This window comes from Embiotoca jacksoni, unplaced genomic scaffold (genome assembly GCF_022577435.1).
Source record: "Embiotoca jacksoni isolate LCO1_2020_lvr unplaced genomic scaffold, fEmbJac1.0.p SCAF_10, whole genome shotgun sequence".
NCBI lineage: Eukaryota > Metazoa > Chordata > Actinopteri > Embiotocidae > Embiotoca > Embiotoca jacksoni.
This window is the reverse complement of record NW_027185230.1, coordinates 19668434-19799530: the sequence shown is the minus strand read 5'-3', so window position 1 is coordinate 19799530 and position 131097 is coordinate 19668434. Positions and strand designations below refer to the sequence as shown.

Genomic DNA, 131097 nt, shown 5'->3' with positions numbered 1-131097 from the left:
GTCAGGCAGCTTTAAAGCAGCAAAAGATAAAGAATATTCTTGATAATGAAAGAAATTTGGACATGAAAAACACAGGTGTGAATGAGTGTTGGCCAAATTCTATTCCCTGTTGCAACCTCAGTTTTAAGATCCTGGTCATGTACACGCCGGCTGTCCTGGAACACTTGATAGAACAGATACGTCGTTAACGTTGCAGGTTAAGAGTTTGTATTGCCGACAGTCTTTCCGAGTGGACTCGACTGGAGGTTCCAGCAGAAATCCAGGATGAGTTCAGGCTCCTTTGAGGTTTGACTGACCTGAGTCTTGGCTCCTTAAAGAATTTATGTGACTCGGGCCATGAAAGCAAAAAACTTTGAAGTCTTTGAAGTCTTTCATGTTTGGACCTTGTACGGTACCAATAAGGAATCTTTTTTAAATCTCATTTTAATAGCCAAAATTCACCTTAGATCTGAAAACTTGCAACTGACTTTCATTTTGGTTAAAGCAGCTCCAGTGCAGGAAACATAGCTTTTCCCCAACATCAAGATTAGAAACATGGTCACCCTCAGGCTCAGCAGTGTTGCTCTAACAACACTTCATTATCATGTCCAACAGCTAACTTCTTTTAAAACCTCCAGACAACACAAGTTTCTTATCAAAGGCAATTATGTACCTGGGATGTTTCAGTTACCTGGGGCAGCATGTTATGTAACACTCGGAGAGAAAAAGCTTGTGCATGAATGTACCTTGTATTTTAATCAAGAAACTTTGGGCAACAAAAAAAGAAATCCACCAAAAGCATATTACAAAATACACAGAGGAAAATTTAGACCCCGTTACAGCTGATTAGTTTGTAAGACCTGTGGGAACAGTGGCAGAAGGTGTACATCAACAAGGAACGGAAGCTCTTTATTCAGCTCTTAGACTGATTAATAGTCGTGGAATACTTAAACTCGAGACGGGTTCCGAGTTCAATTAATCACAGGTTTTATTGTGGGTCTTAAATCAAGAGGGGCAATTCTGGGCTCTCGTAATTTTAGAATATTGCTTTCATTATTTTTGAACAGGTCCCGTTTCTCCCTAAAGCCCTTCGGTAGAGAACGGTTACAGTAGCTGGAGTGCAAATTGAAGCATTTTAGGGTGTTAGAGATTGAGGAAAAGGGCAGAAGGTGCCTGCTCTGACTTGGATAAGAAGATACTTTGGCAAAGACAATCAACCTGTGACTCCAAATAGAAGTAGTATCATTATAGTTGGCTTTCTAAAGGCCTTGACTTCTGCAAAGTCAAATCATTGAGTGCAGAGGCAGAAAATCTGGACATTTTGTCAAAGTCCTAAACAGCCAGTGGCCGACCTATCCACTGAACTGAGGCGAGCAAACTGGGTGGCTGATTCCTGCTGGCCTTCATGTTACTCTATTGCTACCTTTATCTGTCCAACAGTTTATTATGCTCTGAACATGCCTTTTCAATTAACGTAGCACTGCTGGTTATAGACGTTTTAGCGTCTTTTGGTGGCAGCAGAGAGGACGAGGGAAGCAGGGCTGCAGGAGAAGGAAAAAGATCTGAAAGATAACTAGCTTTGGTTATTAATAATACATTAAAAACGATGTCATTATGGTCAAAGATTGGGGATATTACATCCATTCTTACGAAGAATCAGTAAATATGACGTAGCCCTGGTGGAGTGAGCGAGAAAAGTAATTATTTTCCAAATACTCAGATCTGTCCAAATGTGTTTGTTCAGCATTGGTTCAGTAAATGGAGATAAATGTATTTCATATGAAACATGGCATGAAATTGACATAATCAGTATTTGTTATTTTGTCACATCTGGGAAATTAAATTCGGTTAAAACAATTTATTTTATTATAATTTGCATTTCGCTCTGTTTTATTGAGAAGTTAAAGGGCTTTATCAATTTAAAAGTTTCTTAAGATGATGAGAAAGAAAAATATGCAAAGAAAAGAGAAGAAGAGAAACTAAGGAGAAGGTATGGCTGTATGGTTTGTGAACAGAAGGGCAGCACCATGGCTCGGACATCTGTTTTTCAGATGGTCTGCCAGTTCTGCTGCCATGCACAGATTTCATACTGGCCCTGGAGCTCAAACATCACATGTAGATGCAAGGACCTTGTGCCCTGCGGGTAAATACACAGCGAGACCAGACTGTACATTAATATCCACAACATATCAAGTGATATCCGCTCTCTGGTCTACTGGGCAAATCGGACTGTTGACGCTCTAGTTTTGAACTGGCTGTGAACTTGTGTATTTTTTCCGTCTCCCTTAAGTATGACTTCAGGTTTATGACTGTTACTTTCTTGCCAACACAACATGCTAAATATATTTAATGACTTATGTGGGCGAAAAAGTTTTCTTGGTGTTTTTAACAGCGCTTGTTGTAATGTGTTGCTACTACCAGATGGTGGCAGTAATGCACCTAAAAGCTGTTTGCCAACCGCCCGTTAAGCAACAGAAAGTGGAGAAGAAGACCACTTTACTTCCAGGCTCCATAAACGTGTGCGGCTCTATGAGATTAGATGCTACAGTAGAAACATGCAAATACTTTTACGAGCACCAAAAGCACTCCGAGGTAAAGTTGGCATGTTATAAGTCTACCACAGCTTTGGACAGTCGTTTGAGGATGAAGCACAGAGCAGACGATCCCTCCACATATTAACAATCAACAGCTTAAAGCTTATATCAATAGCTAAAGTTTGACATTAGATGTGCAGAGCAAACAATGGTCCACATCTCAAAAATGATAGCTAAAGAAAAGCTACACATCAGCTTTATTTTCAAAGTTTGATTGCATTGGTTTGGCCCGAGTTTCTAACGTGTTTGTGGGGGCTTCCAGTAATATCAAATATTATTTTTGTTTGAAATGCCCAAACCTAAGATGGAGGTTTGTGTTTGTTTTTCCACTGGAAGCTGTTCTAAAGTGATGCTGCTTGGCATCCTGCCCTTTGTCTTTGTAAATGCTGACATCACAAATTTAATTATCCAAAATAAACACACATGTAACATTTTGCAGTCAGCTGACTAATAAAAAATCTCATTAAAAATCATGGTGGCCATAATAAGTAGCCTCAATATGTCTGCCTCTTTCCTCTCCTTTGTTACTTAGCCTGTTTTATTAAATCTCTCCACCCCTTCCTGATATCTCCGTAATACTTCCTCTTTTTCCCGTTAGTTCGGTTCTTCTAGCTCCTCCCTAACTTTAATGATCCTGTCTCCTTCAGCCTCATTGCCCCATGCCCTCTTGTTTCTACCCCCCCATTCACAGAGACATCGTGGGTCCAGGCTCAGAGGTGTCCTTTTTGTCATTGGCAGCGATGACCTCCACGTCCCCCCCACAACCCCCCTCCCCTGGCACTGGGTCAATTATTCACTGCACGGGAACTACACCTGTGTCCCTCGTGAATCTCCTCGACAACCAGCCGCCAGAAAAAAATGAGTCTATTACCATGGTGGTGCCAGGTGATGGATTTCACGTTCACTAGTGGAGTGCAGGTAAAAACCTGGGGAAGCCACTGAAGGTGACCTTCGCAGCGAAGGCTTCTCTGCCAGTCTTATGTGCAAACATACAGACTCCCATGAGAGAGTATCAAAGGAGTGGAGCGGAGCATCGGTTTCCGTGTCAGACTTGTTTGTTTGTGGTGGGTTATTGTTGTGCGTGCTGTAAACCTGAACGACCTTGAGCTGTGAATTCTTCTACAAGACGTTCCCTGGTGGACTATAACGCCTGCGTAATAGCTATTAGACCAATAAAAACATAGTCCAACTGGCCTTTTGCATGGAGCACACTGAAGTGTGACATGATAAAAACCTGTGTCACTGAATCTTTGCATTGTGTCGTCAGAACTGGATGAATGATTTCTGTCCCTTTTCAACCTTAACTGTACGCCGTCATTCACGCTGATATGATAAAAGTTTATGATCACCATAAAAGACTATTGTGAACTGTTAAAATAGATTTTAAAGCTGGGCTGTGCTAGCAGTGAGGTACCCACTAGTGAGGTGGCATCTGCAGTGCTCAAGGCAGCATGGCAGCCATGCAGGGTAGCACCAAACCAAGCTGTTAGGCCTGCTGTCTGCTAATCCATTCCAGTGTGGCAGCACAGTCGCTGAACCCCATGCGAGCAGCACTTCAGGTCAACAGATATGGTCAATACATGTGGTCAGAACATGTGGTGAGGACAACGGTTCTGTTGGACCAGAACTAACAGACTCAGTGATTTGGTTTGGTGTGGATCTCACTCTGTTTTGACCGTGTGTGTTTGCCTGCTGTCAGCATCTTTATGGCTTCGTGTGTACGTTTGAAGCTGCATGTCCTTTTGTCTTTGTGCACTTATGCATGTTCGTGTGAAGCATGTTGCCAGGCAACTTGGCTGCATACATGGAAGACAGGTGAGACATGTAGCGGGGGACAGGCAGGTTTTTGGAACAGCCTCGCCTCTCTGTAACTTTGGACCGTAGATGTGTCTGTCTTAATACCAGCGTGTGTCATCTGTCCTCAGCATGCAGAGGCACTGGAGTGTACAGCTCCAGTCTGCCGCTCCTCAGATTCACTCGTTTCCCAGTCGCTGCCGGGCCCGCCAACCAGGCCAGACATGGCACCGGCAGAAGACAAACACGACATGACTCAGGCTTGGTCACCCAGATATGGCTTTTGTTCCAAAACTAAATCTGTTCTTTGCTCAAAAATTAATTCATTTACTGTAAATGATATTTTCATATCAACGTCAGTGTAATTTATTGTTAAATATTTTATTGGTAAAGGTTCCATAAAGCTACAGAATTAAGGAGAAGTTGCTTTTATTTTGTCTCACTATGCCATCATCTCATCAGGTCAGAAGTTGCTGTGGAAATGAGACTAACAAGTTATGAACTACGTAGTGGGGGTTAAGAAACACAACTGTGAAACATTTATAGTATGCTTAAGGTTTTATGGGAAGTTTTATTGCCCATCTGCCATTGGCACAGCTGTAAGTGCTTGAATTTACTGACATGTGTGAAACTCCTTTAGATATATAATGAATTGCTCAGATTATATAATTGAATATTTGCTCCTCTTTTGTATTCAATCACCATAAATATGCGATACAGCAGTGGTAATGTGCACGTAGCTGCAATCTATGAAGATTTTTTAATATTCCCTTTAACAAAGGCTGACAAATAATTCACAAGACCAGTTAATAAATGCTCTTACACCCTATTACAAAACCCTCTTCATCCTCTAATCTTGTCATAGTTAATGATGTCTAATTTGAGCATGTGACTTATGAGTAACGAGCATGTCAGGTAATGAGACAATATGCATATGCAACATAATTCAATGTCTGTCATCAATCACACAGACCAAGGTCATGTGATTTGGTTTTACTCTGAAAAAGAGAAAGGCCCTGACAGGTCACATGGTCAGAGTTCCATAAATTATTAACCATAATACCTAACCTAACCTAACCTAACCTAAGTCAGGTCAGTTTATTTATAAAGCTCCTTTAAATATGATAAAGTGCTGCAGAACAGCAGACAGAATGAAAACACGTCAGATATAATTTAAACATATTAGGCCATCAAAAACAGAATAAGCAATAAAAACTGAAATTGATGACAAAAATCAAAGAAATTAAAAACTATATTATGCAAAAACAACATTGTACATGAGTAGTAAGTAGTAGTATGTTTAATCACCGTGAGTTTCTGGAAGCTCTAAAAGTGTTGCTGTTGGCTTTGTGTGAGAAATTTAACTTTGAAAAGAAACAAATAGTCCGGCTTCACTCTTAGTGTTATATGGTGTGAAACTTCTCTTGAATTGATGTGTTTCCTTCCTGCACTTGTCCTCCTCAGATGTCTGCAAAAGGGATCCAGTATAACATCTTGATAAAGAAATAGAAGTATCATACTTTGTACTTATAGTCTTTAAACGGTTGACTACTGAGCACTTGTTAAAATTTTACTACAGCATATTTATTTAGCTCATAAGAGGCTTAAGTATTAAACCTAATATTTCACAAACCAACATTAAATCAAAAAAAGATAAAGGTTGAGTGTTTCAAAGATTTAAGAAGTAAGATTGTAGGGCACTGAAATTGTAAGGAAAAATGTGGGATTAAACAGGTTTTATTAATGTAGAAAATAAAATCCAATTTAAACGTGGGCCTCATCTGAAAGTAAGACTGAATGTTTTCAGTCTAGATTTGAATTTGTAGTGAAGTTAATGACCTGATCTGGAGGGGGATGCTCTTCCAATGTTTTGGATCTGCCACTGAGTGAGTCTGGTCGACCCTGAACTTTGGATCTATGAACTATTAAAAGCTGTTGGTCCAATGACCTGAGCAGGTGATGTGAGGGGAGGTGTAGGGGTGCACCAGGTTGGACAGATAATTCAAGCCTGCTACATTTAAGCACCGACACACAAGCAATAAAATCTTAAATAATGCTGACTGGCAGTCAATGTAAGAACATCAGGATAAATAAAACGTAACTACAAATCAATTATAAGTTCAATAATATTTTCTAGAAATGACTTTCCTATAATAGCTCATAAAACTAGTTTTACCAATTATGTTTAGTTTGAATGTAATTGCCTGGATTGTTTTATATTGTAAGGTTTAAAGAATCAAGCACACATGTATGAACTGCATGAGATTGTGCTCGTGGCTCGTGGCCATACAAAGCCAACAACTCTCAGACTGCCAGGTTTGCATCCCGAGTCCCATCTGTGTTTAGTTTGAACTGTATTTGCTTGTTCTGTTTAGTTGTATGTTATAAATATTGTTCCTTGGAGACGGGGTCAGCTAGTTTGGAGTGAGATTAATGTCTGATAATTATGCAATTTATACCTCATCAGTATTTTTAGACATTCATGTGATATTTTCTAAGAAAACATTTTCCTGTGATATTTTATCTCTATAGTATTATGAAAGAGGTGGAATTTGAGTGGTATACATGTTTGGCGGTGGGTGAAATAGCACCCCCTGAGGGCACAAAGATAAGTTATGAATTTAAATAAAAAAGACAACGCCTATTCCCACACAGAACCACAACACAGCACTTACTGAGTATCATGAGCTCAAACAGCTGTGTACATTTATTTGGTACCAAAAGGACCAGCATTTTATGTGAAAAATGTTTGTGATGTTTGTGAACTGATCCTCAATAACAACATTCATTTTGATGTCGTAACTCAATTTATTCAGTCGAGAATGTAGAGTCTCCTCCTGTGTTTTGAATGTTGATCATGAGGGCCGTCCTTTTATTTACATTGGGATCACAGATTGCGCCTTTAAGCCTCGTCCCTTGAGTTCTGATGATGAACTTATGTGTTACGACATTTAAACAGGCGGGTCTGGACAGCTTCTCATAACTCAGAAAGGTTATTCTCTGGCAGCAGATATAGATAAATGTCAGCAACGTTGGTGAGGCTTTACTGAAATAGAGCAGATATGATGCTGGCTGCTGATATTTACAGAGCCAAGTCTGGTGGATGGGGGTGGGGGGTGCTGTGGTTCTCACAGTAATTCTTGTCCAGCAATGCAGCTGATACCCGAAACAAACTGAATGAGCCCATCAAATGTCAATCAAGATGAGCTGAAGTTGTGCAAAAAATCAGTTCTTCATCTGACCTCCTGGATTATGATGCAAAATAACAGAAGTTTACCTTTTCACATTGGATTTAATCAACTCGTCTCTTACATCCGGTTGCACCGTTTCCCCTCCAAGTGACACGGGTTGCAAACCAGAACTCATCTGAGTCCTACCGTCATTAATCCGGGGAGAACCTGAGGCATGCCTCCGCGAGAGGTGAACCCCAGAACTCGAATGAGGGATTGCAGCAGGGAAAAGGTGGAGATAACAGAAGAAGGCCAATTTGTGTGTTAGCCCAGCAGCAGGCCAGGCAGGCACTTAATTCTGTGGAAGCGCATCATTATATGCACCATTTACCAGATGCCTATTTAACATGCAATAATTAGATCACTCAGTTTGGAGAGAGAAAAAGCAAAGACGTGGGCTACTTAAATGGGGTCCCTTGCCATAACATTAGCAACCCCCCACAGGGTCACTTGTCAAAACTGCTTGAGAGATTAATTCTTTGGAGTGTTGAGGAGAAAAATGTAAAGGCAGGCTCGCTTTTTTGTTTCTTTTCTTTGTTCTTTGTTCTCCAGTTTTACACTAAAACAAAGCACATGGCTCAGTATAAAGTTTTTACACTACAAGTATCGCATATTATTATTACAGTGAATATAGCATTCAAATATTGAATGCATACTTAATATATTGTGGTTATGATTGACAAAATAATGAAGACTGAATTCCATTTATTGTGATTTATGATGATCACAGGCAGAGGGAGGGTTCAAGAAACGTTGTGACTCATTTTAACTGATTTCTGAGTATGTTTGTGGGTTTTTTTCAATCTTCGTGAGCCAAACAAATTCTGTTATTAGATTTTTAAATTTTGACTCTGAACTCTTTGTCATATATACAGTTACTTGTTGTTACAATTTCCCTAATTTCCAAACCGGTTTCATCTCCTCATGAACCTGTCCGTCAGTAAGTGACTATTACTCCGCTATAACGTCAGACTTTCATGGTGCAAACCAGACGAAATCCCTCTCCGTTGAACTCTCCCTCTTCTATTTGGACTGCGTTAATAATGCCCGTCCATTTCAGATGGAAAATCCTTTCATTTCTCTCACAAGCAACTTTGCCCAGTTCATCACAGACACAGCTACTCAGCTCATTCTCTCAACCAGGGAGCAGATAATAAAAGTGGAGTGTGAGTCTGTGCAGAGGTTAGACCCGGTCGCTCTTGTGTGATGGGCCAAAACCTGTGCGCTCTGTCGGTCCCGAGAAGCAGATGTTGAACCCTCTGCCTTTACTGGTGCTGTTATGGAGGCATTAATGGAGTAATTTATGGAAGAGATAAAGTGAAATAGGTCATCATCAGCTTTCAGCCCTTTCGTTGTGTGTGTGGTCTGTGCTGCTTTCAGATGAGGTTCAGCCGTGGAGCCCTCTGGGCCGAGCAGAGCTCGCGGCACCTGAGGAGTTAAATGGTCTGAGAAGGACACGGTCCACCATGCCTGTTTTCTGTGAAGCTCTATAGAACAGCCTAATACAGTGGTAGAGGAGAGGTTGTGCTTCAGTGGTGACCTGAACGTGTGTCGTGAGGCTGCAGACGGACCGCAGGACAGTACAGGTTATACTCAAATATTCAAATGAAACCGTTGTACATCATAAAGCTTTGAAATGATCAAAATGAGGTGTTGAAAAGAATCAGCCAACCTTAACTTTATTTCTTAAACAGCTCATTTCTCCTGTTTTACACTTTGTAAGTTATTGTCAAGTGACAAACCACAGTGACGTCACCCATTGGTTTAAGAACTGCAGTTTGGAACCTCCCAGTCGGCCATTGTGGTTGTTACCATCTTGTTATTTTGGAGCCAGAAGTGACCCATTTGGATAAACTGGGTTGGAGTGAGATCTAGATCCAACTGAGAAACCACCTATACGGCCATCCCAGGCATGTTAATCAAACCAGGCATGCCTCTGAACATAACTCTCCTAATATCTAATTGAAATTGAAAGAACTGAATTAAGCGAATGACATGACTCTTGGACTCCCGGCAAAAAAATTCATATTCTAGTGGAGTGGGCGTGGCCAAATGGCGTGCTATCGCCCCCTCAAGAGATGCCCCGGCAGCTACATTTACATACTGTACATGCACGAAATTCGGTGGACATGTGTATCACCGAGATGTACAAAAAAGTTCCAATGCACCATGACGTCAACTCAACAGGAAGCCCGCCATTTTGAATTCAGTCGCCATTTTTGGCGATTCGCACGTTGTACTTTAATGAACTCCTCCTACAGATTTTGTTGGACGGACTTGAAATTGAGTCTGTGCACTCTCTTAACAATTACAAGTTATCAAAATAATTAGTTTTCGTTGATCGGTGTGCCCGCGGCGTGGTGGCCAAAAAGTGACCCAAAAATGACTTTTAGTTCACTTTGCTATAGTATGACTTTTTGTTTAAAGTCATGACAAAGGGGGGGATTTGAAGCCTCAGATCTTCTAACTGAGAGGTAACAGCACCATCCACTGCACCACCAATCTTCCCAGGAGTTAGGCAGCATTGTGACAAATCTTTGGCTCACTGCAACCTGTACCTCCACCGTCCACAAATATTCATTCAAATGGACCAAAATTGCCGCAGACATTCTTTGGATAGTAGATATACGTGTTTTCAAGGAGGTCTGCAGTGATATTAAATATCTTCCTGTAATGTGTTGTGGATGCAAAACTTTTTCAATTTCTCCAAACGTTTCAACTTCACTAAAAGTTGAATCAGCATCAACAGGTGGAATCTGAACCATTAATATCAACCTTGGTGAAGAAGAATCTTTTATTTTACCTGTTGAGTTAACCAGACTGTCGCCGAGTCTCTGGAAGCTCTGAGTGAACTCGGTGAAAGACTTTCTCCTGCCACGTCACATTCTCCGGCGCCGGAGATAGTCCAACGGTCTATGACGCTGCTTCAGAGCTGGAAAAGCCCTCATGAAGACATGGGCTCGAGTCCCAATCAGGTATCACACATGGTTCACAGAGAGCGAGGCGAGGTTACACAGCTCGGTTCACGGGGGACAAGTCCCTCTAAGGTGAGTCTCTCTAAGCTCACTGAGTGCTCACAATTTCAAGTTTTGGGTTTGCATTGTACATCCAGTCATACTGACACCAAACTAAAGGTCAACAACAATACAAACTAAAAATCCCATGAATACATTTTAATTTATGACTTTTTGAATGAGTCCAAGGTGCCAGAGGTTTTTTGGAGCCAGCCCCTGGTGGCCCCCAGTGGTGTTGCCCGATAAGGCACTTCTGTATTTGCCTCAATTTTCAGATCTTACTATATTCATTTGTGGTCTATTGTTGCTGTGAATTGGCTTAAAGTCATAACCTGGCATGAAGTCAATACTGCGGGTTGATTATTTACCTCATGATAAATATTAACTAATACTCGGCTATTACTAAAAGTAAAAACTATGGACAGCTTGGTTACTAAGGAAAACCAAAGTTCATTCTAAAACCATCACAGAGCTTTATCACTAAGAGTGAAAGTATATGAACTCTTCTTCCCTTCAGAAATTAAAGGTGTTTAGTGAGTAATGCAGCCATTGTCATGTGAAATGTCAGTGTCAACCAGAAATGATATACTAATTTAATAATAGAAAGAGCTTTTATATGACTGTGTCTCTGGGATAGGCAGATTTTGATTGGCCAGCAAGACCATTTCGCTTAGCAGACAAAATTAAACTACCTTCAACATAATTTATAGATGCAATTTTGTGGGACAGTCCTAAGCTCATATTTGATATGACAGTTTGAAGATGTGTGTGTGTGTGTGTGTGTGTGTGTGTGTGTGTGTGTGTGTGTGTGTGTGTGTGTGTGTGTGTGTGTGTGTGTGTGTGTTCACATGTAAGAGTGTAATAAATAAAAGCATTAAATCTGAGACCAGTTGTGATTTGTATAGTTCTTGTAAGTGTACTTGATCTGTCAGAAACTGATCCAAACTGAGCAGGTTAATATTCATGTGATATTTCTATTGTAAACACAATATTTTCACACTCAAAACTTCTTCCCCTTGATGAGTTGCTGCAGTTTTTTTCTCCCATTGGTCTCCAACCACGTCAGCAAACACAGGTCACCTCTCCTCCCATGAGATCATTCACTAGCAGGGCCGGTAGCGAACTTTGGCACCGACCGAATTGCATCAATTCTGCTATTGAAAGAGGCCAAATTCTGAAAACTAGGCTACATCCACGCAAACATGTTTACATTTTAAAACACAAAACTTTTGCTACATTTACGCAGAAGTAAATCCCATCAGCGTCAGTGAGCTACAGGATTTACCTTTCACCTGGCCAAATAGATCAAATCACTGAGATTAAAATTAGATTGAAACTTCCACTCTTCTTCACGCTTTTCAAAAAAACTGTTGGCCACATACGTATGTCTGTGTTGCGTGTGCTTGACTAGTGGCTTCTCTTTGCACGGTCAAATAGATTTTATAAAATTGATAATGGAAAAAGTGTCTTTCATGAACTAGTATTGAAGTCAAAGTACCACTCCTTGAATTTTTAAATGATGCCAGCCCTAAAAACAATCAAATAACAAATTAAGTCAATGTTTGTTTTTAATAAATATATTTCACAGAAGTCCATGAGATCTTTCTAATATTAGTAATAATGAAAAACAGTAAAAACTTTGCCATAACTTGTCATCAATGTCAATAATCTTCCCAAAAAACAGATTATCAGCACAAACCTGTCCTGTGAATATAAGGTAATGCAGCTCTTTCAGCAGGAGGCAGAGAGCAGCAGCATCCTCCAGGCAACAACTGACACTTCTTATGTGATCCATTAAAGTTCAGGAGAGTCTGCATCGGCCTCAAATCAAAGAGGAGGAAATTGACCAAAATATCTGTGAAGCAGGGGCATTCATCATCCGCAGATAAAATGCGTTCTCTCCATATGGATGTAATATTTTACAGCGACGGGCTTCAGCGCTGACAAAGTTCGGTTCACGGTAACACGGCTGCAGCAACCGGTCGGCACGGTACCGGGGTGATTAACATGTGACCTCTATGAATCCATCCAACCTTATAAGATGGGCAAAATATTCTTTGAGAGGCACCACGGTGGCTTTTAGTAACGTACCATCATGCAGAGTCCTTGCAAAGTTAAAGCACTTTCAAGCATATGAGCAGAATCTATAAAGGACCTATTATGTGAGAATTAAATGGCAAATAACATGAATTTTACACTAACATGCTGGTCTTGAATGTAATGTGACAGCATGGTTTGGGCAGAGTTCTCTTTAGAGACCAAGGGGTCCTATTACTTAAATGAGCTCTATTAGTGTCTCTGTGGGGACCTCTGCGTCTACCGAACTCAGAGCTGCTCACAGACTCAAAAACAGCTTTTGTTATGCCACCCCTCTATTGCCCTCCAGTTTCTTACTGATTTACATACAAATTGATCTTGAGGTAAATCAGATGTCACTTTTCTCCGGGTCACAGAGAACACGCTGAGATAATGAAATCAGGGTCCTCTGAGTGCTACACTTGCACAAGCTACCAGATGGGTCTCGCCTTTAATGCAACGCCTCAGTTTCTGTGTGCACACATTTGTGTGTCTGGCTGAGTGCACACACATGTTGGTGTGAATGCACATACGTGCATACGTGTTAGCTTATGTAAAAAAGATTTAACATCTTCTATTTATTTTGCCAGTAAATGAGTAAATGAGTGTGCTCATGTGTGCTCATGTCTTTGACAGCTCTGTACAGAACACACTTCCCCTGTGATTTTGAAGATTGCTCTGATTTGCCTGGTGAATAAATTTCCATGTCGCAAACTTGGAGGTTTCTGTCTTCCTGAGGAGAAAAATACAAAAACAATTCTCATTACTGGCCCGGGCTATTTGTGCTGTTTGATGGTTTCTTTTCTTTATAAAGTGTAGATGAATAGTGTCTAAAGTTCTTAATATTAGATCAGTTAAACACTCCTTTGGATTCCTCCAGGCTTTCCTTTCCAATAAATGATTGACAGTTTGTCTTCAAGACAGAAGGAGCAGTGAGGTGACAATTAGATGGACAAGAACCTGATGAACCATCACATTGCATTAATGTTGTCTGGGGGAAATTAAAGAGGCATAATGTGTACTGGGGACGGCGTATTTTAATAGATTATGAGTGTTGATGAAAGGCGCAGATTAACAGCATAAAATGGTTGTTAAAAGTAATTTTAAAGATAAGCAAAATCTCGTGCAGCATATTAACGATCTAAAAAAGAATTAAATGACCTCACAAGGATTTCAGCACATTTACATATGCAAAATCCAGTTTTCATCAGCATATCACAATATTTTGATTGATATATTGTTCCAACTTATCTCCTCGTATCAGTTCATTTCTGCACTGTCAAAAAATTAATTAGCTGAAACCTTCCTGAGTTTGGTCATTTATCACAGGGAACAATGCAGTTGAATTGTTGTCAAAGGTGTGTTTTTGCTGTTTGCATTGTCTGCCAATGCAGTATGTATTATATTCACAGTCATTCTATTTTGACCATGATTTCAATATCGTCTTCATGGAAACCAAATTGATTATTTTGATTATTCCCTGAAGCAGCATCAGTGTTCACATCTCTTCTCTCGAGCTCTCACGGCCCTGTAAAGCTGGTTGGTGGTGAATCATGGGCGTCCGCTATGTTTCTGTGGACATTCAACCGGCCACCTCGGCTAACGTAGGAGCTGCGCTGCTTCAGCTCGCAGCAGCTACTCGGGGCTGGATAATTACAGCAGTTAACTACTGGGTTCTCATTGTGCTGTGTTTTAAATTTAATTCACTGAGTCTCTCTATCACAGCAAATAAACTACATTTATTACATTTACCATGATTACTTAAGGAGGCAGAGGAATAACTGAATTTAAGACACACTGAGTGAGAGAGAGTAGAACAGTGAGAGGGAGACCAAGACAAGCCATCGCTAACTGCTACTTAAGGTAATAAGCAAGCGGCAGTTAACAGTGACGTCATCGTTGGTTTGTGAACTCCGTTATAAAGACCTGAGTTCAGATTTTGTCCGTTTCCATCTTGTGAGCTTGGAATGTTTTGGAGCCAGAAGTGACCATATTTGGACGATCTGGGGAGGAGTCAGCGGTAGATCTGACTAGATATGATTGGAAACGACACCATCCCCCGCCCACCTCTAGCGAAAGCCTGACTGTATCACAGGCATGTCGATCCAATTGACACGCCCCCAAACACACAAAAAAACAACAACAACAACAACAACAACAAAGGCTTCATTTCAGATTGATGGGTCATCAGAAAACTAATGAACTATATGAATATAGTAGATTAACAGCAACACCACTGCCAGTAACAAACAAACATCAGCAAACACAAACAATTCATTTACCGCAGAATGTCATCCTGTTATTAATGAAAACAACTGAGGGAGCATCTGCCTTTTTTTTAATTTAATATAGGCTACTTATATTATATACTTTACATGTCTTGCAGCTGTATATTTTCAAACATGGAAAGAAACTTTGTCTTTTACTTCGATCACACATTTAAATAAAAGTGCTTGTGGCATCTAACTTACAAATTGACATTAACCATGATATACAAAATACCGAGATATATAGTGTATCGCCATTCAGCCTAAAACACACATTTTTGGTCCATATCAGCCCTGATGTGAAATTAATATGCATGTATATGCTTGACTGTAAAGTCACTGAATAGAGTTTTGAGAAAAAGAAAAAACGAAAGTTGTTCATTATGGTGGATTTAGCTTTCCAAGCAAGATTCAAGTCTTTGATATTCTTACAGTATCTTCGCTTAACTGCATGAAAAGCATGAATAGCTGTCTGAAAGGCAGGAAACACATTTAAAACACAGTGTTTTGAAAAAGGTTAGAAAACTGCATAAAACCCACACAAATAGGCGACTTGTATAGATATTTTCAGTGTGTTTGTATTGTTAAAATTCATACGACTTTCAGGGGGAAAATCACTGCAGCTGCACTTGACAGTCAAATGAAGATTTAAAATAAATGTCGAAAACTCTGCAGACCTTCTGTGTTGTAATTCTTCTACTTTAAAATCATAAATACATTGAAAAGAAAGAGAGGGATGATGCGAGGCCTCTAAGTCATCAGTCAGACTGACAGCCTTGAAATGGAACAATACCATCGTCTCCTCCCCTCCTGGGCTGCAGACTGTTTGAGCATTTGTTAAATAACTCTCACATTCATGAGACACAGAGCAGTGCCTCTGAACCTATCCTATAGCAATCAAGGAAATGTGAAACAAATACTGTTAATGTGTTAGTTTCAGACCCGGACACTGGTCCATTACAAGTAATGAAGTAATGAGTGAAATAAATGCAGAAAGATGTACCATTATTAATGTATAGTTTTTGGAAACATATGGTATAAATGAAATACATGGAATCAATATTTAATGGCTGAGAGATTAATGACTATATTATGCTTTATAGTGACTAAGGTAAAACAAAATCATATTATTTTATGTTGCATCATCCACTGATATAATTATTGATAAATTCTGCTATAAGATGAGCAGACCACCAGTACAGTTGAATGAGTCGGTATATCTTCCCCCCTCATAACACTGTCATCAGAGGATAAGAGCGCTCATAATGAAGCAATAGTTTATTTTACTCTCTGTGGGCAGTTTCTGGCCAGTTTCTGTGCTATGAGGGAAATAAATCAAAGGAACAATAACAAAAATGACCAGAGACCTCTCAGGGACTATGCTGAACTACTAAGAGTGATAAAGGCGACGCCTGACGAGTTCTGGGCCAATGGCAGCGCAGCCTTGGCATAATAAATTTAACACAAATTGCTTGCTTTAATTGGGTTCATGATCTGTGGACTGGAGTGTCAGGAGCCTCCAGTAAAAAGGGCTGACAAATGAGACACACAGATCTCCAGCACCATTTAATGTTGTTATAAAGACTGAAAAACTATTGGAGATGTCTGCAGATAGAGACCGAGCTGGAGCCAGGCTTTGTATCGCCAGGATGGGGAAGACCAAACAGACCTTATAGGGACCGCTGTGGTCAATGTTAAAGAACTATGAACCAAGAAAAAGACCATACATTAGTCTAAAAACTCTCCTGCATATTACATCTCCTCTAACAAACCTAATCTGTCAATGTGTTTAACATTTGGCGGGCTACTTGGATGTTGTGTTGCCAACAATTTGTGTAAGAATTTAGAAGCTCTTAAATTATACAATATAAAGTAACAGCAAAAGAGTTTGTGTACTCATTATCCACAACTTACCACAACCCATCATAGATCTTGGTAAGAGACCAGCAGTGCAATTAAAAGCTGTTGTAGTCGTGAATTACAGACATTTTTTTTACAGCAAACCCTCTACAGTCTTTCTATCTTGTTCAACTGTGAGCAAGGTAGCAAAATATATTTCAAGTTCCTGTGCTTCATCCTTTTATTTTGAAAGTACACTTGAAGATGTCATTGACTTTTTACAAAATATTCAGAGGCAAAGCGGATATACATTTTGACTTTTAGATCTCCTCGTGGAGTTTTTGACCACTATAGCGCTGTGGAGAAATGTTTTTATGATGATGCACATGCTCACGATTCCACTGATGTACAAGTGAAGGTAATGCAGCAGGAAATGGACCAATGAGCTGGCATAAATATTGAAATAAAGAAAATGGGTGATGCTTTTACAAGCATACCTGGGATGAGGTTAATATATTTGCTTACAGATTGGCCCACTAAGGACTTACAGTTTGATTATATGAAGTGCTGTCATCAGCATAGTAAATTTGGGGGATTCAGAATGAACCCGTGGGAAAGAAAGATAAAGAAATAGAATTCCCTACAGTTAGAAACCAGATGCTGCGCCATTTTAATTTGGGTCCAATCACATGCGTTTTAATTAAAAACTACCTGATCATCTGTAAAATAGTAAGTCAAAGATAAGTCTACAATAAGAGCAGCTGAGAATCCTTTCATGTTGTAAAATGTTCAAAACATTTTGATAGAAGTCCATTTTGTAGATTAAATCTATAAGATGTCTGTAAAACACCATTTTAGCCTGAACAGTAGCACCCACGACAGCAAAGTCATTCTGTTGGTTAGTTTGAGGAATGAAAACAGTTTTGGAAAACGAGCGAGCAGGAGGAAAGTCAAGAGTCATGATGACACACAACATCTGTGGTCATGAGGGAAACAGCTTGTTCTGCTCCATCCAGAACCAGCAGGACCAAAGTGGGACTGGCTGTAACACAAGCCAGATTTTGGCTGGAAGGAAGGTCAGCTCAGTCACATGTCGAGGAAAGTTGTGAAATCAGTTTCAACCATTCTGAACAAATGATATTTGCAAGTTAAATTTGGAAGTTTTCTGTATGTATTTTTTCAATGCGTTGTGCACAACAGACTAAAGCACATTTCACTTAGTTGCACCATGCTGGTGGTAAAAAAAACAAATGCTTCAGAGTTTTAGAAGAAAAACAAATTGAGAAATGTTTGTAATTTGGGTGAACTGATCATTTAATAAATGGGATTCTGAACAACAGTCACAAACATTAATGTTGAGCCCTGTGTCCGGGAACTTCATATAGTTTAATGAAACTGTGATGATGATTAAATCCGTTATTATTTCTCATTGCAGGGGATATTGTGTAAAAACCAGTCGGACTTCCACGTCGCGATGGAAAGACTTATGGAGACAAGACTCCCAAGTGGAAAGCAACCAGCAGTGCTCCTCTGCCCTAAGGGCCAGCTCAATGTCAGTTTTACTCATCAACAGACAGACACACACACACACACACACACACACACACACACACACACACCAGTACACAGACATACACTCAGAGGCTGGACGAGGTCCTGGGGCAAAGAGGGATGTGATATGGAAATCCCTGTCCACTGATATCTTCCTCTGATAACTATGTGTGAAGGTCATTTGTCCCCTGCTTTGGCAAGACTCTCCATAAATCACAGCGAATTGGCATGATGGGTATTCGGGGAGGCAGCTACCGCCTCCCAATCTCTCCACTGCCCCATTTTCCCCTTGTCGCCAGAAACCTAACCAGATGTGTACAATAAATAATGACACATCTGGACAATTTCATCTTTTACTGTACACTTGGAGTAGACATGGACACCATCCTTCTTGAGGTCTTCATTTCTCTCTGCCTTCCAGTATGCCGGTGTGTCAGTGCGTTGAGTTATAGGCATGTCGACGGTGGCTGCAGATCTGGAAATGTTTTCAAAAACATTTAACAAGTATCTAAAGGCAAGTTTGAAAAAATGGTTTGACATCAAGAAATGTGTTTGCTGGTGTTGCAGGTTTTATGCAGCAGGACGAAAAAAAATGCTCATGTCACTGTTATTGTCATGACATTTTTAGATAGTCAACATTGTGGTTCAATAATTCATTAAATGATTTCATACCTTTCTCTCTTATTTATGAGCATCATTTAAAAATGATGTCATTTATTTAAAGATGTAAACTGCAAAAAGTTTCTAGAGAAGCCTATCTTGAAAATGAATTGTATCTAAATATGTTGGGTGCCATTTGATAGCAATACATCTATATAAATGGCACACCATATACATTTTCTTTTCTGCTGTTTCTTGGCTGCAAGCAGTTGCCAGGCAACCAGCTAAGACCCCAGGAGGTTACTGATGCCGGCCAAGAAATAGTTGCATACTGAGCAAAAAGGTGCCAGTAGCCATATTTTGGTACCATATTTTGTGAAAAGAGCCTGGCCAACTGTTTCCTCATGAATCCAGTCTTTTTGCTAAGCTAAGCTAACTGGCTGCTTGCTGTAGCTTATTTAACAGACAGATATGTGATTAATAAGTGTTTTATCTTCAGTAAATGTCAAACTCTTTCTTTAACAACTGATGCCAGATGCTTGTGAGATTAATATGGTTTCCCACAACAATGTCAGATGTGACATCTGTTCTATCTGGCAGTTCATTAGATAGCAGGCGTCTTTAGAAATAAACTGATTGGCCTGCTGCTGATTGGTCCACTGGTTTGAATTTGACCAAACCTGCGGATATGAAACTTTTGGCAATGAGTGCTGATGTTAAAATCAATACTGCACTAAGTAATAAAACAAAAACTTAATTATTTCAGTCTCAAAAATGACCTAAAACTGTGCTGCATTCACGAATCGATCAATACAAAAATTATATTTTGTACATAATCTATTCATGAGCTTGAATCTTAAATCAGTCCTTTATTTAACCTCTCTGCCACGATGCATTCGCCTTGTTTCACACACAACACAAAGACACACCAAAGGCATGCAGCCAGGCTGAACCAAAATCATTCTCACATTCTCATGCAAATGGAAGTTGTTATGTGTGTGCGTGTGTGTGTGTGTGTGTGTGTGTGTGTGCGTGTGCGTGTGTGCGTGCGTGCATGTGCGTGTGTGCGTGCATGTGCGTGTGTGCGTGCATGTGTGTGTGTGCGTGCATGTGTGCGTGCATGTGTGTGTGCATGTGTGTAAGGGGGTGTACTTATGAGAGCGGCAGGTTTGGCCCCCGAGGCGATGACAAAGCGATCAAACTCTATGTGTCACATATAAATTGCTTTGACCTTTTTTCCTCTCAGACTCATGGCTCGATGGCAACAAGGGACATTTTACCCAACTGGAAAGAGTGCTCAAGTCTGCAAAACATGAGGAAATGGCAAGCGAGGAAATTAACAGCGGTAAGTGTTTGTCCTCTATGGGGTCAAAACACACCACTTTGTTCCCTTGTGTTTATGCTGTGCCAATTTCCCAGAAGACATCTAAAAAACCTTGAGCATTTATTTCAACACTTTGTGTTCTGAAATAAAATTGAATTTACTTCATCATACAGACAGTATGATTGCAGAAACAAAATGTTGCCTTGTATCACAAATTCTTGCTTTAACAAGCAGACAGGTCAGCAGTGTTAATTCATTGCAACGGAGCTGCTCACTCACGTAGCATTTACCATCATACCTCTTAAACCCATTAAGTAGAGTGGCTATTTTGTTTTGAAGCCCCTGGTTGTCACACTCTTGACCACTTTAATACATTTCAATTCTTGATGGCTGCATAAGTAGACCTCATAAATGGACCTGTTGTTGTCTGTGGTGGCCATCTGGCCAGAAGTCATGTATATAAATGGACCTCGAGACACTTGACTTCTGTAGCTATCAGCTGTGATTACTCTCTTGGCCTAATACAATATTCATGCATTAGAGTAGGCATGCATTACTTTCTTTCTCCTCCTCATGCTGCCATCGGTAATTGAAATTTCTGAAGTGCAGCATGTTTAATAATGGAATTAATTTCCCATGCAATGTGTGTATGATTGACCACGCGCAGGGAGCAGAGGGAGCAGGCGCTGTTTCCAGAGAGCAGAAAATAGCAGGCTGTGAGCCATATTGTTAGATTTGTGAATTTATGATGGAAATAATGATAAAAGCATTATTTAAGATGATATTTATAATGCTCATTTTAATTATGTTGTGTGTAATTTAATCTAACTGCTTCACTCCTGCAATGGGGACATTTATTTTAATGCAATTTGACTGAAAGGATTTTCCTTGTAGATAGAAAATAAATGATTTCTTGCCATGAACGGCTCTTAGCAAAGACAGTAGTGTGGCTGTTTTTCAACACGGTGCAACAACCTTCAATTGTGGGAGGAAACAAAATAATTTTGGGGGAAACCAGAGAATTTTGAAAAAGACTTAAAAATAAATTCAAAAGACTTTGGGAAGGAGGCTGAGCTCCCCATGAAGATGATTTAACCTCTCAAGTAGTTAATGTGGAACAGGCTGTTCCTGGCGAGGCAAGTCTGATCACAGGAACAAGAACAAAGGACTATCTCTCACAGGAAAAGCATTCATAGAGGCATGGCAATGTTTTATAAAGGCAGGGAACAAATCTGTTTTCAAGATTGTCTGCAGAGCTTTGTTTCCCACCTACAACTTGATTGCAAACCACTTCTCCTATAACCATCTCCTTTCTGTTTTGTTTCTCCATTTCTTGCTAATGAAACTACACAAGGCAATTGCCCCATTATATCATGCAGAAATACAAAACGCAGAATTTTTTTTTTTCCAGGTGCTTTGTTCAGACATAAAATGTATTTTGTAGTGCAGGTGTTCAACACGGATACAAGACAAAAGAAGTTCAAATCAAAAACGATCGTTCGTGGCTTTATAAGATCATTCTCAGTTTTTAATTTGTGAAGAAAACACAGGACAAGCACATAATAAATTGATCTGCTTTACAGCTGACAGAAAGGCATGATGAGGTTAGCACAAGGGGAGGGGTCAGTGCAGGGAGTGTGATGAAAACAGTGGGCTCAGCACAAAAACACTGTATGTTGCAGCCAAGACATATCAGGCTAATGAAATGTTCACAGGCTGTAATTGTTGTAATGAGCATGCAGATTGTGAAGAAGGGTGAGAGAGATGCAGTAGCAATCAACGACCCAGAAGAAGAAACCAGAGTCGATGGAAGAAAAAAAAAAAGAGCAAAAAATTTAAAGTTTCTATTTCCAAAATAGAATCTTTTCAAAAACAAAGAATACTGCAGAACATTTTTATGCTTTAATTGATGTTCAAACATGAACTTTAAGTGACATTCATTATGAGCACATCTGATGACAGGATTACAACAAACACTGACATTTTTATTTTTCCTCTTCATCTTTCTTCATCGTTCTGCCTTTTAGTTTATTGGGTTTCCTGTTTTACTTTGAAATCACTTACCTCTTGAGTCTTATCCTACTTCCTTTTCTTGTGTTTTTTTCCACACTAGATCTTGTGTTCAGTTGTTTCATCAACCCATCAGCTCTCTGCATATTTAGTGCATTTCGTGCTTTCCAGTCATTTTATTTCTCGTTAGTTTCCTCCCAGATGACTTTTGCTTGTTCCTCATTTTTTCTTGCTCTGAGTTTTATTTTATATATTTTTTATTAACCGGCAGTTTGCAAGTCGAGCTCACTCTTGCTGGGATTACTTTTTTCTGAACATGCCCCAGGTATTTTATGAAAGCAAGAAAAATCGAGCTTTAAACACAAAACTCTTCATATTTTTGTTCATAAAACTGAAAAATAGTTACAGCCGCGTTGAATAAGAAGCTACAGTCTAGTAATTTCCAATAAATAACCTCAATCCTTCCAACTCTAAAAGGTGCCACCCACACGTTCTCTGACAATTTCACAGTTCAGAAATGAACACAGACAACCAACAAACACTAACAGATGATAAAATGCAAGAATGCAGGGATGAACGCAAAAGGCAGAACTGAGTGAGTGAGAGAGGGGGAAATAAATTGAACAGGAGAGAAACACAAAAGGTGAGAAAGCATCAAAGAATGACAAGACTGGGAGACAGGGAGTTACATAGAGACATTCAGCAGCGAACTGAGTTGAATTCAAATACTCAATGATTACATCTCTTAACGTGTCAAGTACATTTCCATTTAAAGTGCTTGCTTAAACATCCATGAAGAGGTGTTCTCCAGCTGCTCTGCACAGTAATGACTGGGAAGTCTCCTAAGACCCTCCAGCTTTGCAGTAGTTGGGCTCTTCCGCCACTCCTCTCCTCTTCTGCTCCAGCTTTGAAACAATACATCATGTCTATGCAAATGTCAGTCCACAAAATTCACTCTCCCTCAATGCTGTTTTGCGACTCCATCAAATCCTGAGGGAATATCTCTCCATTAAGTTCACCGGCTAGGTGCTAACTTTGTTTGCTATTTGTAGTGTACAGTGCTGTTTGGCTCAAAACGGCTGCTTGGGTCTGGAAACGATGCGAATGACAGCAGTAAGCCCGAACATCAGCAGTAAAGTAAACAATGAGCTGAAAGACACGGAAAGATCTGAAGAACTGAGAGAAGAGCAGTAATTTTCTGCTTTCAAATTACACTTTCCGACGGCAGACATGAATACGATGTGGTTCAACTCAACGAACGTCAAATGCATCAGGAGAGAAAACTGTCACACTCAGTGTGCTGCATCCTTCCATACATTTCACTCATAAATTAGAGAATTACACTTAATTACATCCAGTAATTACTATACTTTTTTTTTTGTCTGGTTGGTTAAATGACATTTGAAAGTTGGTATAATTGATTTTATTTGTATTCCTAGTAGCAGGTGACCAAAGCCAGGCTGCTCGTCCGACCCTGCTGAGAGGAGAGTTAGCTTCCACACAGATCTCCCGGAAATGAGGGTTTAACCCGTTTGACTGAGTTGGCCTGCAAAAGGAAGCCATTGGAAATAGAAAAGAAATACAGATTAGTGCAGCTTTAAAGCAGGACAATTAATGCTTAATGACCGGTGGCCGATGTCCTCTGAAGGGACAGTCACGGAAATCACGAATGTGTCTCGCCCTGTTGCACATGGACATGCAAGGAAAGCAGATTTCAGTGTGACTGCAGCATAAACTGAGAGACTCCACCCCCGTCGGCACCAGAGATCAGCTCCTGTTTTAAATTGGCAAAAGAGCTTTTTCACAGCAGACGTTTGGACTTGCAGGCTGACGATGTGGACCTGCTGACACCGAGACCAGAGAAAGCTACAGCTGAAAACTGAGTGTATTCAGTTGAGTAAGAATGTGCTTAATTGCCGGATGAAGGTCAATAAAACAACTAATTTATTTTATTGGAAAAGTATGAAATGAACACAGAAAAAACTGAAAAAGAAACGTGAGTCTGTATAATTTGTTGATATTTTGAATGGCGCTCTGCTTGGACTGAAGAAGGGATTAATGGTGCATTCAGGCAGCTGGGAATAGAAACGTTTCCAGCCAAGGAAACTGGGAAAGTTTGGAAACATCAACACTCGCGAGTTGAGAGAGTTCACATTAGAACAGCAAACAGAAACTCCCCCAGAAAATGTGTTTTACTTATTATAAGAATCACGTCATCATCCATATAACAGAGGGACGAAACAGAGCTCAGGAAGTCAACTGTATTCATTCATGATATTTTCACGTGCTGGCGTTTTTAACATTTGACATTTGACATAACAAACTACGTCGGCTCGGCGAACAAGTCTGGCTATTTTTTGGAGCGAGGGCATTTCTTTCTCACCACAAACATGTCAAGTGACATCAAACCTACATCTCAGAGCTTTAAAAACCTCCCACGTTCAGAGTTGGTTATTCCCATCTCGACATGCGGTCAGGTGTATTTTCCCACTTGGATGTGGGAACTTTCCGAAGACGTGAAATCTTCGTCATTCTGAAGCACGTTCACCACAACCTTCCTGCTGACTGCATTCAGCATTGATAATCCCGTCACTCCCCGCAGGTCCGTGTATTAAAATGCAGCGCTGATGTTTGCCTTTGTGAAAGGTCTTTATTATTAAAGTGCCCTCACCTGCTAACACATTACAGCCCGTAAACAACATGAATGATGTGCTGAGCACTGCAGCCTAACACACATTTATTAAATTACACTTTTCAGCCACACATCAGCTTTCTCCTTTGATTCATTTCCTTTAATGAGTTTGCTGATGTAGACTGGCATGCTGTAATGAAAAGGTAAAGACAAGCAAGCAGGAGAGCCATAAATAAGTCTCGGAGCATGAGGAATAATGACAGGAGTTTAATGTCCAATTAGATTAAAAGGCTCTCTGACACAAAAGCAGGATGCTGAGCGCGCTGCTCAATGAGCCTGTGAGCGACATTGATTAACGCTAAACGGATCTATTACTCTCATCCATAGTGCTGATCAACAGCTCTACCTGCCACCTCTCTAACACTATAAATGTGTGTATAGTTGTACTTACTCGTACAACTAAACTCGTGTGTACAACTCGTCTACTCGTTGAGTCGGTTGCAAATTAACAAAACTGGCAACTAATGTCCAAAACATCCATCAGTTTGTGTATTTCTGAAGGACATCCAGGTCATTTTCTGTTTCCTCCCGTCTCTCTAAATTTATTTCTGTCCATAAACAAAAGACAAGCCGAGCCAGTGCATCATCGCTGATGTGAGTTTCATTACGCACTGGAGAATTGTCTCCTTGTAAAGTCTAGAAGAGACCGATAGCAGGCCACATTATTTGCTTTAGTTGAAAAAACATGATAGTGAGATCTGTCATCATATTTGTTTTCAGACACGTGTCAGCCTCAGCTTGCATCTTCCATTAGAGCTGAACATGACAGGGCTTGTGGAGGTGTTAAATATTGCTTTGCTGCAGGGGACAGAAACTAACTGGTCGTCTCGGCTCTTCCTTATTCTGCCGACAGAAACCTTCGTGGGTCGTCCCTGTGTTGAGGAGAGAGAGATGGGACGATGAGCGATGTCCTCCTGTGGAGGAATAGGTCACTACCTTTGACATATAACAGTCGACATTAACATTCACATGTCCGGTGTGTTCTTCACAACCAAGATCAAAGAAGCTATCTTGTGTAACAAACTGTATCGTAGTGTATAACGCGCAGTTTCCTTTGGGGTCTCCGGCTCCTCTCTGAGATCTGCAGAGTATTTATTACAGGCTGGAAACCACGTGTGACTCATCAATAACATACATGAGAAAATGTTAGCTGTCTGCTGCCAGGCTTTTCTTATTTTATTACAATGCAAATGTGCTCTAAATCTTTTTGTAATGACAAAATCATCATTGTTCCAAGGCTGATTTTCTAATAAATACAGTGTGTGTCACATCTCATTTTCACAATTCATGCACTGAGGGAATATTTCTCCTCTGCCTACTGTTTTAATAAACAGCAGAAAGGAAAAATTGCATTATGTTTCTGCCAAATGCAAAAAGACCAGAGGCTTGCGCTTGGGTGGCCCAGTGATTCACAACGAGACAAAACTAACTGGGATGGTACAAAGCGACAAAGAATAAGATCAAGTGACTGTTAAGACAGTTTTACTGTCAGAGCGTCCCTCAGCCCGGACAACCAAACCGCCTGGCTGCTGGCCCGTCCCGCCTACAACCTTGTTTTGTAGGAGATAAGTCGTCACTTCGACACTCGCAGCCTCGTTTACCCAATTTGCAGATGCAGATTTCAAACCAAAAGAATATTGTAATTCCCACTGTTTATATGAAATAAATGTGTCTTATATTATTTACACAAGTCCTCCAACCGATACGACCATAGAGGTTGTTATTTCTGTGATAAAATCGATATAATTTGAACTGTGTCTGAACTTCAGCTTGACATTTGTGTGGCTAACACATCAAAGGATCCTAACTGACTCTGGTTCAGTGGTGTTAAGAGGTGGTGGTTGTCTCTCCTCAGGTCAAAGGTCATTTTATGACATCAGATGGTTGTTATTTATACGACCACTAGAGGCTGCTTAACGTTAACATATAAAGGTTACGAAATAAGCTGCTCCATGGGGCATTTATTTTGGTGGCAGACACTCTTCATTATTTATAATGTGAGAAGCAGAGATGTTACGTCTGTGGTGACTGAAGGTTTTTCATCAAAGACCGCTGACTGGTTTTATATTTAATTCAAAGCCAGTTGTGTATTGACACACTTAAAAGAAATGTTTAATATCTGTGGAGGTCATGAGACGCCAACCTCCGTCTCCTTGACAAGCGTCTGCCCTCTGCAGAACAGAAACAGCCTCATCAGTAATTTTGTTCTGAAAAAGTAGAAACAGATCGGAAGGATGAAGCCCATGTGACTGAACCAGGTACATCAGGCTTTCCTAAATCCAATTAGAGTTTAATTGGCATGATGTTACTCATTACAAGGTGCTGCATGTAATTATTCGACAAAAAATGTGTGAAGTGTCATCAGAAACGTGTGTTATGTGTAAATAGACCAAACTGCAGAGAACATTCATGCATGCACACAGTCTGCATTCAAATTCATACCATGTACACTAATTTACATGGTCGCATGTATTATTGCTTGATTACAGCATGCGAGTCACATAATGTTTTGATTACTTGCATCTGAAATTGCTGCTGCCACGTTTTAACACTCAGCAAAAGCCTGCAGTCGTATCCTCATCAAACCGCATTGACGAAATGTTTTATTGGCACGAAATGCCTTGTGGCTGGTGGTTTGGAGCACAGATAGACCATCCCGTCTTTCTCCATTATTTATGAACCAGAATAATTGTATCAGTCGGAAAGCACCTTCAGAGCGTGAGTTAATAGCTGACAGAAAATACGTACATTTATATGGTGTCCATCTTTGTTTTCCTCAGTGTTAAACTGGACAAGAGACGGAAACCATGTTTCTCGAGTCAAAAGCATCCCGGTGCCTCTTGGAGAATATGAGGGCTCAAACCTGCTGCATTAAGGATTCTTTTATTTATCCAAAAAACAACTTAGTCCAGAGAGATTTCCCTCTTTAGAGTTGTCCTGAGATGCCCGTGAGTTCTTTCACTCGTGTCTGAATTGTTTTTTGTTTTTTTACTTTTGCAGGAATACTTTAGCGTTTATGGCAGTTCGTCCATATAAAATAGCCCATATGTGTTGTGTAAACTTTTGACCGTGTCCTCCCAATGACCTTTCTGTGAAGCATCAGCAGCATTATAGTCTGTGTTCCATTTATTTGGTCTCTGTAGCGACAGCAGGAGCTCTGGTTATCAGCTTACTTTGAGTTGCTGCAATAATTGATTTATGGCCAGAGCGAGAATCAGCTGCAAAACAAACTGACAGACACACCAGCTTGACATATCTTAAAAAGAGTTGTGTGGTGTTAATATCTGGGTCACGTTGTCTGACTGTCTAAGCACGTAGCACACACGGGGTTTATCAGAGCTTATTTTGTTGAAACGCCTGGTTGCTGCTGCCAGATAGGGATTGATGAGATTGGTAAAACCGTTTCATTCATAAGGATTCTACAATTACTACCTCGCTGTTTTATGCCTTCACCAATGTAGTCAAGTTCCAGTTTAATTCCATGTCTCTTCAGGCTCTTTCGATTTACGTAGTGAAGTGAAAACGTTGGAGGAATTTGTCAATAAAGCTGATTGTGATAGAACAGGAAGTTGTAGCCACAACAGCGGACAATTTAAATATAGATGTGGATGCTATATATACATCTTCAAGACGACAGCACATAAGATCTATACAATCAGCACATTTTCAAAGTGGACACCTGAGATTTGCACATTTTACAGACCTGTTTAATGTTTGATGTCCACATTGTCTGATGTGGACATCAAGGATTTTGAGGAGGCTTTAAAAATTTCACAGGTAACCGTTTAAAGCTGAACTTCTTTTATGAAATTATAGTGAATGGAATTCTGCTTTTCTTCTCATCTTACTAATTTAGTTCATTGAAAAAATATATAAGCCTCTGCAATTTAAGGAGTTTTAAATGCCAAGGCTGTGTTTCCCACCTGAATATTGAATCCATCTAATTCTGCTCTGGGAGTGCAGAAAATAGAACTCCTTGCAATGTTGCAGGTAAATTTTTCCATATAGGTTTGAATCAATTTGACTTTTCACTCTTCACGGGAGCCTCACCGAGGCCATTGTTATTGTTTAATTTGTTTCCTGGCATTGGATAAAGTCACATACACGCACCCACACCTTTCTATATTTGGAGCTTCCCTTCCACCCCTTCAGAGTATTCAAACTCCATATCACCAAGACAACTCCACTGCATAGTTCATGTGTACTTAGCAAAGTTTCTTTCTCTTTCTTTAGACAGTTTTTCTTTTGATGAAAGACTAATTTCTGGTAATCGATTCAAGTCAAGTAAGAGTCATATAAATATTCATCAGAATTATCTCATTACAAGATATGCTTTTGCCCCGATAAACAAGGCATCATGCAGAGGAGACATAATATCCGTCAAACACTCAGCGACTGCAGAGAATTGGCTTTGTGGTGCAATGAAATCACAAGTAACATTGTTTTAATAGCAGAAAAACTTAATTAACTAGGTGAGCCTTGGGGGTTCTTACAAAACGCCTCCCCAAGCAACAGCAGAGAGCAAGAATGACCCCGAGCTAAGACAGACCTGCTTACTGATACAGAAAATATGATTGCTTTTCATATTCCAGTGAATTTTCAACATTTCCCGTTTTACCTCGGGACACGCAGACGCTCAGAACACATTAGAATAGGTACATGGCAGGAAAAGGGGCAGTGCATGTGGGCGTTATTAGCTAAATGAATTTTAATAAATAACACTCGAAACACAATGAAACATAAGACAATATGAAAGACGAGATTAAATGCTCGTTCAAGTATGCAAGACAGATAATGGGATACAGTAGTGAAACAGATGAGTTTAAGGAGGTGCGTAATACTGCATGTTCAATTTATATGTAAATCAATCTACCTAATAGAATGACCTCAACCAGGTGCCAGAGGATAGGAAAACGATCCCACCCAAAAGCATTTCTGAATTTTGAAATCTCATGAGCTTTTACGGGAGCATTGGTATCAGCCTGGTGCTACAATAACCCATTAGAGAACAGTCTAATGAGGTGATTTATTTGAGTTACCACACAGTACCTACAACAATCTGTGCAATACACATTCCTAGCTCAAGTCTGCACAGGGTGCCCACATACAAGCACCGGCACCGGGGAGCAGGTTGCCCTTTTCACCCCTGTGAGTGGAAGGTGGATGTATAGGCGACAAACATGCCACCACTATCTGACTCTGTTCCCTTTCACTTCTCTGTCCTGTGGTTGCTGAAACAAAGATCCCATGTGTCTGTCACAGTGACCCTCCTTGTTAGAGAGACAGCAGAGGATAATCAGGAGAGAACAAACGATGTGCTGCGAATCCCCTGCTGTGTGACTTTTGACCGTGTGCGTACTGTATACATGGACGCCTGTCTGCCTGATGTCTGTGACACGCCACAGCTATACAGGCAACGGCTGGATGGTGAACAATCAGAAAACCCAATGCAAACATTCTGTTTAAATTAAGAGTTTTTCCTTTCAGAAACCGCTATGTGGCCGTGTTCTGTGGAGCAAAGTCGCTTTAGTCCCCCTGTCTATCAGTCACTAATGGTGTGGAGCAGTGGGAGGCCAGGACACCTGCGTCTGCTGCCTGATAATGAATATGATGAAGATGGATAATACTTTACGCTGTCTGAAACCGTGCTCTCAGCTAGGGAGTGATTACTGCTGTAATTGGGATCCATGGTGGCTGCCATTGGAGATACTTATGATGAGGCTGTCTCGGCTAAAATGTAGATAACATTTATATTACTCATGCCGGAGCCACGAGTTACAACTTCACAAATCGCCACGGGCAACCTCAAAATCAAATCTGTGACCTTGTTTCACTATATTTATGTGTTGGTGCAAGACTTCTTCGATATTAACAAATGGACAAAGAAGACATGAGTTTTCAGGTACTGAGTTCAAATGTGATTGCTACAGAAAACACCCAATTTAATAGTGCTCATGAAAACAAGAAGCAACAAGACCTACGTGACTATGACGTAATGTGATCATCAACTCCAGCTTTATCCAACTTTATTTCTGATATGCCAGTCTCCTAAAAGTGGGACAAAAATATATAACTGGAAAAAGAAATAGAACTAAAAAACACTGATAGTTTTACCTTTTTTTGGGGGGGCCCATTAATTTGTCTCAGTTTTTTGACCTCGCCGTGTTTGTGTGACAGCGTTTGACATATTGATCCTTCTGCTCTGGTCGATAGTCATTCACTGATTCTCGTATTTTTGAAACTTTCCAAAGGAGCTCCCCGAGTGGTCATTTTCAATTGGCCCCACGTTTTCCTTGTTGATGCGGTTTTCTGGGATTCCCGAGGGACACTGGGTGTCCTCTAGGTAGTGTCCTAGTGCATTGTGGGTGCCGAGACTAAAGACGGGGGGGGTGCGCTGTTAATGACCATCTGCTCAGAGAGCAACCTTTTTTAATGAAGACAGATGTTGGGAGGATCTGACCAGGGGGCTTCAGGCAGGGGTCTAATGACACATCCTTCATGTCTGGACCTTCCAGCTTTTCTTACATGGCCTGACGGCCCTCACCATCACGCTGGTACCAAGGAATCCAAACAGGCTCCCTGAAGCTGTACTCACACGCCCTGCAGCAGGTGCTGCACCACTTCACTATGATAATCGAGGACGACATCCACCCTAAGTAGTATAAAAGTCTCAACTCGACATCACACCAAAGCATTTACTACACCCGTCGGTCCATTAGATCATCATGTGTCAGCGTCGTATTTTGCCCTGCCGAGGCATGAATAGTAAGGTGCCTTAGCTTTAGGCACCAGAATCACCGTGTTCAGGTTTGGAAAAGGATCACGACTTGTGTTCAAATAAGTAACTTTACTTTTGTCACGTGAGTTAATTAACGCACATCACATAAAACATGAAACTGACATGGTATCTTCTAGAGGACCGATCGGTGTACGACGCGCTTCGGTGTGATATGGGGCTTTAAGTTTGGTTAAACTAAAACTACCACGGCATCAGATCGAAGAGTAAAATGTGACACGGTACATGGGTTCATTTTTGAGTACAAATAACGTCTTATTTCCATTTTTTTTATAAATTTCATTGAAATGGATTTTAATCTGTGTTAATCTTCCACGTAGAGAACGGCGGCGTGGTCAGTTCTGATGTGACCACATGAAGAGGCTCCAGGTCTGCTGCATTAATGTTTTACAAGTTGAAAGAAAGCATTAAGTTTCGTCACTGAGCCACATCATGTTATGGTTGAGAAACACAGATCTAATTGGATTCCATTTACTTTAATTAAATTCCCTTTCACTTTTGATCCACATCTTACATTGTCCAATCTTCTTTTCACTCATTGTGTTTATATTGAAGTCTTGGGAAATGTTTCTGTGATTGGGCGGTGTCACAGTGAGTCCTGTGATTGTGCTCCAGTGCTCAGGCCTCATCATCCTCAATGTGATACCAGAGCTGCAGCGTTGATAATATCCAAAAAGGAAAGAGGGGGCTTACAGCACCCGCACCCTCAGGCTTCACCCTGAATGTGCGCTCAAATTAAAAACAAGCCCATGGCCTAACAGCGGTTCTAAACATTCGGGCTGTTGTGTCAGCAATCTTTTATTAGAGTAATCCTGTTCAAAAACACAGCAGGGAGGGAAAAAAGATGAGCGTGGCGGAGAAGGCATGGACGCCGTGTTCCCTGCTGTCCTTCCTTTTATTCCATCAGTCATCACTTCTTAAAGATTATGAGAGAAGCCAGCGAAGATTGATGGATGGAGATGGAGGACGCTCAGAAGCCCATCTCTCTCACACTCATCTTCATCTGGGCGATGGTGCTGACAGTAGAGGAGCGGAGGAGGAGATGGATGGATGGGTCTTTTCTTCCTACTGTAGCTCATGTACAGCAGATGGTGCTGCATCCCTAAGAGCACGCTATTTATAGCCTTTTTAGTTTAGACATCTTACGAAACATTAATATAACCCCATTGGCAGAAAAACATGAGTGATTGTAATGTTTATGGGGAACTTTTGATGCTGTCTGGAATACGTCTGGTTGCGTAACATTGCCTTCATCTTTTAATATCCTGAGACTAAGTATGTGAGGTGCAGCAGGCTAATAGGAGCAGTTATAATGAGGGATGGTACCAATAAATTGATACTGTACCTCCTCCACTCACCGCTGCACTCTCTCCTGCTGCAGTTAAAAGGATTGACTCAGCCTTCACTAACCTTGTATTTGACTTGGACTGTCATTAGCAAATCAAAAGTAGATTAATTAATCGTGGATCGACTGGGGTGTGCATTACCTTAAGTGACTATTGTAATATAACTTAAAGAGAAATCACCAATGATTTCTCATCTTGACACCAGAATGAATGCTATGCTACTTCCAGGAGTGCTGATGCTGTCATCAAGGGGGAGAAAATGGATTCTGTAAGTGGTGGAGACTCTATTACCGCATTAATTCTGCTACAAATGGAGCGCCTCACAAATGGTCCAAACTTATATCTCGTCTGCTCCTCTTCAAGTCTTTTTCCCGCTCCAATGGCATTTACCCTCTCACCTTACACTTTCCTTAAAAACTTATTATTTAAGGAAAATGTGACGTTTTGGTTTGGTTTGGCGGAAAGAGCTGCATTCTGTAAATGTTATCCAGTACGAGCCTATAAGGTCAGAGGACTTGTTGAGTGTCAGTGTTTGACGTTAAAAGGAGCTGTGGAGTGGCTATCTGTGTTGTTGTTCTGCCTCCAGCTCAGATGCTTCACCATCCTGTTACAGTGACATTTGGAAACACGCTGTGACTCACTTAGTGGAGAGGGGAGGAGGCCGAATCACTGCTTGACGCAAGAAAGATCCCTGGAAGATGTAAAGTATTTGATATAATTATGTTAACAAGCAACAATCTTATCTTTTTGACCTTCACAAGCATCATTCTTTGTCCTTCATTGCACGCCTTTTTTCTTATTCTTTTTTCTGTATCTGAAAATGTGTGACGCTCCTACAATAACCAGATTACCACCAGCCCATTAGTGTACTAATAGTATCCCCTGCTGGTGAGAGAGGGAACAGTGACCTGTTCTCCACCACTATATTGTTTTGAGAAAAGACAGTAATGGAGGTTTTAAGGACATCAGAGAAGAGGAATGTGTGAAAAGTCAGTGAGTGAATAGTAACAATGTGATGACCTGAAAACAGTGAATGAATGTCGGGTCTTCAACAGACTGGAGTGCAGTAATTAAGTGTTACACCTTTAGAGCCACCAGAGGCACTCAAGTGATCATTTCATTCATCAACAAACACTTCATAGTCAAAGGATATTCTTTTACAAAATGTGAGGTTTTAATTCAGCAAATAAACAGACATGTGATTTTTTTTTTATTTAAAAAAAAGAAAAAAAGCAGAGCATCCTAATTTATGTATCTTCTAAATAATACAGTGAAAGAGAAGCAAGCAAGAGAAATCACTGCATCTTATCCACCTATTCTGATCAACGCCATTTTTCAGCATGGATTATAAGTGCTTGCTGAATCAACTTGCAGCACCCAAGACACAAAGGTCAGCATATTTTAGTTTAGTCAGTGCTGTCTGTCAAAATATGAGATCATGGCAGTTGTGGAGCAGAGGCCTTTCTCCGTTTATGCCCCCCCCCCCCCCCCCCTCCCTCCCTCCCTCCCTTACAGAAAAACCCAGTTACCTTCCCTCCCTCTATAAACATGCTGGTTTCCATGCCATCCTGGAGCAGGATCCACAGAGCAAACAGTCCAACAGCCAGCAGAAAAGAGCCAAACAATGGCGTCTGATCTGATGTGGAGGGTTAGAGGAGGGAAGAAGAGCAGGTAGCTGATCCATGCAACAGTCACAAGCAAAGATTACATTAGGATTTAGTGGGAATGCTTGATGGCATGCTTGTGATTTGAGAGGGATTGTTAGAGGAAGTAAAGAATGTAATGTTTGGATTTGTCCCAGCATGTAATAAGTGGTGATAATTGCAGTAAAACTATTTTTTATAGCTTCTTCCTCCTTTTCAGGAAAGTTTTACTGACAAGAAAAAATATCGATAAATCACATCGAAAAACAGCTCACGTTTTCATAAAGCTCATCACTCCCTTCAGTGAATGTCTTGCTGCATCTGTATGCAGAATGCTGAATATAGGCCTACTGTGATGTCTGTTGATCTGGTTTTACTGCTGAAGTTATTACTGCTGTAACCCGAAGCCATTTGAAAAATGAGATTTATCAAATCGCTGCGCGAGTGTTTTCTTCTAAAACCTTAACTGTAGGATAAAGGTAGAAAGGGTTAATGAATTAAAGAAAGGGCTGAGTTAATGATTTTCTTAAATGATTTTCTTTTCCGGAAGAAATATAACCTCAAATATGATCAAATTTACTACTGAGCAATTCATATGTGTGACATTCGAGATAAAAACATCTTTTTCATCTTGGGGTGATGGTGCGCGCTTACCTGAAGACGGTATGTGAACGCGCACTAACACATTATAGGCTACAGTGCGACAACGGTCACTAACACATAAAGACATCTTTAATTATTTACTCTCAGTTTCGCTCAGTTAGAAGTGACGTCGTTCAGAGAACCGTGTCAAGGGCAAAAGTGTAATCGGGAGTGAAAGAAGTTCCTGGAAACAGAAGAGTGCGCCAGGACGCGGCGGACAGATTTCTCCTCAGTGTGCCCATCAAAACCCGGAGAAACACCACGAAACCCAACACCTCAGACCCGGAGAGGAACACCTCAGACCCGGAGAGGAACACCTCAGACCCGGAGAGGAACACCTCAGACCCGGAGGAACACCTCAGACCCGGAGAGGAACACCTCAGACCCGGAGAGGAACACCTCAGACCCGGAGAGGAACACCTCAGACCCGGAGGAACACCTCAGACCCGGAGAGGAACACTCAGACCCGGAGAGGAACACCTCAGACCCGGAGAGGAACACCCAGACCCGGAGAGGAACACCTCAGACCCGGAGAGGAACACCTCAGACCCGGAGAGGAACACCTCAGACCCGGAGAGAGGGGTTCATCCTGACATGTCACTTTGGGTAAAGTGTTCGTGGCATCTACAATAGGTGAGTTAACGCGCCACGAACAACAGCTGTGTCATAAAGAAAGATGTTTTAAACTCTTTTCAGCACTTCTTAGATGGAAAACAAAATAGAATCGATTAAGCTGAGCAGATGTTTTTGTGCAGATTTGGAGAAAACACTTAACCTACACTAACTTTTACAAGTGACCCATGTGTTTGCCATATTGATATTGGCCCTAAAGTCATCATGTTGACAACAAACTATGTGCTACTTATGGTCTAACCTGTGGTGGAAGAAGTATTCAGATACTTCACTTACGTAAAAAGTAACAATACAGCAATGAAATACTTCATTACTGGTAAAAGTAGCAAAGCAAAATATAGCCTAGTTAAAACATCAAAGTAAAAGTTCTGCTTTGGACCCTCTGACTGATATGTTATTGCATATGTATGACATCATTATATGATTAATACTGGCATCAGTGTGTAAGCTGCATGTTCCTGTTGTAGCTGCTGGAGGTGGAGCTAGTTTGAACTACTTTATATCTGCCACATAAATCTGAGGGCTTGTTAGAGGAGTACTGAGAGGAAAGGACCAAACTAAGTACTGAACCACAAATCTCTTTTCAGTTTTGGGATTTTTCTCTGATCTTTGATTTTTGCTGATACACTGGATCTTTGAAAATGTATTTAAATGAAATCTGAGAATTTCAAAGGGAAAAATTGCTATTTGGTGGAGCTGTTAACAACTCAGACATCGAAAACGCGGCCGAACTATATTCTGCATTTTGCAAGATGTCAGGAGACAAACAGGTTGGAAACTACATATGTATTCTTTAACAATGTGTTGAATTATAAAAGCTTATTATATTATCCATTGTGACACATCTTCATTTTAAAATTAAGATGTCAAACAAATGTCTTGGAGTAGAAAGTCCTTTTGTGGACTGTGCTGACAGGTCATCATTGTAAATGAGAATTGGTTCTCAATTGATTTTACCTGGTTAAATAAAGGTCATATAAAGTACGTTTCCCTCTGAAATGTGGAGAAGTTGAAGTATGAAGTCACATCAAATGGAAATACTCAAGTAAAGTATAAGTACCTCCAAATTATACTTACGTGCAGTACTTGAGTGAATGTACTTGCTTTCATTCCATCACAAAAGTTAGATAATACATATATTGTAGTATTTCTGCTGTGAAATAGGATCACTTCCTATCTAAAAGTATACAAGATCTTTCTAGTTGAGTGGTTTTCAGCAGGTTTGAGGTACAAAGTACAAAAACTGTGTTGGCTTACTTTTGCGGTTTCATTCCATATTTGAATATTTGAAAAACATATTTTCTGTGTTGCTGTGTTTGGATTTGTTCCCAGGTATGAGTCTTGGATTACTGCCATCTGCATAAAGACAAATTTACAAAACACAACTACTCGAATCAGCTTCCTCATGAGCACAGACCTTCTGGGGAATCAACCATGAGTGGAAAAGGTTGTCAGCTCCTGGTGTCTCCCTGCAGCGTGTCCCCCTCGCTAAGCATGATCAGAGAGCACCAGACCCCGTCCATCAGGATGTCCATGTCTTCCACACAACGGACCAATCTGAGTCCATCCTCGGGGAGAATGGAGAAAGCGAAAAGAGGGATCATGCATTCCTTAGCCTCTGGGAAACAGAGCGGAAGCAATGTTGTCCTGCCAACGCTGAGCCTCCGCAGACAGGTGCTGACCACCGGAAAACATCGAACCGAGCCGACTGCATCTGCACATCAGCAACCGCCAGCTCAGCATCCTCCAAACGCAACAGCTGCAGCCACCATACAGACAGGACTCTGCTCCGAAGGTGAGAACACACTCGTCAAAGGTTAAAGCTACCTAACAAACCGAGGTGTGTGAAACTTTAATCTCCACGTCAGCGCTTTGATCTGCTCAACACACAACCTGTCTATATTTTAACTGAGACATCAGGGGACACATCCCATAAAACAACATGTCTGAAAAAGTGACGTTGTGGATAAAGTTCTTCACTTCTTCACAGATGTGATTTACTCCTCTGCATCCCTCAGCTGGCCCTAAAGTGTCTTCACAGCCTCACTGTCCTCCTGCCAGACCTCCTGTTCTCTTGTTTATTGATAATTTACCAGGCATAAAGCTGAATGTTTTCTCCAGAAAGGAAGGATATGAAACACTGATTAGTGATTAACAGAGTAGAGAGTTTCTCTGGCCCGCTCAGGTTGGGGAGTGAAACGACTCTCAGTCAAAGCCGACTACAGGTGCTGCACCTGAGTTGGATTTGAATTTGTTGGTGGCTTTTCCAGATAGTTGTGTAATATTATTTTAAGACTTTAAACTAATTTGAGGAGGTTTGTTGAATGTGGATGAAAAATGTTGCTGTGCTCCGCTGCTGACCTGCAATATGTACTAGAATAAAGTATGTCCCATGTGGATATTTTATTTATTGAGTTCTGGGCTTGTGCCCAACAGATTGCTCTGCGTCCGATCCTGCCGTGGGTGGATTCGATCGGGCAGCTGCTGTTAACCTAACAGTGACCAGTAGTCCCATGACTGTTGTCACCGCAGGGCCTGCAGCTCCTCATCCTCCATCACAGTCTCATAGCGTGCTGATTCCTCACACTGATGCCAGGTGAGCAATATTAGTAATACTATGTAATGATGAGCTCATAAACAAATGGTTACTAAAGTGATTAACAACAATCTTTTTCAGGTGCGTACTGTCCAGAGAATCGCTGGCATCCACTACCCTCAGTCTGTTTGAAACGCAGTCAGTGTTTAGCGGCAGACACGACTGGCCATATGGTTACCGTGTGCTTCCTCCCCTGGGACTACCTCAGTGCTCTACCCAGGCCGGCGAGGGCGGCGAGCAGCTCAGCCTCTCCCCTGGCACGGCCATGTCCGGCACGACCATATCAGGCGGCACGAGCACCTCCACCTCCCTGCCCTCGTACCTCTTTGCAGGTGAGGTGGGAAGCCCCAGACAATCCCACGCTAAGAAGAGAGCCCTCTCCATGTCGCCTCTGTCAGACGTCATGGGCATTGATTTCAACTCCATTATACGCACCTCGCCTACCTCGCTTGTGGCTTATATCAATGGCTGCCGTAGCTCTCCGGCCTCCCACCCCACCATCTCACCTGTTCAGTCTGAGAGCTACGGACACTTCCTGGGTGTGAGAGGCCGCTGCATCCCCCACAACCATCTCTACAGCACGCCGAGCTCTTCACAAGCTCTGGCCCCACAGTCAGAGTGTGGCCGTATGCAGATGCTTGAAGAGGGAGGCGGTCTGGAGAGCCAGATGGCTAACATGGTGGTGGAGCAGCAGTGTCTTCCAGATGAAGGAGGGGCGCTGGAGAAGACTTCAGACGGCTGCAGCCAAACCACCAACAATATGCTGCCACCTCTACAGTTAGAGCCAGCTCTGTTGACTGCTGTCCAAGAAGCTGCTACTCCACATGGGCCTCCACCACCCTACCACTCACACATCCACCTCTCCAGACATCACTGCAAAATAGGGCCCCCTCCTCAGGATCCTGTCACACAAGCCCCCATGGTTCCTCTCAGGCACGGGGTCAGCTTTTTACCCCAGATCCCAATGCTGGAGGAAGAGGAGGGAGAGTTGGAGGACTACGGGGCCCACTGCTGCAGGTGGTTGGACTGCAGTGCATACTATGACCAAAAGGAGGAGCTGGTAAGACACATAGAAAAACTGCATGTGGACCAACGGAAGGCTGAAGATTTCACGTGTTATTGGGAGGGCTGTCCGCGCAACTTCAAGCCCTTCAATGCCCGTTACAAGCTGCTTATCCACATGAGGGTCCACTCAGGAGAGAAACCCAACAAGTGCTCGGTACACCTCTTCTGTTGTCATGCAACTGAATTGAATACTTTATTTTCTTTCTTTGTTTATCTGCCTCTTCGAAATAAGATCCCGTATACTGGCTCCCTTCCTAACAATAAGTGGAGAGCAAACTGCCTCTCAATCAGATGAATATTTATTTACTTATTTGTGAGTGAATGCAGGAACATGATGAATATCAGAGCTCACTGAATTCAACTCTGTCGAGTTGAAGCCTTTAAAGTGTCAGGCTGCTTCAGAGAAAGTCTTCTAAGAGTGAATGTCTTCATGTGCTCCGGGTTTACAACAGAAATATGACCTCTCTCTCCTCTTAATGTCAGCTATGAGGTAATTAGCGGAGCTCTGTGATAATTGACATGGGAGTGAACTCAATTATATAGTTATTAAATCAGCACAAAGGAGGTCTAGCACTTTAGATCTGGCATGGCACCATGTAGCAGCTTCTGGTCCTGTCAGCAGCCGGGGGTTTGCCAGGCCAACGTCTGACAAACTTGGCTTTCGTTCAGGGAAGGTGACGCCCCGTGGTCTGGGAGAGTGGGAGTTTATCCATGGGCCGAACAAACAAATAGCTTTGTTTATCCAAGATAAATAATGTCGATTTTTTTTTTTTTTTAAATCTGTTTCAATTTAATGACAACTCTAAAGTCTGGCAGTTGTTATTCTTCATGTGATGAGAAAGATTTCAAAATGTAGTGATCCCAGTTTCAGTGTAAAATGTGGAAACAAGACTAATGCTGCTTGTTTGCGGTGCTTTGCTCTAAATGCTAACATGAACATCATGCTGCCTGTGACAGTGTAAGGCCGCTGTAATATTTGCAATATTTGATCATGTTAGTGTTATTGCATGCTAACATTTTTTAATTAACACCAAGCACAAATAACAGCTGAGGCTGATGGGGATTTCACTCCCTTTGCAGATTTGTTTTAAATTACTGAATGTTGTGGACATCTGATGGTGGCGTTAGATGCAACAGCAGGGAATCGATTCATCCTCGGGGCACAATGAATATCTGAAACTAATTTCACCGCAATAGCACTTGTTTACATATTTTATTAAAAGTCAGAAATGACAACGGGCCAGAGGTTCCGGAGGAAAAGGTAGAGGCTCGTGGAAGTCTGTAGAAAAGATCATCTCGGCAGCCGGCTGTCGGCACCAAAAACTGTGTGAATCCACTTAGTAGATGTTGAGATATTTCACAGGATGAAGGAAAACTTTGACCTTGTGGTGGAGTTACACTTCAAGTCAGGGGGGTCACCAAGGTCATTAGGATTCACCATCTGGGTAACATGGCAATCTGCATCAACTTTCATAGCAATCCATCCTATATTTGTTGACTTGTTTCATAAGAAGTTATAAATGTCAACCTACTGGTGGTGCTGGAGGAAAAGATGGAGGGTCGCCAAAGTCGGTAGGATACATCATCCGTAAGCCATAAATATCTGAACCATGTGGTGAACCGATTGGCCGTCAGACAAACCCACGTTTCTGCCCATATCTGCTAGCATCTCAAGATATTAAGCGTGGATTGTAATGCCTCCTTTGTCTTTTCTTCACTCGCTCTGTGAAAACACTTGAGACTTAGATGAGTAATTAACAGGCCACCGGCCAAACATGCTTCATGGAGCTGCTTTCAACAAGTCAATTATTAACAGCTTGCATACCTGCAGTCGACCTTTTGCTCCAAAATACTCACTTATTAGTCGAAGCAGTTTGTTGCCATGGGGCTGCGGTTGTTGGATGGGTCTGCGTTCCTTGTAATCGCTCAATGATGAACGATTCATGGTTGCAACCTTTTGGAAAAAAACAGAACTAACACACTTTTTGTGTTTGTGGCACAGTAGTTGTACAGTTATGGTAGTTGTTGTACACACTGAGTCTAAATTTACACACTAGAATTATCGCTGCTACACTTCATTGAGACATTTTGATTCTTCGTGGATTTTTTTTCTGGTCAAGACTGAACATAATGTCAAGAGTTCAGGCTGTTTTTCTATTTACATAAACATTTTCATGGAGCGGGGCACTAGTCTGGGCATGAGATTCCTTCTACAGAAAGGTTAAAAAGTTGTGTCTAAACAAAGGAAATCATTTTAAAACTGAACAGAACAGTTCGAGCAGCCAAATGTACTTTTTATATATTTACTTGAGAAATCTAACATCCGAGATGCAGAACCCAGTTCTACCTCAGGGAATGATTGGCAGGTGAATAAACTGATGCATGATATATGAAATGTTCCAGCCTGCAGCAGAACAATGAGGCAGCTTTTGTTACACAGTGAACATGTAGGGCAGGCCCAGACTTGTACCTGTCATCTCACAATCTGTGGAAGGATGAACAGTTTGTTAATATATCCTTGACTCACCAGTCTATTTACATGTGTCACGATGATTTAAGCTTCAGAAGCAAAGTTTGAACCCAAACGACAGATTTCCACAGTCATTGTGAGGCAGCAGGTCAATGATGATTTCTTTTTAATATCGCTGTTATTTGCACAGATTGAATGACGCCTCAGGTAATGGAGACGGCTTGTTCTCATGAATTATTAGTTTGTACCACTCCAACACTGAGAATAATGATTACAAAAAAATTCAACCTTAACTTCATAGTAAATTGCATTTAAATGTTTTATTATTTGCACTGAGTCTTAAATAGTTGATGCCAAGTAAAACAACAAGACTAATTTTCTAGCAAATTTGGCCAAAATGTATTTAATCTCAGTGAAAGTCTTCGTTAAGAATCAGTGTTTTCACATAAGTGAATATGAAACCTTAGTTTCTTCCCGAATTCACAAAATGTCCCCACATGAGCAGCTTGTAATTCAAGCCTGTCTGAAGGCCGGCCTGATGGGATTTCAGGTTTGGCAACATTTTAAGCGCCATCCGTAAACTTGTTTGAACGGCGCTAACTTGGTTTTGGCATCAGAAAATGATGCTTCAGAAGCTGGAATATAATTCCACATTACTGGCTCTGTTCTTATTTTGAATTTTTGTTTACGGATGATTTTGTTCCACAGCAGTTTTCTTGTTTCTGATAACAAAAGAATGAATCCCAGTCTGATAACTGGAATTGGAAACACTGAAATGATCCAGAGCTCTAAACCAGTCTGACAAGTTCCCCTAAAATGTAGGTATGACACCAATTTCTGACAGTTTGTTACACATATTGTTTAAAATGTTTTATGATATTTTATGTATTTATTTATTTTGATGTCTGTTCACACTAAAATGTTCTGTCCCACTTTGGGGAGTCCCACTATGAGTTAATGGGGACAAAGACCTAAAGAATCTAAATTTAGTAGCTATGAAGGAGGCAGTGAAACAAAAAAAAGCAGAAAGGGTCGATCTATCACTGGTGGAACAGGGAAGAGTGGAGTCCAGAGTGAATTGACCTCAGAGTAAGATTGGGCAGCGGACAGAGTCTGCTGGCACAGACTGCAGCTGTCATTGTTCAGCCAGGGCATGAATCCCTGCCAGGACCTGTCAGAAGCTGGCGGTAACATTCATCTGCACTGAGGAGCCATACTGCTTTCTTTTCAGCCCAAACATCCCTTGTGACAAACTAAAAAGCCTTGTGTGCTTTATGAGAGCTTTGTGAGACGGAGAGAGAGCGAGAGAGAGTTACACAGTGACCCACCTCTGGATGGTCTGAGAGCCTGGCAGGATTTCAGCTGTGCTGGTTCTCGCTTGTCTGTCCTCTTTGGTTACGAGAGACTATTTATCTCTGTCTGTGCTGCTTTTATTTGTAGCGCGCTCAATGAGGCGCCTGTTGTTAATCCTTTTCTTTTAACTATATTTAGGATGGGTGTATTTTTCCACTGCTTGTGATGGAACATTTAGTGCCACTCTCCTGTTTTGTTGCTTTTCCAGTTTAATTCATTTGCTTTGACCAAATATTAAGAAATCATATCGAGATCTGGTCATGCATTTTCCTAACAATCAAGAAATGGTTGGCATATCATTGAATTACAACAGCAGCTTCACTGAAAATAAAATTTAGATAAACGTGATGTGAAAAATTATGAAGTTGAATAGATGTTGACAGGAAATAGCTGCGTCGTGATGAGAAGGAATGGCAACTATTTCTAATAAGACAAAAACATTTTAATTTGGATTTGGCAGTGATGACTGAGAGGTTTCGGTATGTGAGGAATCCGGTCTTTGAGGAAGAATAACATTATCGGACATGGTCTGTGTGTTCTGTGCATGAAGATTAGTAAGGAAATTCCAAACCCCCTGCGTGCAGGAAGAGGGAGAGTAAAGTCGTGGCCCCACTAAAGAAAAGCTTTGATGATTCACATATTTTAGCAGTGAAGTCACTGTGGTCGCATGATACTGCAAAAAGGAGCAGCTTTGTCGGCTGGGATTAGTGTGGTATTAGTATTTTCCCTAAACCCCGGACACAGAGCATTTGCAAGGCCTTGTGGATGATGCTGTCACATACTGTAAAATAATTAGTCATTTATTTATCTGATTTTTACTGCAGTTCTATGAAATCTTCTAAATACTCTTCTAAAAAAAGTTTTTTTTTTTCTCTTTTTTTAATTTTCAAAAAAGTTTTATTTAATAATTGACAGCTACCAACTGCTGTCAAGGTGATACAAGACAGACGATTGAAAGCACAAAACATGTGTGCATAAACACTGACCCCTGCTGGTCACACTACAACCATCAAATATTTGTGTGAAGTGTAAAAACAGAAATGAAATGTATATTTAAACGGTGTAATAGCATTAATACCCTTGTCTCACTCAGTCACATGGTTGTATGTATGTAAATTATTTTAAGATTCCTGTATCAATGGGACAACAGTTCCCTATTTTGTGGCAGAAGTGCATACAAGACAGAAAAGTAAATGAAAAAGACAAAAATATATATATATGTATAACTATATTTCCACCATGCAGCTGCCTCACTGAATATGGTCCGGTATTATGAGACTAATCTTTAACTTGTTAATAGTGAATTCCTAAGACTTTGTTTTTTGAGAAGAGACCAGGATTATGATTGTAATCAATGTGCTGCAGATTCACTTGTTTTTTAAATTGGGTTTTGATTTATTATTTTTTTCAAGCATAAGCATGAGATTGCTGAAAGAGTTTTAAGAATCTTAAGGGAACAAAGTGATTGTATCGTTTGTGTCCAACTAAGTTATCCAAGTTTAACACAATATTTGGTATAAATAATGTTGCGTTCGCTTTATCTCCTGCAAAATTGCATGCTAACATTGGCCAAACATCCAACTATGAAGAAGTACGGCTTAACAACATAATTAATTCTTCAATGGATGATTACAATACAGTATATTGGTGTTAATCAAGTAATTCAAGTGAAATAATAGAGTCTGTTACAGTCAGAAGTTTCAGTTCTTAATAGACAACAAACTTGCCATAAAACCGAAATCCACGTGTCTCTTCCAGATGTTTGTCTCTGTCTGGGTTTTGCTGATTTCTAGTTGCTCTCCTGTCAGTCACGGCAGCAGCAATGAACAGTCAGGGCTCACTTGAATGTCAGCTGAAACTAAATGACAGTAATTTTTCTATTCAAAAGGCTTTCTATACTTCTTCCACTCCCTCCCACACACACTCTGAGGTCAGCAGCCTTTTGTCTGTGGTGATTCCAGTGAACACACTGATACTCTTAAGTACACAGTATGAGCAGCATCAGGGTAAAGAGGCTAGTAGAGTTAAGATTAAATATTGAATACTGCTACTCTGGGGCAAACTACTCATCTGTGTTTATATTCGTTTACAGTTTGAGGGCTGCAAGAAGGCTTTCTCCCGGCTCGAAAATCTGAAGATCCACCTGCGCAGCCACACGGGGGAGAAGCCGTATGTGTGTCAGCACCCAGGATGCCACAAGGCTTTCAGCAACTCCAGCGACAGAGCCAAACACCAGCGGACCCACCTGGACACGGTGAGTGGCGGCGCCAGCACAAACACTTAGTGACAGTTATGAATGGTGCTTCACTGCTTTGCGTCAGGGTGCGCTTCCATATGTGCTGATGTGTCTTTGGTTGTACAGAAGCCGTATGCGTGCCAGGTGCCCGGCTGTGCCAAGCGTTACACCGATCCCAGCTCTTTAAGGAAGCACATGAAGTCCCATTCAACTCGAGAGCGACAGTTACGGAAGAAGGCAAGTACAGTGCTGCAACACAAGAACAATTTCTACATTTTTACAAATAGTATTCTTCCTCAGAAAATATTAGAATCGATAATAATATGGAATAATAATAATTAGAAACACTACACCAGTGAACATTGACAAACAATGACTGACAAATTAAACCGGATTTCTAAAAGCATTTATTTTTATTAGATATTTGATGTCATAAAAAACTTTTCACCTTCACTGAACCTCACTAGTGAAGACAACAAGGCGACACTCTCACTTCCTCAACATCACAATCATGAACAAAAACAAGCCACATTAACACATGTCACATATTTCACTTCAACGTGCTTTAATTTGTCCTAATTAGCTGACAGGATGCTCTCTGTGACGCGCTCTCCTTCCCACTCTGTTTGCTCTGCATCTTCGGTGTACATAGACAAATGTCACTAACATTCATTAACTTACATCTACGTGTGCCTGCAGTTAGATGGAAATATGTTGCAATGCGGCGTCTCAATTTCATACATGCGCTTACAGGTGAAGAGTGACAGAACAAGGTCACACAAACATACAAACAATTATGTCGTTTTTCGCGTCTTTGTTCAGTTTTTATTTCCTTCAGTTTCCACCGAGCGACTCCATTACAAAGTTTTACTTTTGCTTGTGTGTGCGAAGCTCTTCTTAACTCTGAGGTTTATGTCACCATAGATACAGATAAAGACGGTCGTTTGTTACTAAAAAAAAAGTGACATAAAAGTCTCCCACACGCTCAACCTATTTAAAACTCAAATCAATACTGTAATTGTGATTTTGTGGGTAAGTGTCAAGACGGGTTGCATGTTATATTAGCTTTTTTAATTTGTTTTATTTCATTCAACGTTTATTTAATCAGAAAAGTTCCCGTTGGGATTAGAAATATATATTTTCCACTGCAAAATGATCACAAATATGCGGTCTCATAAGCGTCTTATAGGTTTTTCTTGCATTCTCTGCAAATACGCGTGATGGTCGTAAACAGGCCAAAATAGCAGTAACAGAACTTTCCCATGTAAATATTTAATCTTTATTTGGTAGTGAAGTGGCAGTGAATGTGAGAGATGAAGCAGTATGGCCACATTCCCATTTCAGACGCCCCACATTCATTTCCACATTCATTTGGACTGATTTTAATATTGCTTTTGCAGAGAATTAATGGCTCAGGCAGAACCAACATTGACTTTCCAATTTTGCAGCTGTTAATGATCTATGATGCCTTTTAAAAACAAGAACTGGTGAAGGTGACTCGTCAATTGAAGCATCATGATGAAGTTGGATGTGTGAGGTTTTAAGGTGTTTTAGTAATATTAGACTGATTAAAACTCATACATACACATTGCAAAAACATGAAAACAAATTGTAAATGGAACTAAAGTTTTACTAACATGCAATATTAGTGACATGAAAAGTCTGCCAGAATCCCATCAGTGTTTATGACCTTCATTACAATTTATGTTTATGTTTGATGTGTCATTTCTGCAGATGAAATCCACCGCTGATGTGACCCAGGACACGCTGACAGACTGTTTAACCATCCACCCTCTGCAGCCGAGCCTCTCCCCTCTGGCAAGGCGAGACAACAACTTGAACCCATCTCCCGGTGCCTCCCATGAGTCATACTCTGGTATGTCTGAGCTCTGGCTCTCTGCATTAATGTGGTTGATATTGAAAATAAACAAACAAACAAAAAAACTAGATACGTAAGCGTATCACCCTTCAACCATATGCACGTAGTATTCATGATAGTTGCTTAGATTCAGGCTGTGGTGGAGCGCCCTGACCTGTCTGTCGTCCCTCAGCTGCTCCACACGGACCACAATCCTACAGCGACCCTCACCTGGCTCTGCTCTTCTCCTTACAACATAATTACAGGTACCGGACATGTTTTGTTCTGTCATCACTGATTTAGGTTTGTGTTTATCCGAGTTGGAGAAAACATTTTTTGGCAGAATATAAATCATTCAAACTGTTATATTCTTCAGTTCATGCGTCCATAATGTGAAAGAAATTGTATCGAGATGTTTTTTTTAGATTTCATTAAAACCAAGTCGTTAGTCAAGGCATACTCAGTTTGTGCAAACATACATATTCAGTACCTTTTTTAAAAAAAACCAGTTCTTTTCATGTTTAAATACTGTGCAGTCGTCGGAGCAGTTAGCTTTACTCACTAAGCGCTCTGATATCTTCTTTTCATTTTGTTTTCCCACTGGCACCGTAAGAGCCTAAACCCTGACTGATTTAAATACTTCACAAATCTTGTTTTCCTCTCTTTTCACGAACTGAAAGAATTAACTTAAACATTGGTTGTCATGGATTCAAGACTATGAGCTCATAATTAGAATAATCAGTTTAAAAGAAAGCACTATTTTGTACCCTGATAAAAGACTGCAAAGGATTGCGGATTTTTGGGGGGTGTTATTGTTGTTTGTGTTTTTTGTTTATTTGCTGTGTGGGTGGATGCTGCGGCTGGGAAGAGGCTTTTTGGGGTTGGGAATGGCCAGCAACACATTTCCCCTGTCAACCCATAGGAAAACATCCCTTCATCCATACACTTCAAAGCATGTGATAAAGGATTTCTTTCGTCCTGAGCAGCCAGATGCTCATGGCTCCTCACTGGCTTTGATTGTTCTCATATCAGCAGTAGGCCAAAGCATTCACTGCAGGACTCTGTGTAGACAATCAGCCTTTGAAAGCAGACCGTGCCTTGCCTCATTGGTCTCAACGGCTAGTTTTAATGGATGCTATAGCCACCGACAAGCACGGCTAAGGAATTCAATAAACGAGTCATAAAATCAAAAAAAAAACATTTAAGATCCAAGGGAGAAGAGAGAGCGCTGTAATTACGTTTTAGATGTTTAATCAATTGTAAAATCCTTGTTGCCATTTTCGGTACACTTTTATCTGATTCCTTTCAGCTCCTACTCAATCCTTGAATATTGTCAGCAAACTTTGGCTTGTTGAATGTTCTTGTTATTGGCAAGTAGACGTGCAAAGTGTCGTTCAGCCAAACCCAAAAGCAGGATTTTCAGCTGCCATGGACACTGGATAATACTTTAATTTACTAATTGAATCATCTATAGTGAACAACGACTATATTTTATTCAGTAAGTTATATCAATTAAGTAGTGTCCTAATTTTTTTTAAATGTCGTAAATGATTGAAAAAGACCTAAAACGTAAGTTTCATGCATTCTTATTCCCAGCGGTTGAAGAAAAAAACGTGTTCAGTGTCATGAAGCTGGCTAGCGGTTTACAATAAAGTTGGTCGAAATGACTTGAACTATTGTGTTGGAAAATGCTCTGAATGCTCTGTGCTGCGGGGGTGTTGAGTACAGGGTGTAATATATCATAAAGCCCCAATAGGTGCTACAGGTCTTAATTCAGCTGCATGAACTCCATAAGTGAAACATATGAGATGGTTTTCTAAGTCCTGTGCAGAAACTATATATTTTATTGCAATTGGCAGCACAATACATATTTTTAAAGGAATACCAAGCTTCAAACATCAAAATGAAGTGCACAGTGTCTCACCATAGTTGGACCAGAATTCTGCCGTGCAGAAAATGAAGGGTTAAATCTGCTGTGCAAGCAGCCACAATGCATGTAGCAGTAAATCTTTCCTCATTACATGGATGCAGCAAAGATGGACAAGTTAGAGGGAGCTCTCTGCACTGTTTTTAGTGGTTATTTCAAATAAGAGCGATGCTGCCCGTCTCATCGGCATCCAACAAGAGATGTGTTCAAGCAAGTGATGACAGTTTATCTGATGCAGATGCTCTTGGAACCAGTGTTTGTAAATTTACACAGATTGATTGAACTTGTAATTATCTCATGGTGGATTAAATGTGGATTCATGTTTAATTTGCTGTGGACATTGTGTCTTTGTGTGAAGTAGGTGTGCATGAGAATACTGTATTACTAATAATATATACAAATCTAAAATTTAAGGATGGCAAAAGGACGATTCCGTTTCTCAGCTTAGATGTTTTGGATTTCTTTAGCCTCTGAGATGCACATTAAGTTATTTAAAATGAGAGTATAATACCCTTTATTTGGTGACGTTTGTCACATACCTTTATACAAACTGTATAATATGATGTCTTAATTTATTTCTTAAGGAAAATACCAGACACTGAAACATATACAGGACAGAGGATGGACACAACAAAGGCAATACCTGTAGAAAACACCCAACGAAATACTGTAATCCTTGATTCTATTCAGTGGGTATATGTGAGAAATATTTAAGATTCTTTTTCTAAGTTTTAACATTTTTATGGATTACATATAAATAGAATACCGCCGTAAAAATAACTCTAAAACTGAATTACGACTCAATTTCATTCATCATTGCTGCTCAAAGATGTTTGTACCTGTTTTGTTTTTTTAATAATACAAATGATATGCTGTTCTTTATCTTCCGCCCGCAGAGGATTTACTCTGGTTTGAAATATTTCAGGTTTGTTGACGCCTCCCCTCACCAGCTCTTCCCCGGGGACCAGTGTGGGTCGTGCTCTTCCACCTGCCTCCCTCATCCTCCCGGTGGGGCCTCCCTGCAGAACAACTGTGATCTGAAGCAGCCCAGCCAGCCTCCTGATCTGGCAGATCACAGCCCAGGTACGCTCACAGGTTATAATCGCATTATTCTCCCGGTTTGTCAAAAGCTCGATCCACAGATGTAAACACAGTTGTGCCGAAGGGTGAGGTACGCCTGAAAGAAAATGTTCAAGTTTCAAATCTGAAGAGGCTATTAGCAAACATGTGGGTGGTTTGACAATCTGTTTGAACAGATTTCCACACATGCACATTAATCGTGCAGTATATCTTTATGATGTGTGGCAGGTGGCTGATGGTTTTTCGAGTTAGACCGAATCAGGCAGCTCCACTTCGTGTATCTTTAAATAGACATCACCTATTTTCCCCTCAGACTTGACAGCCACAGTGATGTTGACAAGGTGCTCAGAAACACAGTTCTTCATTTCTAATGCTGCTGGAATGTCTCATTTAAGGAGGAACGCTTCAGTCTTTAACCGAGCTGGGGTTTTTATCTTAGGGATAAAAGGTGAGGTTTTCTCATTTACCCTGTAGGGCTCTCAGGACAAATGAAGATGATATATTCTGGAGTCGCCTCATGCACACTGATGCCTTTGGTGACAGTTTGTCTCCAACAGTCAATAATCCCAATGGGGTGAGCAGCTCACAAACAGCTCTTCAAATGATGAAAATACAATCTAAAGCCAGCTGGTGTAGGATGAGGCTCTATGGCCACTGGTTTCCACAAACCCCACAGTGCAATACTATGTATTTCTGTGTGTGTGTGTGTGTGTGTGTGTGTGTGTGTGTGTGTGTGTGTGTGTGTGTGTGTGTGTCCACAGGACTTGCTGCTAATCAAGAATTACTTGGAGGGGATTTCTTCAGTGTGGTGGACCGCTGCACGAGCCACATCTCCTGCATCTATTCAGAGGGATGACACTACTCACTTGTGGGTTTCTTTTCTTTGCACTATTTAGTGTGCGTGTTCCTTTTAGACCTAATGTTTAACGGGAACAACACATCCACAGCACTGTGACTTCATTTAGCGAAATAAAAGGATATTAGATGATAAGACTGCTCCCTCAGTCAGACAGAAATCGAGGAATTGACTGGCTTTCTCCTTAATAATCAATGTACTGTATAGTAATGACTGTGCCTACAGGATTTAAATGTTTACTTCCTCGGTTCTTGTACAGCCTGTAACATGAGTGTAACAAGTAGTAAGTATTTCAAGTAGTTTCTGGTGACATTTTTCACAATATTCAACACTGCAATAAAAGCAAAGGGATCATTTGTTAAGGATTTTCTTAGAAGCATAGCTTTGTAACTATAGGAACAAGACAGCCATACCATTTCACTGTAAGGTTCATATGCATAACCTGTTGTTAGACTATAGTGATGTGCTATGTGCTCCTGTGCCTACATCCTCAGGCAGATTTGTGTTGATGACCAGTGATTTTTTTTTTTTTATTGTTATTGTATGTTTATACCGCAAATTACTTACCCTTCACTTTATAGTTGTTTCTTTCTGACAACAAGGCATAATGCTGTACAGTTTTTGAACATCTTTTCCTCCATTTCAGGTCATTTACTGGTGTTAAGAAAAGGCACTTTTGGATGCTTCAAAAGCTGCTTGAGATAAAGAAATTAATACAGTTATTATAATAGCTTCAGTTGTTGTTTATAGCATTCGATTGAGGTGCACATGTTACCATCCAATTTGCAATACCGTGCAAAGATCATGCACACGTTACATCCACCGTGGAACACAAAAGCAAATTTGAAGTCTCCACATTTATTAAATGACCGTGAGACTAAAACCACTCTTTGAAATTCTGAAGCAAGCTTCAGCAGTGATGTAAAACGGACACGATTTGTAGTGAATGTGCTAACGTGCAAAAATACTGCTGTGGTGCTGAAATATTTGGGATGGCTCAAGAAAAAGAGGTAAATTGTTTGTGCCCTCGTTTGTCATTCGTCTCTCAGTAATATGTTGCACTAAACTCTCTTGTCGATCAGTTCATTTTCTATTTCTAAATTTTCAAGTTTACCACGCAGATCATTGACAAGGTCAAAGACATGCTCTTGCTTTTACATAATGAGAGGGCCACGACACTGCAGTCAGTTTCACAAACTGCACTACAAAATAGAAATGAAAGGGGAGAAGTGTTAACTTTTAAATAAACTACACAAGAGCAAAGACACTGATTCACTCATTTATTTGTGTCTCTCAAAAACAATGTGGAAAAATAGTGTAAATAGGGGATTTCTAAAAATGATTTAGTTGATACTCTAAGAAAGAAAAACAGCCGCTTTGCAGCTATTAACGATTCCAAAATAAACTAATTGAATGGCTTGACTCAGTTTCTCTCTGCAGAGTTAGTATCTTTATCTTTATCATTAAACAAGACGAAGTTAAAAGGCAGCGACTGCTATGTGAAAGCCATACAAATAACTTGTTAAGGTGAAATGCTGAAGGCAACAAGCTAATGTAAATCCCAGAATAAATAAGCCACCACTGCTGTGTTTGAGTATGAAAAACCTGTCCGGGTCCAGTTGGCTCCAATCTTCACAGCGGTGTATTCCTCATGTTTCAAATTGAAAGGACAAACATTTTTACTTGAAAATAATTCTTTTAGCGAGAGTGTCATGCTTCAGATGGGGGTTTCAGTTGTTGCTTAGCAACAACAACAACAGCTTTTCCAAAAAGCATCTGTTTAGTACTGCTAATCAAAAAAAAAAAAAGGAGTGCTTCGCAGTGGACATAGGTGGTTGGTTAAGCTTTGTGCCCAGTAGGAAGCCTCTTAACAACACCGGCTTTGTTTGGACACCGTTTCCAGTTTGCAAGTTTTGCGTTTGTGCAGCCCGGTGTAAATGTGTTACACTTCATTCATTTCATAGACTTAATCCACCACTTTTGCACAATATACACACACTAATTCTCACATAAAATGGCATGAAATGTGGCCACAGTTTATACTATCATAAATAATTAGCAACGGTGAACTAAAACAACCAACTGTTTGCCCCCAAAATGTCATAAAGTTCATCCCCAGATTGAGAATCAAAGGAGGCACATTGATTTAGGCTCCAAAGCTCTGAGTCGGTTGTTAACATGGACAGAAAACAAACACCTGCTCTGAAAGCATATAATTGTTCATGAAGAGAAGATATTCACCGGGAGGGTTTTAACTCTTAAAGACTCGCAGCGAGAACAAAAGACTCGACCTTCATCTTTATAGTCACGTTACCTGTTGTAGGTGACAGACCACACTATGGATGAAAACCCTCTCAGGCCACGTGGAGCATCTCTGTTTGCTTTGTGCCAACATATCAAACACAACACACCCTCACCGCTGGTTACAGCCTGCTGACCGCCACACCTCCCCTTTTATCAGGGAGGGGCTTTGTCTTAATTGAGTTTTTTGATCAAATAAATTTGTTTTTATTGGCCCTCACCCTGCATCGCTCTCTTTTCATGTCTTAAGAATCAGCCACATCTGCTCCACCAGTTTTACCTCTTTGAAAGAGTCGGGTTTTTATTTAGGGAGAAAGATCTTCTAAATATGAGGAACGAGAAAGACTTTGTTTACCCTTTAAATATGTTTGGACATACAAGTGAGATATATTAAGATCTCTTTTCATTTCAAAGATTTTGGGGGGAGGATTTTACATTTGCTGAATAATCCAAATGGAGGACAACCTTGAAATGACTGCAGGTGGACATGTGTGGTATGTTTGTACAGTAAATTGCTTCTTTTTTTAATTATGTGCTGTTTGAAGCTGGACTTGATGACGGCCCGGTGGACAACAGATGTTTGGGTTACAGATTATTAATGTCAATTGATTTCTTTGTTTGGTCAAAACATAAATAAAATAGAATGTAGACTAAATTACATGAATCATCTTCACAATCCCGATTCAAACATACAGCTGACACTTAAATCACCTTGAAAAGAAGAAGAAGCTCAATTATGATCAGAAATCACCATCTAAGTATGATAATAAGAAAATGATCATAAATAGTAATAAATGATTAGTCGACATGTAGATGGTTGTATGTCTCCTTATTGTTTAAAGGACATCTGAAAGGACCTGAACTCAAACACGTGACTTTATTCCATCAAACATCCAACATGTGATGTCTGGATTCGTGTCTTAATGAATCACAGCCCGGGTGTCCCGTCCCGGCTGGTCCCGGCCCGGCCACACGGAGCAGCTTGTCCCGGTGGTTCCGGTGGTTCTACCGTGTCCCGGTGGTCCCGGTGGTTCCGGTGGTTCTACCGTGTTCCGGTGGTTCCGGTGGTTCCGGTGGTTCTACCGTGTCCCGGTGGTCCCGGTGGTTCTACCGTGTCCCGGTGGTTCCGGTGGTCCCGGTGGTTCCGGTGGTTCTACCGTGTCCCGGTGGTTCCGATGGTCCCGGTGGTTCTACCGTGTTCCGGTGGTTCTACCGTGTCCCGGTGGTTCCGGTGGTTCCGGTGGTTCTACCGTGTTCCGGTGGTCCCGGTGGTTCCGGTGGTTCTACCGTGTCCCGGTGGTTCCGATGGTTCCGGTGGTTCTACCGTGTCCCGGTGGTCCCGGTGGTTCTACCGTGTCCCGGTGGTTCCGGTGGTCCCGGTGGTCCCGGTGGTTCCGGTGGTTCTACCGTGTCCCGGTGGTTCCGGTGCGCTTTAATCTCCTCCCACCTGTCCGGTGAGGCTGCGCGCCGCCGCTGAGTTTTATAGCAACTGTTGCCCGGTGAGGCGGCGCCATAGTCACCGTAGTCCTGGCGACTGTAACCCACCAACAACAAGCTCTCCTCCATCACCTCCTCCACCATCCTCATCTCCATCAGCCGGTCCACAGCTCAGGTTTGGTTCCTTCTTTACTGCTTTCTCTCGGGCGGGTGTTTTCCCGCGTCGCGGGGTGTGTTGACGGAGGTAGGAGGTGGTGCTCGGGTGGTGCTCGGGTGGTGCTCGGGTGGTGCTCGGCGGCTGATGGAGGCTCGAGGAGCCGCCGGGGTGTTTCTTTGTAACGTGTTAGCCTGCTTGCTAGCGTCAGAGACCCGCCGCCCGCTAGCATGAAACACGGAGCCCGGGACGGACACCTGCGGTCCGGCAGGAAAAAGGGCTTTTCTGTGTGACTCGCTGGTTTAAAGCTGCCACGCTGAGGAGGTGCAGCACGCTGAGGAGGTGCAGCACGCTGAGGAGGTGCAGCACGCTGAGGAGGTGCAGCACGCTGAGGAGGTGCAGCTCGGATCGGGGAATGATGCTAGCTGGTCAGCTGGAGCAGGTGTCTGTTGTTGCTATGCTAGTTGCTAACCCAGCGGTCCCTGTTTTCGGGTTGATGTCCCGGGACTCTGGTTTATGTCCCGGGTCTCGGGTTGATGTCCCGGGACTCTGGTTGATGTCCCGGGTCTCGGGTTGATGTCCCGGGACTCGGAGACCTCGTGTTCGGGACCTCCACCTGTTTCTGCTCAAACAATCAGCGCGTCGATTAGCAGCAGAAAGTGCTGCGAGCTAGCGGTTCACCAGCTGGGATGGACTCCCCTTTTGTCTCGAGCTGCGAGCTCTCCATCTGTCCTCGTTGTGGCATCAGGTGGACCCGAGGACATCCCGACGGGACACCGGGACACGGGACACAGGGACACGGGACACCGGGACACGGGACACAGGACACGGGACACCGGGACACCGGGACATGGGACACAGGGACACAGGGACACCGGGACATGGGACACAGGGACGGGTTCAGCAGGAGAACAGGACTTAACCGGGTCAGATGAGGAAAGAGATGTTTGTGTTTATTATACAGGCGTGGATGTAAGAGGAGCAAGAGGAGGAAGAAGAGGAGGAAGAAGAGGAGGAAGAAGAGGAGCAGCAAGAGGAGCAGCAAGAGGAGCAAGAGGAGGAAGAAGAGGAGCAGCAAGAGGAGGAAGAAGAGGAGCAAGAGGAGGAAGAAGAGGAGCAAGAGGAGGAAGAAGAGGAGCAAGAAGAGCAGCAAGAGGAGGAGGAAGAGGAGCAAGTGCATTGAATGCATCATGACATTTTCCAAAAGGGGGAGGAGGGGGGGGGGGCTTTTGCCAGACTGATTTTAGGCTATCGGCTAAAATCATGACGTCACATGTTTCACAACAGAATAGGAAAGTTGAATTTGAGGATTTCTTTAATCCGGCCGGCGTTAAATAGAATAAAACATGTTTCTGAATGTTGCATCACAATTCTCTCGGGTCCACTTGGTCTCATGTTCACCTGCAACCTCTGATTCCCATTAGAGGAGAGACCAGTGTGTGTGTGTGTGTGTGTGTGTGTGTGTGTGTGTGTGTGTGTGTGTGTGTGTGTGTGAAGTGGGGGGAGGACAGGTGCACCTCCAGCAGAGCGGGACTCTTTTCCGCCACAGAAGATTCAGCCGTAAATAAACTACAATTCACCATCTCTCCAGTTATGGTGTTAATTGTTTGGTAATTATAATCACGTCTCTGCATCTCCTCGTGTAGTAAAACGAGATGTGCGGTTGAAGTCGACGGCATCAGAGCAATTCAAACAAAATAGGTCAAAATAATGTAAATATATTAATCTGTTGTCATATAAAACCCAAATTAGGTCACCTCACACAAACAAAACAGGATGTTGGGAGCTGCCAGTTATCAGATCATGTTACCACTTACCTGTAGTCCAGTAGGGCAGAAATAGCACCGGGCCACCTGCTGCCGGGATCCTGTTGCATTTCCAATCACTTAAAGAGGGGTTGATTAATTCAATTATTCACTTGGCCGTTTTCATGGCTTAGCAGCATGTTTTGTTTGGTATTTGTCGCAGTCTTCCAAAAATCACGTAAACTGTTGATGAAAGCGGAGACTTAAAGATCCTTGTTGTTGTTTTCATCATAGAATCAGCGTTCGAACGCCTGCGTCATAATATTCCTTCCATTGATCAGCGGTCCCTACAATATAAATCACCACCTCTTTTCTTTATAATCATAAAACCCAAACTCCTAAACAAACACAGTACATTGCATACCCCCCCCCCCTTCATCTCCCAATCACATCCCCCTCCACCTGTTCTCCTGAACTAGAAGCTGATCATGCTACTGTGTGTGAGAGCGAAAGGTTTCAGTACTTTATGTCCTGGTTCACCAGCACTTATTATTATTATTATTATTATCATACTATCATATTATTATTTGACTCAGTGCATTAGACTCTAACTTTGTCATACATGATCATTAAAGAGTCAAATTACAGGTCGTTGTATTTTTGTGGTCGCTGCGACTGAAGCTTCTTCGTTGTGTTGCTTGTGATGTCAGCAAGAAGATTTGAGAAACTCTGGGCAAGATGTTGCACTCGGTGGCTTTTGTTCTTCTGTGTCTTTGTAGGGTTTGCACTTGCTCAGTGGAGCAAAGCATTTAAGTGGGCCACAAGGGAGCGCCTGAATGGTGTGGCAGGAGGTGTGTGTGTGTGTGTGTGTGTGTGTGTGTGTGTGTGTGTGTGTGTGTGTGTGTGTGTGTGTGTGTGTGTGTGTGTGGAGGGGGGGTTGAGGTGAGGCAACAGGACGGTGCTGTGATGCAGGGTCTCTCCGTGGATTAGGTGGGCTCCGTTCGTGGCGTCTACTTCAGCTTCCCGACTGCTCGGTTTAATATAAAGTCCACGTTCTGCTCTCTGCGAGTCCTTTTTTTAGCTTCGGGATATCGTACGCTGGAGCTGAAGGCTGCAGTCGGCCTGTGTGGTTTGAGGTTTTTAGAAGTTTGGTAGCCTGCATTCACTGGCCTTCAAACTACAGGCTGAAGGAGTTGCTTGTGTGTTGTAGTGTTATTCGAATGTGTAGTCGGGTCGTCTTAATGTCAGACGGTAACTTACATTGTCTTCTCGAAATTAGAGAACACAAATATTTGCGCTGATTAGTTTATTACGACAACAGCCAGACTGCGGTCTGTCTGACAGCGATGGTATCGACATCCAGTATATCCTCCTCCCAAAGGTGTTCAAACTAAGTGGCGAATGAATCTCGGTGTTAAGAAGATGCAGCTTTTTCTTGCTGTTCCTGCCTCACTCAGTCCACCTGCTTAGATTGACTCGGCGCTTATAGTCCAACATGTATGAAGTGATCTACGTTTACGTGTCAAGAAAAAGGCCTTGTGTCACATAGAAGGTAAAGAGAAGGGGCAGCCTTTCCCTGGAGAGGTTTGAAGCTGTTAGGAGACCCAGCTTAATTAACCAAGAGAGGTTTGTTCATGGAAACTGTGATGGGGAGGAGGTGGCATTTCCCTGGAAGGAATGGGTGATGGTAGCCATACTATTATTAACTCACAAACACAGGTTTGCCATCAGGGTTTCTTCTCACTCTTGTCCTTATCTTAGGAAGTACTACACATACACCGTCTTAAATTTCTGATGCACAATATCTCTTTTATTATCGTTATGAGACCATCCAGACACACTTCTTAAAACCAGCTCCAGGACTTTCAGTCTCAAGTAAACCTGTGAAAGTGAGGACTGACGGAGCAACAAGAGGCAGCATCTATTTGGAGTTTGTTAAATATTAACTTGTTTTATGGCTGTGAACATGGAGACAAGACCATGTGTCACTGATGCATGAGGCTCTCAGTACACTGAGTACCACAAGGCAGAAACAGGTGGTGGTGGTGGGGGGGTGGGGGGGGGGATCGGTCTGGAGCAGTTTTAGTAGCATGGATTTGGGTAAAACTGAGTCTGTGATGACACCTCATGTTTCCTGTTATGCTGAGATTAGTGTCTCATTAAGGCGTATTTTCTGTCCTGGGCGATTCAAACCATGTGGATAATTATTGGATTTATTTTCGTCTGCTTGAAGAGTTTGTTATGTAATGTGACAGATTTATTCTTTAAAAATATGTCTGCTGGAAAGATGTGAAGCTTAAAGTTTATAGGTTACTACTAAAGGCTGATGTCACTGATTCACCAGTTATAGAACAAGAACGTGTGACCAAAGTTTTTGCCTGTTATTAGTTTGTTTTTTGACAACCAGAAGAATCCAAACCTACATCAGTTGATTTACTCTTTGTGTCTTTGATAACACATGAACGTTGGATCGATACCGCATTGAGATTATTAAAGTATTAAGTTGGCAGTAAGCCAGCAGGTTAAATATGTTTTGAATATATGAGACCATCGTCTGTGGTTTCTGTCTTTAATCCAGGCGCCATGCAGACCCCTGAAGCAGGCGCTGACTCCACCTCCACTGTCCCTCTTCAGACCACCGTGCCTGTCCAGCCTCCCGGCTCCACCCAGCAGGTGCCTGTCCAGCAGCAGGTACGTCTGGGTTTGTATTTGTGTCTGCATGTTCCTGCACAAACAGCACCTACTGTACCCACATTCACGCATGCCCGTGCTTCTCACTGCAATATACAAATGTGGTAAATTAGTTAATTCATTTGCAACCTTTGCGATTTCTCTTGCCAGGCCCAGACTGTTCAACAGGTTCAGCATGTTTACCCAGCACAGGTGCAGTATGTGGAGGAAAACAGTGGCGTCTACACCAACGGCAACATGTGAGTCAGTCTGTTAGCCAGCTCTGCTCTCACACCACTCCACAAATATTAGCGCTGCGTCTCTGCAGCCTGTTCGCTCCTCTTCAGTCTCTTCACGCCGTCATTCATGTCACAAGCACATGATGTTGGTGGGAGGGCGTTGGGATTTTGTGTGTTTGTTTTCTTTCCTGAGAGGTGTGCAGTCGCGTGTTTGATTGTGCTCAGTCACCTGAACATGACCACAAGTAGCCTGTCTTTTAAGTGCTGATGCTATGCAAGGGGTCCTCAGGGGTCTGACGAACGGGGTTAGATACACACCAACACTAACCACCCCAGGCTGTGTTTGTCCTACTGTGATCCACATACACATCAGTGAATGTACAGACAGAAACACACACGCTTTATGACCCTCGCCACTGGTGGAAACACTCATGTAAGGGCTACCGCCGGACTCGTGCTTAGAAATAAGAAATCATACCACCAAACACATTATCTAAGGTCCAGACGTGTGTCAATATAATGTGTGAATTCATATGTTTAATATGTTGCTCACATCACCTACAAATGAAGGCTTCTAAATTCATAAACCTTTGCTGTTACTAAGAAAAAATTCAGTTTTAAAAGTGATGATACATTTTAGATTTACTTTGTTATGCTAATTGCTGGTAACACTATTTGACTGTGCCTCCAAAAACAATAACCAGCATGTGTAATTAACACCATTTAGGTGTGAGGTGTTCTGCATAATTAATGAATAAAATAAAACGTACTTGGACTAAAAAAAATAGTTTTTACAAGAACTTTATTCCAAGAATTGCAAAATAACACGGCCAATTTAAAAGTGTCAATAAAAGTCCTTTAATTGTTTGGGTGTGGAAACAGTGACTGACTGCCGACCTCTCCCCCCAACAGAAGAACCTACTCGTACTCAGAGCCGCAGCTGTACAGCCAGAACAGTGGAGGGAGCTACTTCGACACGCAGGGCAGCTCATCACAAGTGTCCACCGTGGTGACATCTCATGGCATGACCAACAACGGAGGAGGGGGCACTGGAGGAATGAGCTTGGGTCTGGCGGGGGGTCAGGTAATCAGCAGCAGTTCTGGGGCTTACCTCATGGACAGCGCTGGACCCCATCCCGCCACCCAGACCGCACGAGCTTCCCCAGCTACCGTAAGTTGCGTTTTCAGCCACTGAACGGGTCCTTCTGTCTTAGTCTGCCTGCTTTTGTGAGATTGTTGATAGACTTCGCCGTGACTTCTTCCCTGTTACGTTCTGCACTGCTATTAATCCACCTAGCCGTTCCCTGTTACCACAAACACTCTGTTTCTGCCGTGCTTTATTGATCCGTGCACTAGTTTGGTGCATAAAGTAGGTCACCGGCCTTTTAAATAGAGTCCGGTATCAAAACAGTTGCGGCATGTTGGCAAAACTTCAGTGGCCACAAATTATGCTATATTATGTAGAAACAACTTTTCTGTGCACCTCCCCCATGATGGTGTGTTTTATCTCTGGCGATTATCTTTTGCTGATGTATGCAGTGCGCTGCGTAGGCTGGGTCCGAGTCTCTGTGGTGATCCAACTACTGCCAGCAATGTTCTTTGCAACCTTTAATATTTAATATGCAAGCAACACAAGGTTTTGTTTCCCTCCCTGATTTCATCCGTCTTGTTATTCCCACTCTTTGGTGAAGAAGAAAGGAAGGCCGATGGCCTGAGAGTCCTGAGTTAGATGCACACAGCTCTCCTGCTACACCGATGATCTGAACACTCCAAATATTCCTTCAAATATTGAACCATAATGATGCTTTTGAGCAAGAATGCAGCAATGTAGTGTGACTGACATTATTCTGTGAATGTCAGTCGTGACAGATCTGGCTGAACGGAACATATTCCTATGTAACGAAAGTGTTTGCCATTATACATTGAATAGCTACTCATTTAAGAGTAAAAGTAATATTTTCTAAGCACTGCTCATCTCACTGTAAGTAAACATCGTCCTCGAATGACACTCAGAACTAAATGTAGAAACCATGCAGTCGCTGGAGCAGCGTTTCCATAAGTGGAGTCGTGGAATAGTCAGTGAACTGTCGTCTCATTTTCTCAGCTGTGTCGCTCTGTGTGTCTGTTAGACGTGAAGCTATTAAAGAAATGCTTATACTCAATTATACTCAATTAGACTTCTAGCAGCTGATCAGTGTCTCTGACGGATGATATGCAGGTGTTATTAAATCATGTGGGCAGACGGCCGTTGGGTTTTGTAGTGGAGCTTTTCCTTTGTGTCTGTTCTGTTGTTCCAAGTGAGTCCTGAAGGTTTGTGTGTCTGCCGGCAATCAACCATCAATAGTTGGACCTGTTTAGCATACGAGCCTGTTCGGCAAACATTGAGCTGAAATGTCAGGTAGTCGCGCTCTGCTTGGGTTTAGTGGTGCTTGCTTTGGGATCTTTTCTAGATTCTCCTTATTTATTTTTGCTTGTGGCCAGTTAATGTGTTTACATCAACTCTTTATTTTTCTTGCTTTTCTTTTTATTTCCCCCCTCTTACATTTTGTTGTCCTGTGCTTCGTGGTTTATCAGATTGAAATGGCGATTGAGACGCTCCAAAAATCTGAGGGTTTATCCAGTCAGAGAAGCTCGCTGCTCAACAGCCATGTAAGTTGCTTTTACCAATGCTTGCTCTTGCCTAAATTTAACTTTTTCTCACTCTCTTGCTCTTCTGCCTCTAAAATCTGTACATTTGAGTTGTGGTGCTTGCTCTTTTTGTTGCTGGTTTTAATTGTTAGTACTGCTGTAAATTTACTGGCTGCTATAGAAGCGTTCGCTGAGTTGTGATGCAACAGCATCAAGTTTACCGACTGTTGGCCTTCAGGTCTTCATCTGCATGGACCCGTGTTCAATCCGCTTGAGTTAAAAAAGCATGTGTTCCCCCTTGTAGCTCCAATGGCTGTTGGACAATTATGAAACAGCAGAGGGAGTCAGTCTACCACGATCCACCCTCTACAATCATTATCTGCGCCACTGCCAGGAGCAGAAACTGGACCCTGTCAATGCCGCTTCTTTTGGCAAACTCATCCGCTCCATCTTCATGGGACTCCGTACACGGCGCCTCGGGACACGGTTAGATTTTCATCCATTAGCAGTGTGCTGGTCCTCTTCTCACGCTAGTTTTCTGTACCATCACACTGTGACTCTATCAGTGTGTTTATCTTGTGGTTTTGTCTTGCAGAGGGAACTCCAAATATCATTACTATGGTATACGTGTGAAACCAGATTCGCCGCTCAATAGACTCCAAGAAGACATGCAGTACATGGCCCTCCGACAGCAGCCTGTTCAGCAGAAACAGAGGTAGAACAGACGGCCCAGTGCGCTCTGCTTGCTGTGACATGAAGTCGTACTTTTTACTGAAGTTAGCTGTGTGATTTCAGGTTCAAGCCGGTGCAGAAGTTTGATGGCAGCTCTGGGGACAATTACTCAGGTGGAGGCCAGCACCTCCCCGGTGCAGCAGAGCAGACGGTCATTGCACAGAGCCAGCACCACCAGCAGTTCCTAGGTCAGCAGCTTCTCTCTTCACCACAACACCTATGAAATTGGAAAATGTAAAATGCACTGACATGTTTTTTTCAATTATTATTCTGTAGTAGTTTATTGAAAAAAAAAAAAATAATAATAATTTTCCCAACAGATGCGTCGCGGGCACTCCCTGACTTTGTAGAGCTGGACCTGGGACAGAGCAATACGGAGAACATCAGCCCAGAGGATGTGAAAGCTCTCCAGTCCCTTTACAGAGAGCACTGTGAGGTTAGACATGCTTTCAGATCCACTGCAACATGAGTGTAACTCAAAGATAGCCAAGCTGTCCTCATTCAGAGATACACAATCATCAATAAACCTGTGTGGACATTGGGATTGTACATTTTCCGATTGCTCTTCCTGGACTCGCTGTGATGCACCACCTGCTACATCTGTTCCTTATTTTCTACTCAGTCTCATTCTCTCCTACAATCGAGTCCATGTTTTCTATCATGACACCAATTTTATAGTTCAATCCTATTTAAGCTGCTTTTAATGAGAGACTGAAAATACTGAGCTAAAGTTTTACAAAGTTTAAAGTTTGGCTGGTTTGAGAGTGAAACCTTTGGAAAGGTTGCATGTGTTTATAGTGACAGATTCTTAAATGCCAGCGGCTGATAATTCGAAACAGAATTTTCTCTTCATGTGAAGTTTTTTTTCACACAGCTCTCCTAATGTCTAAAAAATTGGGGATCAAGTCATTCACAGGAGGTGACCAAGGACTTAAATGGTCATTTCATCGAAATAAAAAAAAACCAAACATATGTCCTGACAAGCCACGAGTTGTGTCTGGCTGTGCAGAGAGTTGATGTCACGCAGCTGGAGAAGTCAGTCAGACCGAATCCCAACGTCCTCCCTCAGACTCTGAGTTTATGGGTTCAGGGTTTATGGTTCAGGGTTTATGGTTCAGGGTTTATGGTTCAGGGTTTATGGTTCAGGGTTTATGGTTCAGGGTTTATGGTTCAGGGTTCATGGTTCAGGGTTTATGGTTCAGGGTTCATGGTTCAGGGTTTATGGTTTATGGTTCAGGGTTTATGGTTCAGGGTTTATGGTTCAGGGTTCATGGTTCAGGGTTTATGGTTCAGGGTTCATGGTTCAGGGTTTATGGTTTATGGTTCAGGGTTTATGGTTCAGGGTTCATGGGTTCAGGGTTTATGGTTTTAGGGTTTATGGGTTTATGGTTCAGGGTTCATGGGTTCAGGGTTTATGGTTTTAGGGTTTATGGGTTTATGGTTCAGGGTTCAGGGTTTATAGTTTTAGGGTTTATGGGTTTATGGTTCAGGGTTCATGGGTTCAGGGTTTATGGTTTTAGGGTTTATGGTTCAGGGAGTTTTGAAATTGCTGCTTGCTTGTAAAATAGAAGTGAGTCTAATTTTCTTTTTCTTCAATGATCTGTTTTTTTTCTGTGTCATGGACAGAATCGAAGTTGTCAGACTTATGTCTCGCTCTTGTAGAGGGTTGTTGTTGTTGTTGTTGTTGACAGTACCTGTTGTTTATTGTGTGTTTCTGTTTCAGGCTATCCTGGATGTGGTTGTCAACCTCCAGTTCAGTCTAATTGAGAAGCTGTGGCAGACGTTCTGGCGTTATTCTCCCCCTGACACTGTAGAGGGTGCCACTGTAACAGAAAACAGGTGAGGTCTAGTTGAAGAGAAGCATTATATACCAGAATATATAAATCTGGACTTCAAAAGAACATTTTCTAAGTGTGGTTTGTTTGCCGTGCAGCAGCATAAGTGAGATTGAAGCCCGGCTCCCCCGATCACAGCTATTGGTGCTGTGCAGAAATGAGGCCGTACTCAAGTGGATGAGCACCTGTGACCATTTAATGTACCAGGCCCTTGTGGAGATCCTCATTCCTGATGTCCTGAGACCCATTCCCAGTGAGCCACCATCACACGCACCTCCTGATTACTTGTTTGTAACATCGCAGCCGTTAACTCACCGTTGTTGGTTGTCTTTGTTTTTCAGGTGCCTTGACTCAAGCCATTCGCAACTTTGCCAAAAGCCTGGAAGGTTGGCTCAATAATGCCATGAATGCCATTCCACAGAGAATGATCCAGACCAAGGTCTAATCAATATATAATCAGATATACTTTAGATAATTCCTACATGAGAGGATTATTTTTGGTGTCAGTTGTAAAAGTTAGATAACAGCTGGGCTCTTGTGTGCATCCTTTCCACAGATTGCCGCTGTTAGTGCCTTTGCGCAAACATTGCGCAGATATACATCTCTGAACCACCTGGCTCAGGCGGCACGTGCCGTGTTGCAAAACACATCACAGATCAACCAGATGCTGAGTGATCTGAACCGTGTTGACTTTGCCAACGTTCAGGTCAGAGCAGCTCTTTGTGTGGATATTCAGCACTGGTGTTTTTCTCGTGTACCGGTCTGAACCTCCGGTCTGAACCTTCGGTCCTTCTTTCCACGTTGCTGAACAGGAGCAGGCATCATGGGTGTGCCAGTGTGAGGAGGGAGTGGTTCAGCATTTGGAGCAGGACTTCAAGGCCACACTACAGCAGCAGAGCTCTCTGGAGCAGTGGGCAGCCTGGCTGGACAACGTGGTCACTCAGGTGCTCAAGCCGTACGAGCACCGGCCCAGCTTCCCCAGAGCAGCTCGACAGTTCCTGCTCAAGTGGTCCTTCTACAGGTCTGCAGGAAAACAGCCATGTTTGAAAGCATGCAGCGAAGTCCCGGAGAGACAAAACCCTTCTAATGTTTGTGGTGTGTCTGCAGCTCCATGGTGATCCGGGACCTGACCCTGCGCAGCGCTGCCAGCTTCGGTTCCTTCCACCTGATTCGCCTGCTGTATGATGAGTACATGTTTTATCTCGTGGAACATCGTGTGGCTCAAGCTACCGGAGAGACACCCATCGGTGTCATGGGGGAGGTACAAATGTGACATATTGTCATTTCTTTTTTATACAAAACACATTTGTTTTTTCTGCTATACACCATCGTAAATGTCAGCTACGCTGTCGGTCAGTTAATAACAACTAATGAGAGACTGTTGGTGATGTTTGTCTCTTTTCAGTTCGACAGCCTCAACACCTTGTCCCTTACTAACATTGATAAAGGTACGTGGCAAAATGAAAAGCCAGAAAACTCAAGTAGCGTGTTTTCTGTGATCGGTGGGATAGATCATGTTTTCCAACAGTTGAATATGTGGTTACAGATCTGATACAGATATAATGCTGATGCACAAACAGGCATCCTGCTGTGCTGTTAAGATTGTGATATTTTTGTATTTGCAAACTTTAAAAATATTTTTACTTTTATCTGTGTACAACTTTAAAATCCTACATCGTGGAACAATAAGCCTGCATAATATTAACTGTATATCAAAAGATTCTCATGCTTGTGCTCATGTTTCCTGTCCAGATGAAACGAGCGGGCTGGACAGCGACTTAGAGGACGACACCGAGGAGTCCGGGGAGCCTCTTGCCAAGCGGGAGAAGCCAGAACACGAGGTAATCCAGGTGATCCAGGTCGGGGCCCTGGAGGACGGGTCCCACCCTGTGGTGGGCGTCGTCCAACCAGGCGTACTCCACTCGCTGCCCCAGCCGTCGCTGGACCACACCGAGCACATCCTGACCCCCTCCGCCGGTACGCCCACCATCCGCCACTGCAGCACCACGGGTAACACCTACGCCTCGGTTTGAGGGTCCGAGGGCACCGCGGAGCTCGTCTGGCCTCGTTTCGCCGTCTCTCTCCACATATCTTTGTCTCTGTAAGTCTGGATGTTGGGTCTGTTTCATGCTTTGTCTGTTTGCCCTTGTGTGGACGTGCCCCCCCCCCTCCAGCCCCCCCTCCCTGTCGAGCCCGGTCAGTGGAGGGATGATGAAATGATGATACTGTTGGCCAAGATGTGCTGTCCGTGTCTGACTGCTTAAAGTCTGGATGTGTTGTCATTCCGTGAGTCTGTGCTGTCACACAGCTGGAGGCGACCTGAAGGAAAAGGACCGATTCGACCCATTAAATGTTTCCCGTTAAGGTACCGCGTCCGTCTGTGAATACAGACGGATTTAATCCTGAAGGAAAATTCAACTCCTTCACACTGCTGATGTCTCAGAGCTCAAATCCATGTCACTAGTCCCAGCGGAGCGAAGGCACTGATTGACTCATCACCTTCACCTATTGTACATAGTTTACTTTTAATTGGTATTACCCAAAACTCATGGTGCTATCATTGTGTTTTGTCTTAAGTTAGCCCTCCTAATTTTACTATGATTTGTGTCAACATGCATTCCAACTGCTGATACACTTTTTGGGTTGAACAAAATGTTTTTGAGTATTGTATGTAGCTAAAAAATAAAGGGACAACTTTGTATTTATATACGAAATTGAAATAAGGATGACGGGGCAGTTTCATGTGTCCTGTTTGAACATGATTTGGTAGCTTCCCACCGATGACGTCGAGCGTTTAGCCACAGAAAAAGATCCCCTGAAGAAATGTCTGTGCTGCTGCTGCTCCTGTATATAGAAGAGAGATTGAGAAGAAAGGCTGTAAAAAAAAAACACATCCTCGACGCTAGCTTTTCGATGCACTCTGTGCATAACGCTTGCCTTTGTTCGTTTTAGATGCTCTGTATTGTGGTTTATGTAACGAGCTGTAACCTTGAAAGTTCCCCTGGTTTTGTAGTTTCTGTCTTAATTCAATTTCTTTAAGTTCGCAGTGGACCAAAAACAAACCCAACAAGAGGAAGCTGAGCGTGAGCCATCTGGGCCACACAAAAGCTGTTTGCTGTCCCACAGTGCCATGTTGCAGAGCAGAAGGAATGTCAGGGATTTAATGTACCTCGGCTTTATCATAGTGCCTTATCCTTTAAATGCAGCTGTCCATGTAGTCCTGACCGTGTGCTGCAGAGAGCCCACAGCCCCTCTGCATTGTCCCAGCCACAGACTTGGCTTTCTGGTGACTCGTGGCTGGATTTGTGCTGGCTCATCAGTGTCCAGACGAAGGGATGCAGGTGCAGACACACCTGTTGTTTCCTCTGGATGGGCTCCGCCGAGCTCTTCCTCCTCTGAACGGTGGTCTGGAGCTTCGCTCCGGCCCTCGCTCTGCCCTCTCGAGGCCTATTCTCGCGTTAGCCTTGGTTATCGGCTGAAATGTGTGCGTGTGTGTTTGTATGTGTGTGAACAGGTCTGCTCTGTGTTTTTAATGTGCATGTGTGTGTATATATGCCTGTGTGTCTTGCGTGCTTGTGTGTATGTGTTGGAACACATCCATCAGTCACCCTACCTCAAACCAGTGGTGCCAGCCCTTTTTGACGCGTGCAGCACAGTCACCAAACCTTATTGCACACACACCACTGTACTGCACAAATCTCAACGCGATAGAGAAAACCTGCATTGCTTTTCTCTCACCTCTGATAAACATTTTTCTTTCCCGTTTTTAGCCCATAAAATGCTTCATCCTTTGTTCCCTGTTTAAAGATCATCTTTGTACAGTGGACCAAAAGTAGATATTTTCTGATATTCAAAGAGATATAGAGATATATATATGTATAGTATATATAATGACGATACACTACATATATTTGTTGCTTTTTACGTGGTCGATCTGATTGTTTCTATGTGAATGTTTCTTTCGGTCGCTCATCTGTAATTAGTTCATAGACTGTGAAATGGGAACGGCTTGGGGACTAACTTCTGATTCATTAGACTGCATCTATACTTGAACTGTTAGAGCCTTCTATGTTGTGGAGAATATTGAGATTAATCCTCTGAATAGGAACATTTTGTTACTAAGATCGTTTTGTTCTTCTGTTTTTATGCTTGCTGAAATGGTGTGTACCATTTCTCTGCAGAAATGTTTATTTATTGATATTTATTGTGTTTATTTTTTTTGTTTTGTTTGATTGCTTATGCATATGTTGTAATGGGTACTGAGGATAAAAACATTTACCACTGCAAAGAGCAGACCTACTGTACAGAAAGACCGGAAGGTTTTTGGTTTTGGTTTTGTATTTTCTTTGTAAGTCATTTAATGAGGGTTGATTAAAGTTAAACAGAAAAGGGGTTGGCACTGTATTTGCTGTAATCTCAGCCCTTAAAAGGTTCACTTGTCAGAAAACATCCTTTAGATGCTCACAGTACACAGAAACTTTGCCAGGTTTTGTTTTTTTCAGTCTCGGTTGTGTGCCCGTGTAGAAAACATGCTCAACGGTACAGAAAAATGGGAAAGTGAAATGATTTGGTGTGATCGAAGCTACTGGGTCAGCGGACTCTTTCCTTTGGTGCTTTGGGGGAATCCGATGGTAAATTCTGACATCCCCGAAGTCACTTTTCTCCCTGGTGAAACCTACTGTACACATCTCCTATTGAAGCCTTACCCTGAGCCTGCGTAGCGTGAAATGTCTAACTGAGCACTTGTTGGAACTGGATGCACACAGATCTGACTTTCTAATTCTATTGATCGATTGAAAAGGTTGATGAACTGCACTGTAAGCAGCTGCAAGTCGAAGGCCTGAGGCATTTTGTTTACATCAGTCTGTGACCGTCATGAACTTGAATGAGAGATTGTTCCTGCACTCTTGGTGGTAAACTGTCAAATACAAGTTGGAAGAACACAGAAAGTAATGAAAATGTTCAATAAGGAAAATGAGTGGATAGAAAAAATGGAAGCTCTACATCATCTCTTAAAAATGCATCATAAATGTGGGTGTACTGTTAGCAATGAATGCTTTTGCAGGATACATTTAGTTTTTACCTTTCTTTCGCTAATTTCTTTTTCATTTTTTGAATGAATCTCAGTTTCCTTATCGTATATATTAACTCCAACGCTGTAAATGGTAACTTGTATTATTTTGTGCCTGAAGTGAAAATGGCTTAAAAGAGGTTTTCTTTGAATCTCAACAGTGTGCTTTAGGATCATAAGTGCTTTCTGGTCTTGCACACCCGCCATGTGCTGCTAGGAACTGTTTCTCTCAATCTGTCCCCCGTTTGGTTTTATTTATTTTTTACCCGACCGTGTCCGTGATTTTTAGCTTTCTGCATCTCAAAGCCTGCCTGGTTAAAACTGGACTGATGTTAAATGCTGCCAACACAATTGTACTTTCTTTCTCAGTGTCTTTGAAGGTGAGGAGTAAGATTGTTTTTTTGTAACCGCTGTTTGGAAATGAGCCCATTAACTTGTCATAGGAGTGAAAGCTGAGAAACCGCCTCTTCACGTGGACAACATGGCAGCTTCAGTGACCCATAGCAGACTCCAGTGCCTTTAATTTCGCCCCGGCCAGAGCAGATGGTCTGGGTGACTGTTGGGTCTCTGGTGGGCGACAGAATAGAGGCTGCAGAGCAGACATTTCATTGCACAGGTGAGACAGCGTATAGACCTGTCCTTACACTGGACTATTTATTATTTACTGGACGTGACACCACAAAAACACAACTTAGTGACACACGGTAGATGACCTGCAAACGAAGTTTTATTGTATAGAACTGGTCAATGAACCAGAAGAGTTACTGTAAGTAAAATGCTGAGTTGTTCTCACATGATCGTGATTTCTTTTGTCAAATGATATTTTCTGAATGCTGTGACCCGTTTGAGATTTGTACGTATTTTTATTTTTTTTTTAATAGTTTTTTTCAAGTGCCATTTGACAGTCTAGTGAGTCGTGGCCATCTGTAGCACGCTCTAATGCAAGCACAAGCATTTGGCAGTGGCATTTGGGGAAGGTTTTTTTTGTTGTTGTTTTTTTGATTCACCCTAAACAGAAACGTGTATATATCGAAAACTGAAAAAGGTATATTTATTTGTGTCCTAATTATTTGATTTGTTCTTTTTGGTGAACATTTTATCTGATATGTTGGCTAAAGTGCTTTTGTGATTTCTTTTTTCCTCTTTTTTTGGATGATGTATAGTATCTGATATAATATATACACACAAATTTCATGTGACTTTCTTTTTGTGTGCCGTTAAGTTTTCTTCATATGATGTATATTCTCTCAAATTGGCAAGCAAAGCGATGTGTGTAGGGTGATTTGTATTGTGTATTTTACATAAAAAAAAACAAGGACAATTGGGGGACTTTTATATTTACAAAGACATTATCATTTAGTGTGTCGTATTGATGATTATAGAACCTATTAAAGACACATGTAGTTTGGTTTTCTGAATATTTCAGATCTCAGCTCAGGCTAGCTTCTTTAGTGTTGTTTTCTTAAAATTTGTGAATTGTCTTTGCAGTAATAAACGTTTTCTTGTTCAAAGCCAGCGTCCTTCCTCACAAGTTTGACTCATCAAACGACTCGATAATGTTATTAACCCATTGAATTTTATTCAACCATATTCATACATATAAACATCAATATCATTCAAACTCCATATGTATTCAGATTGTATGACATGATTGTAGGATATGATGAGAACAAACTTGCATTTCCTGAATATTGTACAGCATTCTTCTTTCTTTTCTTTTTTTTATAATTTTTAATAATGACTTGATGGTCCGTCACTGTAAAGGTAGCAAAAAGTATAAAATACTGCAACAGCTGCAGGTAAACAGAGCTCCAAATACCCAAATATTGTTTGATCAATAGTGTTGAGCAAAAACTAAAATGGTGCAGATAATTAAAACTGAGCTTTAACGAGCAACATAATACTGAAACGACTGCACTCTGTGACCTTTTCACTTTTCATGGAGTATATTTGGCATCAATATGGCTTACACTTCCTCTCACAGTTCATTCCTCGTTTACTCAGCTGTTGTCTAGAATATATTAATCCAAGTTATACTCGAATTGAAACGGGAGGGGGAGGGGCCTTAAAGTTAAACTCCTACTCCAGCGCACTGAACCATGTTTTTCATGGATCTCAACAAGGTCATTAGCAAGAAAAAGGTTTCATCTATGCTGAGAGATTATCTGGATACAACAAGTAACCACAAATGAGACGATGAAATAAGACAAAGTACAAATGAATAAAGTGTGAATGGACACTATGTGGGCATCTCATGAAAAAAATGACGAACATAATATCAACGCAGGCGTGTTATAGTCTTTTTTTTGTAGGAGAGGGGAAGCATCTTATACTTCGATCAAATTTGGAGGTTGAACATTTTCAGTACAAAATATGACTTCTCAATGTCATAACAGCCTTCAATAGAATAACAGAAGTTTGTTAGTGTTGAAAGACGCTAAAATGGGCTTTTAAATGCTGTCAGTGGCGTTAAAAACTATTTAAAAAGGAAAATATAAATCAAACATGAAACAAGGACTGTCAGCATTGAAGATCTTTAAGATCACGAGGAGGACGTGACTCAGACGGTCGGTTGACCACCAGTTAGAAGGTTGGTGGTTCGATCCCCGGCTCCTCCGCTCCACATGACCAAGTGTCCTCGGGCGAGACGCTGAACCCCGAGTCCCCCCATCGGTGTGTGAAGGAGCTCCTGATGGAGCAGCTTGATTGGCAGCTCGCTCTCGTTAGTGTGATTGGAACTGTTTGAAAGCCAAAAAGTTTGTTCTCACTAATCAGTTCAGAAAATAAAAAAAAGCTCACTTCTGAAAATCTTAAATACATGAATGTCCACATCGTTAAACGTCTCGTGGTGCCGCATCTGTTTGACACCATTAAGCCTAATTTAATGCAACACGTACTTCAATTCAAATCAGTGTTTCCGTATTAAACTTGAGGTTTGTGAGAAACTTGTTCGTTGGTTCCAGTTAGCGAACAACGTCTGAATACTGGCTTCCTGTTTCACGCTCGTCCTCTTGGCAGCTCGTCCTCCTCCCGGTGGGACTCACATGTTCCTCCAGCTGTTGTTTGGAAGTCGTTGGACTCTGAGACCTGGAGGTTCGCTGGCAGCGCTGCCCGATAGACGTGTGGAGCACACGGCCGATCTTCATGTCCTGATTCCTACAACCTCCTCAGCAGCGTGGGCGATCTGTTCAACATACAGCCTGCTTGGTTTCTTCTTCCTTCTTTTTCTTTCTTTCTTTTTTTTTTTTTTTTCATACAGTTCATGTGTTTTTAACTCAGTCCAGAGGTTGAGGGTCAGCTATGGGCATGGTGTGCAGAACTTCATCCAGTAGTTGTAGAGCTCGGTGTAAATGGATCTCGATCCAGCAGGGCGTCTCCTTGATGCTCTGCCGCGGGTAGTCGGGCCCCCAGCCCTTCACGAAGCTCATCCGCAGGATGCACAGCCTGCGCAGGTCGTCCACCCCGATGCCTGCAGCCGCAGACAAACCTGCAGGGGAAACACAGCCAGCGGCTTTTAGATCGATGTGGCACGACGGGCCGAAGCAGAGCTCGGCTGTGATACCGAGTTCCTCCGTGTGTCAACGTCGAGCAGAATGAGTCCAACTCGTACGGTATTTAAATGACCTTCCACGTAACGCTCTGAATGTAAGTCTGGGGGCAGATTCATCTCCAACTTCAACTGTCAATGATAAACATGAAAATGATGAAGTCCTTTTTTTTAAAGGAATCTGAAGAACAATTAAAGACTTTTGGTATGAAACCATGAAAAGAGGAGCAGCGCAGAGTAAAGTCAGAACTCTTCCACCTATTTAAACACTCAAAAACATCCATCCATCCATTTGGTGCCTGTGGCTCTAAAACAAACAACCTCTCCCGACATTTTCCACTGTTCAATCATTCAATCCGTCTATAATCACAGAACACAAGAAAGAGCTGCTCTATAATTCTCAACCGGGCGCCCGAGGGAAGACCTCGCTGGTCGTCTGGTCTCGAGCCCCCCGCGGAGAATAATGATGAGAAGCAATCCAAATAGTACACTTGTTCAGGTCTAAGTGCAGCAATGAGAGCACTCACTGATGGCGGGAGCGATGCCCCCCACGGAGCCGGGTCCGGGAATGTTCCCGGCCACCGCCGCCGCCTGCGCTGCTGCTGCTGCCTGAGCCGTCGCCGCCTGCTGCTGCATCTGACGGTGGCACTGACGCAAGTCGAACACCTGACGCCACAAAATATCAGGAAGGAGAGATTTCATGAGATTCATGTCGACCAGCGACGAAACCAGCTGACAGATGAAACTCAAAGATGTTCAGGAATACAGAAAAACACAGACAGTCCAACACGGAACATAACAGACACATTAACCACTGACTGACTGACTGACTGACTGACTGACTGACTGACTGACTGACTGTGTGTGTGTGTGTGTGAGAGAGAGAGAGAGAGAGAGAGAGAGAGAGAGAGAGAGAGAGAGAGACCTTGATGTAAGCGCTGGGGTAGATCTTGTGAACTGCGTCTCCAGGAGCTCGTCCAGCCTCTCGGTCCAGATAGTAGCTCTGAACGAAGACAGCGTGGTCGCTGAGACATCGAACCCACACGTCTCCTTCACCTTTACACTCCAGCTGCACACCTTTACCGATGTGGAGCCTGAGGACGGAAACATTTATCATTTTAATGTCTTATATAGACAACACCTTTCAAATAACTCAAAAACACATTCAACAGAAGAATAGACATGTTATCATATTTTAGACGACACGCTATAGTACGACTTTTTATTATCATTTTAGACGACATGCTATAGTACGACTTTTTATTATCATTTTAGACGACATGCTATAGTACGACTTTTTATTATCATTTTAGACGACATGCTATAGTACGACTTTTTATTATCATTTTAGACGACATGCTATAGTACGACTTTTTATTATCATTTTAGACGACATGCTATAGTACGACTTTTTTTTATCATATTTTAGATGACATGCTATAGTATGACTTTTTTTTTTATCATATTTTAGATGACATGCTATAGTATGACCTTTTTTTTTTATCATATTTTAGATGACATGCTATAGTATGACCTTTTTTTTTATCATATTTTAGATGACATGCTTTTGTGTGATTTTTGTTGGAGAATAATTTCATGTCTCAAGCTGGAATCGAACCCATGACCTTCTCACTGTGAGGTGACCACTGCACTACTGTGCTTGTGATAGTATGCCTTTTTTTTTAACGACATCTTACAGTTTGACTGTTTTTTCTGATATTTCGGACGCCATGCTTCCTTGTAACAGACTGTGACAGACTACCTGGCTCTCTCTATGTTCTCTGTCCTGTGGACATTGCTCAGCTGTCCCAAGCAGAAGCGATCCCCTCCCGATGGATCCACATAACCATCCACAGTCACTATCGGACATGTTGAAGGCACCTTGAACGTCTCCCCGACCTGCACGTCCATCTCAAAGTATGCAATGGAGCACCAGTATTCTGGAGCTGGAACCAACAACAAGCAGGCAAGGTCCAATGAGTTGATATAGAGTGAGATATTAAGTGTGAATATGTGGATTCTCTTCCATCTGCAGCTTGATACTCACCTGGGTGATTAGATATGGGGGGCTGGAACGCAATTTCATTGGTAACAGGCCCTGCAACAACATGTCGATATTAATTCTGCCCATATCTTTTTGAAAGCACGCTTGATCTTTAAGCTGTGATAAACTATTCAGACATGAGCACAGATCCTGCAGCAGCTGAAGCTGAAATAGTTCATCAAGTGTCGGGGGTATTAACAGGGTTGATGTTTAATATCTACAATTAGTCATTACATCAACCACAGTAACACATTTCGCTTGAGTACATCACATACTCATAAATATAGAACACATTAACGGTTGTTCACTGGAAAAAATGTTGCTCTTCAGCCTCGACGTCTTACTGCAGCTACTGTCACTTTTACACATTTTCAAATCAGCTTTTACATCTGATCAAATCCCCTTAATAACTTATTAACAGGGTTCATTACCATAACAACACAACATCTCCATCGGCTCACAAGAGGAAACACAGTGATGAATCAGGCACTTGTTCACGTTTGTCTGAGAAGATATGGACTATATTTCAGGCTCGTTCTAAAGTTGTGCAGAAGGTCTTGTTCAGCGTCCACTCACAGTAATGCCCCGTGTGAGGCATGGGAGGATGATGCTGCAGATGTCCGTTCTGGTGTTGAGGCACCGCAGGAGGGAAGCTGCTGTTTCTGCTCCAGTTTGGGGTTGGATCTGGAAGAATAAATATAAAGACAGATTTGTTACCAAATTTAATGAGACTTGAAGTTTTTGTTATCCGTGCAACAAATCTGAAAGTTAAAACGATCAACAGAAACTTCATTAAAACCCTAATTGAGTATTTAAACTCAGTTTGATCCAGATTTGGTTTTCAAAACTTTGTAAACATTCTTCCACAGCAACTTTGAATTACTGCATTATTAAACTTTGCACTTTAGGTGTTGACATTGTGTCGTGTCTCACTTGAAGGGCCGGCACTGAGAGTGGAGAAAGCAGAAGTTGAGGCTGAGGTGCTGCCGTCCGACGGGGGGAGGAGAGCCGGACTGCTGAACGGCTCCGGTGGCCCCGGCCGTGACGGTGGATGCTGGATAGTCTGCAGGTGGCTTTCAGAGCTGGAGTGAGATTGCTGGTTATCATAGTCATACTCATCCTTTACCAGCAGTGGACCTAGCAGAACACCACAGACATGGTTTAGACTGATGAACATCCAAAACGTCTTTGACTAGAAAACGAACAGTTGAGCGTCCCGCTACCTGAACTGGAGAGAGTCAGTCCTGATAAATCTGCAAGCACATTAACAAGAAGAGATATGAATCAACTTCAATCAATCACTTTATACATGTTGTCTGAACATGAGTGATAATATTACAAAAAAATCCTTTACTTGAACATCTTAAATATACACAAACTTGTAAAACTCTTCACAATCACTAAGTTTAACGTCATTCTATATCTAACAACAACCTAAAATATCAAGATCAAGTCGAGACGAGCAAACCAGGGATTCTGACTTACCGATTCCTGCAGAGACAACCCTCTCGTAGTGGTACGGGTTCACACAAACGTTGTCGCATTTCAGGTCGAAGGCATACTGGCAATATTTCACGTGTTTCAACTCATTCTTGTGTAGATCTGGCCATCGCCACAGTCTGGCGTAGACAACATGGGGAAAGCCTTTACGCCCCGCGACCTGAAACACACAGAGGAGTCAATGAGATGGGAAACTTACAATTACAGAGAATAACCACAGTTGTTACTGTATCTGCTACGTTACCTGGAGGCGTCCATCCAAAGTTCGCTGGATGGTGACACACTTGCTGGGATGAGCTCCGTTCGTAGTGATGGCTGTGATGAGGGAGTCCAGCTCGTCTTTTTTCTCCTTCAGTTTCTTGACGAGACTCTCGATAGCTCGCTTTGCGAAGCTTTCGCTCTCTCCGCCCTGTCGGTGGCACATGAGGCTGTGCACAATGCTCAGGCAGGCGTCATTACTTGTCGGAGTGTTCGTGATTGACATCTTGCTCCTTAGGTTTCAACCTCGGAGAGGCTTTCCAGTTGTACCCTGCGTGCGTCCACCGGAGAAAGTGACCAGGTGACGTTACGGTGATCCGATCCTGCCCACGTTCAGCAGCCTACAACAGAGGAAGCATCTTATTACTGACAGTTCAGTCTCACACTGCTTTCCATAAAGTCACACTCAACACACAACGTGTGCTTCACCCTGAACTGATCGCATAACAGTTCAGGTGGAGGAAGAGAACTGTTCATCATAACAGTTCAGGTGGAGGAAGAGAACTGATCATCATAACAGTTCAGGTGGAGGAAGAGAACTGATCATCATAACAGTTCAGGTGGAGGAAGAGAACTGATCATCATAACAGTTCAGGTGGAAGCCAAAGTTGATGGGGAAAAGATGGTGTCACCTGATAACCCACGGTGACGGTGTCACGCACCATCACACTAACTGTATTTCTGCAGGTTGATGAATCAAATGTTTCATCTGAACATATTTCGACATGTTTCAACAGAGTTTCATACATGTTAATATGAAATCATTAATCATTAATCATTGAATCATGAATCATTTAATCATTAATCAATAATCATTAATCATTAAATCATGAATCATTAAATCATGAATCATTTAATCATTAAATCATTAATCATTAATCATTAATCATTAAGTCATGAATCATTAAATCATGAATCATTAAATCACAAATCATTAAATCATGAATCATGAATAATTTAATCATTAAATCATGAATCATGAATCATTAAATCATGAATCATTAAATCATGAATCATTAAATCATTAAATCATTAAATCATGAATCATTAAATCATTAAATCATGAATCATTTAATCATGAATCATTTAATCATGAATCATTAAATCATGAATCATTAAATCATGAATCATTAAATCATGAATCATTAAATCATTAAATCATGAATCATTAAATCATGAATCATTTAATCATGAATCATTAAATCATGAATCATTAAATCATGAATCATTAAATCATTAAATCATTAAATCATGAATCATTAAATCATTAAATCATGAATCATTAAATCATGAATCATTAAATCATGAATTAGATGTTTTCCTGAGATAATTATATAATTATACATATATATATATATATATATATATATATATATATATATATATATAACATGTTGTTATCATATAACATGTTGTTATCATATAATATATATATATATAGATATAGATATAGATATAGATAGATATAGATATATATATATATATATATTATATGATAACAACATGTTGTTTGTCTGTGAGGCTTTTCTTTCAAATCTATCTGGAAGATACCAAAAGCAATAAAAATTACAAAATAAAAATAAAGGTAGTAAAAGTATCGATATAAACACATATCTATATAAATTATAAAAATGACCAGAATATACAAATAAAATAGAGTAAAGATCAAACTTAAATTAAATTGTTAATGATGGATGAGGAAGTGAGTTATTGAACAGAAAACCCACAAATACAATCATCACTTGTCTGAAGTGGATGTAAACTATGTTTTAAATATCAACAACTAGTTTCTCGTTTTCTGGGAAAGTTTTAAATTTAAATTTAAATTTAAGATCAAATCAACGTTTTCTACTAGCTAACGTTAGCACTGATGGCTAATGTATCCGAAGCTAATAATCAGAGAGCATTTCTTCCAACCCAACAATACAAAACTCACATTTTACTGACGACTACACGTTCAAACACACATAATGTTTGTTAAACAGAAACTGTCGAAGAGAAAAAGGTTTATAAAGTCACGTTAGGCAGCCGGGAGCATTCGGTAAATAAGGCTAGCGGCCGTTAGCCGATGCTAGTCACGAAGTCATTCATTCTGTGCTCTGATCAAACAGCTGATTTCAGGACTTACCGTGATTTCTCCGCGGAGTGAATCCAGATTCAGAGACAGAAGATGATTGTTTTATCTTCGTTATCTCGACTACTCACATCAACTAGCTTGTGATGTGTTATTTTCGCTAGCTTGCTAGCACACGTGCTAACAGACATCCATCAGCTTCACGCTAGCTCAACGGCTAACGGCTAACGGCTAACCTTCTTCTATGACGTCCTGAAATCAGCTGACAACTATTACAGAATAGTTATATAGTTATATAGTTATATAGTTATATAGTCATATAGTTATATAGTTATATAGTTATGTAGTTATATAGTTATATAGTTATATAGTTATATAGTTATATAGTTATGTTGTTATATAGTTATATAGTTATGTAGTTATATAGTTATATAGTCATATAGTTATATAGTTATATAGTTATGTTGTTATATAGTTATATAGTTATGTAGTTATATAGTTATATAGTCATATAGTTATATAGTTATATAGTTATACAGTCATATAGTTATATAGTTATATAGTTATGTTGTTATATAGTTATATAGTTATGTAGTTATATAGTTATATAGTTATATAGTTATGTTGTTATATAGTTATATAGTTATGTAGTTATATAGTTATATAGTCATATAGTTATATAGTTATATAGTTATACAGTCATATAGTTATATAGTTATATAGTTATGTTGTTATATAGTTATATAGTTATATAGTCATATAGTTATATAGTTATATAGTTATACAGTCATATAGTTATATAGTTATATAGTTATGTTGTTATATAGTTATATAGTTATATAGTTATGTAGTTATATAGTCATATAGTTATATAGTTATATAGTCATATAGTTATATAGTTATATAGTCATATAGTCATATAGTCATATAGTCATATAGTCATATAGTTATATAGTCATATAGTTATATAGTTATATAGTTATATAGTCATATAGTTATATAGTCATATAGTCATATAGTTATATAGTTATATAGTCATATAGTCATATAGTCATATAGTCATATAGTTATATAGTTATGTTGTTATATAGTTATATAGTTATATAGTTATATAGTTATGTAGTTATATAGTCATATAGTTATATAGTTATACAGTCATATAGTTATATAGTTATATAGTTATGTTGTTATATAGTTATATAGTTATATAGTTATGTAGTTATATAGTCATATAGTTATATAGTTATATAGTTATATAGTTATATAGTCATATAGTTATATAGTTATATAGTTATATAGTTATATAGTTATACAGTCATATAGTTATATAGTTATATAGTTATGTTGTTATATAGTTATATAGTTATATAGTTATGTAGTTATATAGTCATATAGTTATATAGTTATATAGTTATATAGTTATATAGTCATATAGTTATATAGTTATGTTGTTATATAGTTATATAGTTATATAGTTATGTTGTTATATTGTTATATAGTTATATAGTTATGTTGTTATATAGTTATATAGTCATATAGTTATATAGTTATGTTGTTATATAGTTATGTTGTTATATAGTTATATAGTTATGTTGTTATATAGTTATGTTGTTATATAGTTATATAGTTATGTTGTTATATAGTTATGTTGTTATATAGTTATGTTGTTATATAGTTATATAGTTATATAGTCATATAGTTATATAGTTATATAGTTATATAGTTATATAGTCATATAGTTATATAGTTATATAGTCATATAGTTACATAGTTATGTTGTTATATAGTTATATAGTTATGTTGTTATATTGTTATATAGTTATATAGTTATGTTGTTATATAGTTATATAGTCATATAGTTATATAGTTATGTTGTTATATAGTTATATAGTTATATAGTCATATAGTTATATAGTTATATAGTTATGTTGTTATATAGTTATATAGTTATATAGTTATATAGTTATATAGTCATATAGTTATATAGTTATATAGTTATGTAGTTATATAGTTATGTAGCTATATAGTTATATAGTTATGTTGTTATATAGTTATGTAGTTATATAGTTATATAGTTATGTTGTTATATAGTTATATAGTTATATTGTTATATAGTTATGTAGTTATATAGTTATATAGTTATATAGTTATAGTTATATAGTTATGTTGTTATATAGTTATATAGTTATGTTGTTATATAGTTATATAGTTATGTAGTTATATAGTTATGTAGTTATATTGTTATATAGTTATATTGTTATATAGTTATATAGTTATGTTGTTATATAGTTATATAGTTATGTAGTTATATTGTTATATAGTTATATAGTTATATAGTTATGTTGTTATATAGTTATATAGTTATGTAGTTATATAGTTATATAGCTATATAGTTATGTTGTTATATAGTTATGTAGTTATATAGTTATATAGTTATATAGCTATATAGTTATATAGTTATATAGCTATATAGTTATATTGTTATATAGTTATATAGTTATATTGTTATATAGTTATATAGTTATATAGTTATGTTGTTATATAGTTATATAGTCATATAGTTATATAGTTATGTTGTTATATAGTTATATTGTTATATAGTTATATAGTTATATTGTTATATAGTTATATAGTTATGTTGTTATGTTGTCATGTTGTTAGTCAACAAGAAATGACACAAAAATAACGTGAGCTAACAACAACAACAACAACAACAACAACAACAAGTCTACTGGCCACGAAAAATAAACCAAAAAAACATCTCCTCCACCCACTGCGCATGCGCACGTAAAATCTGACGCTGAGATTTGTTTACGTATTTTAAAACATATGTATATATATATATATATAATATATATAGATATATACTGTACTGTATATACTGTATATACTGTGCATTTTATATTTTATATTTATATTTTATATTTTTTACTGCTATTTTATTGCTTTTCTATTGTTCTATTATTATCTTATTGCTTCCTGTATGCTGCTGTAGCGAAAAAAAAATTCCCCTCGGGGATTAATAAAGTAACTACCTAACCTAACCTAACCTAACCTAACCTAACCCTTGAGAAACAAAACATATAGAACGTTAAATCATATTTTTTTTAAAAACGTTTTAAGTCTATACTTATCACCCGAAGGTTGTCACCATATAAATAAATATTACGTTTTTTTATGTCAGCAGTGTCTTCTCTATCTTAATGCAACTTTCATTTCTTTATAAATCCATGAACTTTTATTCTCTGTTCGCACATTATCTGGTGTGGGAAACCAGCCCCATCCCTCATGTGATGATTTTTACTGTAACAAAACGTCTCCCCCTTGTGGTTAAAATGTAATGAGACATTACAGTAAAGAAAAGGGTCTTTTTTCATCTCTACATAAGGAATCTTACAATGAGATTAATTGCAAAAAAAAATGCCACCCAGGGACCCCTGAAGAGGGACTAGAAAAGATTGTACGACATAAACCCTGTTAATGCAGCAGCGAATCTCTGCACCAGACAAGGTAAAGGTTCAGTAAAGAAAGTCGTAGGCCTTTATTAAGAAAGAAAATAATACATTTAACATGTCATGAGAATTTATTCCTTATCTTTAATCAGCAACTAGTAAAATGTTTGTCACAATGGTGAGCTTGACCCGTCACTTTCAGCACACTGTATTTTACATCATAGATTCCAGCCAAGATGTAAAGAAGGTGTTTTTAATGGTGAACCTGGACAGGAAGTTCAACGTGTCAAATCCTCAGTACGTCTAAATCATATCATGATGGATTCACAATAGTAAAAAACCCTAAAACTAAAACAACAAACTATTACCAACAAAGAAGTCACATTTTTAAAAGGACGGGACATTTCCTGTAGAAACTAAACAGAGCAACCTTGTTATTCACTGTAAGTACAGTTGAAACCAGAAGTTTACATACACTGTGCAAAAAGACACATAACACTTTTTTTCTCACTGTCTGAAGTTAAATCAGACTAAACCTCTCCTGTTTCAGGTCCGTTAGGATTGCCAAAATTATTTAACTTTTGTTAAATGTCACAATAATGAGAAAGAGAATTTCTTAGAGAATTTTATATTACTTTCTTTGAGGTCAAAAGTTTACATACACCAAAAGTACTATGTCTTTAAACAACGTGGGCAAGCACAGATGATGATGTCATGGCTTTTGAAGCTCCTGATAGGTTAACTGACAACATGCGAGTTAATTGAAGGCACACCTGGGGATGTATTTTAAGGCCACACCTCAAACACTCTGCTTCCTTGTTTGAAATCATGGGAAAGTCAAAAGAAATCAGCCAAGAAATCAGGGAGAGAATCGTGGAGCTCCACAAGTCTGGTTCATCCCTGGGTGCAATTTCCAGATGCTTGAAGGTGCCACGTTCATCTGTGCAAACAATTATACGCAAGTATAAACATGGGAATGTCCAGCCATCACACCGCTCAGGAAGGAGACGGGCTCTGTGTCCCAGAGATGAACGTGTTTTGGTCCGACATGTGCAAATCAACCCCAGAACAAAAGCTAAAGACCTTGTGAAGATGATGGCTGAAGCTGGTAAGAAAGTGTCATTATCCACAGTAAAACGAGTCCTGCACCGACATGGGCTGAAAGGCTACTCAGCAAGAAGGAAGCCATTACTCCTAAAGAAACATAAAAAAGCCAGATTACAGTTTGCAAAAAGACACCAAGATAAAGACCTTAACTTCTGGAGACATGTCTTGTGGTCTGATGAAACTAAAGTGGAGCTGTTTGGCCATAATGACCACCGTTACATTTGGAGGAAAAAGGGGGAAGCTTGTAGACCTGAAAACACCATCCCAACTGTGAAGCATGGAGGTGGTAGCATCATGTTGTGGGGCTGTTTTGCTGCAGCAGGAACTGGAGCTCTTCATAAAATAGACGGCATCATGAAGAAAGAACATTACCTGGAAATATTAAGGCAACATCTCAGGACATCAGCCAGGAAGCTAAAACTTGGGCGCAAATGGGTCTTCCAAATGGACAATGACCCGAAGCATACTGCCAAAATAGTTAAAAAGTGGCTTGAGGACAACAAAGTCAATGTCTTGGAGTGGCCATCACAAAGCCCTGACCTGAATCCCATCGAAAATTTGTGGGCAGATCTGAAAAGGCGTGTGCGAGCGAGGCGGCCAACAAACCTGACTCAGTTCCACCAGTTCTGTCGGGAGGAATGGGCCAGAATTCCAGCAGAGTACTGTAAGAAGCTTGTGGAAGGATACCCAAAACGTTTGACCCAAGTCATGCAGTTCAAAGGCAATGCTACTAAATACTAAGGAACTGGATGTAAACTTTTGACCTTGAAGAAAGTAATGAAAAATTCTCTAAAATATTCTCTTTCTCATTATTGTGACATTTAGCAAAAGTTAAATAATTTTGGTAATCCTAACGGACCTGAAACAGGAGAGGTTTAGTCTGATTTAACTTCAGACAGTGAGAAAAAAAAGTGTTATGTGTCTTTTTGCACAGTGTATGTAAACTTCTGGTTTCAACTGTACTTCTGGTGTCACTCAACAAAGAGCTCAGGTATATGCAGCACGGGTCACTGTTGCTTTCAGGTGTTTGACCCCGAAGGGCAAAGGGACTTTTGACCACTGTGGTGCTACAGTTTGTACGTTGTGCTGTAAGTTATGTACTGATTCAGCTCTGGAAAATGGACATTTATGCACTGTGGAAACATATTGTTACACAACACACAGATACCACTTTGCAACAGCAGCCAGGTCACCCCTGGGTTAGACATCTCAAAGACTTTAAATAATAAACTTAGCGCCTATATTTCCTACATATTGAAACTTTATTCAAATGTCACATGAAATCACCGATTGGAAATAATTTTGTTCGCTGCCTGTCGATGTGCTTGCTCTAAGCTCTTGGTCTATAATCTGCATGCTGGGTAAGGATCCTATTAACGTAGAAAGTTCCACAGCGTTATTCCATTATTGTTATCTGCTTCCGACTGTTAACAGCAGAAGCTGGGTGATGATGTGACATGTATTTTTTCCATTTGTACTGTTGCCGTGGCCTCGATAAGGGCGTAAGCATGCCAGTGTCACAAAAGGGAAGTGGGAGGGTTCAGAGGGCACCAAGCAACCTGATGGCAGGATTGTCATTAGACCATGTTGGCACCGGAGACCAGGAATCTGACATCACCTTCTCACAAATGCTGCCACTTGGAGTGGCGTCTCATCCTGAGTGATGGTCTACAAGACTCCAGGCTCTGACACCTCTTTATCACTGTGGCATTGAAGCGGGCAGCGAGAGGCCCGCTAGGCATGTGACACGAGAGGGATGGGGATTAAGGTTGTTAGATGGGGAGTGCTGTGATTACCTGACATTGAAACAGGGTGTACAAGAGATCAAAAATTGCTCAATGAATATGTTTCTTTTCAGATATTTTATTTTTTACAACCATAGTAACATTCATATTGGTGTGAGAACCAAAAGCAGGATATGAATGGTTGGTATAAAGACAGATTTCACAGCAGTTGACAGTAATGTTAGGTGAGAGAAATTTAATTTTTCAGACAAGATGCCCTGAAAAGCTCAGAGACACCGTGAAAATCATCTTCTGGTCAAAAGCCACCGAAAATAAATGTTCTGCATGTTTGGCAAACAAATCGGAGAAAAAAAAATGTCACAACGGCTCCAAGATGCCACAGGGCACAGAAATGAATTATAGCATTTACAAATATTCAGCATGTACAACTCCCTATAAAGCAGTTTGGCGAGACTGTTACTCTAACAAATAAGGCGTTTCATATTTTAAAAAAGCAAACAGTGTATCAGTAGTGCATATCATTTTGATATTTACCATAAAATATAGATTTTTCTTGAAATAATACATAAGCTAGTGCCTTTTATCATATTCTGTTCCAGCACCTGCAGTGAAAGAAACTTCACTTTTATCAGAATCTCTACATTGAAACTCTGTACTGTACTTAAACAGATCTCACAAACATATTTCCAAATTATTCACAAGGCTGTTAGTGTAAGTGATGTCAGAGAAGAAGTATTTAAGCTTTTGACCACTCATGACAAGTATGCCACTTCATCCGAAAAGGTCTGAGCAGATATTTGTACCACAAGATGGCCTGTTACTGCCACTCACAAATAAGTATGTTGAATACAAACTCTAAAATACAAAAAAATGGCAATTAATTATGATAAAATCAAGACAGACTGTTTACATTCTACATTATTACAATTATTACAATAATTATTGATTTGCCTTTATACAATTGCAAATTTACATCATGTGTCCATTGCTAATTTACAACTAAGTCCAGCATGTGTTTTTACACACCACTGAATGAGATCCGGACTATCTACAGCCACACTCTGCCACCACCATTCCCTCGTACTTGTGGTTGAAAGTGATCACTCCGTTATCATGATAAAGGAGGGAGATTGGCTCCAACTTAGTGGGCACACAGCAGGCACGCGATGCTCTCTCAGGACTCTTGTGGCTCAGAAGTGTCTGCACGATGGCATGTTTGGTAGGCGAGACCTCAGACGTCATAGGTGAGTTGCATATGCCACTGCACTCGTACGCTTCATAGCCCAGAGGCTGGATGATCCACGTATCCCAGCCAATGTCTTTAAAATCCACAAAGAGAGGTGTCCTCTTGCATGACTCGCTCTTAACATTGCGACGGATTCGAGGAGGTGTGTCATAGATAAGGTTGGACTGCAGTTGCATGAGAGACTGTGTATGTAGCTCGTCCTGGTTAGCGTGGTCAGTGTTGTGATTAACAGGCCCCCAGAAAGGTTGCTGGCTCCTGCCCATGTTTTCAGGAAGGTCATTCTCATGTTTAATCATCTGGTTAAGCTCTTGTTTGTCCTGTTTGTGGTCTCTGCTCTGATCATCTGAGAATACAATCATCACTGCATTGTGTTTCCCCTCCAAGCTCCTGTCAATATCAATCTCAACCGAGCTGTCGCCCTCCTCTGTGGCCTCCTGCGTGGCTCCTTCCTCCTCTGACCCCAGACTTGCAATATGAACCTCCAGTCTGTGAGTTACACACCCTGACTTCCGCCACAGTGTCACCACATGAGTCAGGTCAAATGACACCCAGCTATTATCTTTGGCATGGATATGCTTTGTCACCAGTTCCTCCAAATCCCTCATCTCCACCACCTCCTCTTGATCCCTCCCTCTCCCTTCTTTCCTCACCTCTTTTGTCCAAACAACACCCTCATGTATTTTGTAGATTGTCACCTTGCAGTCGAAACCAGCATACGGTCTTTGGGCCCTCCGGACCAGAGTGAAAAGGCGAAGCTCGGCTATTGTTATGTGCTCATGATGGGGTATGGAGATATTGAACAGCAGGGGATGTGTCCTTACACCCCTGGCTCTTATACTGTAGGGGGAGGAATCTGAAATCGAAATATCAAAGAGTGTCTCAGTGGAGTTTCTGAGGTCATAACTCAAGTTAATTTACTTTTATATATAAAAATGTATTGTTTTAACAATATTAGACAATATGAATGAGGAAAATATTTACAGTACATCACTTTGACTTCCATAAATCAGAGTGGCTCGATTATTTGAATGATTAAATAGTTTCTTTGGGAAAATCAAACAATCCATTTTCTGCAATGTATAAATTGTCAAATTTTTATAGTGTTAAACAAAAAAGTTTGTACCTTCATTCTTGAAACTGCGCACAATGTTGGCTGACGGCACAGCAGTGCGGTCACGGGCAAATCGGTTGTACAGCTCCAGCATGTACTCTGGTGGCTCTCTGTGGGCAGCGAGGGGCCTGGTCTGCAGCCTGAGCTTTGTGAGGTTCAGTGTGGACAGAAAGTGGCTCAGAAAGTCCTGTGCATCAAGCAGCGGATTATCACCCACATCCCTACCAACTGCAGCCCTGTGGTGGCTCTCAGTAGACCTGATGGGACTGCTCAAGCTCAAACCAGTCAACACCACAAGTAGGACATTCAGAGAGTGGACAAACCCAAGGCTGGAGAAAAGTGAAGCGGTCATGGTTGAGTAGAGGAAAGATTTAAAATCCAAAGAGCAAGCATCAGATGAGACGATATAGATCCTTTGGAGAAGATACCTGCAGATGGTTCAATCTTTCTCGGGAGGACTCTCCGTCGTTAAAGGACAACAGGGTGCTATTGGGGGCAAAGAGAAGACCGCTGTGCCCTTGTTGATCCTGTGGTTTGGTTCTGAGGGCAGGGCTGTGCTGTCCAATGTGCTTTGCTGACATGTTTGGAGATGTCACCAAGGCCCTGCTCTGCCCTCCTCCCTCTCTCTACACCAGGAACATATGACTATCCATAAGGTCCACTGATATTGTCTAATTAGTGTACTTTTCTTGAGATTAAACACTGACAAAACTTGCCCCTCACACTGGTTTTAAATTAAGACTCGGTTTATGAACTGCTGCGCCACACTGATATCAAAAGATGTCGTCCTGATAAACTACTTGACAAGCAGCAGAAAATACAGAGATAAAAAACGATTACACTTTTTCAAAATGTAGGTTAAGTCAAAGTCAATTACCAATTAATAGCATTATTAATTTATGCATTGCAATCTCCACAGGAGGCCACTGTAGACTCAGTAACTACTTCTGCCTCTTGCTCTTGACTTAAACATTTTCATTAGATGGTAAAAAAGCTGATTTGATCTTAGTTGTAAATGTTTTCAGTTCGTACCTCCCTGGTTTTGTGTGAATAGTTTTGGATATTAGCCGTGGCTGTGAACATTGTACATCAGACAAAATAAATAAAAAAAACATTTTCAGGTTGACCATGACAGAGAACTTCAAAAGAGGAATATCCACAAATAATGATCTCCAAGGTCAGCTCAGCTGAACTGAATTGTTTTTAATCTATTAATTTCAGCCTGTCCAGAACACATAAGAGTGGAGATGTTTAATCTGTTTAATCTAACAGGTGCTGATCAAATAGACGAGGACTTAGACCCGAGTCTGTAAAACAAACAGAGAATATGACTAAAAATGAGAAATTATGCACATCATTTATTTCCATTTTCATTCAACATTGCAATGCAAAAAGGACCACTGCAAAGCAGAGTTGTATTGAATGTAGGATCGCTTACTGGTATTAGCTAATACACATATATAACTTTTAATTAATAACATGGGTATTACAATAAACATTACAATATAAATGCCCTCATTTAGAATATTAACAATCCTTTGTTACACATTTACAATCCCATTTTGCCTATCGTGAAACAAATGGAATAGGGACGTACATAGAGATTTCCTAATCACCCCACAGTCTACTCTGATTCATCAAGAATAAACTAAACTCCAAATATTTTGGATGATCAGGCTGATGATCGACCTAATCCTAATGTCTCAAACACTTAATAAAAAATATTTTAAAACTGATTTTAGATCAGAATCTCTCTTTAGCCCAGAAACCATGGAGGTGGACAATAACAAATCCACATGGCATGTTAGGCCTTACCGCTGGTCAGACTAGAAGTAAACTATAGATATGCTATAGATACAATTCTAATTGTACATGTCATTCTTTGGGGTCATGATTTACCACAGTTTGCATATTCGGGCTGTTTCATATGTCATACGTAATCCGTCGTGAGTTTCAGACATACAGAATATCATCCTAAATGATAAATCCATTAAATGTATTGCCAAATACCTTCCATAATAAATACATGTAAATGTTTGGCACATAATTTCCTGTAAACAAAGGAAATCATATTTAACTGCGTGTGTTTCTCTGTACAACAACGACGTCTCAAATCCGTGTATCACCAATGGAAAGTGTCTCTACAGGATTTTACCCGCCTGATTGGCTGTGTGGTTATGTTTACACCCAAGAGTCCAGTGGCGGAGGTTTGTTATCCATGAGACCCACTGCAGGCCTGCCAGCTCTGATGAAGTGTTTTCTTTCACTTATCGCCTAGTTCAAGAAATATGCAAACAGCCAGTGTTGGTCAATTTTCACCAGAAACACAAGTCACAAGAAAGAAATCCTTTAAACCGAAATCCTGTGACAAACCTCTTATGTGTTAATCCTACATAGTAGAGACGGTACTACTGGTACCAGGAGGTAATGACGTCAGTTATAATATACAGTTATATTCGCAAAACAAATTCTAAGTCCTGCCACCAGTTCTTTAAGATATTCAGAAATTACAGAAACCATCAGTACATTCAAAAGGTAGATTACCTGGAGAGTGTCTCTTTCCACAACAGGTGCCTTCCCGTCTCCAACTCTATCATTTGGCTCTAAACTGGAATAAACATCTGCAAAGAAAAAATCACTCGTTTTAGCAGTGGACAATACGGCAGGTTTGTGAGCAATGGAGATACAAGAAGGAAGTAACAGAAGAGATTCATTTCACTGAGCGAGGCAGGAGTTGAAACTAGGCCCTTCTGATTAGTAATCAGACACACCATCTATTGCACCACTAGCCCTGTACAACATTGATTCAGATTACAAGGCTGTCATCACAACATTGCACCTGGAATTGGCAAACTATTTATGAGAACGTGGACTCGAACCAGGGAAGGCTTGCTGCTGTGTTCACGTCACAGATCATGGTGAATAGATATTGGCATTTTGTGTTGTTCCTTTCATGATAACTGTCCTGAGTTGTATGTTTGTGTGTGAAGAAGCAACAGTAGAGATGTAGCACAATGTTAAGTTAAAGTTTCATGAGTTATAAGACACATTCTCCACTGCACCACTAGCTCTGTACAACGCTGGTCCGAGTACAAGGCTGTCATGACATTATTGTACTGTACAGTTGTACTTGTAATTATTCAAGTAGATTAGAGAATCTGATCAAACAAGTGGTTGAGTTTGAAACTAAGGGGCCTCATGCAGGATAATCTTGCCTAGTTTCAGTCCGTGTGAAATGAAGCAGGCGCTCCGGCACGCCGAGCAGCAACATCAGTAAAATCCCTGTTTTGGTGTGAAGCTGGAAGAGGGACCTCCCTCTTGTCGTGGGAAAGTGGGTGTGCGTTTTGAAATAATGTTCAAATTAAATGTGACTGGTGATGCGTGAGCCTGCCCTGCCTCTGGGAGAGACTGTTCAGGCTAATAAGCCAAGTCTGTGCACTGATAACCTTGGCAGCACATCATTGGTTTAAGGCTATTTTTCAGAAGAATACGGTCTGGGACTTCAAATTCACATTTCTTTGTCCCTGACATGACAAGAACCTCAGTATGTTCAAAAACGTATTTTTCTTCCCTGAACTAGAGGACACTTTACTCATTTAGATGATGGTTTAATAAGATTTTACTGAACGAACGCATGCTGGAATATCTGACCTTGGTTTTTGTCCATGAGAGGTAAGGTGATGTCATCACTGCCTTGCTTTCCACTCTTGGATTTTTTAGTCGCTCCGATTGTTGTGGGCTTTGAAAAACGAACATTATGTTACTGGACGACAAGTAGATTTCTGTCCTGATGTTCTAGCTTCATAAAACGAGAAGACATTGGTTTTAATTGGAACGACAGAAAGACAACTTTTGCTTTTTCTCATGTTTTTGTTGCAACAGGAGACAATAAGCTTAAAGTTATTGATCCGTATTTCTCCTTGAATGAAGGGTATCCTGAGTCTTGATGCTCACTGGCCTACAGCTGACTTTAATCATCATCTTCAAATCAAACCACAAAATCGCTGCCCGCTCTTTTCCTTTTCACTGAAAAAGCACAGATTTCATATGTGAAGGTATGTTTATTTTTTCCTTATCCATGTTTGATAACTATGTTGAAAAGTAACTGACCCTGTCTATGATTTACAAGTTTGAAATTGCCATGAAATCGAAGTAAATACCTTAAAGTGGCTCTTGTTCCAACCGGCCTTGTTCAGGGTGTTTCTCAGGTCCTTGTAGGCCCATATTGTCTGAAGCACATGGGAAGCCGCCTTGGTCTCCCGTCCTGATTGGCTGACAACAAATCATTGGACATTGTGGTAAACAGCAGAGGATCGCTCTGAGACACTACTGTCCCAATGAGTAGCAATCACATCTGAATGCTCTGGGAAATGATGCATGACGCTCATGATATCATGACATAATGCACTGCGGCTGTTTCAGTAGTATAAGATGATATTAAGTAACTGCAACACCATCATTATTTGATCTATTTTGTATTTTATTGTTTAGATTAATTTGAGAGCAGTACATTTTTCTAAATTATTGTAAATGTTCTTTAAAAGACATTTGTGTACCTTGACTTATTGATGGCCACCAGTTTCTGCACAGCATGACCCTGTATGAGCGCTCGAGTGTTCTCGGGGTTATCGGTGATGATCTCATGGATTGTGTTCAGAACAGAAACCACCGTATCGCCCTCCAGATTCTTGGCTGGGTGCTGCTGCCCACATGGCAGATTAGCGACGAGGTCCCTGAGAGCGTAGCTCCCTGTGATGACAGGCAGAGTTAGTGTGAGTGTGCCGGTGTCCATCCATGTTTATGGAGGTGAAAGTTACAAGCCTGTACCTATCAAGTCTTTATTCCTCCTGTCCATTGCCAGGTTGCGAAGAGCGATAGCCACGGCTCGCACCACTTTGTCCACATCGGAGCGCAGCAGCTCCACCAGAATTGGCAGCCCTTTCTCTTTTCTCACTGTCGCCCGAATGAAGCTGGACCACTACGAGGGGAAACAGCAAATATGTGACATCTGGGGAGATTGTGTTTTTCTTCTTCCTTCCTTCTTATCTAAATGATCAATTCTTCACCTTTACAAACCTATTACCACAAAACTGATTATTAACAATAAAAACATTGTAAATAAATCACAAATTACACCACAGGTAAGGGCCCCGTTATACACGCTCATCGGCTCTCTTGTGACACAACTTGATTTCAAAATGAAAATATTTTACAAGTCCCTTAATCTGGAAAGAGCCTTGATCTTAAGTGAAAGTGACATTCATGGCACAGTACATCTTTGCAATGCACATTATTTGGAAGACCCATGGACCCACTTGGGGGGACAAAGCAGCAAAAGTTATTTTTGATCAAGTAAGCTGATGACAAGGTCAATCTAGAGAGTCCGTTTGGATTAAGCTGATTAATGATACCGCCTCAAAACCAAAAGCAACAGGCCAAGATAAAGACTTTGGGCATGCGAAGGTTGTCTTTTTTAACCCTGCAGTTTGCAGAGTGATTTCGGTGGTAAATCGACCCCCAAATTGAATTCAATTATGTTGTTTCTTTATGTTACAGCTCCATTTTAAGACTTTCCTTAAGCTGAGCAGCAGACAGAGATACTGATGATGTCGACAGGAAACACATCCTGGAGCAGCTACATTCAAATAGAACCTACTTTATGTGCAAAGTCTGAGCACATGTCACCTGATAACTGCACTTAGTTTCATGCAAATTCCACAATCACAACCCCTGTCGTCGTGAGGATAAGAAATAAGTTGGAACCACTCCATCTACTCACAGCCCAGTGTCCCGCAGCGAGGTTCTGCAGCGCTCCTGCGGCTGCCTCCAGGGTGTTGTGGTTGTGACTGCAGGTGAGGAGAGAGAGGTAAAGCCTCACCACCTCCGGCTGGTACAGCAGCTCCAACCCTTGAACAGACATTCAGAGAAATGTGACCATCTAAAAACTGAATAGACGAAGTCATTATTATTAGCTTTCAGCCACCAAACCAGTTTGTATAACTATCATTGTGTGTTCTATGATTTATTCTATCCAGGCCAGTTGGTTAATAGGTTGAAAGCTAAATGTATAGATTGATGTAATGAAACTGCATGGAAGAGAATTACAACTCCAGCAGATTCCTGCAGAGATCTTGTGTACTGAGCCAGCGGAGGCTGCTGGATGGCTGACAAATAAAGCAGACCCTGAACCGTAACATGCTTGTCATTCTGATTTGCATTCACTGGCTGCAGCGTGGGAGGTGAAGCTTAGCTCTGATCTCTGTTCTAACGGCAGCCACATCCTGATACACTGTACAGTATTCAGGGCCTTTAGTACTACTGCGAGATATATATTGTTTCAAAATGTTCTATATACAGACTGCATTCGTGGCTAAAAACAACCATGAGGCAACACAAAAGGTAAAAATAGTTTAGCAGTACCTTTAAAGACATGAAGTCATGCAGTGTTTTGAGCAAATGTCATTGCCCATCTAATATTGCTGGAGGAAATGTTCTTCCTGTAGATGCTGCCAGGTAATTTTTTTTTTTATCATTTTTTCAGTTGATGGGCTGTTTTTGTTTTAGTAATGAAACTCTCCACAAGTGGTGCAGGTGCTGATGTGTGGCTTTGCATGTAAATCAGACCATGTCAAGGTCATGCTTATACAGTAAATGACACAGAAAGCAGGTCCTGATGCTTGATAGTAGTGCTGTATGATGATGATAATACATGATGAAGGGGCTCTTCATGGTGTTTACCTTTCATCTTTTAGCTATAGGCTACTTATTTGCAAATGTCACTGTTGGTCATACTGCAGTCAGCGTATGTGGTAAATTGAAAATGCAATGTGAAGCTCATATTGTATACCTTTCATTAGTTCTGTACGTTTTGGTAAATCCAATGTACTGTACTTCCTGTCCATAAATCCATTTTTCCAACCTGTACATCACAGACACACACATGCACACAAACACAAACACCAGTGTTCATTTCACAGTACACAACATGTCAGCAAATTCATCTCAAATCACAATATTAGTGCTGTGAAAATATTCAGGAGTAACGAGCAGACCGACCTTGATTGAACCACTCCTCTGATGGAGGCCGTTTAAAGCAAAGAGAAGAAAGAACAATGTCAAGGATTAGATTGTGCTGCAAAAGGACACAGCAGCCAAAAAGCCGGAGCTCCTCCATGTGGCGACACACCGAGCAACCCGCAGTTATCAGACGCATTTGTCAATTTTAGCATGATGTCAATTTATCACCATTAACTCTAACCCCAATGTTTCTCCTTTAAGCTGTTAACTCCAGCACAAATTGCCGCAGTCTATTAATAACTGTACATCAGCCATAATTCATATTGTCACTTATGTTCAATATAAGCTGCACGTTCAGTTTTCACTGTTTTAAAAACTGTCCTGATTGTTACATCAGTCAGATGGTGCAGAGGAAAAAAAAAAATCACATCACTGATGTAACAAATAAGCTTCTTTTTTTTTTGTCTGCAATCTGGCATTTCTCCAGGAGAACAAAATCTATCATCTTCTCCATGTGTGAGGATATGAAACATTCAGGCTCTCTGTAGCATAAAGGGAGGATAAGAAATGCAAACCCTGAACGCTCAAAGCCAGGACACACCAGCAGCAAATGAACAGGTACAAACATTAAGTGTAAACTAAGAAAACATATCTCACTGAAAATAAGCAAAAGAAAAAAAGTATGAAGATCATTATGGGAAGGGAGAAAGAAGGAAGTTTCCATTCATATACTGTAAAAGCCTCAGACAGTTACTCTGTGTTTGTACAATCAAAGACATCAGTGGATCTGTTTTAAAGGTTTGAGCTGCAATAACTTTTATTTTAAGCTCCTTTCCGACCGGCACCTTTCATAGAGCAAATATTACATTCTTAACTTTGATTGCCAAAAATATAGTATCATATGAATCTCAAGAAACCAAAAATACAATAGTTCCCAAGCAGCAAGAACAAATGAATCAACCTGAGAAATGTGGAGACGGTTACTGTGCAAACATCAGAGATAATGAAATTCTATAAATACCGTAACGTAGCCCACCAACCTTTGGGTCTTTTCCCTATGAAACAGTCGGGCTCGTTCTTCTTCTTCTGATGCCCCACTGATCTCATCAGATGATTAGCATGGGGCTCCTGAAAGCGCTCGGCTCCGGGTATCTCTTTATGAACGTGATAGGACAGGTTGCGGAGGATGCAGACGCAGTTCTCCACCGACTAAATGGAGAATAATGACAGACTTCAATCAGAAATGCTGCACAGAACCTTATATAAGACTGAGTAATTATTCAGCTCCTTTTTCAGAAGAGAAAGTAGTGATTTTTCTAATTAAAACTTTGAAGAAATTTCACAGACTTTGAGGAACCGTGTCCCTACTTCTGTTGTTGAATTGCAAAAATGTCTAAATCAGATAATTTACAGGCTATCAACTTAAACTGGATGCTGAATCAGTAAAGTCTCTATTTTCAATTAGAAATGGAGGCATAATAAATGAATATTTCAGAATAAAAGCTCCTGAAAAGAAAAATCAGCTCACACCCCCGAATACAAGAAAGCATGAATGAATCATTAAACTGCAGTTCTGTTTATTTTGCCTAAATGTACCACGGTGTTAGGTTTAGTGTCTTCTTAATCAAATTGATGCATTCGCTGACCAAGATTTACTTTGCTTTACTTCAGTATAGAGTAGCTGCTACTCTCAGAGACTGTAAACATCAGTTTAAGTTCAAACACACAGTAAAGTGGAGCATTGTTGGCTTATAAACAGGCTTAAATTACAATCACTGCTCTTTACTTATGCGCACGAGTAATATTTCCTCATTTAGAGCCAGTAAAGATTTCAGACTCTGGTCTCCCGGCATCAGAGAAGAAACGGTGGCACAGAGCAATGTCCTGATATAAATCTTCTGAGGCTTCTTCTACCCACAAAACATCAGACTCTGAAATGAACAGAGCGACGCAAAGAATAAAAGTCTCTTTTTCAAACAAAGAGTAAGGCAGTAACACTTTAACTAAAGTCCCCTTATTTTGGATTTATGTGCAGTTTAACCAAATTTAATGAATTATTCATAACGAAGCATATTCTAGGTGTAAGCAGATAAAAGTGTTCACAACTCTAACTCCTATAAATTGAGTCTGGTGTCAGTGGTAGCTTCGGAAAAAATAAATACGTCTTCCTTTGAGAAGTTGTACTTACTGAGAAATACTATACAGATAATACTAACTCTTCAAATGTCCTCACATCTGCTCACAGACACATTTTAGTGTTAAAAAACGATGATAATATAATGCTTACAACTGTTGACTAGATGGACGTAAATGTAAAATGTTAGCAGGTATGATGCTCTCATCAGGATTCTACACATTATATATATATATATATATATATATATATATATATATATATATATATATATATATATATATATATATGTAAATACATGAAATGAGGGTGATGACATCAGTGACCTTGTTGTCAGTGTCCTTGTTGATAACAGCTGACTGAAGGGCGTGAAGGAGCGCGTCCACCAACCCTTCACACTCCCTCAGTCTCTGCCGAGCCTCCGCCCCGTCTGAGCTGACGTTCCTGCGGGAACAACTTTGTTAGCAAAGCTGCACAAACTCCATCACAAGTAAACGTTTCATGTCATTGTGTTCCGTGACAGCAGTCAGAGTTACCTCAGACATCCAGAGGTGTTCTTGAAGACCGTGGTCCACTCGGCGCTCTGCAGTTTGGAGGGTTCGGCCAAGTCTCTCCTCCAGCCTGAGTGAGGGATGATGATTTCATCAGTCAGTGTTTGAAGTCCCTGGTTGATGACCATCAGCTTTAGTGGTTCGTGTGATGAAAGGTTCCACAAAGTGCCTGCAGGGAGAAAATAGAACTAAGAATAATGTAACTTGAAAGATTGCAGGCTGCCGCTCTCAGACAGAAAAAATCCAGCTGTACCTGTGACCAACTCTTTGACCTCCATGCTGCTCGACTTCCTCAGCAGTCTGACTAAAGCTTGGATGCCATCGCAGTTCTTGATGGTCATTTTATTATTGTGGTCTTTTCCGTAGGATATGTTGCGCAAAGCCCCGCAGGCTTTGCGATGGACTTCAGCTTTAGGATGGTCCAACAACTCCACCAAGATGGGCACCCCATTCAGCTGGCGGACCTCCTGCTTGATTCGGTCGTTCTCGTAACACAGGTGCTGCAAATAGGCAGCGGCATTGGACTTAACTGGGTCCATTGGGTGGCTGAGCATGGAGATCACCTCGTGCAGGTTGGGGTCTCTCCAGCGCGGGTCTCTTCGGATGCTGTCCAGGCTGACCATGCTGCTGCGTTTGTGGGGTAACTGCAGGGTCTGAGCCCGGCACATGGCCTGGAAGAAAGGATTCAGGTTGCCCTCCAGCTGGGCCATGAACGCGTCATCGTAGCCACTTCTGAAGAAACAGAGACAGTCATGTACACACAATAGATCAAACAATCTTACATGTTGAGTTTTGGTCAGGCAGCGGCTCAGTGACTTCCTGAAGTCTCTTTATGTGACAGCCTGACGTGACAAAAGACTTGAGGTCACTTTTCTTTCTTTCCTTTGCACAAATCCTGGTTATCAGTTTCTCTCTACATCCAGCCTTCATGCTAAACTTTGGCCCCACATGTGACCAACATTTCACTCTGTATGGGGGCCCCACATGGGCACAAAACCAAACAGTCTCCAGGTATTAACAGATATCAAGAGTGGTCTCAATCTCCTTATCAAATTCTCAACAAGAAAGTCAGTATTTCCCAAAATGACAAAGTATTCTTTTAAAATTTAAAAGGTTGAATGAAACCGGTTCAATTGAATTTCTGCATCGAACAGACCGAACTCAGGGAGTTTAACAGCTTTGTGTAAACAGCTCTGTCATTCTATATGAGCGAAGGAAAAGCTCCTGGCAGGCAATAACAGGTCAAACCTCCTTATTTATCAACTTTGCTGCCGCCTGCCATCCCTGATTGATACCAACTGCTCCTAAACTACTTGTCCATCTGTCTTTCTATTATCCAGGCGAAACGCAAGAACAGGACGGAGGCAGCATCCGGACATCTGTGCGGCTCCAGAGTTTAATATATATTGTTGTCGAAGCAGGTCCTCCTTGTTACAGCCAGGGTTGATTTGTGCAGCATATACACTACACTCATATACTTTTGCCTGTTCCACTCCATTTTGAAAGGAAATGTTCAGAATTAATTTCCACGCATGAAAGAACATGTAAATATGTGAAGATGGTTCTGCAGTTTTTTTTTGTTTTTTTCTAGATTAAGCATCTTTGCATTTAGAGCCTTTAAAATGCAAATCCTCCTTCTGGGGGTGAAAAAGCTTCTTCTTTTTTTAAATGCAAATGCTGGAAAAGTATTTATTGGGCCTGTTGTTAATCAGTTACATGATACTCTGAGCCTATTTTGAAATACTGTGTTCTTTTTATCATGTTATTAAAACTAAACTGTCTATCCTCACTAGTAATGCCAAACGTCAACTGGCTTTTCAGTGTCTTCCCAGTATCACTGTTAAAGGTGGTACTGGTGACCTTATCGATATTTCAGTGACCCAGACTGATCAATTACCTCCTCAGTCTGTTTTCTGATGCACCTTCAAAAAATACCGGATCCAAGTTTGATCTCAAATAAACAGACTTCATCTCAAACCTGCTGCAGCATACGATATTTGTACAATCATCTTTTCTAAATGGATTTTCTTTGCAGTACAGCGACTGAGTGGGAAAGCAGCACAAAAATATCACTTTCCCTTTTGAAAGTGTCCACATAGGGTTGATCTGTATTTGACCCTACCTCCAGGCACCATGGAAACCACAAGAGTCCTTAAAACCCATTTAACTGGTTGTTTAAATATTTAAAAAAAAAAAAAAAAAGAAAAAAAAACTTTGCACTATTGTTTAGTTAGTTTTAATTTAATTATTCTATTTTATTTTATTCTATTTTATTGTATAGACTGTGCATTTTTATATTTTATATTTTTTACTGTTATTTTATTTCTTTCCTGTATCTATAAATGCTGCTGTAGCGAAAGAATTTCCCCTTGGGGATTAATAAAGTAACTATCTCTCTATCTATCTATCTTAAACCCTGTCCACCTGGGGCATCGATGAAGTTTGTCCAATGTAGCATCCCCTTACCTGGTTCTTGAGGGCTCCCTGAGGAGCTCCATGGTGGTGATTGGCCTAAACTGGTGGATCCCCCCCAGTGTTGAGTAACCAGCAGCTAAGTGGTCAGTCTTCATGTCCAGAGGGTTGTCTCCCCGTTCAGGGAGGCCGTCCTCCTCTGTCTGGCTGCTGAGGCCTGCGGGGGCATAGCTGTCCCTGAGGAAGGGTAAAGTGTAGTGAGCCCCGGGCTGGAAGTTTTTAGTGGGCCAGTAGCCGTGGAGGGCGATGCGGGACAGACTCCCATATCCCGTACATAAGTCACCCCCGATGCCTCTGTAGGCATCAGGGAGGCTGTACACTCTGCTCTGGCTGTCTGGGTGAAGCGGCTGAGGCTCCCCAGGCTGCAGAGCCAGCGCAGGCTGTGGGGTTGCTGCAGGAGAGCTGCTGGTTGTTGTGGTCGGCGGCACAGATTCAGAGGGTTCGGTGTTTGCCTCGGGGACAGGTGGCTCAGTAGGAGGGTCGTCTTGAACCACCGGAGTCGATGTGAGATCAGCTGTATCTGATGTCTGGAAGGTGTCCCGCTGCGTCTCTGAGGAGTCCTGGGTCTCACTCGGGGCCCGTTCACCCTCTTGTTCCACAGCCTTGGACTCCTACAAGGATTGATGCCCAACTGTTATCTCTGCAAACGTCTAATTAGAATCTGTGTTTGTCTTTAAAATCCCTTTTGTCTGAAAGGTCGGTGAGTTTCCTCTCGTCCATTAAATTACACCAAACTGGTGTTTTTTAAGTCAGAGCAGGAAGTATTTAGTCTTTCTTTGCAAGGAAAAAAGAAAACATGTTTCTGTTACCTGTCATGTGTTTCCCATTTAGTTGAAACTGTACAGCCCATCCTATTTCTTACAGTGATGATCAATCATCATTTCTGCACATCCCTGGCTTTGTGGGCCTTCAGTAAATAATGAATTCTTTGTTCCTGCCAAACAATAATGAATTCCTCTTAGCTGAAAATGAGTTTAGATTAGGTTCTGATGAAACAACTTGAAGTCCAGGCACTGTTTAGAAGCAGAGTAAACTGCAGGAAATTTAATTGTCTGGTGTCACAAATTGATTATGATTTTAACTCTTTGCTTTCAGATTGTAAGAAAAACTTGTTTTTTGTCTTTTCTTCAAGCACAAAAATGAATGCGTAAGCATATACTGTGGCATCTCAATGAAACTGAAGCTAATTGGTGTCAATTCTATGGCGTCTTTGCCTCAGAGGGTAATTTGGCTCCCTCTGTCTGTCAGCATAACCAGGAACTTCACAGCATCTTTAAATAACTTAATTCAAATCAGATTAAAGACACTCACTTTTTTATTATCCAATTCCCAGAACACCATTATAATGACAAATTTAGTCATATCTTCAAAAGTTAAAAACAATTTGATCATTATTTATATTTAAAAAAAAAGAGAAAAACACTACAACTTTTTTTTAGTGGCCATTACAGTTTAGAAGTCAGTGGTCTTACCAGTCAATATAAAACTTTATTACAGCAGTAAGTAGTGACAAAGTGTGATCATAAAGTCACAAACCTCAGTGTCCGTCTGATGAGGGGTGTCGGTCTCTGTGGAGCTTTCATTGGTCGAGGTCATCACAGAAGCAATGGAAGTGGGCGTGTCCAGTTCATCATTGGCAGATGGGTTATCCAGCGTTGCCTCTTTGGCCTCCTGGGACAAAGAGAGTGAAGGAGGCCCCTCTGAGCTCTGCTCCTAAACCACACACACAGACCAGTGAGGCTCTGTCGCTGATCAGTGCAGCTTCATTTCTGTGCATTATGGACAAAATATTTACATTATACACAAACATGGAAATGATTAAGGTGCAGACAACACTGTGATGGTGCACCATGTCATCAAGCCTGTCTGCACATGACAAAGGAGGTGCCTTCAGTGTTGTAGGAGCAGAATTAAAAGCTGAGAACTCGACTGAATTCCACTCCATTATCATATAATTTGTATAATTTGAAACATGGACTGTTGAATTCATGCTGAAAAATGGTAATGTATTTGACAACATTTTCTCCGTGTATAAGCTTTCTGGTGAACAGTAATCTGATTCGATGTGGCCGATGAAAACTTAATGGGCTGGTAGAGCAATGATCATGTCTAGACAGCGAGAAAGAAATACAGAGCGATATAATAAAGGATGAGAGGAGCCATAATAAGGGAGTCTCCCTGGTGTCGTATCCTCGTGTGCACAATATCTGCTGGTTCATCTAAATTTTGGTTGGTATGTCGAATAATAAAAACTGATCAGCTCTCGAGTGTGCTTCCATTAGTTTTCGCCACAATACCTCTTTCAGAAAGAATACATGAGTTTCACGTGCAAAATCTCAAAAGTGATCACATACAATTCCTCTTTAAATTGATCATTTATTTGCCTGTTGATTGATCGGTTGATAAAGATATCGACATGCCTCCTCAGCACTTGTTAAAAATTTTGTCATGATTTTTGGGGGCAAATTTCCCTCTTTTGTACTAAAAGTGACAGACAACATGTCACAGGGAGGCTCAAAATCAAACTAAAGAAAAAAATAAGTAACAAAATATATCAAATATGTGACAAGTTCCCTCATCTTCTACAGTGATTGCATCTACAGGGCGGTGGGATAAAGCACAGTTTTGCAAGCATGCATCTGCACCAGCATTTTAGGTGCATTTTAGTGGGTCACCTCCACTGGTGGAAACATCATACATGAAATATTTGGTTATCTTTGTCTGTGTTGGATAAAAGGACCACTGAAAATATTGGCTGTATCAGCAAATTTTCCAAAACCCAAGTTTGTTGTTAATCCTCATTTTGTTATGTAAGCATTTATATAAATGGCCCATTGACAAAATGCAGCAACACTGTAATGGGATTGGATGTGAGTCAGCCAGTTATTGTCATTTAAACATAAATTGTTTGGTGAGCTCTGTTTTCCCACCACTGGCTCTTTTGTCAATAATCCAGCTGCTGCTCTGGTACCACATGTGCATATTTTTGTAATTTACTCTAGTTTATTTCAAGCAGTACTTGAATTTCTTCTCCTTTTCAACAAAATGGGTTTCATTAAGTGGAGTGGATTAATTATTCAGCATCTCGGTCTGAGAAAGAACTGGAGGCAGTTTTTGACTGTAAACACATTTTATGCTGAGTTTCCTACAAACTTTGCATTCATTTTAGTGTGTCTTAAAAATGTCCCTTCACTGCTCTATTGATCTCAATAAATCACTGATTATCTGGCACATATCTTTCAAAACCCTCTGAGTGCAGCAGTAAAATTTCTAGCAGACAAACAGTGACGCAAACAACCAATCAAAACAACTGAATAAGATTGAAAGGTTTCACTGTTGAAAAAGTCCGTGCCGAGCATCACTTATGAGTCAGTTTACTATTTGAGTTGCTAGTCCACCATTGAAATCCATTTGCATTTTGATAAATATGACACAAACACATATAATCTCATCTGAAATCTATCACTCAATTGCAAAGATACAATATGCTAAATGACATGCTGAGATAAAAAACAAACAAGCTGTTAAATCTCCTGAAATTCTCTTCTGTCTGAGGCTGCGGCATTAAACCGAACAAGTGCCGGGTACTAAACTCCACTGCATTAAATCAGGCTGCAGTGAACAGCTGACTGAATGTGGAGGGAGAGAGAAAGAGAGAGGGCTTGATTCGCTTTTCAAACACCTCACCGAACACAAGGGCCCCTCATATCCACATATAAAATGTGTCAGAGGGAAGAGGAGATGAAAGGGTCACTCAGGAGAAGCTGGCAGCGGGGAGATGATCCTGGCTTGAACACCTCTGGGGGAGGTTGATTGGATATTGTTAGGCAGCGCTAAACGAATGCTTGGCCAAAAGACAGACGGGGTACTACTGTCCTCTACAGACAGCTTGATTAAGGATTTGGAGGACGATAATAGGCTGGACAGGGCCCTGTGTATGCTGTCCCCATCTGATTCAAGCTCCAGGGAAGGCCAGGCCACTGTGAGTCAAAGCTCATTTAAATAACTCACTGCACCATCACTAACTAAATGTGCTCGCAGAGCCAAATAGGTCAAGATGATGATTCTGAATCTGACTTCACTTTAAAAAAAGAGAAAAGGTATAGCATATAGATGTTAGGTGCAGTGGTGCAGGAGGCAGAATGACATGATTAGCATCTTGTTCCCATCAACTTTCAGTATTGAGGCCAGCTGCAGCCTGGGTATTATTTTGGGAGGCGCAGAGTCTGATCTAATGCTGAGCGAGTTCAGATTTTTTTGGTGTCCAGCTCAAGGGCACGACGGGCACAAGCCATGACTCAAACTTGTCATAAATCTGTTTCAGACAGATGATTGGAAAAATGGGCCTTCTCAATTGCAATTACATCAGCGGGACAAAGTCACTCTGTGGTGATCAAACTTGAGTATAAATGAGCTCAAACGGGCAGATTGTCTTTATCAAACTGCAGGATTGAAACAGTAACGCTTCCACGGGATAATAAGACATGACATCAGCCCACTAATGTCAGAAGACATTAGTCAGAACTTTGTCACAACTCATCTGCCCTCCACTATCTGTTGAATCAGTGATGCTCATATTGGTTAAGTGTAAATTCACTGAATATGTCCGTGTACATTGGACACTGAAATTGCACTGAAATGGCAAATGCATTAAAGGACTCTTTCTTGTTTAGGACTTGTTTCCTGCAGAAACCCCATTGTCCATTATGCAATACATCACGTTTCACCTTAATGTAACCCGGCTGCTCCATTTAAAAGAAATACTGATTCAAAATGACAAGCCAGAAAAGAGGATGCAAGGATATTCATTCTTAAAGTTTCCATTTGGAGCCACCTTTCACTCCTGGTCGGACTCTGATCCTCAAATAGTTAAATGCTGCATGGTCAAATCTGATGTCTCCCTGATCCATCGTGGCAATGCACTTATACCGGAGTGTGTGCAGCAGTCCTCCCCTGAGGGACAACCTCCCCTCATAATGTAATCAAAAATTATCCCCTTATAAGATTGCTTATGCATTTGTACACATGCACAGCCAATCGCATGCACACGCACACACACACACACACACGCGCGCGCGCGCGCACACTTGATGAAGATGTTAGCATCATGTCCCCATGCACACAAGGAGACTGCACCGACCAGCAGTGAAGGAAGTGAAGCGATTGATGCCTCCTTCATTCATCATGACAGAGGCGGAATGCAAAGCTGTGGATTGCTACAGTTCTCTGCAGGAAGAAAAAAAAGCTGATGGGCAAAAAAAAGAGGGAGGGTACAAAGCATATAGAGCCATTCCACCACACACTTACCTCTTTCACTTCAGCAGGCATTGCCAAGTCTTTTCCGCTTCCCCACAAATGATGAACAAGATGCGTCCCCCAGTGAGACGTCTGTTCCTCTGCTGAGTTTGTGCCTTGTCTTTCTTTCCCTTTGAGCATGTGAGGCAGTTCAAACATGAGCAGCCATCCTTCCTGCCAGCTCGCACCAACACACGTCCTCTCTCCCCCTCGCGCTCTCTCTCTCCCTCTCCCTCTCTCTGCCTCTATTGCTCTTTCTCCCACAAACACACACTAGACGCACCATGCACACATTTGCTCAACACAGACGTTCTCTCACATACATCCACACGCACACGCACACGCACACACACACGCACACACATGCACGCACACACGCACGCACACACACACACACACTGGCTCTGTCATTGCTGCACTCCTCTGATCTGTGCTGCAGTTCATGTGTACGTTATGAACAAGGTGCTGAATCAACTGTGATGCTGAGCCTGTGAACGGCTTCGGTAAGTGCAGAGTCCTGCAATCCCTGTGGTCTCCCCATATTTTCTGGCACCACTGGTGCACACGCAAAGTATACACGCGCACACGCACACGCACACACACGCACACACACACACACACACACACACACACACACACACACACACCGTTCCCTGTGGGCTCACAGGCTGATGCAGCTGGAGCACAGAGCAGCCCGCACTAGTTCGGTCCTATGTCACCCATGTGCAGCATAACAAGGAGGGATGTGAAGGTGCATAAACACTGCCTGCAGCAGCGGGCGGACAAACACGCTCCATCCTTCCACCAAAAGATTCTCTCGGCAACGTGAAACAAATCAAACCCTTTTTACTGCCCGTCACCGTCGGCCCACAAACCTGCCTCCTCCTGCACCTGCTCAATTCAACGCCGTTTGATTCAAGTGGAAATAAGACAAACAAAGAAGACGCAGGTAAATGTTCCAACTGTTTTTTAGATGATTTCACTGTGAAATTGTGACTCACTCGTTGTAGATGTCTTTTGTGAAACAAAGCTCCTCTTGAAGAGTAAAATATACAATTAAAGCTCACTGTCCTTCTCACTTTCACAATATAAAAAGAAAGATCTTCCAATTTTCCACCAGACCACTGGAAGAGACAGCAAGTAAAAAATGATATGCTATCATCTGCAGACCAGTGCGCTCTACCTGCTGTCTTTCTTATTGATTTCAGAGAACACCTCCATATCATTGATCTCGGAGCATTTAGAAATCTTTTTGGCCTCTGCGGTATTTCCTCCACCTTTCAGTCTTTCATAGTTGATAGACTGTCATTTTTCAAGCAATCATTTCTGGCAATCAGCCTTTGGTCTCTTTCATTTCATGTATTCCTTTGTTGATACTACCTTTCACTTTAGGATTTGTCCTTGGTAGCACAATTCAAAATATACACATCAGTATAGCAGCAACAGAATCAGAGATGTGAAACTTGAATTGGTTTTTTTCAGGCATCAAAAGATCCTGCAGGATTGTTCCATGAATCCGTTTAAAACTGAAAAGCTATTCCGTCTCCCTCCTAGTGAAGAGGGACGAGTGATTTTATAGAAAAATCCCTTTTCTGTAGTGAAATCAAAGTTAAATCCATGAAACGCAATTTTCACAAACACTGGAAAGATTTATTGATGTGAAAACAGATCCATTTGTTCCAGATGTGATTTCTGCTGTTCGCTGCTCTCCCACCGCTCCATCTCACAGTGTCATTTCTACCAAATGGGAAATACCAGCATTTAGTGTCTTAATATGTTTGGTTGAAAAATACACACCATAGCAGCTGCAGGGTTAGTGTCAGCCCTAACCCTAAACTTTGTGAATAGGACACGGATGGATTTTTAAAAAGCTGCCAAACCTTTCTGCACCTAATACAGCTCATATTAATCCTAAATCTTTATATAAAATATGTATATTTACTACTGTCAATCATTATTTCAGATAAGACCACCTGTTATTGTGAACACTACATTAAAAAATTACATTCATCTGCATTTGCAAAAAATAAAACATGCATTAATGTGAGTGAAGCCTATTTCAAGTCATAAGAAACCAAATTAAATATCTTATGTTTCTCTTCTCACCGCTTTGCAGGGTTCCATCTGATAAACAAGAAGTGGACTGGTGATTAGGAGTCTCTGTGAGATAGCGGATAGTCACACCTTCGAGCAAAAGCTTGAAATGCCACTCATGATGGATGAGACCTTTCAGTTCTCAGAATGAATTATGCGGCATTTATTGACATTTTCTAAGGATGTAAATTTTGGGAAATTACTTTGAGTTTATTACACTTAATGTTACAAAATGTCGCTGTATAGATCAGTCAGCCAAAATGAATGTTGTATTCATGATGAGCCTCTTTCCATGTTAGATCAACTTTGCATCATACCACTCACACATTCAATGAGTCTAAACCACAATTTTGTATTTATTGACTTCCTTCTTTTTGTCTGCAGGCTCAATAGAGGAACTGCTTCCCGGTGGGAATGACAGCGAGAGCTGCTGTGACACGAAGTGTCTGCATTCACCTGATACGCTCACGTCTTTCAGTATAACAGCGTGTCTTGCCTGCAGGCTCCTTCATTGTCACTGAACTGCTTTTAACTTCTTGGCATTAGCACAAGCCTGCAGTAACCCCCTCACAGTGAACTCATTAGTTCATCGGACCATCCCGTTGAGTGGCTTTGCCAGATTTAAACCCCAAATGACCGTTTACCCTCCATCACCCGTGTGAGCCGCTACTCACCGGCGATGCCCAGCGTGAATGTTGAATGTTTGCAGGCCTTTCTCTGCTGGGTTTGTTTAATCATAGTGCAAAGAAAATAAATTTCCTTCAACAACATCATGTGTTGGCAACAGAATAATGATAATAATATCATTAATAATAGACTGAATTTGTTGGACCCACTGAAAACACCGAAGGACACCTTAAAATGCATAAAAGCATAATACCACAAATAATGAAACAGCAAAAGTTCAAATCCAAGTGAATATGACCTGATTACAGTCGAACTGTAAAACAGTTGCTATGTTAATGTGCTTTGCTTGTTTTGAGCTGAACAACAGAGTCCAGCAGAGAGTTAACTCTGTTGGTGCAGAGCAGCTGAAGGCTCCATGAAGCAGGGACAGGCAGCTGATGGAGATCATAAAGGAGTGGAACGGGTGAAAGGATGGAGAAGGTGTGACAGGCATGTGGGAGACAGATTATAGAGCGCTTCGGAGGTAAGTTGTAGAGTCATGTCATGAATACATAAATGAACAGGCAGTCAGCAGAGCTGGATGAGGAAGAGTGTGATGTGGTTAAAGGGAAGCAAACCGTTGAGTACGACACCAAGACAAGGATTTTGGCATAAATGTGGAACGGACAGTCGTACATGGAAATAGTGAAGACCTAGGTTTTGGAAATTGCGGTCTTTGAGACAATGAGGAGGTCATTAAGTCTGAGAAAGTTGGTCAACATCCAACTGGCGACAATTAGCTTCTGGGAGCAACAGCTCACATTTCTGTGGTTCCCAGGTGGCCGGAGGATATCTGGGCCGAGACGGCTTCATCCTGTCATTTTAACACTGATGAGCAGCGGTGGAGTTGGACGACAGCCTCAGCAACCGGATTGTTCCACAATTAGTCTGTTTATGCTCAGTTCACAGTTTAAAACCACCAGCAGGGCTAATACATGTTAAATCATTGCCAGATAATAGCTGATGTGTTCAGAAACTGCATTTCATCATCTTTTGCTCTCCACATGGACTCTTTACCTCCATGCAACCAAAGCTCTACTCAGACGACAGACACAGACCATAAGGCTGAGTTCAAGAGAGAGATTAGTAGAGATGTAGAGTTGGATGTCATCGGTATAATGACAGAGAGTATTTCTAAAGGAGGGAGGGATAAATAATGAATCTGATACTGATCCATGAGTCTCTGAACATCGTTCCCCCAAACAAATTGTTTTCTATCGGTGATATTGTGGCAGGAGGTCCGAGACGAAGACGGGAAGCATCACACCGGACTCTCAGTCGCTGTTCCTTCACAGACATTTAAACTTCCACAATCTTTCTGTGACTTCACATAAGTGTTTTAGTTGCCCAACCTTACATCAACTATAAAACTGTTGCTAAATGCAGATATTGTATTAAGATGGATTTTATACAAAATGAGTAAACAGGGTTTGCAGAAACATCACAAATTAAAGTTCCTGTGGTGTTTTTGTGCTTCAGTTATTTGCAGATTTGTTTGAAAACATAATAATGAAACAGATTTTTAAGCCACTGTGTGCGTTTTGAATATTTCCTGCTTTGTCATCCCTCAGTGAGGCTTATCTAAATTGCATATCTAAAGCTTTATTGAGTTTGCATATTTTACAGCACTTCTGGATTTGAAGTTACATTTCCTTAATGCTTGTGTGTTTGTGTTTTGATTTATAAGCTGTTCCTTCATCTCCAAATTCAAGTGGACTTTAATACAATACTGAGCGTTGCTTCAGACAGATATATATTTGCATACAGAAAATTATCTCCTGTGTAAATTATATGGGTTTGAATTCAAATGAGTTCATTATTCAGTCTTTTCAATGACCTCCTTGTCAGACTGTATTTACTTGTGTATCCATATTAATTTGTAAATCAAAGCATTTGTTATGTTTTGTGTCATTCTTATATTTGTTCAACCTCAGATATCTGATGAATGCAACAGCAGAAACATTATTTTCATGCTCATCAAACTGTCTGACAGTATCCCCTCAGGGTCTTTGGATGGAAGTGAAAAACTGAACTGTATACTGGAGCCAGAGAGGATTCATCTTACGGTAAAAATTATTATTTAATATGGCTTCACGGTGACTGACACTACTTTGGTATTAAAGGGATTCAACAGACTTAAACCGGGAACACATCTCACACCTTAACAAAGAACTTGAAGGACTCGCAGGACTTTTTAAGTCTGTGACACATTCATGAGAGTTGAAATCATCTTATGTACAGAAGAACAAAGAATTTACTCAGAATATTAATTATAGCTCCCACAAGCTTAATAAAGTTAGAGGAGCTCTGTTGTAATTAAATCATTTCATTTAACCCTCTACAGCCATGGTTTGGCTTTCTCTCCCTCCTTTTATAAAAAAAAAAAAAAAAAAAAAAAAACACAGACTCTCCACTGACCCTCATCGTCGCCAAACGTATAAGTCAAACCGTCATTACTTCAATAAACCGTTTTCCACTCCCAATGATCTCCTTATTGAAATGCCTGTTAAACAAGACTTCCCAGTGAAAATCTGTGTTCCTTCCAATCGTTATTCGTTATATTTCGGTCAGATAAATGGAGGGATGTTTATGAGTTGCACTGTCTCGCAATACGACAAGACAAATGTTGAATTGTACCCAGGGTGGCTTTAAAAACCGTCCAACTAAAATCTGAACAACCAACAACTTCCCTTTGCAGAACAGAGTCAGATCCTGGAAGAGTTAAACCCTTCCCCAGATTCAAATTAAAAGATTTTTCTTGTCAGTCTTTTATTGCAGGACATGCAAATTTAACCAGTGCAATTCATTCAAATAGTCCTCCATTTAATTTGACCAAAAACAGATAAATTGCATGATTTTCCTTTCAAACCAGCACGCCTTGAGCAGAATACTGTTTTGTTGTCATGGCTGCAGCAAGCTGGACCATTTTTGAATGTTATCATCTCCACACCCCCAGTGCCTGATATTTCATGGCACTCTGGCTCATGGCTGTTTACTATCTGTTCACTAACTAATAAAAAGACAGCCAAAAAAAGACAAATCCACAGCAGCAACTGTGTTGATGCTGCCAAGGCTTCCAACCATGTTCCTTTTTTTAATGAAGGACTTTATGTTCCTCTACAGTCTACCTGGATTCCTGTTACCCCAGAAAATGTGTTCATTTTGGATTTTATTTTCTGACATGAAATCTTTCACACAAAAACACATGAAGCCATTTTCCATGTAAACAGCAGGAATAAATCTCTGGCTGCTGTATCCATGAATTTAAAACAGGGACACATTTTCGCAGCCACACACCTCGCCTTAAAGAGTAAATAATGATGTTTTGTTGTTTCTGCACAGATGATGAAGCTCCTTCTCATCTCCACAGTAAATGGAGTAAATGAATTGCTTATATGACAAAGATAAATGTAATAATTGATGACAATTATCTTTACACACAGTGGGATGAACGGAGGGTGAAGAGTACAGAGTAATACACAAGATCTGTGGACAAACACCCACATATTACATTACAGCGTGTCTGGTGGTATGTTAATTGCAATGAAAGGCCCACACAGTCTTCTGAGTTTAGCAGGGCATTTTACATCTTCTTCCTGTGGACACAGACGCACAGTCAATGCAGATTTTTGTCCTAATTAAAGCCCCGCACTGCCCACCTCTGCTCCGTTCAGGCTGGCATGTGCAGCTGAGGCTAATTCATTTTAATCTATGAAGAGTTTACATAAAAAAGATAGGAGATTGGTGCCAGCAGTGTTAAATGTTGCTCATGTTTCAGATGGTGCAGCTACACAGAGTGCATAATAACACTGGGAATACCAGAAAAGGTCATCAAATCGGCTTCAGAAGGGAAAGGTCACCATTCGTTCTCGCATATTTAAAGAGGATCTACACATTTTGGTTTGAGTGCAGACAAACTTTCAGGGAGTGAACCTCAAATTTGTGTAAATTCTGCTGCTTCTAGAAAGGATCTGGTCAGATTGAGAGTCTGTCTTCAGACTATAAATGACAAAGCAACATCTCATGTTCTGACTTTCACTCTGGCTTAATGCTACGCCACCTTGGCAAGCTATAGGAACAGCAATAGCAGCCTGTCAGGATCACCCAAACAGAAAACAACTTGAAGCCTGAAGCACCACTACAATACATCCCTTCCCAGTGATTTGATAAATAATGTAAATATTATAAAATATGCCCCCATCCAATGGAGAAATGAGCCACGGTTGCTATTAATCCAAATCCTCCCTGTCAAGTGGCGCTGCAGCAAGTGCTTAATCACACCAACAGAGCCCTGAGAGGAAATGAAATGCATCAGTGGCACTGCAGCTGAAAATGACAATCAGCCAGTTCAGCGATGCCTCTGATGATCAGGCATATCAATGAGCCTGAGAAAAAGAGGCCAAGAGAGGTACACCCACAGCTTCAGAGAGTCAGTGGCACAAATGTAGGTCAGTCTGCAGCATCTGAAGAAGTTTCATAAAAGATTTAAGTGACTTAGAGATTGATTTGAATTAAATCAACTAGTGTCAAAGGGGTTATCAAGAGTCTGTATTCCTCAGATGAAGAACCATGGAAGCACTGAAGAGTGTGTGGTCACTGTAACTGAAATACTGAACAGTAATTGTTATCAATTCATCATTTTTATTAATACAAAAACAGCAATCTAGATTTATCCTTGTATGGTCAGCTACTTTCACGGCACTGTGATAAACACAAGAGTCATACACACAAACATTTCTGACATTGTTTGTGTAAAGAAGTAACCTGTTCAATAGTATGTACACCAATTCTCTCCAATTGTTGTTGGAACTTGCTGTGATCAATTCTTGACGGTATTCTGTTGTCAGAGTTGGAGGAAACAGTCCGGCGTCTAAGTGGATCATTTTTCTCCAAATTTCTCTGTTTTCTTTTATAGTAGCGAAGAAATAGTGATGAAACACATTCGGAAAGCCACTTCATCTGGTTCTTAAGGCAGAGGGAAGCATTTCTTAATAGCCAGGATTAACAGGAGGAACAATTACAGAGACAAATAACTGTCAATGTTACGTAATAAACCCTTCAATGAATGTTCAATAGCAGCGAACGGTAAACTTAAGGGACCGCTCAATGAATGAACCTCGAGGTTCCCTGGAAGTTTCGTGCAGATTATTATCATATTGTGAAACCTATAAAGAAACATTAGGGAACATTCTAGGAACGTTCTCGAAGGATATTTGTGGATCATTTCTGCTCTTTAGAGAACATTTACAAAACTATTTTCTGAAGTTTCACAAAAATAAACTGAGGAACAACTTTTTGTTCCAGAAATGATTTCCAAAGGTTGTGAAAAACTGCTACTTTCAGAGAACCATAACTTCCAACAGGTTATTTTTTATGAAGTGAGAGGTAGAAATAATTTTATATATATTTACAGTATATATATATCAAATGCGCAGTATTTTGGAAGAATAAACCCTCATTATTAAATCATAACAGTATATTACACAGAACATTATAGCCTATTGTTGCTTGTATCATGAATTACGTTATTATCAAGTATTATCATTTATAAAACAGTCAGCAGCCCTTTTTTGTGCAGCTGTTATTTGTTCATGTCTCACTTTTCACAGGTCAGTGCAAAAAGCTTTACGCTTAATTTGGGCCTCCACATTTCATATATCTTACAAAATGGAAACAACTGGATCAAATCAAATAATGCTAAATTGTATTCTTATTACCACAACAACCCAACATTCATTGATAAACAACTGTTTAACTGTTTTATGACTCGGTAAACATGTGGTTGAATTTGGTTGCATTGATATTTACAACCGATGTTTTCATGCCTGCAGTTAGAGATGACTGAGATAGATGTAAAGCGTGAGGACACCAGCCTCTTCACAGACATGTTTGTTATGGAGACACATTGTAAAAATAGCATGATGTAAGATGGAGGGCTTCTCAGACACCCAAATCTGCACAGAATACTTCTGATCCACTCCTCTAACTCAACGACTTGCAATCCTTCTTTGCACAGCAGCCTCGTCATTACCATTTTACCTCTGGCTACAAAAATTGGGATGAGTGAGACGGAAGAAGGCAGGCAGGGAGGGAGGGGGAGAGCAAGACAGCAAGAAAACAACAGAGGAAAATCACCAGAACATCCAAATGTCTGTCATTACAGGAATACATTTCTCCAATGTTAGCCTGTGTAGAATGTTTTTAGTAAAATGGAAAAAGCCCAGCAGAAGTCTAAAATATGGATATGAGGCCTGAATGACTGCGCTGGATTTGAAACAACAGACATAGAGACGACGATATAACACTGGAATATGATGATCATGTGTTCCCGATGCAAACAGTAACGTACGGGGACATTACAAGAGAATAATCGATTCTCCAGAACACAGAGTTACCGCTATGTGATCAGATTTATGTTGATAAATTAAAATACTTGAAACAAAACATGTGAGCATGGCTGATGTGCTGATTCAACGGTACCACAGCAAAGCGTGAAATAGACACACCCTTCCCCTCCAGCAGAACGTGAGATAGCTACGCTTGGCCATGTCTCGGTTTGACAGTTGCATGTTTTGCTGTAGGGGACGGGCGTGTCTATTTCACGCTTTGCTGTCATACTGGGTCTGTGGTTTTCTGGTAAGAATGGGACTTCTTTATGAAGTCATATGTGTAGTTGAACTGGAGTTTCTGTGTAATTTATTTTATCTATGTTTTAACTTTCGATGGTGCCGGCATCACTTCATGTACAGTACATCTACATCTTCAAGCCCCTGACGTCAAAGCTAAGCCGTCTAACTAAATGCCTCCGTAATGTTTCAAAACCACATTCCCCGTGAGCAAAATACATGTTTCAGATATGCACATGTATGTTGACATGTTTTTGCACATGTTAAAGTCGTGTGGTTTACCTGTAATGGTTAAAAATGAATGAACATGTTCCAATAATCAGCTTGCAAAAATAGTTCTCAGAACTTTTACTGCACTCGTCCCCGAGTCCGAATTCGGCTTACTAACTTCACTCATTGGGAAAGTGCTTTCTTAGGGTTAAAAAAAAAAATTTAATTATAAAAGCAGGACTAAAAAGAGAGAAAAGATTATTTTCTTTAGTTTAACTGTCTTCATGTTTGGAGATTAAAAGAGTGACTTTTTAAAGTCATATGTTCATGTGACTTTACAAAGAAATCTTTGATAACCAGGATCAGGCATTTGTATTTGTACATGGTAATCCATCTACGTACTTGTCTCATCCCTGTATATAAAAAAAGAAAAGAAAAACAGGATGAAAAAAATGAAAGACGGTTGTGAACAGTTTGTTGAGCTCTGGGTCACAGATTGAGAGCAGAGGATGTCAGTGACTCATGAAATGCAGCTGGTTCATATTCCTCCTGGATTAAGATGATGCTTTGAAGGCTCTGACATTGTCCTCATCTTTTTCCTCTAAATTCCTCCACGTCGTCACCACAGCGTCTTCAATGCAAAGACAGTTTAATCTGCGATCTTGTAGACGTTTCTAGCGAGAACAACTGCTCTGATGAAGACCGAACAATGTTGTTTATGTCTTGCTTGTTGCTCTCTGGCACTCTAACAGAGAGGCGTCTTATTTTCACCATGCTCACTTCTTCTGTTGTTGTCAGGTCTTTAACTAAGCCTGTATGAGTGAGCTGATTTTGCATCCCTGTGAATCTTCCGGTCTGGTGAGAGATCTGTCAGCTCTGTGGTGCCCCTGACATGCTGTTTTCTGGTATTTTACACATACCAGCAACATCTGCTGGATGTGGCTGCCTAACTTACATCATACCACGTGCTACAATTGTCCACTAGAGGGCGCCACATACAAATTAAGTGCAGAACCTGACATTGCAGAGCCAGTAAATCTTTCCATGACATGTTGTATCTCACTAAACCACCGATTTCTGTAGTAATTACATTTTTTTCCAGCAGTACTATCATCACTGCTATACAAATGTATGCATTTATATACTGTAGCAACTTTACAAGACAATGAATGATTTGTCTTCATAAAGCATGTCATTTCGAGTTATGAGCTAAAATTATCTCACGATTTGGGGTTTAAATCTTGTATAAGTATAATATCTTTGAAGGAAGAATGATAGCCAACATTAAAATGCCATTTTCTTTTTGCTGCTTGGAGCGGCAGGTGCTTTGAATACATTAAGCCTCATTCACAGTTTCATTACATTTTTTGGAGTGCTGTGCAGGTTTCTGTCACCTTTCACATCCCAAAAATAACATAAAAACCCAAGTGGAAATTACAAAATAAGTTTATTCATATAAACGACTACAAAATTCTATTAAACAGGGTTTTTTTCAGCAGGAAACAAATTAAGATAGTGTGGTATTACATTTTCACAAAAGCAATATCAAAAACACATACAAAGATAATAAATTAATCTGTAATTTTTACATAGCTCTTCTGCGTTGACTGAGTTTCGGGAGCTCCCGCTGTCTGTAAGAGGAGGCACAGCTATCCTGAGATTCACCGTTTTTTTTATTTGTTTAAACTTACATGACCTTGCAAGAATATTTCTGAGTTGATGCTTCCCTATGTATTTGTTTTTCCACACACCCTCCCACACGGGAAAGTCCCAAACCGGCTCTTATTTACAAAAGATTTTGGAGCTGTGAAGACTGAGACTAACACTGCATAGATGATTCATTCACACCATCAGACATGAAATCTTTTTTTTCTTCATTTCAGGGCTCCCATGGTGACAGAGTCCTTCCCCTCACAGGAGTATGGGAGCGAGGAACGTTTTGTGGTGGCATAGGAGGCATATGGTGGGGTGGAGGAGGTGGAGGAGGAGGAGAACCGGGGCAGGGTGGCTGTAGAGGAGGGGAGGCCTTGCGTCTGCCTCTCAGGATGGCAGTAGGCTGGAGACGAAGACCTGCCTTTGCTCTGCAGGCTGCTGCTGCTGCTGCTCTGCAGAGGAGAGCTGGAGGTTTTTGGGCCACGAGTCAGAGATGACGTGGAGGAGCTGGAGAGAGGCGAGGTCCTCAAGCCGTAACCGAGAATGCCTGTGCTCATCAGAAACTCCCTGGAGCCGTATGCAGGGGGAGTTGGTCCACGGGAGCCTGGGGGGCGAATGTTGTCCGGTGGGAGACTCCTCCTGCTGGGGATGTCGTAAATACCCATATCTGGGCCATAGAGCGCCTGCGATCTGGCCTGGAGACGGAGCATCCTCTCCCTCTCGTCCAGCTCCCGCCTCTCGTGAAGAGATGCCATGATGGTTTTTGAAAAGTTGTCGTAGCGTGCAGCAGCAGACTTCGGAAGCGTCGCGTCCTGCGGAACTAGATCCCGAAGGTTGTCTCGAAGACTTTGAGCGGCCATATCTCGCATCACAAGACCTGGAGGAGGGATGTCTCGTGAGGTTACGCTTTGGGTCGCCAGGTCTCGTGGCATGAGCCCTTGAAAAGCAGGAGAATGGTCTCTTTGAATGAAGCCTTGGAAAGAAGGTGAGGGATCCCTCGAGGTGATACCCTGCAAAGAGGGTGAGGGGTCTCGAGGCTGAGGAGACTGTCTGGTGACACCCATAAACACAGGACTGTAGGCGTGAGGAGGCGGCCGCTGCACACTCACGTCTGTGCTCAGGGCCATGAAGTGAGGGTGGTAGCTGACTGGAGGAGCCCCTCTCTGAGCCAGGAACTGAGGGTCTGCAGGGTTGATGACGTTTTCATAGGAGAGGCTGCTGCTGCTGCTGCTGCTGTGATTGGGCAGCAAGCTGGAAGAGGAGATGATGCCCGGCGAGTGATTGGATCCCAAACCGTCAGCATGCATGGCAGGCAGCTGGGATTTGCTGCCATGGCGACTGCTGGCTTTTAGGGTGAGAGAGCGAGAGTTGAGTGTCAGGGAGTTGAGCTGTAGCGGGCTGGAGACTGCGCCGGTCTGGAGGGGAGGCTGGACGGGCAGGCCGGCCTTATGGCTGCCTCTCACTGGGCTTTCTTTAGACTCAGAGCGGAGGTCAGGACCTTTGTTGTTCCCTTGCTGCTCCGATGTCTTCAGCAGCTGAGCAACACAAAACAAAACAGACAGCAAAGTCTGTCAGACACCGATAAAAAAAAGAAAAAAAAGCAGGACTTATATACTGAGGCTCACCAAAAACCTGAACTGAAAACACTAACAGTCACCTGCTCTGGAGGAATGGGCGATGACCCTCTGGATATGGCCTCCAGGACAGGCCGGAGCTGCGGCACGGTGGGAATAGACACAGGAATGATGGTTCTGGTGTGATGTCCCACATCTGAAAAAGAAGTCACCTGGTGATCATTCATAGGCAGCAATCATACATACTTTTCTTACTGTAAACAAATCCTGTGAAAATACTAAAACCAATTAAACACTAGTTTGTCTCTAAATACTTTCTGATGAGTCTGTCTGAAGCACTCAGCCTGAAGGCCACTGTTTCATACTGAAGATGTAGAGCTTGTGTTCTACAGGTCACAATCTAAAAGCTGTATTATATCCTCAAACAGAAAGGCCTTCTAGCTTTCACAACACATCACTCAAATAACGACCTTTAGTTGGTTATTAGTAGAGATGTGTTGCAGTAGTCAGTTCAGTATTCATGGCACAGTGTGTGTGTGTGTGTGTGTGTGTGTGTGTGTGTGTGTGTGTGTGTGTGTGTGTGTGTGTGTGTGTGTGTGTGTGTGTGTGTGTGTGTGTGTGTGTGTGTGTGTGTGTGAGTGAGTGGGCGGACGGGGGTGGGGTGGTTGTCAAATCAAGTTAAGAGCTCTGCATGTCACGTCAATGTGAAGAGAATCTTTGTCGTCACCACACAACTATGTATGTCATGAAAGTACAGCTGCAGCGCTGCGTCTGGTTATCACTGTATGTCAGTCGCCGGTACCGTCGCTGGCAGCTGCTTGGCTCCTCAGCAGACCGTGGTCGGGTTTCGGTGGCAGCGGTGGTGGAGTTTTCAGTTGTTTGATGTCTGACAGCTCGACAGCTCCAGTTGAGGTCCGCTGGCAGAAAAAAAAAAAAGACACAAAGACAAGGGAGATATATCTCGATTGACTTGACAACTGTGGTCACAATCTTTTAGACGATGTGTGAGAAAAGATCCAACTGTTCCTGCATACTTTATTCTGAAGGTCCCGGCTCTGTATCCCGTTGTCCCTGACTTTCACTGGCATCTGTCTGTCGATCTCTGGCCTCAGGAACGGAGGCTGAATATGGATGACTGTCTTCTTATAGGGCCTCGACGTGTACCTGGTGTCACAGGGCAGACAGACACCCAGAGGTGTTGCTCAATATCTGACAAGGCTAAAGATAACGCAGGAAAAGAAGAAGTCTCTTACTTTGGAGAAATGGGACTGCAGACCAGATACTCCAGGTTGTTACAACAACCTCGTGTAAAAGGATTTACGCCCCCTTGAAACTTCCCAGTTACCTGTGGGAACATTAGGAGATGTTTTATTAATATATCCTATTGTTGCACGGATGTAAATTCATAATATTCTAAAATAACACTACTTTTTAGTCCTAAAGATCTACATTGTGGCAACCTGCAGTTTAATATTCAGGAAATCAGACTGACTTGTTCATTGGTGGTTCGTCCTCTGGAGACCAGATACAAGTGGAATCCAGTGAGACCCAGGACGGGGATCAGAAACAGCCCTGATATACTGATCACCACCAGACTGGAGATACTGATAAGGAACACTGCTTCATATTAGCATCAGTTAACACACGTAAAAACACACACAGATGTTGAGTGAGTTGAAGGATACGTGACAGTGCAGTGCAGCTTCCACAGTTCATCCATGTGGTGCAGGACGTAAATGAGGCCAAAGGTGAACACACCAATGATGTGGACGGTCAGCGACAACAGAAACAGAAAGAAGTAGCGGTAGTTTCTCCTCCCGATGCAGTTGTTCACCCAGGGACAGTGATGGTCGAAGTCCTGGGAGGAGATGGTGGAAACAGTTAAAAATCAAACCTTCATTGGCAACTAGATACACGTTGTTTAATACAGGCTGTCTGAACCCTTTTTCAAATTGTATTTCTACTGAGACCACAAAGGATCTGAGAAAAGGATTAACCTGATTAATGAGATCTCTCTCTCCCTCCATCACACTCTCTCCATCATTCAGCCTGCAGAAATCCCCTTTATTGACTTTGCCCACACACACTGCTGCACTCACTCATAAGCACTACTCAGTTTCTCCTCTCATCTGTTCATCCATGTCCTCTATTTACTTACCCAGATCACTATTTCCCCCTTTAATCATCTACTTTTTGGTACCTGAGACTGATTCTATTAAAGCCGTCTGTTGTCCTGCAGCGTGCACTCACCTCCACACAGTGGTCACAGACGCTGCAGTGGGAGCAGCGTGGAGGTCTGTAAAAATGACAGGACGCGCACCACTTCATCCGAACCTGGACGCCCTTCACGTCCACGTTCTTGTACAGCGGAGCGCGGAACTCATCGTCCTTGTCTTCATCCTCGCTGGCTGGAAAACACAAAATGGGACTAAATAACACTCACAACTCTAAAACAACCCCAAAAAAAGTGATCTCTCCTGCTGTAAAACACAACGTCACTTCGATTACTCACCCATCGGGAGCACCCCAGCATCCATAAAGGTTGCCATGGTGAAGTTGGCCAGGACAAAGAGGAAAAGGATGGCACAGCATGGTGGCACAGCAGGGCAGATGGTCACAGCCAACCACGGGCATCTGTATATACACACAGCAGAGAAATACAGATTAAAACTAGTCCCTGTACTTGTGTTCTTTCAAAGCAGAATTCTGTTGTAAACAGAAGGTTTGAGTGTTTTTCAAGTATCCGTCCCTTCGAGGTTGAGGTTAACACAAATCACCGCAACCGCAAAGATTTTAAGGGATCAGCTTCATCCCATTTATTCTGATGGGAGATGTGGATCCCAAAAGTAATTGTTTACAGTGAAGATAAGCATGTATTAGCGTGTGTTCGTGCCCACAACAAGGGATTAAACTACGGGGTCTTTCCTGCACAATCTTTCTGCTCCCTGCAGAAAAGACAAGACACTTACTGCCTCTGTTACACACTGAAGACTGAATGAGATGCATTGATTTCATGGTCTTTTTAAAGACGTTAGAGTCACTGGGCTGATTGTGCTTCAACCTCTCAGACGGGTTCAAGATAAATAGTGATAGCAGATTGTGAATTATCATTGCAGTGATAAAAAGAAAGTTAGGTGGAATTACTGTAAAGTAAAACTTAGTTTTTTGTAATCATATTAAATTGATGTAAACTATAAGTACTTCTAAAGTGAACCTGTTAAATTTGTCTGAAATGTGAATTAACCCGAGTGTCCCGTCGAGGATTAGAAGCAGTATAAAGTTTGCCCTAAAATGTTAGACGCCTGTCACGTCTTATCTTCCACCACTTCAGTGTTTGTAGACGTGCTGAATTATACCGAATGATTATATCTGTACTGTGAGATTAGAGGGAGGAGCAGTGTAATCAGGTTACAGCGGTGGACACAGAGACAAAGATTCACTGGATTATATCAACAGTGTTTGATTGAACGTCACTTATTTAACCTAAATACTGCGTGGGACATCAGCATGAGCAGAGATAATTAATATGTTGTGAATAATTGCAGATGAACCCGGAAATTTTTTGAAACTGGTGACATTCTTTGCTTTTTTTGTTTCAGAAATGACCTCGTAGAATCATCAAAACATGATGTGAGCGATTAAACACAAAGTCGGGCTGAAAGTGAAAACTGACAAACGAAAAAAAAATGTTTGAGTCCTTTGCTTCATTTATGCACTTCATCCCAGTGCAGCTCAATCCCCAAACCCCTGGGCCGGTTTTAGGGGGTGGGGGAGGGGTTCCTGCTGATGCCATGCCAGCTGCAAACCCAGTAATCCCTGGATTATCAACTCTGGATTACAGACCATTTCTGCCAGTCCACTGTGTTGTGGAGGCCTCAAATTTAATGCTAAACATACAGAATACACAGTGAAGGCCATATATCGCATAGCATAGCACTATATATTATATACCATGAGCTAAATACAATTGATTCTCTACTGGTGGCCCATGAATGCAGAAGACTCCCTCAGATTACAGATGTTCCCTCAGATTTCAGCAGATGAGAAAACACTGAAAATACAACGTGTATTTCTTTGTTGGTTTGGACAAATTCAGCTTTATGAAATGATTAGAATCTTAAAATATGACAAATATGTGACAAAAAACAAGGAGCATGAAATAATCTGGCAGCCCCCATTCACCCAAGGCGGCTATTTGGGATTTGTGTCCAAGTTCTTCTCGCTAAATGTGCTCATGTTTGACATGTGCTTAAACTGTCATAGCTGATCAGTTACATTAAGCTGTGTAACTCAAGATGGTTATTTACAACAGGCTCTCACCATCCTACAAAAGATGTTCAAAAGTTTAAGAGAAGTCCACTAAAACGGGACACAGCTAAATAACACCATCAGAAACTCTAGTTTATTGTTCAATTATTAGCAGAAGCTGAGTGTGACTTTCTCTTTGTGAATCTAAAGGTACATAGACATGGACCAGATTACAGCGCGGACGCCTCTGCATGCGTCTGTGAGCCTCCATCATTTGGTCTGAGACCATCTGGACTGCAGGGAGAGACAGTTCATTACACTGCAGCGTGGCGAGACAAGCTCCACCTAATGAAAGCGGCCGGGCACGGCTCTATCAAATCACACAGAACAGTAAGCTGCTCTGCAATCTGCACACTGGCCTCAACCCCTGCAGTGGGTCAGTGGCACGGCCGACGCCCGCAGCCGGGTTCACTACCACATCCAGCCGGTCCGGCTGCAGGTTCACTACCGCATCCAGCAGGTCCGGCTGCAGGTTCACCACCGCATCCAGCAGGTCCGGCTGCAGGTTCACCACCGCATCCAGCAGGTCCGGCTGCAGGTTCACCACCGCATCCAGCCGGTCCGGCTGCAGGTTCACCACCGCATCCAGCAGGTCCGGCTGCAGGTTCACCACCGCATCCAGCAGGTCCGGCTGCAGGTTCACCACCGCATCCAGCCGGTCCGGCTGCAGGTTCACTACCACATCCAGCCGGTCCGGCTGCAGGTTCACCACCGCATCCAGCCGGTCCGGCTGCAGGTTCACTACCACATCCAGCAGGTCCGGCTGCAGGTTCACCACCGCATCCAGCCGGTCCGGCTGCAGGTTCACTACCACATCCAGCAGGTCCGGCTGCAGGTTCACCACCGCATCCAGCCGGTCCGGCTGCAGGTTCACCACCGCATCCAGCAGGTCCGGCTGCAGGTTCACCACCGCATCCAGCAGGTCCGGCTGCAGGTTCACCACCGCATCCAGCCGGTCCGGCTGCAGGTTCACCACCACATCCAGCCGGTCCGGCTGCAGGTTCACTACCACATCCAGCAGGTCCGGCTGCAGGTTCACCACCACATCCAGCCGGTCCGGCTGCAGGTTCACTACCACATCCAGCAGGTCCGGCTGCAGGTTCACTACCACATCCAGCCGGTCCGGCTGCAGGTTCACCACCTCATCCAGCAGGTCTGGCTGCAGGTTCACTACCACATCCAGCCGGTCCGGCTGCAGGTTCACTACCACATCCAGCAGGTCCGGCTGCAGGTTCACTACCACATCCAGCCAGAGACGGTGGTGAAGCATCACAGTTACAGAAAGCACATCGCTGCCCAGGAAGCTGGCACATTTCCAGACACAACATCAGTGCAGGAAATACTGGGAGTATTAATACTACCAGCACTATTAATACTACTAATGCTAATACTACCAGTAGTAATACTACCAGCACTATTAATACTACTAATACTAATACTACTAGTATTAATACTACCAGTGCTATTAATACTAACAGTATTAATACTAATACTACCAGTATTAATACTACCAGTGCTATTAATACTGGAAAACATTGCCACAGACTGTATTAAATCCAATCTCCACAGCGCTTGCTCAACTCTTTCCTCAACGTACATCAGGTGACAGACATTTTGGAGATGCTTGTTTTGCTGGATGTATTTAAATCATTCAAGTTTTAAAACAATTTAGAAAATAAAAAGCAGAAATATGCATTGAAAAAAGAATTTCAACATTATTTCAATATATTTGAGCACTCTCAATGTTCTGTTCATGTACACTTCACTGAGTTTAACTCCTTTAATGAGCAACTATCACCCTAAATTAAAAAATCGCAGCGTCAGTCAACTCGGTACACTCCGAGGTTCCGCTGCTACAGCTTACTTGTTCCATTAGCTAATGGAGGTTCATGTCAGACAATATAGATGTATGATGCAGAGTACCAGCTGGCCACTACTGAGTACTGTGCTACGGGTAACCTCTATACACCACACATATATTTACTAGCTATATATTAGCATTTAGCATGTCGTGACTCATTTGGGGCAATTTGACCTGCAATTCTTTTACAATGAGATTTTTAGGTCATTAAAAACTGTTCAGAAGAAGCGGTGCACAAAGCGTTTCTAGTTGTGAATGAACACTTTGCTCACCAGACTGGAAGGAATTTCAACTTCCAGGCAAAGTGAGACGTCACAGTGAACAAGGGGAATTCTTCCTGTGTTTCTGGTGTGGGATCATTGTTGGCCGTGAGTGACCTGCTGGAGTGGAAACAATGAACCGAACCTTCAGCACTAACTCAAACAAAGGTTCACGGTCACACGAACAAAAGCAGGAAACCAGTAACTGTTGAATTTTATCAGGCGAAGGAAGACAAAGAGCGTCTGTGAATGTAAAGGTCGTTCAGAGACTCCAGCAACCTGCAGTGGAAACAAATGAAAACGTTGGTGCTCTAATGCTCGTAGGAGCTGCTGACACCGATGATTGCAGGCAAATTACCAGATGAAAAGGGGCTTCGACTTTATATACAACAGCTTTATTTCTACAAGGGGTTCTCATCTTAATTAAAATAAGGGTTGAAGGTTAACAAATGAAAGTCTACTTTCAGAATATGAATATTGACATTGCAGCATGCAGGAGAGCCTTCAAAACACTAAGGATGCTGTTCACTAACTAATCTATGAATCTATGTTTCCGTGACTCAGTGACCAGAGGAAAGGCCTCCGTCAACTTACAGCAGAAGACAAGCAGCGTCCCTCCGCCTCAGCGTCACCGAGGTGGAGATGAACCTGATCATCTCTGCTTTCCCAGGAAGACTCGCAGATACACGAGACACCGAACGACTTCGTGTTCATGTCAGAAAACTGGGATATTAACCGGCGTTCAACAGCCCTCATGAATTCAGGAAAAGAAAGTGGTTCGTATGAACGGGCCTTTAAATCCACTTCCACACTGTTACAGCAGATAAAGAGCTGGTGGACAACACGGCACTGGACGGATATTTAAGACATTCATAAGACAAATTAAACAGCAGACATTAAAACAAAGTGTTGCACTGCTGGTCAGTCAGACGATGACGTATTCAAGAGTTTTATGTAAAGATCAATATCCAGCCACCGAGCTCCTCAGAGCTCCCCGGGATGGTGAGCTTCCTGCGCTCTGAACGGTTCCAGCTCTGCGTTCATGTTTGTGTCTGAGCAGCAGAATCACCACTTGTTCCTTCAATCATTTGCAGCGCAACGGTTTTGCTGGTTTAGCATCGCAGCCCCAATTAAGAAGTCTCTCTTCAATCTATCATGTCAGCAGGTCATTGATTTTTTTTTTTTCTTCCCCAGTAAAGATGGAGTCACGAAGGTTTTCTGGTCCACGCACGGACTCGTCTCGCCGTCCCGAACGTCTCAGGCCTGCAGCAGTTCGCCGCCCGTCGACTTGTCACAGTGACATATTTTTGTATTCTCTCATGGAGAGGCCTCCAAATGGAGGATTCCAGATTAAGTCATTTGCATAATAAAAAAATGCAGTACAATGGCACAAATACAACTAAACCAGATTCCAAGAGACACGACACAGACTAGAAACCTAAAAATACAGAAGTTATCAAATAAAGACGAACAAATTCATTTAGAAGTGTCGAGTAAAACAAAGCAGAGATCATTTAAACATGTAAATAAAAAAATGTCAAGGGCATGAAGAAGGAAATAAGGAAAAACTGTTGCAAAACTGCATGATTTCTGTGCGTTAACGGCTCATATTTCCAGGATCTACTTTATCCACAAACAGCTGATGATAAACTCAAAGATATCAGACTCCATTTTTCCCAGATGGGGGATCACATGGCATCAACCAGAGGATCCTAATCCCATACCCCCAATCTGGTGTCAGATTCCAGCAGAAACGGTGCACGGCTGGAGAATACGGGAGAAAGTAGGACAGATATGGCTTCAGAGGTCAAAGGTCAGCAGAGGGGCGTACAGCTGATGAGGTGGGAGCCTTCAGTCAGGAAGTCTGGAGTCGATATCAGATTTCATTCGGTGTATTTTGACATCATTCGGTGTGTTTATTTTGTACCTTTGTACTTGAAATACTTTATATTGCTCAAATATCAGCTCCACCTATTGTCATCATTTAAATTGGATTCTCAGGGTATTATGGGATATTACATTTGATTTTTTTTCTTGCATGCCAGCGTTGGACGGAGTGGATTCAATTCAAACGTCCCTCCACGTCTGCTTTTCCTCACAAATAGGTCAAAAACAAGATGGCTAAAATTAACTCTTTCCAACAGATGTTGCATTGAAATCTGAATTTCAATCAGATCTGGACACAAACTATATGCAGTCAGTTCTTAAAGCCTTTGATTTCCTCCAGATACATTTATGACACATATGGGTCATAGTGACACGGTGACACACGCTGATTGTGGACAGCTTATCCCCTAAACTGTGCTCACTCCTGAGTCCTCAGGGTGCACTGGGCAGGAACCCAGACCGGCCGGAACCGCCAGCCAACCAGGTCAGATGTTGGCCCCTGATGGGGTGCCAGCAGTGAAGGAGGAAACATTGCAGTTTTTAAGGCTGATTTAAGCAACTTTCTATAAATTAGTTTGGTGATAAAATTAAAATTAAAATCCCAAAACTGAAAGTCATTATTTGATTAATACCAACTTGAGTTTATGAATGTTTAAGGATGCAACAGAGGATGGAAACTTTTACATTTTGTTGCCTCAACATTAAAATCGTCATCTGTTTGAATGAATGGAGACTTGAGGAACGACGGGTGGCTGCATGCAGGAAAAGATGCACAGACAGAAATGTTCCGTGGCGCAAACCAACACGTGCATGTCAGCAGTTTTTCAGGACTTGGTCGCACTTACGTGAAGGCGAAGAAGAGGGAGGTGGATCCGACCAGGAGGCAGGCGGCCGTGCACACCGGGATGAAGGCGCTGGGCTTCAGCGAGTCGGCGCCGCTGGCGGGCATCCTGTCCTCTCCGCGCTCATCAGCGGATCATACCAACGAAAGCGACGGCGAATACACCGCGGAAATGCTCGTTTAGGTCGGACAAAGCCCCTCGTGAATCGCCCGAGGCCGTAAAAACGATCATCCCAACCGGAGGAGGAGGAGGAGGAGGAGAAGAGGAAGAGCCCGCAGCACCGCTGCTCACTGCTGCAGCGCGTCCCGTCTGTCCCGGCAGGCAGCGGCGCACAGATGCCGCCTCCCGTCCATCCCAAAGGTGGTGCTTCTACTCATGAATGACGTGAAGCACTACTACAGCACACAGGCGGAGACCCTCCCCCTCCTCCTCTTCCTCCTCCTCCACCTCCACCTCCCCTCCGAGCTGATGAACAGCTTTAAAATAGGATCAGATGGAGCCTCATTCTTTTCCCCTGAGTTCTTCCAAAGCTGGCTGCTGGTACTTATAATAAGTTGGAAGAGTTCAGCCTATATGCTGCTGTAACTACAGTATTTAGCTATATTAAGAGTTAATAAATGGTTTCCCACTGATTAACAGCTCATTTACAAAGTCATTCATATCAACATTTGTGAAAAATTCTCCTCCAGTAATAAGATTTGCTTTTTGTCTTTGGGGCTCTAAATTCATCAGGAGGCCAAAATAGACAAAGATGCTGACAACCTGCTTTTTATTTACCATTAAAGGCAGAAAAGTTGTCCATATTTCACAAGAAATATTGTCAGTTTTTTGCCTGTGATTTTATTTTGAAGGAGCTGAAATCAAACCAGTCAGCAATATTTGAATGATTTATTTTTTTTGGGGGGGGGGATGAAATAAATATTACCCGAGTGTTTTTATCATCAAAAACAGAAGTGACCAAATCCGTGAGTTTTTATTGATGGTTTACAATAAAGAATTAATGAGTTATTTTCTTCTACTAATGAAAACGAACTGGAGGTTTGGCTGCATTAGACAAAAGCTTCTTCCAGGAAAAGGTTGATTGCCACAGTTCAGTCGGTGTTTGTTCATTCTCTGAATTAGACTTAAAAAATTCAGAGGAAACAATTTTCAAATTCAGGAGCTTCTCCCACTTTGTGCAGATGAACGAGGACCAGATGATTAATGACGACTAAAATATAATTTGCTTGCAGCGATTGAAACGAGTGAACAACTAAAGCTTCAGCTGAACTCCGGAGCAGCTGCAGTTATATTTAATTATACATCAGGAGTCACAGACACCATCAGGAGGCACAGACACCATCAGTCTGTTGGTTTTCTTCACCTGTAGGGACATATTCAAAGCTTCGAGTCGCAGCTCTCCAGATACGGTCGCTGTTTGCTCAGTGAATGTTCAGATCTGCTCTGTATTTGCTACCTCGGAGGGCCCGTCGAGAGAACACGCCTCCGTCTCAGCGAGACCACATGATGAAGGCTGCATGAGGATGTAAATATTGGGTTGGGCTTCTCACACCTCTATAAAAGACCAAAGCATCCTTCCTACATTAGAGGAGTGAGGACGAGTGTTGTCGCCTGATCTTCTGAAACCATGGATACAATGAAGGTGATTGAATCCATCATCAGAGGCCTCATGTTTTTAGCGGGGATCCTGGGAAACAGCTGGCTGGTTATACGTTCCCTGCCAGGCCACAAAACTGTCATCCGCACCAACGAGGTGCTCTTCATCAACCTGGCCTTCTCCAACCTCATCACCAACTGCCTGGTGGACCTGCCCGACACCGTCGCCGACTTTGCCGGACGATGGTTTCTCGGGGAAACCTTCTGCGGCGTGTTTCGTTTTTGCGCCGAACTCTCTGAGACCAGCAGCATCTTCACGACCTTCTTCATCAGCGTCTTCTGGCACCAGAAGCTGGTCGGCTCCCTGAAACGCGGCGGCGGCGCCGTGCGGCTGGACAGCCTGCGCCCGGTGGGCTGTCTGCTGGCCGGCAGCTGGACGGTGGCCATCATCTTCAGCGTCCCGCACTTCTTCTTTGTCGTAGTGGAGGCAGGAAATGAGAGCAAAGAAGACTGCTTAGAAGTCTTCCCGAATCCTGTTGCCCAGCAAGCCTACGAGATAACTTACCTCACCGTGGCCAACGCGTTCCCTGTAGCTGGGATTGTATTCGCCAGCGTGCAGATTGTCATCACGCTGCTCCAAAACCAGCGACGCATTCAGAGTCATAACTCGGATCAAACAAAGGAGGCGAGTAAAGAAGGAAGCGAGAGTGTTGAGAGCAGAAACGAGGACACATCAGTCAGCGCCGTCTCTGCCTCTGAAGATCTGAAGGAAAGCCACGTTTATACGGGCGTGGCTGCTTCTTCCTGTCCAGACGCTCCTCCTCGCTCTGCCCTCGGCAGAGAAACCGGCAGCGACCGCAGAGCTGGAGCTCAACCAACTCTTTCAGGGCCGAGCCAGATGCCATCGAAGCCGAGCCCCAACTCGGGCCCTCAGGTGAGGGCGGCCAAGAGCGTGGTGGCCGTGGCCAGCGTGGTTCTGGTCTGCTGGCTGACTCATCTGCTTCTGCGCATCACCAACAACATCCACACTTCATCAATAGTGTTGGAGGTGGCCAGCTACATCGCTGCCTCCTACACCTGCATCATCCCTTACATATTCCTGCACGGAGTCAAGAAACTTTCCTGCTCGTGCAAAAGATAGAAAACGTTTTTTGTCTCTGAATCCTCGTCCGTGTTGTTCCTCTCATCAAATATTCAACTGATCACCAAAACCTCCGTTTGTCTCTCCTGAATCCAACACGTTAAACGGCTTCGATGTTTATTCATCAGCGTGTGATGCGACGGCATCATTAAGAACTAAATCTGTCAGAAGTCTAATAAATCATTTCATGTCCATTACTGTGATTTTACTCATTATTGTACTTCTGCTGTGTTTCTGAAAACTGAGTGTTTAAAACGCTCCAAACTAACAGACGAGCACAAACTGCATTTTGAAAGCTTTCTATGACCGAGATCAGCAATCAGTTCATCAACACGTTTGATGTTCCCAGGCTGATAAAGTCTGTATTATCTTTTAAATATTGTATTGAAGCTCCTCATGAAGCCCGTTTATCTAATAGAGAAACGGCAAATAATATAAACTGCATCATACATGACAAATAAATATAATATACTGTGTTGCTTTTGACATTGTCATTGGTTTGTCACTAGTTCTGTCATTTACTTCCCAACTATGAAAACAGAT

The 131097-nt window shown here is 41.5% G+C and overlaps 7 protein-coding genes across 15 annotated transcripts; 3 read left to right on the top strand and 4 right to left on the bottom strand.

Moving 5' to 3' along the window:
- Positions 1 to 37439: 37439 nt before the first annotated feature.
- On the top strand, positions 37440 to 53982 carry glis3 (GLIS family zinc finger 3). The gene is made up of 9 exons (XM_069172439.1): positions 37440 to 37825; positions 38467 to 38626; positions 38708 to 39845; positions 45607 to 45768; positions 45877 to 45987; positions 47485 to 47626; positions 47802 to 47874; positions 50461 to 50618; positions 51377 to 53982. Exons 1-9 carry the CDS (start codon positions 37465 to 37467, stop codon positions 51469 to 51471), a joined length of 2400 nt encoding a protein of 799 aa, XP_069028540.1. The 5' UTR covers positions 37440 to 37464; the 3' UTR covers positions 51472 to 53982.
- Positions 53983 to 55241: 1259 nt separating this feature from the next.
- Positions 55242 to 71794, top strand: rfx3 (regulatory factor X, 3 (influences HLA class II expression)). 6 transcript variants are annotated; one of them, XM_069172471.1, is made up of 17 exons: positions 55242 to 55384; positions 59687 to 59799; positions 59950 to 60038; positions 60930 to 61188; positions 62592 to 62666; positions 62950 to 63131; positions 63241 to 63360; positions 63441 to 63565; positions 63698 to 63813; positions 65101 to 65216; positions 65311 to 65465; positions 65554 to 65651; positions 65769 to 65918; positions 66025 to 66233; positions 66320 to 66473; positions 66618 to 66660; positions 66965 to 71794. In XM_069172471.1, the coding sequence occupies exons 2-17, from the start codon at positions 59692 to 59694 to the stop codon at positions 67243 to 67245; spliced, it is 2280 nt and encodes a 759-aa protein (XP_069028572.1). In that variant the 5' UTR covers positions 55242 to 55384; positions 59687 to 59691; the 3' UTR covers positions 67246 to 71794. The 6 variants fall into 6 exon arrangements, with proteins under 6 accessions (XP_069028572.1, XP_069028580.1, XP_069028565.1 ...); XM_069172479.1 differs by lacking the exon at positions 55242 to 55384 and adding an exon at positions 55477 to 55759; XM_069172464.1 differs by lacking the exon at positions 55242 to 55384 and adding an exon at positions 55477 to 55791.
- Positions 71795 to 71823: 29 nt separating this feature from the next.
- Positions 71824 to 79932, bottom strand: smad4a (SMAD family member 4a). Its single transcript, XM_069172499.1, has 11 exons — positions 79761 to 79932; positions 77619 to 77973; positions 77360 to 77534; positions 77098 to 77127; positions 76808 to 77011; positions 76451 to 76558; positions 75878 to 75928; positions 75593 to 75776; positions 74756 to 74924; positions 74358 to 74496; positions 71824 to 73770 (listed from the first exon to the last, which is right to left on the bottom strand). Exons 2-11 carry the CDS (start codon positions 77856 to 77858, stop codon positions 73559 to 73561), a joined length of 1512 nt encoding a protein of 503 aa, XP_069028600.1. The 5' UTR covers positions 77859 to 77973; positions 79761 to 79932; the 3' UTR covers positions 71824 to 73558.
- Positions 79933 to 86166: 6234 nt separating this feature from the next.
- Positions 86167 to 89617, bottom strand: LOC138212146 (bone morphogenetic protein 10-like). The gene is made up of 2 exons (XM_069172426.1): positions 88380 to 89617; positions 86167 to 88109 (listed from the first exon to the last, which is right to left on the bottom strand). The coding sequence occupies exons 1-2, from the start codon at positions 88717 to 88719 to the stop codon at positions 87055 to 87057; spliced, it is 1395 nt and encodes a 464-aa protein (XP_069028527.1). The 5' UTR covers positions 88720 to 89617; the 3' UTR covers positions 86167 to 87054.
- An 88-nt stretch (positions 89618 to 89705) lies between these two features.
- arvcfa (ARVCF delta catenin family member a) lies at positions 89706 to 106099 on the bottom strand. Of its 4 annotated transcripts, XM_069172403.1 has the most exons (17): positions 105849 to 106099; positions 105682 to 105767; positions 102078 to 102212; positions 100536 to 101152; positions 98323 to 98801; positions 98055 to 98238; positions 97845 to 97962; positions 96425 to 96593; positions 95424 to 95441; positions 95215 to 95286; positions 94147 to 94274; positions 93195 to 93345; positions 92924 to 93116; positions 92528 to 92639; positions 92019 to 92106; positions 90912 to 90988; positions 89706 to 90641 (listed from the first exon to the last, which is right to left on the bottom strand). In XM_069172403.1, the coding sequence occupies exons 2-17, from the start codon at positions 105718 to 105720 to the stop codon at positions 90549 to 90551; spliced, it is 2673 nt and encodes an 890-aa protein (XP_069028504.1). In that variant the 5' UTR covers positions 105721 to 105767; positions 105849 to 106099; the 3' UTR covers positions 89706 to 90548. The 4 variants fall into 4 exon arrangements, with proteins under 4 accessions (XP_069028504.1, XP_069028491.1, XP_069028512.1 ...); XM_069172390.1 differs by lacking the exon at positions 105682 to 105767; XM_069172411.1 differs by lacking the exon at positions 105682 to 105767 and having other exon boundaries at positions 102078 to 102254; positions 105849 to 106089.
- Positions 106100 to 116860: 10761 nt separating this feature from the next.
- On the bottom strand, positions 116861 to 128183 carry zdhhc8a (zinc finger DHHC-type palmitoyltransferase 8a). Its single transcript, XM_069172343.1, has 10 exons — positions 127821 to 128183; positions 121172 to 121293; positions 120910 to 121067; positions 120345 to 120517; positions 120152 to 120254; positions 119913 to 120004; positions 119694 to 119823; positions 119462 to 119576; positions 118743 to 118855; positions 116861 to 118620 (listed from the first exon to the last, which is right to left on the bottom strand). The coding sequence occupies exons 1-10, from the start codon at positions 127922 to 127924 to the stop codon at positions 117307 to 117309; spliced, it is 2424 nt and encodes an 807-aa protein (XP_069028444.1). The 5' UTR covers positions 127925 to 128183; the 3' UTR covers positions 116861 to 117306.
- A 1236-nt stretch (positions 128184 to 129419) lies between these two features.
- On the top strand, positions 129420 to 130777 carry ora5 (olfactory receptor class A related 5). Its single transcript, XM_069172355.1, has one exon. The coding sequence runs from the start codon at positions 129445 to 129447 to the stop codon at positions 130552 to 130554; it is 1110 nt and encodes a 369-aa protein (XP_069028456.1). The 5' UTR covers positions 129420 to 129444; the 3' UTR covers positions 130555 to 130777.
- Positions 130778 to 131097: the final 320 nt, after the last annotated feature.

Excerpts from the sequence above, each read along its gene's own strand:
- glis3 (XM_069172439.1), top strand. The coding sequence starts at position 37,465 with ATGAGTGGAAAAGGTTGTCAGCTCCTGGTGTCTCCCTGCAGCGTGTCC. Across the intron at positions 47,627-47,801 it reads CTCCCATGAGTCATACTCTG|CTGCTCCACACGGACCACAA; the intron begins GTATGTCTGAGC and ends GTCGTCCCTCAG. Across the intron at positions 50,619-51,376 it reads TCTGGCAGATCACAGCCCAG|GACTTGCTGCTAATCAAGAA; the intron begins GTACGCTCACAG and ends GTGTGTCCACAG.
- rfx3 (XM_069172449.1), top strand. The coding sequence starts at position 59,650 with ATGAGACCATCGTCTGTGGTTTCTGTCTTTAATCCAGGCGCCATGCAG. Across the intron at positions 62,667-62,949 it reads GCTCGCTGCTCAACAGCCAT|CTCCAATGGCTGTTGGACAA; the intron begins GTAAGTTGCTTT and ends TCCCCCTTGTAG. Across the intron at positions 66,661-66,964 it reads CCTTACTAACATTGATAAAG|ATGAAACGAGCGGGCTGGAC; the intron begins GTACGTGGCAAA and ends TTTCCTGTCCAG.
- arvcfa (XM_069172411.1), bottom strand. The coding sequence starts at position 105,995 with ATGTTTGAACTGCCTCACATGCTCAAAGGGAAAGAAAGACAAGGCACA. Across the intron at positions 102,255-105,848 it reads TGCCTGCTGAAGTGAAAGAG|GAGCAGAGCTCAGAGGGGCC; the intron begins GTAAGTGTGTGG and ends TGTGTGGTTTAG. Across the intron at positions 101,153-102,077 it reads CTCATCAGACGGACACTGAG|GAGTCCAAGGCTGTGGAACA; the intron begins GTTTGTGACTTT and ends CAATCCTTGTAG.
- LOC138212146 (XM_069172426.1), bottom strand. The coding sequence starts at position 88,719 with ATGACCGCTTCACTTTTCTCCAGCCTTGGGTTTGTCCACTCTCTGAAT. Across the intron at positions 88,110-88,379 it reads GCGCAGTTTCAAGAATGAAG|ATTCCTCCCCCTACAGTATA; the intron begins GTACAAACTTTT and ends TTTCGATTTCAG.
- ora5 (XM_069172355.1), top strand. The coding sequence starts at position 129,445 with ATGGATACAATGAAGGTGATTGAATCCATCATCAGAGGCCTCATGTTT.
- smad4a (XM_069172499.1), bottom strand. The coding sequence starts at position 77,858 with ATGTCAATCACGAACACTCCGACAAGTAATGACGCCTGCCTGAGCATT. Across the intron at positions 77,128-77,359 it reads GGTTGTCTCTGCAGGAATCG|ATTTATCAGGACTGACTCTC; the intron begins GTAAGTCAGAAT and ends ATGTGCTTGCAG. Across the intron at positions 75,777-75,877 it reads CCCCATATCTAATCACCCAG|CTCCAGAATACTGGTGCTCC; the intron begins GTGAGTATCAAG and ends TGTTGGTTCCAG.
- zdhhc8a (XM_069172343.1), bottom strand. The coding sequence starts at position 127,924 with ATGCCCGCCAGCGGCGCCGACTCGCTGAAGCCCAGCGCCTTCATCCCG. Across the intron at positions 120,255-120,344 it reads AAGCTGCACTGCACTGTCAC|TCTGGTGGTGATCAGTATAT; the intron begins GTATCCTTCAAC and ends CAGTATCTCCAG. Across the intron at positions 120,005-120,151 it reads GACGAACCACCAATGAACAA|GTAACTGGGAAGTTTCAAGG; the intron begins GTCAGTCTGATT and ends ATGTTCCCACAG.